General features: G+C 37.8%; 3 protein-coding genes and 2 long non-coding RNA genes across 10 annotated transcripts; 3 read left to right on the top strand and 2 right to left on the bottom strand.

Annotated features, from left to right (window-relative positions):
- The first annotated feature begins 24,836 nt into the window (after positions 1-24,836).
- LOC135732225 (uncharacterized) lies at positions 24,837-52,872 on the top strand. Of its 6 annotated transcripts, XM_065250137.2 has the most exons (13): positions 24,841-25,034; positions 25,330-25,482; positions 26,285-26,453; positions 26,564-26,699; positions 26,781-27,122; positions 27,217-27,301; positions 27,579-27,903; positions 28,018-28,358; positions 34,691-35,480; positions 46,441-47,000; positions 47,093-47,236; positions 47,520-47,775; positions 48,079-48,309. In XM_065250137.2, the coding sequence occupies exons 5-8, from the start codon at positions 26,868-26,870 to the stop codon at positions 28,088-28,090; spliced, it is 738 nt and encodes a 245-aa protein (XP_065106209.1). In that variant the 5' UTR covers positions 24,841-25,034; positions 25,330-25,482; positions 26,285-26,453; positions 26,564-26,699; positions 26,781-26,867; the 3' UTR covers positions 28,091-28,358; positions 34,691-35,480; positions 46,441-47,000; positions 47,093-47,236; positions 47,520-47,775; positions 48,079-48,309. The 6 variants fall into 6 exon arrangements, with proteins under 6 accessions (XP_065106226.1, XP_065106200.1, XP_065106209.1 ...); XM_065250154.2 differs by lacking the exons at positions 47,520-47,775; positions 48,079-48,309 and adding an exon at positions 52,713-52,872 and having other exon boundaries at positions 24,837-25,034; positions 26,271-26,453; XM_065250128.2 differs by lacking the exons at positions 47,520-47,775; positions 48,079-48,309 and adding an exon at positions 52,713-52,872 and having other exon boundaries at positions 24,840-25,038.
- An 11,355-nt stretch (positions 52,873-64,227) lies between these two features.
- On the top strand, positions 64,228-70,647 carry LOC135732217 (uncharacterized). The gene is made up of 4 exons (XR_010526722.2): positions 64,228-64,305; positions 64,403-65,117; positions 70,150-70,380; positions 70,480-70,647. It is a non-coding gene; the product is annotated as an uncharacterized lncRNA (long non-coding RNA).
- Positions 70,648-78,021: 7,374 nt separating this feature from the next.
- On the top strand, positions 78,022-79,634 carry LOC135737610 (serine/threonine-protein kinase pim-2-like). Its single transcript, XM_065255393.1, has 6 exons — positions 78,022-78,063; positions 78,196-78,246; positions 78,367-78,748; positions 78,835-79,011; positions 79,347-79,476; positions 79,583-79,634. The coding sequence occupies exons 1-6, from the start codon at positions 78,022-78,024 to the stop codon at positions 79,602-79,604; spliced, it is 804 nt and encodes a 267-aa protein (XP_065111465.1). The 3' UTR covers positions 79,605-79,634.
- A 48,334-nt stretch (positions 79,635-127,968) lies between these two features.
- LOC135730475 (serine/threonine-protein kinase pim-3-like) lies at positions 127,969-130,263 on the bottom strand. Its single transcript, XM_065248430.1, has 4 exons — positions 130,119-130,263; positions 129,856-130,032; positions 128,138-128,267; positions 127,969-128,031 (listed from the first exon to the last, which is right to left on the bottom strand). Exons 1-4 carry the CDS (start codon positions 130,192-130,194, stop codon positions 127,992-127,994), a joined length of 423 nt encoding a protein of 140 aa, XP_065104502.1. The 5' UTR covers positions 130,195-130,263; the 3' UTR covers positions 127,969-127,991.
- Positions 130,264-138,857: 8,594 nt separating this feature from the next.
- On the bottom strand, positions 138,858-142,369 carry LOC135732273 (uncharacterized). Its single transcript, XR_010526726.1, has 4 exons — positions 141,964-142,369; positions 140,216-140,285; positions 139,843-140,073; positions 138,858-139,743 (listed from the first exon to the last, which is right to left on the bottom strand). It is a non-coding gene; the product is annotated as an uncharacterized lncRNA (long non-coding RNA).
- Between the last annotated feature and the right edge of the window lie 1,761 nt (positions 142,370-144,130).

The following is a 144,130-nucleotide window of genomic DNA, read 5'->3' as shown; positions in this document are numbered from 1 at the left end:
CGGGGTTTATGGCCTTTACTGGGACCAGTCACTGGGGGGCGATCGAGACGTTTTGGCTTCACTTTACAGGGCTTGTGCGGCACGCTTGGTCATAACCAACAAATATACCCTTTTCACATCGCGCATCCAACTTTTTCTTGTCATACTTGTATGCACAACACTCTAACCCAAACACTCTCATTTTGGATACATCAGGCTTTTTTCCAGTTATCAGATAGTATGGAGTTTGTCCCAGGCGTCTATTATAACATCTGTTTCTGATTATAGCAGCGGTTTGTACCGCATATGTCCACAACTCCTTTGGTAATTTACTCTCAATTAACATACATCTTGCCATTTTAAACAAAGTCCTCCAAGCTCTTTCAGCTGTCCCATTTTGATGGGATGCCTGAAATACAGAGGATAAACTCTGTTCCATTATCTGGTCGTATACATTTAATTTTACCATAGGGTGCAACATCAGCAATGAATTTCTCTGTGTCACCTTTGTTCTTCAAAAAATAAGTAAACAAGTGTAAATACATCATTTGCTTTCCCATCTAGATCTCTATTTCTAGTCTGAGCAAATTTGCCTTTTACACACACTTCACATGTCAAATTAGATCTGTCAATTTTACCTCTAATTTTCATCCCATCAGAAACATTCTCCAACTTTAACACGTCATTATAATTACAATGACCCAGTATTTCATGCCACGTTTGAATATCAAAGCATGCGTTACACTCATCAATCTCATTAGCAACACTACTCAAATCCACCGTTTGCTTAACTTTATCCCGCTTTCTTCGACGACAGTGCACGTCTTTATGCGAGGTGCTCTTACAGAAACTACACCATTGTCTCCGTTCCCCGCGCTCCCCAGCAACCACTGTGCACTCCGCGGCTTTATGACATTTCTGGCCACAGTTGTAACAGGTGAGTCTCATACTCCAGTTGTCCCTTCCTTTAACTTTCATTACGCTGTCCTCTCCCGAACCAGCAGTGCCAAACTTCTCGGTGCTTTCATAGCGCCTCAGTTTTAAAAGTCGGCAAATTATAGCTTTTCATCACTCTGCGTAACGAAAATGGAGAATGGTTTGAAAGTATCGGACAAACCTTTTAAAATCATGGCAGTCAATAAATTGTCGCTTAAAGTCTCTCCCGCATTTCGCAATGCTGTGATGGCAGTCTCTGCATGAATAATTTAATCTGTAACGGTTTAATTAACACCTTTCTGAAGAGATGTCAACTCCGTATACAAACTTATCACACGTGGTTTCCCCTTACCAGCGTAATGATCTCTCAAAATCTGTAATGCCGCCTTGCCATCAACCGCGGCCTCTCTCATCACAAGCGACAGACTTTTATCGTCTAATAGTTGGATAAGAACTGCGTATGCCTCTTCATTTTTACTGTCGTCGTCTTCCTCCTCCGCACCTTCGTCTTCACAGCTGATGCTTCACCCAATATGGTGGATTTCAATCCCAGAAGACGCAAATGTGCAAGGAACTTTGCTTCCCATAGTTCGTCATTTTTTCCTCTCTGTCGAAATATAATCGATTCCATCGGTTCCCAAAGTCTTTACTGGGCCCATAACTTGTTGGCGCTGCCATCTCAGTTAGAGCTTTGTAACTGGTCACACATAACGAAGGATAAAAGAGTTACGACTCAGACATGATCTGGAGTTTAGCCTGCACACCCACACAAGAGAGCAGCCAGCGGCCATTTTATTAATGATTGCACACCTGTGTAAGTTAACTCCGCTCACTTTATGAGAATAATACTACGTTCCAGGCAGGTTTTTAAACCCGTGAATTACGACTTCAAAACCACGACTCACGACTCTATGCGTTCTAGGCAGCCTGTAACTCGTGTTTTTTTACAACCTTCTACCTGTGAAAGTGCAGTGGAACGGCAGTCAAACCCGTGACTTCCCACCCGTGAACTCGTACTAGATCGATGTACTCTCAGTTCAGAGTCATGAGATGTGGTTTTGAAGTCGTGAGTTACGGGTTACAGGTTGCCTGGAACACAGCATAAATCACAGTCAATTTAGAGAACATATCATTTACATAAATCAACAGTTTCTCTTTCCCTGCAAAATAACAAGTTTTGGTTTTTAGATCCACTAAGTGGCGCTCTTACACAACCTATAACACACTTACTTTGTGAAAATCATAAAAAGTTAAAAGTTAAAATGATGATAATTATTTGTACGTTTTTATTTATAATATGAATACTCTAAACAGTGAAATGACTCCCACTGTATTTAGAAACTGTTTTTATTATAAAACAGTGATCAAATATTGAAGCAAAATCATAATAAATTACAGTTTAGAAACAAGAATTATATTAAAGTTACCTGATAGCAATAAGCTCCGGAACGGATCTGCAACGGATCTGCTCCGAAGCCGACAGCTCCGGTCTGGATCAAAAATTACAGGGTTGGTTAAATTTAGGAAATTTTCTTCACTTCTAAAACACAACAAAATTCAATGCCTAATTTAAAATCCAAGTAAAAACGAAACGGAAAATGTATATACAGTGAACAGCACAATAGCCCATTAATTTTTGAGGATAAATAAACTCCACCGAAGCTTCACACGCCAGGCGCTGTTCTAAAGAATGACCGCTTGAGGGCGCTTTAGAGGCGCTTTTGTGCGTTGGTTGCTATTATTCAAACCTCCGCGGAAGTACTGTTTTATAAGTATCAGATTTTGCAGATAATTTGTTTAATCAATGCGTAATCATATTGTGGTAGCACGGACTGTTATATGTTGTAATCAACAAGATATATTAACTTTTATATTTTTTCAATAGTAGAGGAAGGATGTTCCGATTGGTCGATGTACTATTTGTCCCGCCTCTCCTCTATTGTGATTGGACAAAAGCGATTTACATCGCGCCACTTTATAAATACACATTATTAGCAGAATAACAATTGTTTTACAAAGCATCTTTAAAATGTATAATATAAATTGAATATGTATATTTGTTGTGGAATATCATTTATTTTATAAAAAATCTTTTTAGCCAATGGGGGGCCTGCTCCACCACAAGCTCCGCCTATGCCTGCATTTAGCTGCAAGTATTCGAAAGTCGTCATTTTCTATCCCTATGATAAATGTTGCTGGTTTTACTTTAAAAAAAAATGCATCTTGCGAATACAAGAAAAAGTTAATCTGTGAAAATAATTAATTGCACTTCAGTGATGACTATAATGAGAGTCTTTGCACGTCTCTCTGTATTGTGCATTTAAATCATGAATATTTAATAAAAGGCGGTCTTTACTCTGATTTTATACCATTCAGTGTGGTTTTGCATTTACAGTACACAGTATAAAAGACACTTTAATCTGTTAATCATTTGTGATGCTGGCAAAATGAGTTGGAATAAGCTAATTAAAATTTTTGTTATTTAGATTTTGAAATTCTTTATTTAAAAAAAATCACAGGTTTGGTTAATTTAAGGACATTTTCTTCACTTCTAAAACACAACAAAATTCAATGCCTAATTTAATATACAAGTTAAAACTAAACGGAAAATGTATATGCAGTGAACAGTACATTAGCACATTAATTTCTATAATCTTTTGAGGATAAATAAACTCCACCGAAGCCTCACACGCCAGGCGCTGTTCTAAAAATGACCGCTTGAGGGCGCTTTGGAGGCGCTTATGTGCGTTGGTTGCTATTATTCAAACCTCCGCGGAAGTACTGTTTTAAAGGTATCAGATTTTGCAGATAATTTGTTTAATCAATGCGTACCCATTTTGTGGTAGCACGGACTGTTATATGTTGTAATCGACAAGATATATTAACTTTTATGTTTTTTCAGTAGTAGAGGAAGGATGTTCCGATTGGTCGATGTACTATTTGTCCCGCCTCTCCTCCATTGTGATTGGACAAAATCGATTTACAGCGCGCCACTTTTGATAAATACACATTATTAGCAGAATAACAATTGTTTTACAAAGCATCTTAAACAAAGTTTTAAAATGTATAATCTAAAATTAATACGTATATTTGTTGTGGAATATCATTTATTTTATTTAAAAAATCATTTTAGCCAATGGGGGGCCTGCTCCACCACAAGCTCCGCCTATGCCTGTATTGAGCTGAAAGTATGTCGTCATTTTCTATCTCTATGATAAATGTTGCTGATTTTACTTTTAAAAATGCATCTTGCGAATACAAGAAAAAGTTAATCTGTGAAAATAATTAATTCAAACCGCCAGGTGCTGTTCTAAAAATATCCGCTTGAGGGCGCTAAGGAGGCGCTTATGTGCGTTGGTTGCTTTTATTCAAACCTCCGCGGAAGTACTGTTTTATAAGTATCAGATTTTGCAGATAATTTGTTTAATCAAAGCGTACTCATATTGTGGTAGCACGGGTTGTTATATATTGTAATCGACAAGATATATTAACTTTTATGTTTTTTAAGTAGTAGAGAAAGGATGTTCCGATTGGTCGAGGTACTGTTTGTCCCGCCTCTTCTCCATTGTGATTGGGCGGCTGGATAAAAGCGATTTACAGAGGGTCACTTTTGATAAATGCACATATTATTCCCAGAAAACGACTGTTTTACAAGCATCTTAAAAATTAACGTTTTAAAATGTATAAGAACCAAAATTAATATGTATATTTTATATTTATGTGGAATATAATTTATTTTATAAAAATCTTTTTAGCCAACGGGGGCCTGCTCCACCGCAAGCTCCGCCTATGCCTGCATTGAGCTGCAAGTATTCAAAAATCGTAATTCGTAAATCTCTATGATAAATGTTGCTGATTTTACTTAAAAAGATGCATCTGGCAAATACAAGAAAAAGTTAATCTGAGAAAAATAATTCATTGCACTTCAGTGATAACTATAATGACTTTGTGCATTTAAATCATGAATATTTAATAAAAGGCGGTATTTACTCTGATTTTATACCAAGGTCAAGTTTGGTTTTATATTTACAATATACAGTATAAAATACACTGTAATCTTGTAATCTTTTGTGACCCAAGTTGGCAAAATAAAGTTGATAGAGTCCCCAAAGTCAATTTTTGAGTTAAAGATTGAAGGTTTGAAAACAAAATTACTCTATCCATACCTTAAAATCACTGGTTAAACTAATAGATTTAGAACACATAAATATTATTGTGTTCTACTTTTTTCTTTCTTTTATTGTTTGATTGACATCGACACAGACAGCTTTAATATCTGTAATGCAAGGATCTAATATAAATTATATTAGATATATTAGATCAAACATTCACTTAAGACATAACAGATTATATCTGTGTGAATTCTTGTCAAAACAGATATTTTTAAAACTGTAATTCTGTATATGTACAGTATAAATCCAGGTTTGTGCATGCTTCAAATCTGTCAGTTAGCGTGAGGAAGATCATTTTCAAATCTTGACCCTCTTAATAACTCTTTTAACATCAAACAAGTCCTGCACTTTATTTTTTAATTCCTGTATGTTTTAAAACCCAAACCAAAATAAGACATGTGTGGATGCATGCATTGTTGTATTAAAGGGATAGTTCAGCCAAAAATGAATATTCTGTCATCATTTACTCTCATGTTGTTACAAACTCGCATCAATTTCCTTGTTCTGATAAACATGAAGGAAGATATTTTGAGAAATGTTTGTAACCAAACCGTTTGTGGACCCCATTTACTTCCATAGTAGGAAAAAGAATACTAGGGAAGTGAATGGGTTCCACGAAAGGTTTGGTTACAAACAATTCCTCAAAATATCTTCCTTCGTGTTCATAAAGGACAAAGAAATGTATACAGGTTTACTTGTATATAACTAGTAGTTTTACTTACTTTCTTTGCTTTGATCAGTGTTGCCGTTGGGTCATATTTTTTTTAATGTCCTGTGTTGTTCTAACTTTTCTGGTGACCTGTAGGTGAGATCAGATATGAAATGTCAGTCATGCTGACAAGATAACATTTAAGATAACATTGAGCTACACTCAGAAAAAAGGTTACAAAATTTATCAAGGTCCTAATATGCACCACCATTTTTGTACAGGTACCTTTAAGGTACCAAAATGTGCCTTTGAAGTACCAATATGCACCTTTTAGGTACAAAAGTACTTGTTAAAAAGGTACTGCCCCAGTGACAACTTTTGTACCTTCTTGTACCTTTATTTCTGAGAGTGTGTGAACTCTTTCCCGAGAGTCATGAATATGCGCAGTAAGTTTGATCAAATTAGCTTTACTAGCGGTGGGTTGCTATTACTTACAAAAACAAGTTTGAATGTTTTTCAAATTTAAAATAATATGTTGAAATGACTTGTAAAACACATATTTTAAATTTAAGGCAGCAAAAAAACTTTTTACAGTGTATTACAATGAAATACTGCAGATCTCAAATAAAAATGACGAATAAATGTTATTAAATCAAACTCTCACAGTGGAGCAGTAGAGATATGAGAGCCGTTCGATGCTATAATAAGTGACTGCCTGTGTCAAGATCTCATGTTCATGTAAATACATGAAGTATCTTTATGATTCAGTCTTAAAACTAAACATAAAAACAAAAATGTTAGTATTGGTAGATTAATGTCATGTCTGCACTGCATTACATCGTTACCAAAATACAAAAATATTCTCTGGCCAAAAATATATTTTAAATGTATGCTAAATACATTTTGTAGACAGTAAAGCTTAATTAAATATATTTTTTGAATTTGAAACTGTCATGATCCTGCCAGTCTTTCATAGTTATTCATAGTAGTTCATGGTCATGGGGCAGGATCGTGGCAGTACCCATGTTTTGTGTGGCAGCACATGGCCTTTTGTTTGGGTAGTGTGCTGCTGTGTCTCGTTTATATCCCCACCCCCTTGTCTCCTCGTTAATTATTAATTATTGGTTAACTACCATCACCTGTCCTTCCCTCGTTGTCTTGTTTAGATTTCTTAGTTAAGGCCCCAGTGTGTTCTGTCCTGTGCTGGATCGTTTTGTATGTTTGTATGATTGCTGTTTGTAGCAGCTCAGTCAAAGTTTCTAGTCAAGTCTGTTAGTCTTTGTAATTGTCTTAGTCCAGTTAGTCTAGTCTTGTGTGTAGTGTCATCTGTTCCTGTGCTGTTTTCCCCACGTGGGCCTTTGTTTTTGATTTAATAAACCCTGTTTGAGTTCACCGTTACCTTGCACTTGGGCCCCGTTCTCTGTGAACCATGACAGAAACTATATTTGGTTTTAACCTTCATATGAGAATATATATTAAAATGTATTTCAAGGGCAACAAATACATCTCTAATTTTACAACCCATATGGCAAAAAATATATTTTTCCTTAAAAAGTTTGTATAAAATGTATGAGAAGAGGGAAAGAATTAAAGGAAAAAAAATTAAGAAAAATTACAGAGATAACAGATCAACTTAATACTTTAATTAAGCAACATGCACTGTCAGATGACCAAAAATCTAATTTGTATAACCTCAATTTAGAAATAGATCAATTTTATACAGACTTAGCCAATGGAGCTTATGTAAGATCAAGAGCCAAGTGGTTTGAGGAAGGGGAAAGGAATACTAGTTATTTTTTTTCTTTAGAAAAAAGAAAATATGCAAGAAATAGTATCTTTAAAAATAAATGATAGAATATCCAGTAATCCTTCAGATATAGCATCCTTTGTGTATTCTTTTTATGAAAAACTTTATTCCTCCCAAACAGATAATGAAAAAATAAGTAATTTCATGCAATCTGTAAAGAATTTTGTTCCGACAGTCTCTAATGATTACAGAGAATTGTGTGAGAATGATATTACCAAAGCAGAAATTTATAAAGCTGTCTCTTCTATGAAAAAAGGAAAATCCCCTGGGTCTGATGGCTTAACCATAGAATTTTAATGTGCCTTTTGGGAACTGGTAGAAAAACCTTTATATAGCATGTATAAGGAATGTTTAGAAAATAAAGAAATGAGCACAACTATGAAACAAGGTGTTATTAGTCTAATTTTAAAACCAGACAAAGACCCTTTAATTATTGACAATTGGCGACCAATCACTTTATTAAATGTGGATTATAAAGTTTTGGCATTAGTTTATGCAAATAGATTAAAAAGTGACCTAAATAATATAATTAGTGAATTTCAAACTGGTTTCATGGCTAAACGGCACATCAGTTCTAATATCAGGCTTGTATTAGACCTGTTAGATTATAACCACTTTATTGACTCAGACGCACTTATTTTGTTTTTGGACTTTTATAAGGCATTTGACACAATCGATCATACATTTTTGTTACAGAGTTTACATACATTTGGTTTTGGTAATAATTTCATTGAAACTGTTAAAATGTTTTATGGAGGCATTAATAGTTCAGTTATATTACAAAATAATACTTCTAGAAGATTTCCTATTAATAGAGGTGTGAGGCAGGGTTGTCCAATTTCCCCATTTTTGTTTTTGTTTGTCGTGGAGCTATTATCTATTAATATAGTTAAATGTCCAAATATTCATGGTATTACATTATTTAATAGAGAAATAAAAATTTCGCAATTGGCTGATGATACAACTTTATTTTTGAAAGATAAGAATCAAATAAAAAATGCAATTGATTTAGTTCAAACCTTTTCTGATGCCTCAGGTCTCCACTTACATATCACAAAGTGTGAAATTCTTCCAGTACATGATTCATCTGAACAATCTTTACTCAACATTCCAGTAAAAGAATGTATTAAATATTTAGGAATTTATATATCCAAAAACTTGACAGTTAGGCAACAATCTAATTTCAACAACAGAATTAAGAAAACAAAAATGATTTTTGATAATTGGTTAAGGAGGGATTTAGGTAGAGTGTTGTTAACAAAGGCAGAAGGTCTGTCCAGATTTATCTTTCCTGGTCTTTCTTGGTTTGTTCAGGATTCAACATGTAACGATATTAATAAATTGCTGTTCAATTTTTGTTGGAAAAATAAACACCACTACCTTAAAAAAAATGTGTTAGCAGGTAGGAAGTCTGAAGGAGGACTTGAAATGCTAGATTATGTAGATATAAATAATACCTTTAAGATTAATTGGGTTAAAAAATGTGTTGTTTCCCCTGACTCAATATGGTTTTTCATTCCCCATAATGTTTTTAAGATTGTGGGTGGTCTTGACTTTCTTTTGACATGTAATTTTTTGCCTTCAAAATTACCCCTAAAATTATCAAAATTTCATGAGCAAGCACTCTTGGCCTGGAAATTGTGCTTTGTACACAATTTCTCCCCTCACAAAATGAAAATTTGGAATAATGAATTAATTACAATTAAAGGTAAAAGTATAATCTTTGAGAAATGGTTAAATTATGGTTTAATCTATTTAAGTGATTTATTTGATTCATCGTTTAAAATATACTCTTATGATTCCTTTTTGTTGAAATTTAATTTTCCTATAAAACCTAAAGAATTTTCTGCAGTAGTCAAATCCCTTCTGGGCTTATTAATTTAATGAGCAGCCATATGACTTATTATAAGATTGATAATAAAGATTGTAACTTTCTTATAAATGGTAAAAATATTTTTGTGAAAAAATGCACTAATAAAGATATTAGACAAGTTTTCCATGAAAGGAAAAGAGTTATTCCAAGAGGAAAATTTTATTGGAATTCTATTCTAAGAGATGTAATTTGGTGTAAAGCATGGTTGCTGCCCTATAAATTTTGTATTTCAAATAAAGTGAGAGAAATTCATTTGAAGATATTACACAAAATATATCCAACTAATTTACTACTTTCTAAATTTATGGACATTGGGAACGAATGTTCATTTTGTAATAACACTGAGGAGTCTTTATGTCATTTATTTTTTGATTGCCAAAATGTTCAGGCATTTTGGAATGAATGTTTTTCTGTCCTATCAACTAAAACTAACACAGTCATAACATTTAATATGAAAGATATTATTTGTTACTTAGAGAATGATGATAAAAACATTTACAATTTGGTAAATTTCTTCATTTTGTATGGCAAATTCTTTATTCATAAATGTAGATTGTTAAAATCTCATCCTTTACAGCTGGTTTTCTTAAAAGAAATAACTCTTTTAATGAAGTCTCTCAAACTTGTAAAAAATGTTAAAGGTACATGTATTGTTAATGTCTATGAGTCTGTATTTGGCGTCCTGTGAATGTCTTCTATTTTTTTTTATTCAACTTTGGAAGTTTCTATTTTTGATGCCTGTTTTCTGTATTGATGTTCATATGTTCTCTAAAAAAAAAAAAATCCGATGGTTCACCACTAGGGGGAGTTGATCACATGACCCGTGTCTAATAAGTTTAGGTGAACTCGGGTCAGTTTTATTATGAAAGTTCATAAAACATTTATCCTTCTGACTATTAACACTGCCATGTTGTCTACTTTTTTTTATAGACAGATTTAATGACAAAAATGTGCATAATTAAAAGGGTAGAGTTTTATTCATTTGTTTGCCCTAAATAAAACTAAAAACACATAATACACTTTTAACTTTGTCTTAATTCAGTTAAATAATTTTTTAAATCATATTTTAATAAAAATCTTGCTATCATTTTGTAAAAAAAAGTTTAAAATGTGTGGACAGATCTGCTTTTACACTGTTTTGACCAGCAGGGGTCGCCAGCGTGTGTGGGTTTCGAACTGCTTCGAAAAACTGAATCAAATTTCGAAGCAATTGGTTCAATTGATTCGAAGCTTCGAAAAGCTTCGTTTCTCCCATCACTACCTAAGACACGAAACGATCGGTTTGTGTGAAAAACAAAACAGTATTTATATAATTTTTTACCTCTATCCATTTTTTACACCATACAGAGCAACACGTGCATTCGCTACATCGTCTTATTCATCTAATGTTTAATGGCGGGTTGCGAAACAACTTCATAGGTGCATACCGCCCCCTACTGTATCGGGTGCACGGCATGAGGGCGCTTATAAACTATACGGGGCTCCCGATACAGTAGGTGGCAGTATGCACTTATAAAGTTGTTTCACAACCCGCCATTAAACATTAGATGAATAAGACGGTGATGTGAAAAATAAACATAACGGTGATGTGAACGCACGTGTTGCTCTGGGGTTAAAAAATATATTTTTAGAGGTTAAAAAATATATAAATACTGTTCGGTTTTTTCACACAAACCGATCGTTTAGTGTCTTAGGACATTGATGTGTCGTCACGAGCCGTAGGGTTTAATTTGGATTTGTCTGTGCATGTTTTTTTCTCTATCAGAGTTTGTTACCATCCAATTTTTACGACTGACAGACTGAAATGGTTGGACTTAAAAATGTACATTTGTGTTATTAATTAGCACAGGTGCCAGATTAACACAGATATCAGTGAGGTGTTTCACGTGTTGTCTAATTTTGATTAGTCTTCTTTTTGTATTATTTCATTTTATATTTTTTTTATGTTTTAATGTTGTGTTTAAATGTATGGAAATGTGTTTTTGGCAGTGTTTTTGGAAACCGTGTTTAATAAATAGCTTTTATAAACTCTAGTGATGGTCATTAATTATTAATAAATCATTAGCTAGTGGTTTGCAAATATATCATTATGTTGTGACTTTACTTGTTGAGGCACATCATTATTAACTCATTATTTAGTAAAAGTATTAATTAACACACTACTAATGCTGTAATTAATAATGTTTTCATGCATATTTGTTTACCTGTATTATAAGGCTTTGGATCCTTGTGGTAATTAACAAATTAATTAACACTATTAGTTCATAAAAGAAGTGATGATGGAATTAATCCACAATTACATATTTAATTAATAACAATTCATATATGAACTAATATATTAATCAGACAGACTCTTCATTAGTTGCTAATGAGGCAATCATTAATGAATAGCTAATGAATAGCTTAGATAATCATTAGTAAAACATTAATTCAGTATTATCTGTGCATTAGTTAAGCATGAATTCATGATTATTAGTGCACCCTTATTGTAAAGTGTTACCCATTTATGTTTTCCCCAGCAGATGTTTTGAGCACTTCAATCATTTCAAGTTTATTCTAGATTAATTTAAGGCCAATTGCAATTATATTATCATAAATATATATAACATGTATTTCGTAAAGTAATATACTTTTAATCAGCTCTTAACTTTACAACAAAAATAATAGCCAACAGTGATAACAGAAATAGCTGCAGAGTAGCAGTTTAATTTATGCATGATTGGTGAAATGTTCAATTCACAGATTTAAATAAAATAAGTTAATCAAAATGTCTTGATGATTGAGAGAAATCATGCAAATTAAACTAAAACACAGAGTACTGAAGGGTATATTTTAAGGTTTAGGTCAAGTGTACTTATTTATTTGGGTTAAACCAGCATCAGGTTTAACATTGTGTCTGATTGGATTTACTACGTTAACTCCCAGTATTTTATACCAAGGTCAAGCGTTTGATATTGCATATGAAAAACATGTACATAAGTAACCCAAGTTAATCAGTTTGATCAAATAAAAAAGTAAAAAAAGCAAATTAAAACATCTGCTAAAGAAAAGTCTACTGTAGCACCTTTCACAATTGTTTATTATGTCAAAGCAGCTTTACATTAATAAACCTGACTCCCTAAACTCCTAGGAGAAAAACCCTAGAGAGAGAGCCAGACATAGCTGATTCTATAGAGGACATACTATATATTAGATACTTTATTATACAACTTTAAAATATAAAAACATAAAAAATTAAAACATTTTTTTTTTAATGTGTTCAAGGATGAGACAGGATCTGCATCAGACATTCAGCCAGCGGTCTGTGGTCATGACGACTGAGGCTGAAATAAAACCTGAAGATGAGAAAGAAAGGAAATGTCAACATTTAATTTTTAGTCATCATATTTATAGTATATCTAGAACCTTAAAGCCACAATATCAGTGGCGGCTCGTGACTGCTCATCCGAGGGACGCTAATTCAAAATAAGTGTTCGGAGTGTCATATGTGTTGCTTGCGTATGTAAAATATTTGTTTGTTGCGTCATGTGAACCATGTGCATCACGTGTTTTGTCAAAATAAGTGCCTGCTGCACACGCGTCAAAACCATTTATGATAAAAGAGACGCTCACGTTCACAAAATACTCGCAAGACACTCCCTTAACAGTAAACTTTGATTATGCCCGAGATTTTGCGAGTATAGTTAAAAAAGCATTAATTCATACCTCCTTCAAACTCCATATGTCTCAGGATGATGAAAACAGCATCTCCGATCATTCCCCTCTCCTTCAGTCATTCAGCTTCATCCTTTGTATATTTTCTATTTTAGTCAGCTTCATCCTTTGTTTATTTTGCATGGATAGTGCCCTGTAGTGATGAAAATGTACATTTAAAACAATCTTACTATACAACTAACTACAGAAAATAAAAAGCATGTAATCTGCAAAATGTAGTTTCCTAATTGGTCTGTTACCTCATTTTGTATACGAGTAGCTCTTCTTCGTCAGACTCAATTTTAAACCAGTCATGATCTAAGATCTGCTTGAGCGTCGGACGATCACTTGGATTCAGGGCCAGGCAACCACTTAACAGATCACAGATTTCTGTACAAGATTTAGGAGAGAGCTGGTTAGTCATCATGACACACAAATGGCAATAATGATCATGGCATAAAGCAGGGGTGGGGAACCCTGGTCCTGGAGGGCCACTGTCCTGCAGAGTTTAGTTCCAACCCTAATCAAACACACCTGAAAAGTCTAATTAACGTCTTCAGGATTACTTGGAAATGAAATTCAGGTGTGTTTGATTAGGGTTGGAACTAAACTCTGCAGGACAGTGGCCCTCCAGGACCCAGGGTTCCCCACTCCTGGCATAAAGAGACGCTTTTGTTGTCATTTAATAATACTGCAAAAAAGTCTGTCTGTCTATCATCTAAAGGGTCACAGACAGACAGTTCCTCAGGTTAAGATGATGGCACAATGATGTAATACATTGGCGAGCCACTAAATGACTGTTTAGCTAAACACAATAAAATCTAACATCTTGCCAGACAGACCGTATCCTCTGATAATATTTATTGTGGATTTGATCAGAGGCTTTGTGTGTGCATGTTGATCAGTCATTTTCACTCACCCTTTGATAAATCCTTCTCAGTTGTCTTCAGATTCCCGGAGTGAAAGTCGTTTAAATTAGAAGGGAAACGTCTAAGCACCATGAAGTACAGCACAGAACCTAAGGCCCAGACGTTTGCTGGCACAGCGTGGAATTTCTCAACCGTGTAGATCTCAGGCGGGGTGCAACATCGAGCTCCTGTACACAAAACATCATGTTGAGTCATTTTGTAAAAGAAACAACAGGTTTCAATACTCTGCTATATAAAAAAATTTCAGCTCACCTACAAAGTCACGGGAATCATATGCCTCATGCGTCAGATAATGTCCAACCCCAAAGTCAATTAACTTCAGGCTCATTGTTGATTGCTGCACCAAGAAGTTATTGACATGGATGTCAGTATGGAAAACTCCACAATCCAGACAGTGTTGCACTGCCAGTACCGCCTGACGCATGAGATGTCTTGCTGTATTTTCACTTAGTCCTCTATGATTTCTAACAAAATCCCACAAGGATTCGCTGTGCAGTGGGTACTCCAACACGAGCATGTAAAAGTGTTTAGTCTCGTACCAGTCATACATCTGTATGACATTGGGGCATGAGGGCGCATCTCCTAACTTAAGCATCAGCGCCACTTCTGTAATGAGCGGTTCGGGGTATCCAGGCTGGAGAAAAATTATGAATTAGATAAAAACAATATCTTGTATTGGTGCATATTCGCTTAATTGCCTATTTTATGTACTTCATTACATTTTATGACAACTTACAATCTGAAGATATGTGTGATACTTTTTTTTGGAAATTCGCTTGATTGCAACCTGTAAAGAGAAAAAGAACAAAAGTTAATTTCTCTTGAGCTGACTGAAGCGGCTCACCTGACACTGCACACATAACTTTAAGGTTTGAGAATCTACAAACTTTAAAACATGGTTTAGATCAAGTGGACATACAAATTTCAGCAAACATTGTGTTTGATATAAATACGAGTGCATTACCGGAGTGCCATCCGATTTACGGATCCCTTTGTACACTTTGCCCCAGCCACCGGACCCAAGCACTTCATCCTTCAAGAGTTGATATTTAGAATCAAAAGTGTCTGAAAAACAGACAGAAAAATGATGAGGTGACAGTACATGTTAACACTCATATACTCACAGATGAAAGGTACAGCATACATTTCCAGGTACAGAAGAATATGATGAAGAAACCATTTCACATATTGGTGCAACCCACCGTAGGAGTAATGAAGTCAGTACACTCACCTTTAGGCACTGAGGGATCAGCTGGTTTCTTCTCGCTTGGCGGTTCAAAAGCTTGTTGAACAACATTTATAACTTTTGGCCTGACAACTTTATCATCTTCCAGCGAGGGATTTCTGGGATTTTCAAAAGCTTTTGGCCTGGGATTTTTACCACCTTTTGCCTCAGGATTTCCAACATCTTTTGACCCAGGATTTTTAGCTTTATTTGGGTCGGGATTTCCGCCACCTTTGAACCCAATATTCTCTGGAATGGCACCTATCTTCTGTAGCCTGGCATTAGCTGCAGTGATGCCACCAAAACTGGCCAAATCCGCACCATTCATGGCATCAGGAATAGCTGGATCGGCATCTTTTTTCACTTTACTCTTCCCTTTTTTTCTCCAAGGGTTGTGAAATGAGCGGCTCTTTGATGCCTTTTGTTTGTGTTTCTTTAAGCCAACACTCTTCGATTGACAATCTGCCAGATCAACAACTTCCCTGGCATCAGGGATAGCTGTATCGGCCTCAATCTGTGAAGTCGGCATTGACTCCACTTTGCCCCTCCGGAAGCATCCAAGGATGCGTTGCTTCAATGTCTTGCGTTTATCCGGACGAATCTTTGGTTTTGATTGGGGGCAGGCCAGATCAGGAATGCCAACAGGAATATCTGAAACGGCCTTGGGCTGTTGAGTTGGCACAACAGTCACTTTTTCTCCCTGGAGGTTAGATTTGCGGCTCTTTGAAGCCTTTTGTTTCTGTTTCTTCGGACCAACGTTTGTCTTTGACTGTGATGCAAGATCAACAACTTCCCTAACATCAGGGATAGCTGGATCCGCTTTAAGCTGTGGAGTCGGCACTGACTCCACCTTGCCCCTCCAGAGACAGTCAAAGAATGCTATTCGTTTGTCCGGTTTTATTTTAGTGTTTAATTCAGAGCTGGCCAGAACAGCATCATCCTTTAGATTAGGATTTGCTGAATCAGGATTAAGCTGTGGAGAAGACCAGAGGTGGGTCAGACAGACAGACAGACAGACAGACAGATAAATGTTTCCAGCCATGTTTAGAAGCCATGTTTCCATCCAAGGCTTTTTAGCAAAAAATGCTTTAGCGCATAAACGCAATGTCAATACCTTAAATAATATATATATTTTTAAAATAGCTTTAACACAAATTAATGTGATGTCACATGATAGATCTTCATCACACGCAACCTCTGAAGGGCATGACAGAAAACAATAGGCGCTCTTATTGCAGCCTGAGACTTTCTGTTTTGATTTGCAGAGTCGATCCTCCCTATACACAGAGGGTACGCAAACTGCACTGAACTTACTTCATGAAGTGCTGAAATGTCAATCACTTATCCATAAAATGATTCATGTTTATTCTCCTAAATATAAAATGTTTTCTCCTCATAATCAGGTCCCTTTGGTGAAAGCTTTCATTGTAAGAGCATTAGAGAAATTAGGTAGATAATTTGCTCATGGTCAGATTTTTTTGCGATACAACTTATGTGACAATTCCCTTTCATCATTCGTGACATCACCACAGACACCATTTTAGCACCATTTGAATAGAAAACCTTTTTTACGCATATTTACTTGGTCAATAACAAAACCTGGATGAAAACATGTTTATAAATGGACAGATAGTTGTAGTAAATGTAATGATGTAACAAACCTCTGAAGGAATCAGTGTTTCAACTTTATCATTATTCAGGAATGGGTGCTTTACATTCTCCCATGCCTTCATTAATGATTTAAAGAATGTATTCTTGCATTTTTCTACACCAAAAAACAAAAACAAATGATAAACTATTAGAAAATTCATTATGACAAAAGAGAATGACAAAGAACCGTTGTCAGTAATAATACTTAATTAACACATTTAACAAACTGTCCACCCAGATACTATTTAATCAAATATGTATATGTAATTGAGTATCTAATTCTTTATAATAAATTCCTAAAAATACAGCAATGATTATTGCATTAATGTTGTTAAAATATGAGTTTAAAACACACTAGAAAAATGGTCTAAACTTAATTACTTATTGTAAGATGCTTTATTTTACTGAGTTTAATGTAATAAGATATCAGTATCTGCAAGGGCCAACAAAACTATTGAGGAACAAACATGATACAGATTTAAAGATTGTCAAGAACACAAAATTTCCATCTGACCTGTGGGGCTGTTCGCCTCCTCAAATGCAGGAGTAAACTCCTTTACTCCTCCTCGTGGATGTGAACTCCAGGCGTGTCTGTCTAACAAATGTCCGTTGGTCGGGACATTGTCAGGGACGGCACTTGGAAGGACAAAATCCATTCCACCATCATCACATCTCCATCCCAACACTGCAATTCAATAAATAATGTTATGAAATGAATGCTTTAACTGAAGTGATCAATATGTGTCTAAAACTTGTCACTTATTTAAATGTATTGTTTATTCAACTGTATAAAATAAATATCTCATTTGCATATATATATTTGCATATATATATACATATATATATATATGTATATATATATATATATATATATATATATATATATATATATATATATATATATATATATATATATATATATATATATATATATTAGGGGTGGCACGGTCCATGAAAAAAATCCGAACCGTTCGGTTCGCTTGTCTCGGTTCGGAGCGCGTGTGTACCGCACGGTTCAACGGTTCATGGCATGCGCAATGTAGTCTCATGCCCTGTATGTGACCTCAGATAGCGTGTTTCCCTTTCGCGTAAAAGAAGAGGTGACTGGTTTGGAGTATAAGTACTGCAGGTTATGTTACGTGTAGAAATGGCAAGTTGGAGAGAAAAGGAAGTCTGCCCGCAGTTGGAGGATGCACCAGCGTCGTATAAGTTTGGTATGTGGAAACATATTTTTATTTCATGTTACTTATGATGACAGCAGAAATAAAACAATAGATAGAACTGCAGTCTATGGGTTGAAAGTGCTCGAACAGCCACAGGAGATCGCCTTCTCTCCGACCATTTATCTAATCTGAGGTACTGACAACAATGTTTTACGTCTTTTCGTATTCAGCGCTATTTTTAGCCTTTCATTGATAAAATTAAAGCGGCTGATTTCCGCGTAGTTTCATTTTGCTAGCGTGTGAAAGTTGCGCGATCTTATTTCAGAAATTGCCCCTCAAAGTAATCAGGACAGAAGTGGTCAAAAGTGGACAAAAGAGACTTAAAGAGATTTTAATATTACAGGTGCAAAGGTTATGTTTCTCTCTCGTCCACATAATCTCTCAGTATTAAAGCAGCCTCTCAGTGATAAACCTAAGAGCTACACTGAAGTTGGCATTTTAATAAATGCAAGTTATCTTTGTGTGCTAAAAATGCACATAAAGTTCATGTAGATGGCAATACACATTCTCTTTTTTGCCAAATAAATGAAAAGCATGTTGAAATCATCAATGTCTTCCCTCTTGCTCTATCAAAATCTCATCTGGCTTTCCTCAGAGATGGTCCAATGTGCTTAAAGTCAAATTCAGTTTGTGCATGATTACATGATATAACTTTTTTAATACTGTATCCTAAATTATGGATAATTAATACATTAATAAGATAATACATTTCTGGAGTGTTAAAAATTTAAAGAAAAAATAACAACAAGAACCGTACTGAACCGTGAACCGTGACCATAGAACCGTGATACGAACCAAACCGAGGGTTTTGTGAACCATGCCACCCCTAATATATATATATATATACATATATATATATGACCTCATACAGTGGCAATTCTTATTTTTAATTTGGGGACAATTTATATTTATGTTAATGTCTTGTTATGAAGCTGTTGTCAGGGCATTTTAGATACATGTATTTAAAATCTGTATTTTAGTTTAGTACTTTAGCATTTTCAAAATAAAGAAAATATTTAAATATTTATTGCAGAGCGATCTTTCAAACATACACGGACATACAGCTGTTTGCCCTAGGGCAATACTTCCGGTTTTGCCGGAACAATTTAGGTTTTCAATTTGTCCTTTTATCATAGCGTAACAACGAACACCGTTATGGCATGGAAAATTGCCACTAGGAATGTGTGATAAAAAATGAGAATTCCTAGTGGCAATTTTCCATGCCATAACTGTGTTCATTGTTACGCTATGATAAAAGGACAAATTTTTAAGCACACCACCTTGGACAAAACCATTCGTGTTAGAGGTAGGATTACTTGTAACACAAAATATGTGGTATACTTGTTAAAATGTCCATGCGATTTGTACTATGTTGGTAAGACCAAGCGTGAATTGAAGACTAGGATATGTGAGCACAAGTGTTCCATTCGTAAACATGATGAGAAATCACCGGTGGCGAGACATTTCAACAGTTTAAAACATGATGTCAGAGAGTTAACATTTATGGGTATTGAGGTCGTGCATATGCCACGTAGGGGTGGTGATTGAGACAAATTGTTACTACAGAGAGAAGCGTATTGGATTCATTATTTGGGTACAATAATTCCCTCTGGGATGAATGAAGAATTGGTTCTTAGCTGTTTTCTGTAACGTTGTTAATATGATACAACTTTAAGAATGTTTTTCTCTCTTCCTGTCTTTCTTCTTCTCTTTTTTGTAATTTTATTTCAATATTTTTGTATTTTTTATTATTATTTTTTTCATTTGTGTATTGCATATCAGTGTATTTGTACAATTTGTACATTTTGAGAAATGTATTTTGATGAATTTTGATGGTTGCTTGTAACTTGAGCTCCCTCTTTTGGAGAGGAATTGTATGGTCAGAGGTGAACACCCTATTTAAGGGAACACCTGTGATTAATCTGTGAAATCGCCATTACACGCTGAAGAAGGGCGTTCAGCCCGAAACGTTCGTTGTGGGCGATTAAATGCTATTTTTGCAATTTGAACTGTGAGTGCTATAACTGTGAGTGCTTGAACTGTGACACTATATGACATTTTTTACATTGAGGGATTCAGCAGCCAGTTTAATTTATTTCAATTATCAGTAAGTGTGAGCGTGTTGTTGCATAGAATATTAATATTTACTGCCAGGTAAACCTTGCAAAAGATTTAACAATGTGTGAAAAATTATTTCATGAACAAAAAAAAAATTATGAGAATTAAACGTCAAAGCCCTAAAACAGGCAATAAATTGTCACAATTGATTAGACAATTAACCGTCAGCCAAATTTCATAATCGTGACAGCCCTAAGTATGATATTAACTAAACAAACCAATTAATTAGTTTGTTCAGCAAGAAAACTAGAGAAACACACAGCTCTGTGAAAACTAGATTTCATAAGGTCACACTCATACTTAGGGCTGTCACGATTATGAAATTTGGCTGACGGTTAATTGTCTAATAATTGTGTTAATATTAACTTAATATTAACACAATTATCAGCACACTAAGGTTTAAAAAAATTATCCGACCCTCACACCATGGCGTTATTTACCATCCGGCCCTCAGGCTAAAATGAGTTTGACACCCCTGGTGTACATCAAGGAGTAACTTTATAGACGGTCCCTAAATTCACCACTATCAAATTGTCAACTACATCGATTTCATCTTAAACGAATCCCTGATCCAAGTAAAACCTAAATTGTTCATCCCCTAATTTACCAAAATATACCTCTGCTGTCTTCAAACAATACAACCCGTTCATGTATATACATATTAAGTACACATAAGCTTTCATCACATCACAAAAAAATAAAAGTTTTGTTAACTTGAGATAACGAGAAATTAAGTTGTGATCATGAGAAAACAAGCAAGCAAAAATAAAAGTAGTAAGTTACACAACCGGCTTCCGTAAATGAACAAAACATTTGCAGTCTGGATAACAACAGTATGCACTGCTAACTATTTATTATGTTATACATCCTTTATTAAACATGGTTTTACTACAGTTACATCTAACAAAACATGGTTAACGGTACTGTAGTAAAACCATTGTTACCACAACATAACCATGGTTTTGCTAATAGTACTCAATACACCAATAAACATGGTTACTACACTTTTACCACATAAAAACCATTGTTAATTTTCGTGAGGGATATTAAAAAACAAGGCCTCATACGGCGTAATTCTTATCTTAAATTGCGGGGATGTTTTATTAATTGTGGTCGCTTTTTGTTGAATTAATGGACTCAAAATTTGTCTGCGTATTCTGCCGGTCAAGAAAAACGGCGGGTGAAATGTCAAGTTCACGAGCACCACCTGGTGTGTCTACATGTACGTGCATTAACAACACAATAACTGTATGTAAACTTATCAACAGACTTTTTGATTTAACTTGCATCTTACCTCTTTGGCGTTTCGCCTCAGTACGTGTTGGATAAACATCCACCATCTCCTCCTCATCATCCTCCTCTCCTCCACATGGATTTAAACCACCGGCAGCGCGCCCGAATTTTGACGAAAGTCCGATATCAAGGACATAGTCAAAGTTCGGCACAGCATTCGGCAAAAAAAAATCCATGTTCTCGACATCTGTTTTTTCCGTGTCCTTGTCGGACAATGGTGTTACAGGACGAAACATGTCAGAAAATAACTGCAGACTTAACTGTGCTTAGACTCGGTTCACAGAGGGTTGAAATCTAAGTAAACTGTCCTCCGTACACAGTGCGTCAAGCAGTTTAAAGTTGCGAACTTTTTGAAAGTCTGCAAATTCACTTGGTAATCTGTACAGTAGCGTTCAGATCAGTCAAATGATAGCGGTTTCTTCTGGTTCAGCTTTTTATAGGCACCGAGTGTGATGTCATAATGGTTCCATGACAACGACGCGTTCTACAGTATGGTTGTCATGGAGTTTAATGACTCTGTTCTGTTTACGGTTCAACTGTGATGAGTTTTTTTTATATATATATTTGTATGTCCCTTGTGTTGTTTAAATAAAAAAATTTACCACTTTTGGACTTTTTATTGTAGATATATATGAATATCCCATCAAAACTCTTTAATATGTCTTACTTAATGCTTATTACTACTTTTTAAAATGTATTTTACAGTGTGTATAGATGCTATTTTGTATTAATATATTTAGACCTATTGTGTTATTCATTTACAACCACTAGATGGCACTATGTTAATTACCAGTAATGTTAAAAGAAAAAGAGTATTAGTCGAGAGCAAAACACAGACAAGCTCAGATTGTATGGAGATTTTATTTAAATCATCAAAAGCATCAGAGGTCATATATTTTAATGCATGATACATACAAAAGGTTTTTTCATTGCTCAAAATCCTTCACGCATATCAAATAGTTTAACACTGGCAGTCAGTCAAAAACAGACATTAAGTTAGATTATAATCCCTCATCCCTTACAGCAGTTAAAGCATCAACAGAGTTACATATTGCTGGGTTTACTGCAGGGTTAAATTCACTAAACACTATAATTCCCAAAAACATTAAAGGACATTTGACATGTTGACTCATGAAGAACCACCACAGAGACTAAAGGGTCATGGTGTTGGACAAAATACTGAATGAGATGAGAGGAAAAGATCTTAAAAAAAATTTCCACTACCAAAATAATTTTTTCTGCCCCAAACCAATTTTATGCAACAATCTCCTATCTTTGGTCAGATAACATGAAGCCTAAATTAACCTCCTAAGATCGAGCTTTGGTTTGTCTTTTTTTTTCAGATTTCTACCAGCTATTTTGGGGATCCAATAAATATAATAACCAAATATTTTTCTTTGAACATGAAGCAGTGTATTTGTCCATGTTTGTGTATAAGAGGTTCCAGTTACACAGAATTAAGTATTATGGTGCAAACAACAAAAACATTGATGTCCACATACGTGACATCCAGGTCTTGGAGGTTAAATGTGGCATAATACAACTATAAATATAGATAGACCTCATTAAAAAAATTTACCTTATTAAAGATATCAAGATTATATTTTTTACATTATAGATTTTATGTAGAAATCTCTCAAACTTGCTTCACTGATACTCTGAACTTTATTAAACTACATCTAAACACAGTTTAAGAATTATCTTCATTCACTGTTATATTTACCTTTAAGCTAAAGAAGACTGTACCATATACCATTAATCTATATAAAGCACTGTACCATACCACCAAAAATATGTTGAAGTCAAACTTTCTATTAATGCCATTCATTTTTATCACCAGCAGGTGGCGACTGTAGATCAAACATGCAGTCACTGTTTCATTTCTCTGCAAAAGTTTGAGTAGAGATGAGCACGTGGACCTGTGTGATAATAATAAGAAATTATTCAAAGACATATCACAATGATGATAACTTTGGTATAGGGATGAACATTCCCTACTGAAAAACAGCTAAAACCAACCTAAGTTGACCTGGTCTCCCAGTTTGGTTTTAGCTGGTGTAGCAGGCTGGTTTTAGAGAGGTTTTTAGAGTCCACTTTTAGCTGTTCAGATCGAAAAACCAGCTTTACCAGGCTGAAAGCTTAGAAGAGTGGTCTTAGCTGGTTTACGCTGGTGCTCCACGCCTGGCAAAGCTGCATACATCTGGTTTTACTGACTGGTCAAGTTAATGGATCAGTTGGTCTTCCCCCCCTGACCAGCTAGAAAAGTGTCCAAACCCCCTTAAAATCCAGCCTGCTACACCAGCTCAAACCACCCGGGAGACCAGTTAAAACCAGCCAGCCAGCTTAAGTCTGTTCGGCAGGGTTATGGATGTCTATTGTATATTTACTGTACCTGGGGCATAAGACAGTTAAACAATCTCAAAGTTACAGCATTAGCATTGAGTTGACAAAACCAAACCAACACTCTGAAAATTACACTCTAGTTATTTTTTTAAACCATAATGGGACCTGAATATTAGACAGACAAACGCTTTATCCTACTAGATAACTTATGCTTATGATGCTCAGCATTGCCGGTAATACTCATATTTTCCCCCGCATATGTTATTTTCTTGTTTTTAAATATTTAATGCATCAGATTCATATATATGCATTTACATAACATGATGTCATAGCAAAGTGAACCCATATAAAACTCGTGCCTTAACATTAGTCATCTTCACTGTTATTTTTATAATCAAAAACAATATGAAACAAAAAAACTGTAAATACATGAACAACATAACAAAACAAACTTTTACAACTTACTGTATCTAAACAGCACCTTTACTAGTCGATGCATCTCTGGCTCTCACACTCTCAACAACAAAAAAGTAATCTGCAGTCAACGATTCACAATGGAGATGTTTATATCTAACCTCTGGAGAAAATCTGATCGTATCTTTAACTCTGAGCTAACGTTAGCCATAGCATTCACGCACGCACGCACGCACGCACCGCACGCCTCCGTGTAGCGCCATAGACAGTAAAAAAAAAGGTGCATTTTACAGACGCAAATTGAATCCCTGTAATCGTTTCATGATTGGTTACTACCCCATCAATCAAAACGTTGCTGAATAGGCATTGGCTGGTTTCATTTTGACTTCATCCAGTCAAAAACTAAGGTGTGCAAATGACACCTCACTTAGCCAATGTACTTTTAAGTTCTCAAATCTTATCTGATTGGACAAAACAGTAAGGCGCAGTTTTGCTCGGAAGATTCCAACGCAGAGCAGAAAGACGTGACTTTGCTAAGAATCGATATTTTTTTGAAAATAAACATGATCGATCATACTAACCGGAAGCGCGGATCTTTCAGGATTTTTTTCTAATTTTTTTCGTTGTTTTGGATTAAAATGTGGGATGCGTCTTAAAGAGTGGACCCTTATACGTTGCAATGTATTCTGGTGTTTCTTGGATTCGTCCGAAATGATCAGAACCGTGATATGTAAGTAAGTTAGCACTTACTGACATTCATATTATGCCTTCCGTCTGCGTTTCATTTAATTCTTCCCACTCCAGTGTACTGATCGCAAAAACAAGCTCAGAACATGAATCTTGAGTTTTAGCTTAAATTAGGCAGGTCTTGACATAGTCACGTAATTGAATCACGAATTTCACTTTTTTTTCTTGTCACTTAGAACGACCATCAACATAATGTATTTCAATAAGATGTATTTTTCGTGCTTGCACCTTTTTTAATCCTATTTTTCACCTTTTTCTACTTTTTTTTTCTTTTTTAGCGAAGTGCAAAAGTCTACGTTCAACGTAGACAATTATGGCCCGTCATTGGCCCAGAGTGTACGTTCACTGTAGACTCTAGGCCAATCAGAGAGCCGAACCGTCTACGTCCACCTTCCGACTAACTGGTTGGAAATAGAATTGATAATTGGAAGGTAAGAAATGATATACTATCATGTAAAAACAGAGAAATACGATAATATTATGTCAAAGTACAAGCTTAACTTTACGTGATTTAACTATTTATTCGTTGATACGTGACAACGAAGCGTCCGGTATCAAGATCGTTACACATTCACATATTGTGGTAAAAGTGTAGTAACCATGTTATTTAGGTGTATTAATTACTATCAGCAAAACCATGGTTTTACTACAGTAACCGTGGTGTAACTATGGTTTTTGAAAAACATGGTTGTCAAACCTATGGTTATTTTGTGGTATCCATGGTTTTACTACAGTAACCATGTTTTTTTGGTTTTAATTGTAGTAAAACCATGGTTAATTTTCGTGGTATTTGTAGTAACACTCTGGTCATACAAATGACATTCATTTCACCAAAAAACTTGTTTATTACACTTTTACTATAATAACATTTGGTTAATTTACATAAGAATGGGCTAAAATAATAGCTTGATCTGTGGTAATGGCCAAATCAAGTTCTTTTCAATATAACTTTTTATTTTTAATTGCAACTATGACCAAAAGCCTATAAATCTCTATATATCACCTCATGTAAAATACTGTACAGTGGGGGAAATAAGTATCATAAACGTTTATTTGCCCAATAAATAGCCTAGAATTTAACTTTTCACCTGACTTTGTGCATTTATAATGTGTACACAGATATTCAAATTCGCTCACTGTAAAACCCATAACCTAAATCATGACCTTCTGTATTTGTCATGGTAAGAATAATTTTTTATCATCATGATGATTATAACAGGCTGTTTCCTTCAGGAGAAGATGGATCCATTGCTGCCCAAGCTAAGCTTTTTTGACATAAGTGTGCCAAAAAATAGGCAACAATGCCTTCTTAGGGCAACAAAGGAGGCCAAGGCACTGGCGAATCGAAACACGTGCTTCAAAAAGACAACAGTCGAGGACCAAAAGACGGCTTGTGAGGAAGGTATATCTACATATATCTTGGCACTAGGGCAGTTGATGTGTTTCCACCCTATGTTTCCACTGCAGCATATGATGTTTTTGTGCTTGTCATTAAAATGTCTGTGTCTTCAGCTAAAAAGAGATGTCGGCACTTCACCTCGACTCCATCAGAGGAGCAGTATCTCGGTCAGCTTCATTTGACCTTTGGAAAATACAATGGCCAAAGCTTTAAATGGCTGGTCGAAAATGATGTTGGCTACATTAAGTAGTGAGTGTGTTGCACAAAACAGAATCAACATTTTTCATAATTCCTTTTTCCATAAATTAATTATATTATGTGACATTTCAGTATCATTGATCTGCATGTAAAAGAATGCCAGCATCTCAAAAAATAAAACCATTAATGACCGGAGGGTGAAGGACCTCCTCCTGAGGTATGTGCAGCTGTTCCCTCCGGTCTCCTGCTACCTCGAGGTCAACGTGGACAGGGCAATTTATGGGCAGGACCGCTTCAGGTCGTTCACTTTCCTCGAGATGCGGCAGTGGTACAGCCTGCACAAGCTGGGACCGGCCAAGAGAGAAAATGGCGCAGGAGGCGTACACCTCTACAAAGCAGTGGCTGGTGATGAAGGAGAAGGACATCACCACCAAGTCCCAGAAGTGCTTCAGGCGCTACATTCTCGATAGAGAGGTAGGTTACGGTGACTTTAAACAGCCGTGATTGTTACTAAACACATGCTAGGTTAAGACAAACCTCAAAGCTAAAACTTCCCTGTAATTCACAGAAGCCTCCACCGGATTCCAATCTTCCTGCCGCCACTTCCAGCTCTTCAAGAAGAGAACCAGGATCAGTCAGAGCTTTATTGCCAGGTATGTTTGCACATACAAGGAATTTGTTTTGGTGAGATTCTAGAGCACAGAATAAGTGTGACAGGATACAGACAATAAAATAATACAATTAGAATTAATAAAATACACAATATGCAAAAAAATAGATTAAAAAAAGAAAATATATATTTTTTAAAGACAAAATACAAGATGGTATGTACAAGTATGTATGTACAAATGCAAGGAAATGTAAATAAAGTAGTTAAGAAGTGTGGTGTGTTAAATAAATAATGATTAAATAAATCAAGCTTCCCTGCAGCCGCTGCCACCTCCCAGTTGTCATGGTCCAATGACGCTCTGGACGACACAGTCTTCTTGCCCATCTCCACCAGCCAGCCTGTGTCCGTCAGGAGTCCCGAACAGCTGCCGCTCTCCACCAGCGTGCCAGCAACTGCAGAGCATCCTGAACAGACTCCTTTGCGTAAACGAGCAAGAAGGCAAAGCGCAGCAAGCACAAGAAGCCCCTGCTGTCCTCCACCAGCAAGGCTGTTTAGTCTCCCCCTGATGCTCGCCCAGAGGAGTCATCATCGACCTCAAACAGCCAGACTGCGTCTGCCACCACCTTGCCACAGAGTGACTATTCTGTAAGTGTAAAATCACAACATACATAAGCAATGTTAAAGCATTTCACAAAATCCCTTGGTTACTAACCCCCACCATATTATGGAAAATAAATAACTAAATGTGATGTGTTGCAGGTGGAGCTGGATGGCTGGGTGCGGCTGTGGGAAGACTCCAATGGCATCCCATCTGCAGACATCCCCTGGCTGAAGGAGGACAGCGAGAGAGGCCTCTTTATGGCCATCCAAATTTACAAGGACATCAAGGGCGTCATTCGAAAGCGGCGCATCCTAAAGTCAGACCGGATGTGGTTTTATCCCCCGAGCCACCCGGCTTCGTTAGAGGCGGCATACCCACTCCACAGGCCTTTTTCCTGCTGCCGTTTTTTCTTCTGGCACCCCATCAGGGTGTGGTGGTGCTCTCTGAAGTTGGGGCCGGAGGCAACACATACCTCTTCAAGTCTGGTTACCACATCCGGGTAAGGCTTAGTCTCTTCTAGGGTTGTAACCAGGGTTCCCGCGGGGTCTTAAAAAGTCTTAAAAAGTCTAAAATTCAGAATGTTAAATTTAAGGCCTTAAAAAGTCTTAAAAACGGCCAGATTTTTATCATAGGTCTTAAATTTAATTTACCCAAGTCTTAAAATTTCTTACCTCCGTTCATTCCCGAAAAGCGTTGTCCGCAGAATATAAAATAGTATTGTAAAACGCTGAAGAACTAATCAGTGGCGGAGGCAGAAAGATGGGTGGGTCTCTAAAAAAGAATCCGGCGTCCGCACTTTGTCGTAATCCACACAAATCGTGCCATTAGCTATATTACAGGTATTGTTGTCTGCCTGTATACTGTGGGCTGGGCAAGAAACAAACCTTAAACTTAGTTTTGTGTAAGCAAAAATCTTTTCTGGGTTAATTTAACCAACTAGCCCGTGGCTTCTCTGAGTATTAGCCAGGTTCTGAAACATAGAGGACCCAGAAGCAGAAAAAAGATCAACTTTATTGAAAATCAACTTAAACAGTCGGGCCGACGAGTCACAAGCCACCAACAGCGAGTCAACTTTAGTGTTACAGAGTTTATACTTTGGAGGATTTTGTTTACCTCACTGCTCAAAGCGCGTTTACTTATTTGACTCTAATATTGCTCTCTGCTGCAATGCACTCGAACCTAACGCGCTTCCCCTTCAGCTCTCAACAAACAGCAGCGATTGGCGGACGGAAAGCAAGAAAGTACCGTAATAAACCATATATTGCCAAAAAGCGCAATTGTCTTCTTTTAGGAACAATTCAAACTTTTTCATGGCGCAAATGCTTCAGGAGTTATGGTTAAATGAATAGCGGTAGAATCGTAGCGTTTCTTAATCTGAAGGCTTTATCCTCCGGAGGTCGAATAGGAAGGCTGCTGCAGACATTATCAAGCCTGGTTTATTAGTTAAGTTAACTGAGCATTACATTCGCAAGTCATAATAAGCATATTACAACAATTTACGATTAACTAAAAATAATAATCAATATTTTAAAGTTAATTTTAATGTTAATATTCTGAAATAAGACCTAGAAATGCGACCTCCGGCTATAGCCTTCGGATTGAGAAACGGTCTTCGTGGATAATGTTAGCAACACATAATAAACCACAAACAGCCTTTTAATGGTCAATTTCATTTTTTTAATGCAGATAAACATGCATAAACATTATGGGGTGGTTTCCTGGACAGGGATTAGTTTAAGACAGGACTAGGCCGTAAGTTTAAGTGATCTCTTATTAGTGGATTTTATTTGTCAAAAAACATTGTTGATAGAATTTTATAAAATACTATTTGCACATATTAGTGTGATATATAAATATTGTAAATCAATGCATTTCTTGATTATTAATTAAGAAAAATCACAGCTCTTTGCCTCTAACTCAATGTATTTCAATGGCTCACTATGAGCTTCCTGGAACTAACTGAAATCTCTATGAATCACGTGACGGCCAAGCTTTTTGGACTTCCATTGTCAGTCTCTTCCTAAAGGGCTATGGATTGAATTTGTCGGCGCAAACACTCGTGGTCTAATAGGGTTAAGCATAATGTATTTCCGTGTATTTTGAGTATTTGTTTTAATAGTGTGTTTATTTTATATTTTTCTATAACTGAATCCATAAAAATAGAACGTTTTGAGAATTTCTGAGATCATTTGAATGCTTCTAGTAATGTGTCGTGTTGGTCTTAAATTTTACTCATAATGGTCTTAAAAGGTCTTAAAAAGGTCTTAAATTTAACTTGCTAAAACCTGCAAGAACCCTGGTAACGGTATGAGATTTTCACGGTAGGATAATCGCCTCGGAAGCTATCATGGTTTTCACGGTTTTGCGGTATATGGGATTAAACCATCATTATAATCATCAGCTAAACTGACCCTTAAATGAATGCAAACAGATATGGTTTTTGGTTAAACATTTGGTTTATTTTATAAAACTTTTTGTGAAAAAAAGAAACTTTTGAATAAAAATAGACACAATTAAGCTGCATCTCTCATTTGAACAAAATAAGGAATAAGTTACTTCTCTTTAGATATGGCCTACGTATAATCAACTTAAAATTGACTTGTAATATAAATCACTTAAATGGGCTTTAGTGTTTTGAGAGAACGAGAGCGAGTGCGCAAGAGAGAAAAGGTTACCAGCATTCCCATGTAAACAATGCTGACATGTGCGCATTGTACTGAGATTAGACGGAAAGAAAATGCCATAAAGACTTTTCTCAAAAAGTTCTCTTTAGAGGCGCATTTATATAACAGCTTTGTGTCCGAAAACAGATCGGCCGAAAATTAAACACAAATCCGGTTCCGATTTATGTCCAATTTTCATGACTGGATTTTGGGATTTCCTCTGCATCACGGAAATAATGCTGCTTTAAATTATAAACAAAACACACCTTTATCTGCACAGAGGGATGTGTTTGCGAATATGGTAGCACACGTATTTCCTCCTTTTGCAGCCACTCTTTGTCCACATTTCTTGCAAACTGGATATCCATCTTCAAGGTGTTAGTTTTTTGGATACCCAAAGTATTCCCATACTGCAGATTTTAATTTTTTTTCCGGCGGGGGATAGAGGTTAGAATTTGTAGTCTCTGGCTCTGACATTTTGTCTGCTGTACTTAAACGAGTGAGGTCGTGGAATGAAGTTGCATATGTGCAGCAGCGCGCGTGAGATCTGCTTTATTAGGGGTCAAGCCCAGAATGGGCGAAGACCCCTATTGTATCCGTTAGTTTTCTTTTTCTTTTTCTTTTTAAATATTATTCTTCTTCCTGTTCCATTGCGGTCTATGGCAGCCCATAGAACCGTACATAGGAAAGTTATGAAATTTGGCACACTGACAGAGGACAGTCCAAATAATATCCCTAGCAATTTTGGAGTCTCTATCTCAAACCCGCTAGCGCCACCAACAGTCCAAAGTTGCACTTACGTTTTTGCTTATAACTTCTGCTCCGTAAGTCCTAGAAACGAAATTCTTGTTTCCTCTGATTCCTTGGTTTAAGACGATTCGATTAGACCCTATGACGTTATTTTCCGTCATGAAAATTTTTCCGCCATTTTGAAATATTCGTAAAACCTACTTTTGCGAACTCCTCCTAGAGTTTTTACCCGATTGCCACGAAAATCGGTATGCAGCATCTAGAGACACTCAAGGCAAAAAGTTATTAAAAGAATTTCGATAAACCAATCCGTTCTCGTATAGCGCGTCAACGAATTTTACATAGAGCGCAAAAAAACTGATTTTAGGCTGTATCTTCGCCAAACTTAGGCCTATTGACACGACACTTGGTACTCGAGATGCCAGTCAGGAACTGAGGGTGCATGCACAGTTTCGTTGCAGCGCCACCTAGTGGTCAGACGAATGTTCTATACGCCTATAACTTTGGCTGCGATAAAAGTATTTTCACGGGACTTGATTTTTTGGAGTCCTGAGTAGTCGCCGAGTCCAACGATACCAAACATGCCAGGATTCGCCTTACGGTTAGCCCTGTGCATCAAAATAGCACTTAAAAAACACGCGCGAATAACTCCGCGAGCGTTATTCCGATCGACACGAAAACACCATAGGAAGAATATTGCATTACCTTCTGAACAAAAAGTTCTATTGGCGTTATATTAAAATTTTCATCAGAAATGGCCGAAAAATGCAAAAAACGAAAAATTACCTTTAAATTTTGCATTTTTTACACATAAATGGTTATAACTTCGCAACGAAAAGAGATTTTTTCACCAGATTTGATACGCAGATGTACGACCACAGTCTGAGGCCACACAAAAAAAAAATGGTATGCCTCCACCACTAGGTGGCCCTATAATTGAACAAAATCTTTCATATCAAGCAAGCCCTATGGTCATACAACTATTTTATTGCTTAACTAAAGTGTATAGTCATGAAACTAGCTAGATGTAACACAGTCATGACCTAAGGTTGCATGCACAGTTTTGTCATAGCGCCACCTAGTGGTTTTGAGATAGAAAATGGCTATTTTTGCCTATAACTACTGCAAAAACACATCTAAAACCATGAGTCTTCATGGATTATTCCTTTCATGAATTGAACTATAATCACTGGTGCATGTTCATTTACTCTCTAGCAACCAATGAGAATACCTTATCAACCGTTTTTGCAAGAGCTTTTTCTCTGCATCAGAACATTGTAGACACATGGGGATGGTGTATTTTGACTCATTTAACTTGTTGTAACATGTTGTGACACCATGGGCGTAGATTTAGGGTGGGACGCTAGGGACATGTCCCTACCAATATTCAGAGAAGACTGAATTGTCCCTAGCAATAATTTCGACCAAACATTTAATCTGTATTCATATATAACCACTAATGTCCGTCTTGTTCTTGTGTTTTCTATTTTTTACTTATTATATTTTTGTCAGAAATCATTTAAATTAGATTAGAAATCTTTTGCAATCCCGTTCTGTAAAAATAACGCTCTAAGTGGTACACAAACGGTTAACAGTTTTCGTTCTCTGCAAGGCCCGCCTCCGTAAATCACATCGCTAATATGATTGGCTTTGCATTTCTTTAGTCCCGCCTCTCTAACGCACATTGCTAATATGATTGGATTAGCATTCTTGAGTCCCGCCTCTCTAACGCACATCACTTTTTGATGGGCTTGTCTTTACTCGCTACGTGTGATAGGATGGTTTCACTTTGTACAACGCGCCAAAGTTCACTCAACAAGACGTGCGTGATTATTCGGGCGACAGGTAAGTGAGGAAGAAAGTATTATTATACCCACTGTAACTGTTTCATGCACAAAAAAAGTTGTGCCACATAATGATTCAAGGACAGTGTTTTCACCAATACAGGACAATCCCATGTTAACCCTGAGGAGTTGCAAACTTGTGTCAACCTTTTATAAATGGGGTGGCAAGGTTATTTAGAGGGTCCCTAATCCATGAAAGAAAATAACCCCAACATGGTAAAAACATGAATTCATGTCATGATTGCTGAATACTTTCATTACTGCACTGTGGTCATTACTTGCACAGATGTAGACATAATGTTGCATTTTAAACAAACTATTTTTTTCACACTGATTAACTGTCTGTTAATGAAAAGAAGATTTAATGTAAACTACAGAAACGTTAATAAACTGTGTTCAGGAAACAGCATGATATATATACCTACTTCAACACTGGGATTTTTTGGCAAAATTAAATTAAGAATTAAATATTAATTGCATATTCTTCAATATTATAAAGTTAATATGGATTCATATATGTTACTATGTGATTTTCTTTTTTTGACAAAGACTTAAACAGCTACTGTTTATTAGGCTCTAGGACATAACGAATTGTTTATTATAGTACATTAAATTTGGGATGGCACCGGGGGTGGCGAGTCAGATGTCACTGAGTAAAGTGCATACTGAGTTGTCTGTTGTTTATGTCAAGTAAACGGTGATAAACAGTTTTTGCAATGCGACCATTTTATTTATGTCCCCACCAATGCCAGAATCAAACCTACGCCCTTGTGTGACACATGTTTTGCCACTGCAAATATCACTCACATGTTCTTCAGTGCTCTAATGTTCCATGACTGTCAATAACAGAACGACGATTGCAGTAGACAAGAACAGAGATTATTTTTGTTGATTATTTTTGCGTTTTTTCATCTGAAATCATTAGGTTTACCTAGGTTCTTCGGTCTGCTTATCCAAACTCAACTTTACACCCTTCTGTGCCCTTTTCGGCTTGACCCCGGTATCGCTGCTTGCAGCTATATTTATAATTTTTTTCAAAACCGTGAATAAGCAAATGTTTACGGTATGATAATCGTACATGTTAATATCATGGTATACCGCCATACCGTTACAACCCTAGTCTCTTCACACCTGTTTTATAGTGATAAATACATCAGTATTGATTACTTGAAGGGATATTTCGCCTAAAAATGAAAATTCTGTTATCATTCACTCACTCTCATGTTGTTACCAACCTGTATAAATTTCTATATTCTGATGAACACAAAGGAAGATATTTTGAGAAATGTTTGTAACCAAACCGTTTGTGTACCCCATTCACTTCCATAATATTCTTTTTTCCTACTATGGAAGTCAATGGGGTCCACGAATGGTTTGGTTACAAACATTCCTCAAAATATCTTCCCTTGTATTCATCAGAACAAAGACATTTTATACGGGTTTGTAACAACATAAGAGTGAGTAAACAACGACAAAATGTTCTTTTTTGGGTGAACTATCCCTTTAACATACATGAATGCTGATCTGTGATTGATGTCTGATCTCTTTCTCTCTCACTCCGATGTGTGTTTTAGGTACGTCACATCTGCGGCGTGTCCGGTTGGAACACCATGGTGACAGAGGTGGTTTCCTGTGGACCGTGCCTCAAGGCTGCCAGGGGTTGAGCAAGTGGTCCCATGGGTCGGTGTTGAGGCTCATCGGTCCAGGTTTCCGGCTGTGCTGATGATTGACCGTAAAGCGTGGGGTGGACAAAACTGTGATTCACCTCCTGTGTGACCGCAGGAGTGGCGGCAGGTGCAGGAGAACCATAAGGAGGACTACAATCAGAGGAAAGACCTCTACACCATGCTCCTCATGGCCTTGGTGAAACCCGGAGGCATTGTCTCTGCGTTGGGCCACGGGGAGTTCCAGGTGGCACCACTTCTCAGAGAGCTTCCCTGCACGCGGCTCCTGCGGCATGCGTTCCTCCTGGCTGAGGTGGAAAATGTTCAGGACTACCAGAGCCAGATACTGTCCACATTCGACACCGTCCTGAAAATGGCATAAGCACCACATTGAACACCACATTGTGCAAAACTAAACTAAACTGTTTTCTATTTGTTTGTTTTGTTGTAGGTGGTGAAGAAATTGTCTGGGGAGGGCAAGGGCATCGGGAACAAGTTCTCCCAGATCGTGTCCTTTGTTCTCACCAGTAAGGAGTCTGTGGAAAAGCTGGGGCCCATGTGCCGTGGCGTCATAAAGCAGTTTCAGCTCGTCAATCAACCTGTAACCAAGATCCCTAACATCGACCGGGGATGCTGCAAGGCACAGGGTCTGACAGCCGTGAAGATGCTCTTCCAGCCTTGGATGGATGACGGGATGGTGGTGAGGCTGGACATTTTCCACACACACGCACATACGCATTCGAGCTGCAAGATTAATCGTTAAAAGATCGTGATCTCTATTCGACCCCCCAAACGATAATTATCCAGCATTTCAAAGATTCGGGTACCATAATTTCCGGACTATTGAGCGCACCTGAATAAAACCCGCACCCACTGATTTTTTTATTTTGAATAACATATAATAAATAAGCCGCACATGTCTATAAGCCGCAGGTGCCTACCGGTACATTGAAACAAATTAACTTTACACAGGCTTTAATGAAACACCGCTTGTAACAAAATAAATTCTCGGCTTGTAACAAAAATAAAAGGCTTTAACGAAACATGACTTGTAACAAAAAATAGCAGTAAACATTAGCCTAACAAGCAAGTCATTGTCACTATCTTCCTCATCCTGTGCACTGAAACCACTGAAGTCATCTCCTTCAGTGTCGGAGTGGAATAGCCTCAGAATTGCTTCTTCTGATATTGGATAGTTTTCATTGTCACTCTCGTCATTTTCATCTGGAGGCAAATCCCCCGCTGAGCCCTCTTCAACACGCAGCAGTCCAGCCTTTCGAAACCCATTGATGATAGTGATGTCGAGTGGCTGCAAATACTTTGTTGTGCCTCCAGGAATCACAGTTTGTCTTCTTGATGGCTTGTTTCACCGAATCTGTTGTGTGGGCCCTCATGCTGTCCAAAACTAGCAATGCCTTGCTCTTGTGAAAGAATCCTCCCGGTCGCCTGCCGTAACAGTCCGTATGGCATTCATGCATTAGGCGTTCCGTCATCCATCCTTCTTGTTTACTTTTGGCATCATCGTGCGTTTAAAAATCACCATCGGTGGAAGCTTTTCTCCCGATGCCGTGCAGCTCAGAACACAGGTGAAGTGCGTTTTTTCATGCCCAGTTGCTTTCAGCGTGACTGATGAATCGCCTTTCCACGAATCGCTTTTCCCGTACGAGTGAGAGGCGGGTCAAATGTCAGAGGAACCTCATCCATATTTATGATGTTGTGCAAGCCAATGGAATGCTCCGCTATCTTTGCATCAGTAAATGTGCGAAAGTTTGAAACTTTTTCCTCATAGTCGGGAGGGAACTGCTGACACAGACTCGTCTGTGCCCTGATGGACAGGCCTTTACGTCTCATAAATCTGAGACACCACGATGGTCCACCTCTAAAATCCCCAAACTTCATTGCGGTGGTGATTGTTTTGGCTTTCAGTCTGATCTGCACAGTTGAAACACCTCGGCCGTCTGCTCTCTGTGTGTTTACCCAGTCTTCAAACTCATTTTCTAGTTCGGGCCATCTGCTTTTCTTCCCCCTGAAAGCTTTAGTTGTCTTTTTGCAATTCCTCACGCTGCTGTTTCCAACGTCTTATCATCGACTCATTAACACCAAGCTCCCGTGCAGCAGCTCTATTTCCTTTTCCAACAGCCAGATCAATCGCCTTCAACTTGAAAGCTGCATCATATGCATTTCTCCGTTTCTGTGCCATGATGAGGGTGAAAAAATGACTACCGTAATCAGAATGATGGGAAGTTCATTTGTTTGTTTGTCAATTTCATTGGTCTAATGAAAGCTTCATGCCACAAAAAAAATTCAAGCGGGAAAATATATTAACCATCAGGGTGTCCGTGGGGTTTTAAAAAGTATTAAAAAGTGATCAATCAAAATTGTCAAATTTAAGTCAATTAAAAGTTGTAAATTTGGTCTCAGAGGTATTATTTATTTCCAAATTAGGTATTATTTTTTCAGACTATAAGGTGTCCTATTCTGATAGAATTTCAATCTGCGTTCGCGTTACTTCGTTTAAAAGCATTTCTGGGCACATAATCATCAAGATCTTTCGTCTCCGTCTTAACGTATGTTTGATGCTGACGTCATTTCAGTGGTCATTCGGCATCATCTCAGAACATTGCGCAAAAAAAAAAAATCTCAGAACACTGCGCGCTCAACAGAAGTGGCTGGCTTACGTTTTATTTAGACAATCGTCTAGAGCTGTAATCGGGCCTTAAAAGTTAGGCCCGAAATGTCCGGAGCCAGACAGAATCTAGCCCGAACCCGAACGTACATTTAGATTGACAGCTTTTTAAGAGCCCAAACCCGTTTACAGCCCGACATTATTTAAATGTGCGCACACACACAGCTTTTGTCAAGAATGAGAAATTTACACAGGTTTTAACATTATTTATTCATGACTAATAATCTACACGCCACTTGGAAGTTGAAACAAAGAAATAAGTCATCTGTAACATTGTAACATCTCATTCTAAATAGACTTATGCAATACACTATAAATATGCCAATAAAATTTATATTTCTTAACGAATTAAATTAAGATAATACATTCTGAATTAAGATGGGTATTTGGCAATAACGAAATTAAGAGAAAGGATCCGCGGGATTTGCGTCGGCACTTCTCTCCATTACTGCCAACATTAGTCTATATCCTCTGTCTAAAATATGTATTTAAGACTCGATTCATATTTAGTTATACAGTGAAAAACCTACTCACCAAGATTAGGCTACATGTTTTTGATGAGGAAAATCATTAAATCCACTGTAAATGAATTCAGCGCGATCCTGCGCTACTGCAGCATTGAACTTGACCGCTCATTTACCTCACAAAGCCGGAGCGCAAGCCCGAGCCCGCCACGAGCCCGTGTAAAATGTTAGAAATGAAGCCCGAACCCGCCCAAGCCCGTCGGGTCCCGACGGGTCCCGTCGGGTTCGGGCAAAGATCTTCAGCTCTACAATCGTCGTCTTCATGGGCAAATGTAAGTTTTCAAAATGCTGGGTTAACGACCCAGCGTTTAAGGACTGGATCAAGCCTGTAGTAGGGAATAACGGGCAGGCTTATTGTTCGGTGTGTAAAAAAACATAAATGTCAACTGTATGGGAGTTAACGCACTTCGGTCGCATATGCATTCCACTAAACACAAAAATAGAATGCGTGCTCGGAGAGAGCAGTTAATTCTACCAATCTCAGCTGTCTGCGCGGCTGCTCCTCCACCACCAACGCCGCAAATTAGTGCCACTGTAGGCCTACTGGCAAAAGCTACGGCTCCAGCAACGTCTGACCTCCGGATGGTCATGGGCGCCACACCAACACTGCGCGCGGAGGCTCTGTGGTGTCTGAACACTGCAGTTAATCACCACTCGTTGAACTTTCGGAGCTGTTTAAAGAAATGTTTCCCGACCCTGACATCGCGAAGTCATTCACATGTGGTAAAGACAAAACCGGGTACATTATCCGATTTGGATTAGCATCGTTCTTCAAAAAACAACTTGTGGATGGCATCAACAAGGCTGGGCCATTTGTGTTAATGTTTGATGAGAGCCTCAATCAGGCGTCAAAGAAAAAACAACTTGACATCCATGTTCGATACTGGGAGGATGACCGTGTCCAATCCAGATACTTCGGATCTCAGTTTTTGGGACATGGAAGGGCCGAAGATTTGTTGCATCACATAAAGGTTAGTTCTTTTTTAATATAACCCTCATTTGAAGAGTTATTTATTTACAAAGATTTTGTATATTATAGGATGATGTTGGCTAATTTACTGCTTGAACTAACAATAAACATCCCAAAAGTGCCAGTTTTGTCGATTATCCTCATAATAGCAATCTTAAATGATTTATATAAAGTCTAAAATGAACAAAAAGAGTTGTGAGAGAATGAGGCGAGATCCATCCAGACAGTATATAAACGGTGAGATCCGTGTGTCTGTCTGCTCTGACAGCAGCCGATAAAGCTTCCTGTCAGTAAAGTTAAAGAACAAAGGGAAATGACTCGCTGCTCTTGACTAAATAACTTTTGTAGCTTTAATAAGGATTAAATATTTAATTTATAGTTTATGCAGTGCAGACTGCATATAACTTTGATAACTTTATTAAATTTCTGTTTATGTTCTAACTGTTAAGACAGGAAGGGCAGGAGTAAACATGACATTTACTAAGGGTTTATGTAAGCATTGTTTTAGGCAAGGCAAGGCAAGTTTATTTGTATAGCACATTTCATACACAGAGGTCATTCAAAGTGCTTTACACAGAAATGAGAAAACAATATATAAAAAAGAAAATGTAAAAATAAGATTTACACGATAAGATCACAATAAAGACAAAGATACATGAGAATTTAAAATAACAATTAAAGAAAATAAATGTGATTTTAATAAAACAGTTTAAAATGTTAAAAAGAATAAAACAGGAGTAAAAGTGACTTGAGTTAAAGGTGCAGTCAGTGTGAAGCAGCACAGTGCTCATTCAGTAAATGCAGAGTTAAACAGATGTGTTTTTAATCTAGATTTAAAAGTGTTTACTGTTGAAGCACATCTGATCTCTTCTGGAAGTTGATTCCAGCTAGAGGTGGCATAAAAGCTAAATGCTGACGCACCTTGTTTTGAGTGAACCCTTGGTATTTCTAACTGACCTGATCCTAATGATCTGAGTAATCTGTTAGGTTTATATTCAGTTAGCATATCTGTCATGTATTTGGGTCCTAAGCCATGAAGTGATTTATAAACGAGTAACAATACTTTAAAGTTTATTCTAAATGTAACAGGAAGCCAGTGTAAGGACCTGAGGACTGGAGTGATGTGCTCAGATTTTTTGGTTCTGGTCAGAATTCTGGCAGCAGCGTTCTGTATGAGCTGCAGCTGTCTAATGGTCTTTTTGGGGATCCCAGTAAGGAGTCCATTGCAGTAATCCACCCTGCTGGTGATGAAAGCATGAACAAGTTTCTCTAACCCTTACGAAAAAGAAGTACACTTCAAGTTAATTTTATTAAGTATACTTAAGTAATGTTGGAGTATAGTTTTAAGTATACTTTATGTAGTAAGTGTACTAACATTTATGTTCTAGTAGTATACTTGTAAGTGTACTGCTTGAATACCGCTTGGGACTAAATTGGCCCACTTTTAGTATATAAAAGTATACTTCTAAGTGTACTATAAGTGTAAGAGTAGTCAACTTTAAGTGTACAACTAGTGCACAATTAGTTCTTCATTTGTAATGCAAGTGAACTCATGAGTATACTAGTAGTTTTCTAGACTTATACTTCAAGTGTACATGCAAATATTCTGTTAGTGCACTCATAGTAAACTAGAAGTTACTTATTGTGTGCTGCAGGTATACTTCCAAGTGTTCTTTTAATATACTTTTAGTTAACTAGTAGTTTACTAGTCATATACTGAAAGTGTACATGCAAGTGTTCTGTTAGTGTACTCTTAGTTAACTAGTAGGTTACTTATTATGTGTTGCAGGTATACTTCCAAGTGTTCTTTTAATATACTTTTAGTTAACTAGTAGTTTACTAGTCATATACTGAAAGTGTACATGCAAGTGTTCTGTTAGTGTACTCTTAGTTAACTAGTAGGTTACTTATTATGTGTTGCAGGTATACTTCCAAGTGTTCTTTTAATATACTTTTAGTTAACTAGTAGTTTATTAGTCATATACTTCAAGTGTACATGCAGAAGTGTTCTGTTAGTGTACTCTTAGTAAACTAGTATGTAACTTATTGTATACTGCTTGTGTAACAAAGCACTTTGACACTGAGGATCCATCTGCAGGTTTTTATTAAACACACTCATATTCCAACAGGCAAGGTCAAACAACAGCAAACACAGCAATGTAAGGCAGGCAAATCTCGTAGTCGTGAAACAGGCAAAAGGGTCAGGGCAGGCAACATACTCATAAACCGGGTAAAACAAATAAAGATCACTAAATACAGATAGATAAGCAGGCAGGCAAACCACTCAGCAATGACAGCTGGTACAAATCAAGACTTTGCACTGACTGAATGTTTCCAGAGAGTTTATATAGGCTGTCCAATGAGTTTCAGGTGCAGATTAATCAGTCCAGGCATGCGGGATTATGGGAAATGGAGTCCAGAACGAAAGTTAATATTCAGGGGGTTCAGCCATATATATAGATATATATACAACCTCAAATCAGAAAAAGTTGGGACACTGTAGAAATTGTGAGTAAAAAAGGAATGGAATAATTTACAAATCTCATAAACGTATATTTTATTCACAGTAGAATATAGATAACATATCAAATGTTGAAGTGAGACATTTTGAAATGTCATTCCAAATATTGGCTCAATTTGGATTTTATTAGAGCTACACATTCCAAAAAAAGTTGGGACAGGTAGCAATAAGAGTATAAAAGTTAAATGTACATAAGGAACAACTAAAGGACCAATTTGCAACTTAATTGGCAACATGATTGGGTATAAAAAGTGTGGCAGTGTCTCTCAGAAGTCAAGATGGGCAGAGATAGTCTATATTCTATTGTGAATAAAATATAAATTTATGAGATTTGCAAATTATTCCATTCCTTTTTTTACTCACAATTTCTACAGTGTCCACTGTAGTGTCCCATTATATATATATATTTTTTTCTTTTTTTATTGTTTGATTATCTCACTGAGCATACGAAAGATTTAGCTTCAAATTGAAAGTACAATTAAGGTATATGTCAGGTATAAAAATTAATACACAGGAACAATTTATTGTACTTTAAGTGCAATATATATATATATATATATATATATATATATATATATATATATATATATATATATATATATATATATATATATATATATATATATATATATATATATATATAATTATAGTATGATGTTAAGTTCACTTAAAGTAAAGTTGAGTAGTAAACTACTAGTTAACTAAAAGTATAGTAAAAGAATACTTGCAAGTATACCTGCAGCACACAATTAGTAACTTACTAGTTTTCTAAGAGTACACTAACAGAACACTTGCATGTACACTTTCAGTATGAGTACACTAGTTAACTAAAAGTATAGTAAAAGAATACTTGCAAGTATACCTGCAGCACCAAATTAATAACCTACTAGTTTACTAACACTAAAGATTCTCCATGAAGATAATACACATTTGTACTGTACACTACATATACTTTCAAAATTTACTTAAAATATACTGTTTCTAAAGGATGCTAAATAATGTATTTTATAAATATGCTGTCAGTGCATTATTATAATGATAACTTTAACAGATAAAGTATACCTAAAATAAACTTTAAAATAAGTTCAAATTAGTATACTTTAAAAATTGCACAGAACTTTAACTCCAAGTATATTTTTTTAAAGTATACTTTTAGAAAATATATTAAATCATAATTATTTTGAAATATATTAAAAGTTTAATTGTAAGCAAATATGTTGTAAGCATACTTTCAATATATTAAAAGTTGGTACATGCTAAGTTAAATATACTTGAAATACAATAAAGTATATTTATTTTTTACCAGGGCTATTCATATGGCTTTTTGCAGCTTTCTTGATGTAGCTTTCGTTGTTGCATTTTTACTTAATACTTTTAAGTATATGTCAGTAAACAAGTATAGGCCAAATATACTTAGACATTTCGGTCAGTATAGGTCAAGTATACTTTAGTACAATTTAAGTATATTTCTGAGAAGTACCTAAAGTACATTTTAGAGAGGTACATAAAAAGTAAACTGAAAGTATACTTTTTTATTTTAAGTTTAAAAGAAGTATACTTATAGCACACTTGAATAAACTTCTTTTTCGTAAGGGAAGTCCTGTCTTGAGACAAAACATCTAATTATGGCAATATTTCTGAGATGGTAGTAAGCTGATTTGCTTATCGCTTTCACGTGACTACTGAAATTAAGGTCAGACTCTAAAATTACACCAAGATTTCTGACTTTATTTTGTGTCTTTAGACCCCTAGAGTCAAGGTATGTGTTAACTTTGAGAGTTTCATCTTTATTTCCAAATACAATGACTTCGGTTTTGTCTTTGTTTAACTGGAGGAAGTTTTGACGCATCCAACAGTTAATTTCATCAATGCATTTACATAGAGAGTCAATGGGGCTGTAGTCATTGGGTGACAGGGCTAAGTATATCTGGGTGTCATCTGCATAGCTGTGGTAAGCAATTTGGTTCTTTTTCATTATTTGACCAAGTGGGAGCATATACAAATTAAACAGAAGGGGTGCAAGAATTGAACCCTGTGGGACTCCACATGTCATGGATGTCCACTCAGATTTATGGTTACCTATGTTCACATAGTAACCTCTTCCTTGTAGGTATGTTTTAAACCATTTGAGAACCATCCCAGAGAGCCCTACCCAGTTTTCCAGTCTATGTAAGAGTATGGTGTGATCTACTGTGTCAAAGGCAGCACTAAGATCTAGTAGCACTAGCACTGATATTTTACCCGAATCAGAGTTTAAGCGAATATCATTTATTATCTTTATGAGCACTGTCTCTGTGCTGTGATGCTGACGGAAACCAGATTGAAAGTTGTCCAGATAGCCATTTGAGTTTAAGAATTTGTTCAGCTGATTGAAAACAACCTTTTCAACGATCTTGCTTATAAACGGAAGATTTGAGATAGGTCTGTAGTTGCTAAGTATGGTTTTGTCTAGGTTACTCTTTTTTAGGAGAGGCTTTACAACTGCTGTTTTTAATGACTCTGGAAAAGTGCCTGTGATCAGAGAGGTGTTTACTATTTTTAAGAGGTCAGTTTCTAAGCAGTTAAGCACCTTTTTGAGAAAAGATGTGGGGAGAGTGTCAAGGCTGCAAGTTGATGCTTTAAGATGTTGTACTGTTTCTTCCAAGGTTTTTATATCAATTATGTCAAATTCTGAGAGAATGGCTAATTTCTGAGGTTGTTGCAATGATATCTGACTGACCACAGTACAATTTGAGGTCGTATTGATTGCCATTCTGATATTACTGATCTTCTCGGAGAAAAACTCATTGCATTTGTTGTCAGAGAGCATTTCACTAGGAACTTGATTAGGGGGGTTTGTTAGTCTCTCTACAGTAGCAAAAACAGTGCGAGTGTGGTTTATGTTGTTATTTATAATATTGGAGAAGAAGGTCTGTCTAGCTGTGCCTAGTTCTACATTGAAAGCACGAAGACTGTCCTTATAGATGCTATAATGTACTTCAAGTTTTGATTTCCGCCACATACGTTCAGCTTTTCTGCATGTTCTTTTCATGTGCTGTACTGCTGTTGTGTTTCTCCAGGGTGCTTTACGTCTGCCAGTGATCACCCTGACCTTTACTGGAGCTATATCATCAATAGCATCTTTAACTTTTATGTTAAAGTTTTCAAGGAGAACATCAACAGAGTCTGCGGATATGTTTGGCAACATTGACATAGCATTCATAAATACCTCACTGGTGTTCTCATTTATGAACCTTTTTTTGATATAGACAGATCTAGCATCAGTGGCAGGACAGATCAATAAATCAAAGTAAACACAGAAATGGTCAGATAGCGCTTCATCCTTGATTACAGTGGATGAAATGTTTAGACCCTTGCTAATGAGCAGATCAAGAGTGTGTCCCCGATTGTGTGTAGGACCTTGCACGTGCTGGGTCAGATCAAAAGTGTTTAAAACATTTAACAGTTCAATCGCAGTATTGTTTTCTGAATTGTCTAGATGAATATTGAAATCTCCAGCAATAACAAAATAATCAAATTCAGAGGAAATTGTTGACAAAAGTTCTGTGAATTCATCAACAAATGCTGAGGTGTATTTGGGAGGTCTATAAATAATTGTAAACAGAATGCGTGGTGTACCTTTTAGAGCAATACACAAATATTCAAAAGACTGGTAATCACCAAGTAACACTTGCTTGCATTGAAAGGCATCTTTGAATAAAGCAGCTATTCCTCCACCCCTTCTAACAGCTCTACATACACTTATAAAGGTAAAGTTGGGTGGGGCTGATTCATTGAGGACTGTAGCACTGCAGCTGTCATCTAACCAAGTTTCATTAAGAAACATAAAGTCCAGGTTGTTAGTGGTGATAAGATCATTAGCTAAAAAGGATTTGTTCTTTAGTGAACGGATGTTCAGAAGTGCTAACTTAACAGTAACTGGTTTTGGAACTGTATCAATCTCAGAATGACGTATAATAGGCAGTAGATTAGATAGAATTGCTGTGCGGCTGGAGACGGCATTCATCTTTCTATCACATGTCAGGACAGAGATAGGGAAAGCTAAAGGGACATCGGGCGCCCGCTTGTTCTTAAAATATTTATGATTGTTACTGCTGACGTAGCGGGAACCCAACACACATCAGTTACCAGTGCTGTTTGCAGATGAGGGCTGGTGTGATCCCTGACGTTGAGGCAGAGGTCGGAGTGCTCTCTGAGATGGAGGGGGAGGGCGGGCTGGGCCCGAAGGCTTTGGTGGTTGAGGAGCCCGCCGTTTCTTGGTTGATATTTGGGGACTCGCAGCAATAGAGTGGGAGAGCTTTGTTCCAGCAGATACCAGTTTCTCCATTTTCTCTGAAAAGCCCAGAAGTGGTGATGTTGGAGAGAGGGAGAGAGAGTGTGACGACATCAGCTGTGATTCTGGTGTTCCTGAAGTTCCTTAAGTAAACTTAGTTTTAAGTTTACTTAAATTAAAAACTGTTGTATTTGAAGCCTAATAATAAATGAAAATTAAAAAAAATCAGTAGCTGTATTAATATCAGTAATACTGGCCTTCATTCATAAAAAGATGCCATTTAAACAAGTATTTACTGTCTTTATGTTGTTTCTACATTAATTTGATTAACTGTGAAATTATTATGTAAAAAACGTACAAAAACATTTCCTTTTTATTGCGATTAATTGCAATTAAAAAATGTGTGATTCATCTAGTTAAAGTTTTAATCGATTGACCGCACTAGTTTTTAGTATTTTGTTAAATTCAACAACTTATCACAGTTATAGAAATGTAATATTTGGCTCAGGTTTTGTTGTTGGAAAAAAACACTAAATAATTTAATTGCTGAATTACCATTTATTAATTGAAAACAAATGTGTATGCAGTAATGCTTCTCCTTAACCAACCTTTGTGAATGTTGAGATCTATTTTACTGTCTTTGAATGATAACTTATAACAGATTTCCTCCTGGTGTCGATTCACAGGAATGTGTCACATAATTGAATATGAGGCAACTGCTATCAGTTGGAATGGATGGCCCCAATGTGAATTTCAAGTTGGTGGATCTACTCCAGAAAGAACATGCAGAGCTCTATGGAGGTGCCCAGGTTGTCACAGTTGGAAGCTGTGGACTTCACACCGTCCACAATGCTTTAAAGGCAGGCTTTACTATGTGGCAGTTGGAAAAACTTCTGCGAGCCATGCACTTCCTCTTTCATAATGTGCCTGCCAGGAGAGAAGAAGGTGATGGGGTCCTTCTGCTTTCCCATACCATTTTGTGGCCATAGATGGGTGGAAAACGTTCCTGTGGCGGAAAGGGCAGTTGAAGTTTGGCCAGTGCTGAAGATGTATGTGGATGCTGCAGAGAAAAAGAAGGTTCCAGTCCCCTGCACAGCTTCATATGACACCATAGTAGCTGCACAAAAGGATCCTTTCATTATTGCAAAACTCCATTGCAAGAACTTTCAACCCCTTCTTGACAAAATTCCAAACTGATGAGCCAGTGTTGCCCTTCTTGGCCAAAGATTTGACTGAGCTGCTGAGGGTAATGTTCATTAAATATTTTATAAAATTGATTGCATTTGGTGAATCTGTGTAAATGGTTGGATTACTAACTGCTTGTTTTGTCATTTTAAGAGTTTACTGAGGCGGTTCGTTCAACGAGAGCTCACCCAGGACCTCACACCCCTGCAGCTGATCAAAATAGATCTAACAGATGAAAAGAACTTGGTCTCCCCAAAGAGTGTAGACATAGGCCTGGGAGCAGAATCTGCTATCAAGGTAATTTTCTTTATTCCCCCCCCCCCCCTAGAGATGCACGTGTGTTTTGGGTTGCCTGCAAAAAGAACCAGGATGTATGTTGTAAAATTAACTTCTGTCATTTATTAGTACTACTACTACTATTATGTTTAGGCTGCTACTAAAACTACTACTACTACTCAAATTAATAGTAATAATAAGAAGATGAAAAAGAAATGGGGATAGAAATAGGGATTAAGAAGTAAAACAAATTTTTTTCCAAAGCATTTGCAGTGAACATTCACTAATGTTCCTCATTTGTTAGGAACTTCAGAGCAAACCAGGATTCAAGGTTGGTGAGCTTTCTGTGCTCACCTTCAGGCGAGAATGTTTGCAGGGCCTGATTAAAGTTGTTGTGAAGCTACAGGAGAAAAGCCCCCTGAAATTCCAAGTGGCCAGGCAGATTGCATGCTTGGACCCTTCAAGAATGCACAGAGATCCCGATTGGTGCATCAGACAGATGAAAGGAATAGTGCAAACATTCCTCCAGGGCAAACATTTGGCAGGTGGCATACCAGCTGGTAAGAAGATATTGTATAGGGACAGTCAAAGTTCATAGGTTATTCAGATTGATTAAAGCTTTGTATGAGAAGTGTGTGTGTTAGCAAGATGGTTTTCTGCATTCTCCTCTCAACAGTCAGGAAGTGTCAATGCTTTATCAAATTAATAAGTTCAGAAGAAGCCTTACGCATTCCTAGCTCTACTTAGATGTTATAACATTATGTGATGTATGTATTGCCAAATGGTCTGATAGGCCAACTGGGACTAATACATTTAAATGACCTACTGTATTAATTAACTTAATTTCTTTGTCTATGTTGTAGGTGATGTAATCATTCAGCAGTTTACATCATTGCTGTCTCTTGAGGGCAGAGATGAACAATTCCGCTCTTTCCAGCCTTTCAAGCAACGTGTGGATGTGTTTCTACACTTGACCCTCAGCCCATACTACATGGACCTGTTGAGATTCTGCCAGAGCCACTTGCCATACAATTTTATGCCCACAAGTTCATATTAGGCCTATAGCACAAGTGCAAACAATAGTTCACCAGTTCATAGAAGATGCCTGTTTGTGAATCCGCAACAGTTCATAAAAGATGCCTGTTTGTGAATCTGCAACAGTTCATAGAAGATGCCTGTTTGTGAATCTGCAACAGTTCATAAAAGATGCCGGTTTGTGAATCCGCAACAGTTCATAGAAGATGCCGGTTTGTGAATCCGCAACAGTTCATAAAAGATGCCGGTTTGTGAATCTGCAACAGTTCATAAAAGATGCCGGTTTGTGAATCCGCAACAGTTCATAAAAGATGCCGGTTTGTGAATCTGCAACAGTTCATAAAAGATGCCGGTTTGTGAATCCGCAACAGTTCATAAAAGATGCCGGTTTGTGAATCCGCAACAGTTCATAAAAGATGCCGCTTTGTGAATCCGCAACAGTTCATAAAAGATGCCGGTTTGTGAATCCGCAACAGTTCATAAAAGATGCCGGTTTGTGAATCCGCAACAGTTCATAGAAGATGCCAGTTTGTGAATCTGCAACAGTTCATAGAAGATGCCGGTTTGTGAATCCGCAACAGTTCATAGAAGATGCCGATTTGTGAATCTGCAACAGTTCATAGAAGATGCCGGTTTGTGAATCCGCAACAGTTCATAGAAGATGCCAGTTTGTGAATCTGCAACAGTTCATAGAAGATGCCGGTTTGTGAATCCGCAACAGTTCATAGAAGATGCCGATTTGTGAATCTGCAACAGTTCATAGAAGATGCCGATTTGTGAATCTGCAACAGTTCATAGAAGATGCCAGTTTGTGAATCTGCAACAGTTCATAGAAGATGCCGGTTTGTGAATCCGCAACAGTTCATAGAAGATGCCAGTTTGTGAATCCGCAACAGTTCATAAAAGATGCCGGTTTGTGAATCCGCAACAGTTCATAGAAGATGCCGGTTTGTGAATCCGCAACAGTTCATAGAAGATGCCGGTTTGTGAATCCGCAACAGTTCATAAAAGATGCCGGTTTGTGAATCTGCAACAGTTCATAGAAGATGCCAGTTTGTGAATCCGCAACAGTTCATAGAAGATGCCGGTTTGTGAATCCGCAACAGTTCATAAAAGATGCCGGTTTGTGAATCCGCAACAGTTCATAGAAGATGCCGATTTGTGAATCTGCAACAGTTCATAAAAGATGCCGGTTTGTGAATCTGCAACAGTTCATAAAAGATGCCGCTTTGTGAATCCGCAACAGTTCATAAAAGATGCCGGTTTGTGAATCCGCAACAGTTCATAAAAGATGCCGGTTTGTGAATCTGCAACAGTTCATAAAAGATGCCGGTTTGTGAATCCGCAACAGTTCATAAAAGATGCCGGTTTGTGAATCCGCAACAGTTCATAAAAGATGCCGGTTTGTGAATCCGCAACAGTTCATAGAAGATGCCAGTTTGTGAATCTGCAACAGTTCATAGAAGATGCCGGTTTGTGAATCCGCAACAGTTCATAGAAGATGCCGATTTGTGAATCTGCAACAGTTCATAGAAGATGCCGGTTTGTGAATCCGCAACAGTTCATAGAAGATGCCAGTTTGTGAATCTGCAACAGTTCATAGAAGATGCCGGTTTGTGAATCCGCAACAGTTCATAGAAGATGCCGATTTGTGAATCTGCAACAGTTCATAGAAGATGCCGATTTGTGAATCTGCAACAGTTCATAGAAGATGCCAGTTTGTGAATCTGCAACAGTTCATAGAAGATGCCGGTTTGTGAATCCGCAACAGTTCATAGAAGATGCCAGTTTGTGAATCCGCAACAGTTCATAAAAGATGCCGGTTTGTGAATCCGCAACAGTTCATAGAAGATGCCGGTTTGTGAATCCGCAACAGTTCATAGAAGATGCCGGTTTGTGAATCCGCAACAGTTCATAAAAGATGCCGGTTTGTGAATCTGCAACAGTTCATAGAAGATGCCAGTTTGTGAATCCGCAACAGTTCATAGAAGATGCCGGTTTGTGAATCCGCAACAGTTCATAAAAGATGCCGGTTTGTGAATCTGCAACAGTTCATAGAAGATGCCAGTTTGTGAATCTGCAACAGTTCATAGAAGATGCCGGTTTGTGATTCTGCAACAGTTCATAGAAGATGCCGGTTTGTGAATCTGCAACAGTTCATAGAAGATGCCGGTTTGTGAATCTGCAACAGTTCATAGAAGATGCCGGTTTGTGAATCTGCAACAGTTCATAGAAGATGCCAGTTTGTGAATCTGCAACAGTTCATAGAAGATGCCAGTTTGTGATTCTGCAACAGTTCATAGAAGATGCCAGTTTGTGAATCTGCAACAGTTCATAGAAGATGCCAGTTTGTGAATCTGCAACAGTTCATAGAAGATGCCAGTTTGTGAATCTGCAACAGTTCATAGAAGATGCCAGTTTGTGAATCTGCAACAGTTCATAGAAGATGCCGGTTTGTGAATCCGCAACAGTTCATAAAAGATGCCGGTTTGTGAATCCGCAACAGTTCATAGAAGATGCCAGTTTGTGAATCCGCAACAGTTCATAAAAGATGCCGGTTTGAGAATCCGCAACAGTTCATAGAAGATGCACATTTTATGTAGTTTGTTTTATTTTTATTTACTAAGTGAAATAAATGTGCAATATGTTATCAACATCAGTCTCTAAATCTATTCTTCTTTGTATGTTATATATGTCAAAATCTGTGTAAATAGTAGAAAGGTCGCTGATTAACACTTGCAATTCAGTGTCGTGATGGTTTTAAAAAATATTCTGAAGGTAGTAAAAAAGGTATTAAAAAGTAGTAAATTTAACTTAAGGATTGCTGTATATACCCTGACCATATATTAGCCATATATAGCGTGGGAAAAAAGATGCGGCTTATAGTCCGGAAATTACGGTTATTATATTTTCAAGGAGGAAAGATGCAGTCTCATCAGTTCTCTCAACAACACGCAATCACAGCGGCCGCGATGACGTCTTGACGTCACATTTATTATTGCGCAGCCAGATGTGCTTGTGCTCGTGTTCGCTCCACTGTTTCAGCGGATGCTTTCGACAGAAGTTAGAGAGAAAGAAACAGAAACTAAAGAGAATGAGTGAGGCAAAGCAATGCGCAGGTACATCCAACAAGAACCTTGACGTTGTTTTAGTACCAAAAAAAAGGATTTTATTCCGGATCTTATCCCTTCCGAAAGTATTTTTAGCACAGGGGGAAACATTGACTGCGCCCAATAAACACACTTGCTGTCTTTGCACTTGACTTGACCACTTAACTACTTACATGACTTTTTCCTGTATTTGGCCCAAGTGTTCTAGTGGGCGTGAAGATTAAATTTATATTTTTATTTTTTTCTTTAAATAAAATGAATAGCCTACATAAATCACTCTACAATTAAAGGACAAGTTCGGTATTTTAGACTTAAAGCCCTGTTTTCAGATTGTTTATGGTGAAATAGAATGGTTTTGACTGAAACTTCGACATTTGCGGCTGCCCTGAGAATTTTTGCGTGTTTGTGTTTCAGCTCAGACTTCTACAATGGGTTTAATGGTGCACTGGAACAATCCTTCCTAAAATGCATTAAACTTTCGTTTACAAAGACGTGAAACTCACCGAGTGGTCAGGGGTGTTCACTGATATGCTCACACAAAAATCGCTCCAGAAGCACATTCCAACAGGTTTTATCGTAGTTTTTGCCAACTCCATTGACTTGTATTAGATGTGCTGTGAGGTACGGTATTACTCCGCACCGGGAACTTTGTTTCTATTCTTGCAATTGGCAAAGGCGGATTAGCGCCACCACCTGGGCTGGAGTGTCTATTATTCAAGCTCTAAGCGGAAGAATGTACGGGTGTGAGGCGTTTGGAAAAATAGGTCCACAAGTTAACAACGAATGCTAAAACAGCTGTTGGAAAGCATCTTTTGCAGCGATTTTTGTGTGAGCATATCAGTGAACATCCCTGACGTCTTTGTAAACAAAAGTTTAATGCATTTTAGGAAGGATTGATCCAGTGCACCATTAAACCCATTGTAGAGGTGTGAGGTGAAACACAAACACGCGAAAATTCTCAGGGCAGCCGCAAATGTCGAAATTTCAGTCAAAACCATTCTATTTCACCATAAACAATCTGAAAACAGGGCTTTAAGTGTAAAATACCGAACTTGTCCTTTAACATGAACTGAATTTAAAGATTATTTACACTTATCTGAAACTTTCAGAAGCGTAATTTTTTGCACCTGTAAAAACTAATGTTAAACTAATGTTCAGGGGTGGTACGTCTTTAAAATGAACAAAGTTCTTGAGAATCGTGATCTTTATTTTAAGCAGAAGAATGGTGATTCTCATTTTATAAAGAATCGTGCAGCTCTTACATATGCACAGACACGCGCACAAACACAATGTCAATATGTGCAAAATTACAACAGCTCACCATGCATGTTTGTGTGTTTTTGTGTTTACAGCAGCCATTGATGAGAATGCATCCAGGACCCACCAGGCATGGCCATGGCATGTACCGGTACCCGCACAACGACCATCAACGGTGTGGACCTGCCCTATTACAAGGGCCTGCGTGGGAACAACACCCTGAAAGGGTTCCATAAGTCGCTGCCCCAAATGATTCTAGGTAACCTAAGGGGGAAAAATACGTGTTTAATTGCAAAAATGCCAACACATGTTCCTTTTGTGTCATTCTGATAATACCTGTGGTTGGGATGTTCAGGTCCCCGCTGTGCGGCACGGCCTTGCCAGGTCTACCTCATCAGTGGAAATCAGGTGGAACTCCGACCGCAGCTCAGACGCCGTGTTTAAAACATTGAAAGAGAACTTCAGGCCAACATCCAGTCAGACGCACAGGGGAGTCCTTCTCTCTTAAAGGGAAACCAGGCAAGTCTGCGTAATATTTCTCTACGAGCTCCCCCTAGTGTCTGAAAGTAAATGCTTTCAAACACACTGTCGTAAAAACGAACTGTTGTTCCTCCCCCATCGTAACCAAGTTTATCAGCTTATTTCCAATTCAGTTATGTTTCCCTTCCGTCAAGGGAATTCCGGTATTTAACACTTTGGGCCCTATTTTAACGATCTGAAACGCAAGTGCGAAGCGCAACGCGCAAGTGAGTTTGTGGGCGGATCTTGGGCGCTGTTGCTATTTTCCCGGCATGAGAAATAACTCATGCGCCGGGCGCAAATCAATAAGGGGTTGGTCTGAAGTAGGTTCATTATTCATAGGTGTGGTTTGGGCGTAACGTCAAATAAACCAATCAGAACGCTATCCAACATTCCCTTTAAACGCAAGGGCGCAAGTTCCATGGCGGGTTGCTATTATTATAACGGATTTACCAGGCACACGCCAGGAGCGGTTCACAGCCGAGGAGACCGACGTTCTTGTAAATCCCAAGTTTGCCAGCATAAATCGGGCACGCCGTGTAACGGGAGGTGGATCTGCCTACACATGACCTGACGCCAGCAGAGGACATCGCTGCATCCACCCTCACCCCTGAAAGGGTTTGGGGGCTTTGAAATCGGACCCAAGAAACGCAAGCAAGGTCCAACCCCAAAGTACTCTTACAAATCAAGTTCATATACATTAAGGTTTCTTATGAAAACATTTTAACTATTATTTACATAAAATAAACGTAATACAGCCACACAACAAAGTTATGAAAATATTTTTCTCGTTATTTGCATGAGAATAAATAAAAACTATCACCACAATGCTCACCACTATGATTCCCCTTATCTCGTGTATTAATATTTTTAAGTGTAGCAATTTATGATTTGCAAAAATAACTGTTGCATCTGTGTAGATTAGATAAGCAAAGTGTATGCGCGTTGTGCACGCTATACATTATGGTCAAGCATGCGCCCTTAAAATAGCATAATGAACCACGCGCAACGCGCCACTGACTTTAGACTAGTTTTTTTTGGTTAGTAGCGCAATTGTTTTTTGAAACTGCAAAATAGCATAAGAGATGGTTTGCGCCGCAACACGCCTCCTTTTTGCGCTGAACCGCCCAGGGAACGCAAGTTCATTCCCTAGTTTGCTGACGTGCATCTGTGGAGGGAAAAACCCCGCTGTGCGCCGGCGCAAAATACGAATGATACATGCGTCACTGACAAAGTCAATTGCGCTGGGTGCAAGATAGAGCCCCATGAGTCTCATTTCTGGTTTGTTTTGGATAAACTACAGTGATGGACACTGAAATTTTGACAATGGGTTGTGTCTTGACATTTTGACTCGTTTTAAAGCGTCTATTGACTGCTTCAGAATGGAAGTCAAGGGCCATGCACAAACATGTCATTAAAACAACACTCAACGTTCATTTTCAAAACTGTACTACTCACCGAGTGGTTTGTGGTGTTCGTTGATAATTACATGAAGTAAAAAAACAAGTATGCTTTTACTTGTTGTGCGTTATTTAAAGAGTATTTAATATGCACTTTTTAAAAGTATACTTCCAAAAATATGTAATTAAGTTCAACTCAGAGCCAAAACGTCCAAAAAATATTTTTTAGGTGTATTTCTATTAGAATGGCGATACAATGCAATTGTACTGTAAGTTTCTTAATTGCTCAGGAATCTTGATTGTCAGTAGTGTATTTTAGTGCACTATTTTAGTTTTGTTGCATTTCTCTCTCACTCTCTCTCTCTCTCTCTCTCTCTCTCGCTCGCTCTGTGTGTGTGTTATCTCTTTGTGTATGTTTTCCATGAGGATGTCTGCAGTGACAATCCTCTGCCCAGGTTTCAGTAGCTGGAGGAATTCTGTACTGTGCTGCTGGAGGTCGGCTTGAGAGACCAGAAGCTGCTTCTCAACACTGCGCAGAGAAACTGTACATTCACATTGGGCGAAAGCGTTAACGCTTGACGGAAGGCTTGTCTGAAGCGTGGCCAACAGCCAATCACAGTGGCCACAGCACATGCTCGGGTCTTCCTTAAACATAATTGGCTGGATCTGCCTAGGTTATTTGCATAAGGCAATCTGATTGGCTGACGCATGCGTTGCCACTTGAAAAGTTGAAAAATTTTCAACTTCTGCCGCGAGCAACGGCACTGACGCGCCGCCGACGGATCCACGATTCAGTTTGGCAATGCATGACGTCACCCATTAAAAGTGAATGGGAAGCGTCAACGCTTACGCCCCGTGTGAATGTGCTGGAACAGAGTCCTCGATGCCTGGAATGCGGTGGAGGAACAAGACAAGCAGCCACAGAAATACCACCAGCTGTACCGCACACACTGGGGAAACACATTTTACTGCAGAACAAAATGGGATGACCTTGCAGACGCCACCGTGGTCCAGAAAGTGAAGATGGCCAAAAGGTACGCGCCAGCACTGTAGGACATCAGCCCGCAGCACAACCGGCTTATGTATGTGCTTGTCAAGCTGCTATGGCTCTTGTTCCAGCCCGAGAAGGCCAGCATCCTTAAGCCTATGACAGGATCCAGCACCGGGTCTCGATGGATGACCCAAGCCTGTGCAAGGCAGGCATCCCTCTCCCAAAATAAACACTAAAACGGTGAGGGACTTCATCCACCAGCAGGAGAGGCTGGTGAACCTGCATGCCTCCAGGCGGCCAGCCTTCATCTCCAAGACCACCTCTGTGTCTTCTGAAGAGCTGCCTACTACACCGTGCCAACCTGCCGTCCTCCCTCCATCTGACTACCCCGAGATGGAGTACATCCCCACGCTCAGCACAGCCGACACAAAGGTGTTAAAGGGAGGGACCAACATGCTGGTGGCGACGCCACAGCCTCCTCCACAGCTACCATTGCCTCTGCCGGTGAGGAGAATCCCCGCCACCATCACCAGGTCTGTGCTGCCCTTAGTCTCCCAGTTTGCGTGCCCCTTATCCACACAGGCGCCAATCCCGGTCACTACACCTGATGAGGGTGCAGCATCTCCCGACCTGTACGGCGTGTGGTCATACAATCCAGGGACACAAAAAGTGCAAAAAAATACATATTGCCCTGCGATTAACCGCTCAGCCTCCAAGGGACTGGAGAACAGAGAATGTAGAAACTATGAACGTTTTGTCTCTGTTGTGAATGGACTGGAGGAGTGAATTGCTGGCCCGTTGTAAATAGAACAGAAAAACTTCAAAAGAAAAACTATCTACACTATGTTTTGTGTGTTCTGGTCTTACAAGTGCCCTTTAACACGGCACCATTGGTCCTCTGAACTGTTGCCCTATTTATTTAATTAATTATGTAGCAAATGCTCTTATCCAAAGAGACTTACAAATAAATACAATATTTGTATAGTCCAGTACAGAAATGTAGAAAGGATTATTCATGATAGATATAGACTTGGAAGTGATTAGTATTAAAGAGTGAAATGTTAATATTTGATGCACTTTAACTTTTTATGTAATGAAACGGTTAACAAAAGCCATTGACTTCCATGATGTTGTTTTTCCATTTGTGGGTGAACGGTTTCTTTAGTATGTTCTATTCTATGGTGAAGATTTGTTTTATCATTAAAAAGTGTCATGTGTACAAGTTACATGTGTATATCTTCACAATGTTTATTTAAAAGGTTTACATTGCTTTTATTGAAAATAGTTTTTATTGATTATTGTAATATATGTTTTTGTAATATGTTCTATTATATCTAACTAAATAAAGTGATCATTTGTTTTATATGAATGAGGCAAATTACATCAAATCAAACTTTCATCATCATTGTGAAGGAACAATTACATGATGTTATTATTAGGGATGCACCGAATCCAGGATTCGGATTCGGCCGAATACTGGGCTTTTTGACGGGGTTCGGGTTCGGCCGAATCCTAGATTTTTTTTCCACCGAACCGAATCCTAGGCTTGCGCTACGCTGGTCGACGTCACGCGGCCGTTGATTACACACATCGGGTGCTGACGTGGAGATGAGCTTTTTCTTTCGGTGAGCTTTAGGGGCTGGACACACCAAAACTTTTAAACACGGCTGAAAACGCCTTGAGGACACCAAATGCCAGCTGTTTTTCAGCCGAGCGCTTGGTAGCTGTGATGCTTCAGCTGTGAGCCGGTTGGTTGCTGTGGTAATGTCCCGCCCCTCCTCCATTGTAATTGGACGGCCGTGTGAAAACTGACATTGACGAGCGGAGCTTCTCACTCAAAGTTAAATATTGTTTTCAGCGCGGAGCTGCTTGCTTATTGGAAAAACGAGCGTGTCGCAACGCATCGCTTTCATTATGCATAGGCTTATGGTAATTGTCAAAATAGTTTTCCAACTTGTCATCCTGGCATTATGTACAGTTAAAATTAAATAAAATGAAAAATACATGCTGTGGACGTTGTATAATTCATTAATGTGTTTTACTGTGTTAATGGAATAAGGATGCGAGTAGGATTCGGTATTCGGTTTCGGATTCGGCCGAATCTTAAACGGTGGATTCGGGATTCGGCCGAACCTAAAAAATCTGGATTCGGTGCATCCCTAGTTATTATATTAAAAAATGAACTTCCATAGTCAAATATCCATCCAAACTGATAAAGATACTTTATTGGTGTGGAAAATTGGGGTACATAGAAAAATGAATCATAATATTAGTTTATATACTTAGTTTATGAAATTGTGAAATATAACGTTACAATGTTAATCACTAATTTACTTGTTAGTAACTTAAATTTTTAATTGCGATTTCTTTATAAATTATTTAAAACAGAAATGAATGAACACTGAATGTACTTAAGCTGTATTGTGACACTATTTTCTTCTAGATTTGTGAGATAAACTTTGTTGCATTATTTTTCTATTATCATTTTAAGTTTTGAAACAATCTTTATTTTAAACAGCGCTATATACAGTGCACAGCATAATGAGTAATTAAGATTTTTCTCATTTTTTTAAGTAAATATGAGACCCATTTCCTTTCTTTTTTTATAAAATAGTTTTGTTAAACATTTATTTTTATTAGGGATGCACCGATACCTTCACCACTCTTCAAGGGTGTTCTGTGATGAGAGATGTTGAAAAAAATCATCATGCAAGTTCAGCACAGTTGGCTTAATCCGGGTGTAGGCAAGTTCGGTCCTACAGAGCCGCAGTCCTGCATTGTTTAGTTCCAACCCTAATCAAACACACCTGAACAAGCTAATCAATGTCTTTAGGATTTAGACATCAGGTTAGATTATCAGTGCTTAGGCTAAAATATGTAGGACTGCGGCTCTCTAGGACCGAACTTGCCTACCCCTGGCTTAATCATTAGAAAGTCAATCTGGGGACACCACACGACGAACATACAGTACAAAGGAGAGGCATGCTGTCATCCACAGATGAAGCCACTGGTAAAGCCAATGCACAAAAAGCCTTTTGCTAGAGCTCATATTGAGAAAGGTAAAGACTATTGGGTCTCTAACTCTCTATACTTTGGAGTAATGAGACAAATATTAATCCTTGTGGCTCTGAGGTGTTCCAAACTGTATGGTGTTGCCAGGGTGAGGAGTACAACGAAAAATGCATGGTACCAAAAGTAAAGCATGGTGGTGGCAGCTCTTCTGTGGGCTTGCATGAGTTCTGCAGGTGTCGAAGAGTTTAATTTTATAGGCGGCATCATGAATACACAGATGTAATGTGAAATACTTAAAGAGAAGATGCTACCATCACTCTGTGCCATTGATCACCATCTTTAACATGATTGTGATCCAAAACACACATCTAAGGTCACTATTTCATTTTAGAAGAAGCACAGGGTAAAAGTGATCCAGACCTCAATCCAGGTTGAGGTATTGGGAGTTCTAAAAAGACAAGCAGAACGTCATTTTTCATCCAGGATCTGAAAGAGGTCATTGTTCAAAAATGGAGAAAAAAAGATGTAACTGTATGTTGTCAACTTGTTTATTCAATGTCTAGAAGAATTAGTGCTGTTTTTAAAAAAAGAATGGAGGCCGTACAAAATATTAGATTGTTTTTTTTTGTAGGGTGTACTCATTTTTGCATCACCTCATTTAATTTAAATGTGTTATTTTTCGTGTCCTTAAGATGGTTATTGACTTTCACTCTTATGTTAAGAAACCTAAATGTTTAATAAAACTGGTGTGTAAAAATACAGCAAATTGGTCTCAAATTTACTAACAAATGGAGAAAAATCTTAATTTTTAAAGGGGGTGTACTCATTTATGCTGTGCACTGTAAATAAAGGTGACTGGATCCTGTCATAGGCTTAAGGATGCTGGCCTTCTCGGGCTGGAACAAGAGCCAGGACAAGCACATACATAAGCCGGTTGTGCTGCGGGCTGATGTCCTACAGTGCTGGCACGTACCTTTTGGCCATCTTCATTTTCTGGACCACAGTGGCATCTGCAAGGTCATCCCATTTTGTTCTGCAGTACAATGTGTTTCCCCAGTGTGTGCGGTACAGCTGGTGGTATTTCTGTGGCTGCTTGTCTTGTTCCTCCACCGCATTCCAGGCATCGAGGACTCTGTCCCAGCACATTCACACGGGGCGTAAGCGTTGACGCTTCCCATTCACTTTTAATGGGTGACGTCATGCATTGCCAAACTGAATCGTGGATCCGTTGGCGCCGCGTCAGTGCCGAGAGAGAGAGAGAAATAGAGAGAGAGAGTGTAGGTAAGTTCCAATGCATACAATGTCTTGTTTTTCATCCCAGGTGAAAAATAATTCTATTAAAATATACTTTAAAAAAGTGTACGTTTTTTCTACATTTTGTACTATTTTCGTCAAATCCAAGTATAGTTAAGTGTATTCAATTATGTATTGACTTCAACTGAACATCTTTTTTGACTACATTTCAATTGTAAATAGTATACTAAAATGCAACAAGACTAAAATAGTGCACTAAAATATACTACTGACAATCAAGATTCATGAGCAATTAAGACACTTACAATTGCATTGTATCGCCATTCTAATGGAAATACACCTAAAAATATATTTAGACTCTAAGTTGAACTTAATTTATTAAAAAGTACATATTTAATACTCTTTAAAGGGAAACCAGGCAAGTCTGCGTATTATTTCTCTATGAGCTCCCCCTAGCGTCTGGAAGTAAATGTTTTCAAACACACATAAAAATGAACTGTTGTTCCTCCACCCCTTGCAACACAGTTTAACCTTATTTTCAATCCAGTTGTGTCTATCTAAGTTAGGTAAGTAATATTTCCTTTCCAACTGATTTTTTTATTTTTATTGTGTTGTCATGCATAATAGTTTTATTTACCTTGAACGACCGATATGAACGAGGCAAACTACTGCTTTCGTGTTTTGTTTTTTATTGGGAGAGTGGGCATGAGAATAATAGAATTATAAATAAATAAATATAGACAAGCAAAGGGAAAACGTCATTCGTGCAGATGAACTTATAGACCTTACTAATATTACTTTAGACAAATATTTTCCTTCTACATCTATCTATCTATCTATCTATCTATACACGTGCCATTCTTCACGGACGTGTCCTGGCCAGGATTTTGGTGCGTCTTCCAGAAGTCGTATTTGTTGACAGCATACGCCATTCAGTTAAAAACATAAGACATGCAATCGTAGTTTCATTCTTACCTTAAAATTTAACTGTTGACTTACGGAAAATGCACCCGAAATTCTAACCAGGACGTGTCCGGGAAGAATGGCACGTATGGTCACCCTAATATATATATTAGGTCTGAAGCTCTTATTTTTTTCTTGGAATCTCCCGTCAAGGGTTTTCGATGCTTCTTCCCCGGCTCTGCCATTTGCAACAATCGCTAGCCGCATTTTGCTCGTCTGTCTCTGTGTTGTTAGCCGTAAAGTGATCCTGCTTCTCGCGATATCTGAGACTTTGCGAGACTGAAGGACACCGGGTCGGATACAGCGAACTTGCAAGTGGGGTATTCTTCCTACAGACGGTAGGAGCGGGTGAGAGAGTCTTCATTCGTCCGGTAATGAGTCATTTAACTGTATACCGATTTACGAAGATGATTTATTAACATAAAAATGCTGCCTTGTGTCCCTTTAAATAAAGCACAACAAGTAGAAGCATACTTGTTTTTTACTTCGTGTACTTCAATCATTTTTCTAATGCACTAAAGTATACTACTATTTTTACCTGCACATTAATTCTGTATTCTCTTTTATCACACAGAGGATTGTCCTCGTCGCTGTGGTACGCCTCTTCTGCTTTTGCGTCTTGGTTGGCCTGCCCAGGCTGAATGACCTCCTCCTCCGGCCCAGGACCGTCATTGACGATGCCCTTAAGAGAGAAGGACTCCCCTGTGCTCTGGCTAAAAAGAAATTCAAGCCAAAGCAGCTCGTCTGACTGGATGTTGGCCGGGGCCCTGAAGTTCTCTTCCACTGTCTCACCAAACAGCCGCTGGCATCGTGATTTAAGGCGATCAATGAGCGCCACTGAGTAGACTCTGTGGTGCCGGCCTCTGCCCCCAAACACTGCGTCCGAGCTGCGGTCGGAGTTCCACCTGGCAATTCCACTGATGAGGTAGACCTGGTAAGGCCGTGCCGCACAGCGGGGACCTGAACATCCCAACCACAGGTATTATCAGAATGACACAAAAGGAACATTTGTTGGCATTTTTGCAATTAAACACGTATTTTTCCCCCTTAGATTACCTAGAATCATTTGGGGCATCGACTTGTGGAACCCCTTCAGGCTGTTGTACCCAAGCAGGCCCTTGTAATAGGGCAGGTCCACACCGTTGATGGGTCCAATTTCCTTGCATCCAGGTGGGTCCTGGATGTATTCCAGGTGTTGCTGCTGGCTGGCCCACATCTCATCAATGGCTGTTATAAACACAAAAACACACAAACATTATTGGTGAGCTGTTGTCATTTTGCACATATTGACATTGTGTTTGTGCGTGTGTCTGTGCATATGTATGTACGTGTGTGTGAGATGATTTTTCTCATCAGGGGACATGAAGAGGCTGACACTGCTCTTGGCGAGCCCTGCTAGACCCTTGAGCTCTTCTATGACCAAGTGGACAAGACGAAATGTCTCCTGGGCACCGAGGGTGACACAACGGACATGATGTTTGAGATGGTCCCTGGGGATGTAACGCCTGACCAGATCCTCATCACTCACCACCTCCATTACGGCCAGGTCTTTGGCCCTGACAGCCTTGATGAGGAGCTGGAGGTCCCCGCGGTTAAAGGCCAGCACTGCCCCGACCAACGCAGACTTGAAGGCGCCGTACTTCGAGTGGGCCTCGGTCTGCAGAGCAGCATCAAAGGGATGAAGCCAGTGGAAAATGTCCAGCCTCACCACCATCCCGTCATCCATCCAAGGCTGGAAGAGCGTCTCCACGGCCGTCAGACCCTGCGCCTTGCAGCATCACCGGTCTATGTTAAGGATCTTGTGTACAGGTTGATTGACGAGCCGAAACCGCTTCATCACGCCACGGCACATGGGCCCCAGCTTTTCCACAGACTCCTTACAGGTGAGAACAAAGGACACGATCTTGGAGAACTTGTTCCCGATGCCCTTGCCCTCCCCAGACAATTTCTTCACCACCTACAACAAAACAAACAAAAACAGTTTAGTTTTGCATAATGTGGTGTTCAATGTGGTGCTTATGCCATTTTCAGGACGCTGTGGAACGTGGACAGTATCTGGCTCCGGTAGTCCTGAACATTTTCCGCCTCAGCCAGGAGGAAGGCGTGCAGCAGGAGCCGCGCGCAGGGTAGCTCTCTGGGAAGTGGTGCCGCCTGGAACTCCCCGTGGCCCAACGCAGAGACAATGCCTCCGGGTTTCACCAAGGCCATGAGGAGCGTGGTGTAGAGGTCCTTCCTCTGATAGTAGTCCTCCTTATGGTTCTCCTGCACTCTCCGTCACACCTTAATTACGGTGTTCCCCTCTGTGCGGTCACGCAGGAGGTGAATCACAGTTTGGTCCAACCCATATAGTCCGACTATGAATAACCCACTTCTACCTTAAATAACCTTGAATTAGGTAATATGCCAGTTTTGCCAAAATAACTTGAAGATGTATGATATTCAAACATGTAAGCACAGTCAACAGGTGTTTAGGATATATATATATATATATATCGTCTATTCTTGGGCTATGGTAGACGTGTATTAGACTTTCACTGACTATTATTTAGCCTTGTTTTAGCCAAAATTGCTTGCTGGGTTGTATCCAAACCATTCGTGGACCCCATTGACTTCCATAGTAGGAAAAAAGAATATGATGGAAGTAAATGGGGTACACAAACAGTTTGGTTACAAACATTTCTCAAAATATCTTCCTTTGTTTTCATCAGAATATAGAAATTTATACAGGTTTGTAACAACATGAGAGTGAGTGAATGATAACTGTGGAGGCTAACCTCTAAGCCTCAGCATGGATGGCATGGTGTTCCTGTTTATTATAAATATATCAAAAAGAGGTATCATAAAATAGTTCTTTGCCCAGTGTTGATTGATAAAGTGCTGTTGTGCTGATAAATAAATTATTGTGGCAGACTCACGGCTACGGTAAGAACCGTGTGTTCCCCACCCTCCACACCTTTCTCACTAATTACCACACCTGTAGATTTATCTACTTTCCAGTGATGTGCTACACCCAGTGCAATACTCCCCTAGTGGCCAAAATAAGCAATAACTAAATTAACCAAACTAAAGTTGAATATATATGGCTCCTACAATAACAGAATTTTCATTTTTGGGCGAACTATCCCTTTAAGTAATCAATAATGATGTATTTATTACTATAATAACAGGCGTGAAGAGACTAGGCCTTACCCGGATGTGGTAACCAGACTTGAAGAGGTATGTGTTGCCTCCGGCCCCAACTTCAGAGAGCACCACCACACCCTGATGGGGTGCCAGACGAAAAAACGGCGGCAGGAAAAAGGCCTGTGGAGTGGGGATGCCGCCTCTAACGAAGCCGGGTGGCTCGGGGGGTAAAACCACATCCGGTCTGACTTAAGGATGCCCTGCCTTGGAATGACGCCCTAGATGTCCTTGTAAATTTGGACTGCCATAAAGAGGCCTCTCTCGCTGTCTTCCTTCAGCCAGGGGATGTCTGCAGATGGGATGCCATTGGATTCTTCCCACAGCCACACCCAGCCTTTCAGCTCCACCTGCAACACATCACATTTAGTTATTTATTTTCCATAATATGGTGGGGGTTAGTAACCAAGGGATTTTGTGAAATGCTTTAACATTGCTTATGTATGTTGTGATTTTACACTTACAGAATAGTCACTCTGTGGCAAGGTGGTGGCAGACGCAGTCTGGCTGTTGGAGGTCGATGATGGCTCCTCTGGGCGAGCATCAGGGGGAGACTAACCAGCCTTGCTGGTGGAGGACAGCAGGGGCTTCTTGTGCTTGCTGCGCTTTGCCTTCTTGCTCGTTACGCAAAGGAGTCTGTTCAGGATGCTCTGCAGTTGCTGGCACGCTGGTGGAGAGCGGCAGCTGTTCGGGACTCCTGACAAACACAGGCTGGCTGGTGGAGATGGGCAAGAAGACTGTGTCGTCCAGAGCGTCATTGGACCATGACAACTGGGAGGTGGCAGCGGCTGCAGGGAAGCTTGATTTATTTAACCATTATTTATTTAACACACCACACTTCTTACCAACTTTATTTACATTTCCTTGCATTTGTACATACATACCTGTACATACGATCTTGTATTTTGTCTTTTTAAAATATATATTTTCTTTTTTTAATCTATTTTTTGCATATTGTGTATTTTATTAATTCTAATTGTATTATTTTTATTGTCTGTATCCTGTCACACTTATTCTGTGCTGTAGAAGCTCACCAAAACAAATTCCTTGTATGTGCAAACATACCTGGCAATAAAGCTCTGACTGATCCTGGTTCTCTTCTTGAAGAGCTGGAAGTGGCGGCAGGAAGATTGGAATCTGGTGGAGGCTTCTGTGAATTACAGGGAAGTTTTAGCTTTGAGGTTTGTCTTAACATGGCTTGTGTTTAGTAACAATCACGGCTGTTTAAAGTCACCGTGGCCTACCTTTCTATCGAGAATGTAGCGCCTGAAGCACTTCAGGGACTTGGTGGTGATGTCCTCCTCCTCCGGTCATTAATGGGGTTTTTTTTCGGGATGCCGGCATTCTTTTACATGCAGATCAATGATACTGAATTGTCACATAATATAATTAATTTATGGAAAAAGGAATTATGAAAAGTGTTGATTCTGTTTTATGCAACACACTCACTACTTAAAGGTGCTCTAAGCGAATTGAAGCGTTTTAGACCATAAAACATTTTTTGTTACATACCGGAAACATCTCCTCACTATCTGCTTGCTGCCTGTCCGCTGATCAAACTGTAAAAAACCGCGATCTCTGTAGACAGCCCAGGCTTCACAAACGGCAATATCAACAAATGGCCAAACCTAGCAATCCCAAAACAAAACAAAGTATTCCAGCCAATAAACGACAAGAAGGATTTGGGGGTGGGGGTTGGGCGCGTTCATGAAAGCACGGAAGGGAGGGGGAGGAGTTAGCTACGCTCTGTCTGTTTGAAAACAGTTCAAACATCAACAGGAAGTGACGTCGCACATTATTCGCTTAGAGCGCCTTTAATGTAGCCAACATCATTCTTGACCAGCCATTTAAAGCTTTGGCCGAGATACTGACCGAGTTGAACATTTCTCAACTTTTCAAGCGGCAACATGTGCGTCAGCCAATCAGATTGCCTTATGCAAATAACCTAGGCAGAGCCAGCCAATTACGTTTATGGAAGAACGGAGCATGTGTAGCGGCCACTGTGATTGGCTGTTGGCCACGCTTCAGATAAGCCTTCCGTCAAGCATTAACGCTTACACCCTGTGTGAATGTACCATTACTCATCAACAACCGGCAAAACCAACATCTCGCTAACTTTTTAACGTTTACACATTGTAAAAAGCACTGTAATTATGCTCTTACATATACGTGCATAAATTGGAGGAGTATAATTAAATGTTACATATACTAATGTTTATATTTTAAAATAAATATTATTTTAAATACTGATTAGATTGTGGTCCCTAACTGTCTAGCAATGTGTGTTTAAATGTAAACTAAAACAAACGTTTGTCTTTATAAAAGTTTACATTTCATAAAGTTTATTGAGTAGGCTCGCATGATTTTCGGTGGGGGTCTTTAAAAAAAGAGCCAAGCTCCCCTTTTGCACCTGCACTCACTCTTGTATTAAATAAATATTTATCTGATTGTAAAGTAAAATAAAGTTTATGGGGCAGTTTCCCGGAAAGGGATTAGACTAGTCCTAGACTAAAATAAATGTAAGAGCTGTCCAAACTGAAAACAACTTGCACTGACATATCTTAAAATACATCAGTGCCCTTTTTTTTTGCTTCAAAATGCACACAAGTAATGTATTTAGTAAGGCATGTTTGTTAAAACTAGTTATATTTCCTAATTACACTAAGACCTAGTCCTGTATTAAACTAATTCCTGTAACCACCCCTATAATCTTTTAATATAATTTCTTGCCATTTTTTTATGTGCCTCTCTGGTAAAACACTGGCCCCTCCTTGGCCCCCTAGTGAAATTTGTCTAGAACCGCCACTGCCCACTGTACAGTATTTTACATGAGGTGATATAGAGATTTATAGGCTTTGGTCATAGTGGCAATTAAAAATAAAAAGTAATATTGAAAAGAACTTGATTTGGGCATTACCACAGATCAAGCTATTATTTTAGCCTATCCTTTTGAAAATTAACCAAATGTTATTATAGTAAAAGTGTTATAACCAAGTTTTTTGGTGAAATGAATGCCATTTGAATGACCAGACTGTGTTACTACAAATACCACGAAAATTAACCATGGTTTTACTACAATTAAAACCAAAAAAAAACATGGTTACTGTAGTAAAACCATGGATACCACAAAATAACCATAGGTTTGACAACCATGTTTTTGAAAAAATATAGTTACACCACGGTATTGTAGTAATAATAATATAGTAAAACCATGGTTTTGTTGATAGTAATCAATACACCTAAATAACATGGTTACTACACTTTTACCACAATAAAACCATGGATACTTTTCGTAGGGGGAAAGCATGGTTAATTTGCGGTTACCATGGTTTAACTATATCCACCACGTTTTTATTTTATTTCATATGTAGTAAAACCATGGTTAAGTTTCATAGGGACAGTCAGTGAAACGGTCAATGTGTAACGATCTTGATACCGGACGCTTCGTTGTCACGCATCATCGAATAAATAGTTAAATCACGTAAAGTTAAGCTTGTACTTTGACATAATATTATCGTATTTCTCTGTTTTTACATGATAGTATATCATTTCTTACCTACCTTTAAATTATCAATTCTATTTCCAACCAGTTAGTCGTCAGGTGAACGTAGACGGTTCGGCTCTCTGATTGGCCTGCCCTAGAGTGTACAGTGAACGTACACTCTGACTGTGGGCCAATGACGGGCCGTAATTGTCTACGTTGAACGTAGACTTTTGCACTTAGCTAAGTAGAAAAAGGTGAAAAATATGATTAAAAAAACGTGGTGCAAGCACGAAAAATACATCTTATTGAAATACATTATGTTGAAAATCGTTCTGAGTGACAAGAAAAAAAGGGAAATTCGTGATTCAATTACATGACTGTCAGACCTGCCTGATAAACTTGTTTTCATAAAGGGATTGTAAGAAGAGCATCATATTCCATTACTATTAACCTACACCGGCCCGTGGGCGTGCCCTAGGGGCGTATCTACGGGATTCTGCACTTTGTTTTACATCAGTATTCAATCAACAATCATAAACTTTGCATCATTTAAGCTAAAACTCAAGATTCATGTTCTGAGCTTGTTTTTGCGATCAGTACACTGGAGTGGAAAGAATTAAATGTAACGCAGACGGAAGGCATAATATGAATGTCAGTAAGTGCTAACTTACTTACATATCACATCATATGGTCTGATCATTTCGGACGAATCCAAGAAACACCACAATACATTGCAACGTATAAAAGTCCACTCTTTAAAACGCATCCCACATTTTAATCCAAAACAACGGAAAAAAAAATAAGACAAAATCCTGAAAGATCCGCGCTTCCGGTTAGTATGATCGATCATGTTTATTTAAAAAAATATATCGATTCTTATCACTGAAAAGTCACGTCTTCCTGCTCTGCATTAGAATCTTCCGAGCAAAACTACGCCTTATGTTTCTGTATTGTCCAATCAGATAAGGTTTGAGAACTTAAAAGTACAGGAAGCGTACATCGGCTAAGCGAGGTGTCATTTTTCACACCTTAGTTTTTGACTGGATGAAGTCAAAATGAAGCCAGCCAATGTCTATTCAGCAACGTTTTGATTGATGGGGTAGTAACCAATCATGAAACGATTACAGGGATTCAATTTGCGTCTGTAAAATGCGACATCTGCGCATATACGAAGGCGTGCGTGCTGTGGCTAACGTTAGCTCAGAGCCTAAAGATACGATAAAGATTTCTCCAGAGGTTAGATATAAACATCTCCATTGTGGATCGTCGACTGCAGATTACTTTTTTGTTGTTGAGAGTGTGAGAGCCAGAGATGCATCGACCAGTAAAGGTGCTGTTTAGATACAGTAAGTTGTAAAAGTTTGTCTTGTTATGTTGTTCATGTATTTACAGTTTTTTGTTTCATATTGTTTTTGATCATAAAATTAACAGTGGAGATGACTAACGTTAAGGCACGAGTTTTATATGGGTTCATTTTTCTATGACATCATGTTATGTAAATGCATATTTATGAATCTGATGCATAAAAAATATATAAACACAAGAAAGTAAGATATTACCAGCAATGGTGTGGAATTACCAGCAATGTTGAGCATTATAAGCATAAGTTATTTGGCAAACATAAGGCATTTGTAATTATAAAGCGTTTGCGCGCGCGTGCGTGTGTGTGTGTTTTCTCATTGCGATGTAAAATACATTTACATTTTGTCATTTAGCAGACGCTTTTGTCCAAAGCGACTTACAAGTGAGGTAAACAATAGAAGCAATTTTCCCTGCTGAAAAAAACAGCATACCAGCAAGACCAGCATATGTTGTGTTTTGCTGCTGGTTTGCTAGTGAACACCAGCTAAACCAGCATCAAACCAGCATCAGCACCAGCATTAGCACCAGCTAAACCAGCAACAAACCAGAATTAGCACCAGCTAAACCAGCATTAGCACCAGCATCCCATGCTGGTCATACCAGCATATGTTGTGTTTTGGTGCTGGTATGCTGTGACCACCAGCTAAACCAGCATAAACCAGCATAATTCCCATGCTGGTCCATGCTGGTTTGATGCTGTTTTTTTCAGCAGGGTTGGCAACACAAGAACTAGGGCTGCACGATAAATCGCATGTGTTTGTCACGCGCATCACCTCAGTAATGCCGGTTCCTTGAGTAGTAGTAAATCGGCATCAGCTGTTTTCAGATGGAGCAGCTTTAACTACACAGAGCCGTAGTTCACTGACAGTCGGGGCAATTTCGCATTTATTATCGCTGACGTATCGCCTGCGATATGGATGCGATATGGCCCAGCTCAGGGAACTACGGGTCTGTGCAGTTAATGTCGCGCCATCTGAAAGCAGCTGTTGGAGATTTAATACTAATCAAGGAACCGGCATTACGGAGGTGATGCGCGTGGTATCGCATGCGATTTATCGTGCAGCCCTAACAAGAACAGCAATACATAAGTGCACTGGAAATTGTCTCATCAAGTCCAACACAATATACATAGCCAAGGGTATGTTAGTATTTTTTATAGGCCTTCAACTGACACAGATAATGACTGGAGTCTGGAGTCCAATCCCGAGCGAGCACATTCAACATAACAAGTATATTGTTATAATGTACAAATGTTTTTTTTTCTGAAATAGTTTTGTGCTTTTGTGTGCAGATAAGTTTTGTATTGATAGTCATGTAGTATGTAGTGCTCTTTCTTATGTTATCATGTGTCTATTTGGATTCTCCAGGTGCACATTTTTTGTTTGGATAAAAGCTCACAGAAACTAAAACCAGATGTATGCAGCTTTGCCAGGCGTGCAGCACCAGCGTAAACCAGCTAAGACCACTCTTCTAAGCTTTCAGCCTGGTAAAGCTGGTTTTTCGATCTGAACAGCTATAAGTGGACTCTAAAAACCTCTCTAAAACCAGCCTGCTACACCAGCTCAAACCAAACTGGGAGACCAGGTCAACTAGCTTAGGTTGGTTTTAGCTGTTTTTCAGTAGGGATATTCATCCATATACTAAAGTTATCATCATTGTGATATGTCTTTGAATAATCTCTTATTATTATCACACAGGTCCACGTGCTCATCTCCACTCAAACCTTTGCAGAGAAATGAAACAGTGACTGCAATATTTTGGTAGTGGAAACATTTTTTAAGATCTTTTCCTCTCATCTCATTCAGTATTTTGTCTACCACAATGAACCTTTTTAGTCTCTGTGGTGGTTCTTCATGTCAACATGTCAAATGTCCTTTAATGTTTTTGGGAATTATAGTGTTTAGTGAATTTAACCCTGCAGTAAACCCAGCAATATGTAACTCTGTTGATGCTTTAACTGCTGTAAGGGATGAGGGATTATAATCTTACTTAATGTCTGTTTTTGACTGACTGCCAGTGTTTAACTATTTGATATGCGTGAAGGATTTTGAGCAATTAAAAAACCTTTTGTATGTATCATGCATTAAAATATATGACCTTTGATGCTTTTTGATGATTTAAATAAAATCTCCATACAATCTGAGCTTGTCTGTGTTTTGCTCTCGACTAATACTCTTTTTCTTTTAACATTACTGGTAAATAACATAGTGCCATCTAGTGGTTGTAAATGAATAACACAATAGGTCTAAATATATTAATACAAAATAGCATCTATACATACTGTAAAATACATTTTAAAAAGTAGTAATAAGCATTAAGTAAGACATATTAAAGAGTTTTGATGGGATATTCATATATATCTACAATAAAAAGTCCAAAAGTTGTAAATTTTTTTATTTAAACAACACAAGGGACATACAAATATATATATATATAAAAACTCATCACAGTTGAACCGTAAACAGAACAGAGTCATTAAACTCCATGACAACCATACTGTAGAACGGGTCGTTGTCATGGAACCATTATGACATCACACTCGGTGCCTATAAAATGCTGAACCAGAAGAAACCGGTATCATTTGACTAGTGATGGTCAACCCGGATCTTTTTAAGGATTCGGGTTATTCTGAGTCACTCACTAATATGATCCGGGTTGTGCGAGTCACTCGAGTCACTTGAGTCACTTGGTCAAAATCTCCCAATTCCAATCGCTAAGTCATACTAATGCCAACCAAGCAACTCGGATCACGCGTGCAGCTACGAGTTTAAGACTCCTCTGCTCACAAGAAAGGGCTTATGTGACCTGAGGAACTCGTAAAAAACATGCATGCCCGTGGTAACATTATCAATAACATAATTGTAAAAGTTTGGTGTGTTTAGTTTCATTTCATAACGACAAATATATCAACACCACATTTAGAAGATGTCAGGCTTGGTTGACTTGGACGTGAGAGGAACGTGTCCTGTTTCAGATTGACTTAAAAGATCCACGATAGGCTTCGGTTAATCTTGTGAGTGAGTCCCAGACAGAGCCGCTCGCCCGCTCCTGCACGGGTCCTGTGAGTGAACCACTCACGTCACTCTGAGTGACTCAGTCAACAAGAGGAGCCGTGTACGTCCGTCGGTGGCGGGTCTTTCCAGCAGCACTGCTGCAGCAGTCCTCGTATTTAAAAATGTTAAACATTTGCAGCTTCTACCCAAAACATTGTGCCAGTCAAATATTTCAACAGATTAGCCTACATGAGTCAGTGGGTTAACAACACGAGCAAGGTTTCTCCTAGCCCAGGATTCAAGCTCCATGAGTTGAGTCACTCTCTGTGTGAATCCCCGAGCCGCAGACCAACTCATTGTCGCGCGCACGCATCCCTTTGTACTCGGACTCGGAGCTGCAAGAAATAATGATCCGGAATAGCAGCTTTTGGTTCACTCGGTACCCCCAGTCGACATTTGGTGATGTAAATTAACTCGTTGTTGCAAGTTATAGAACCTATGGCAGCTTATGTAGAGTTATTTGTTGTAATTCTGTTGTAAACATTTGAAGAGCTTTGTGTTTGATACAATTTCTCATTTTTAATGCAAAATCTGAGAGGACTCAACTGACTCGGGTTAATGGTCACTAAGGACTCATGGTTCTCGAGTCATTTTAGGGATCGGGTTAAATGATCCGAGTTTCGGGTGACTCGCTCATCACTACATTTGACTGATCTGAACGCTACTGTACAGATTACCAAGTGAATTTGCAGACTTTCAAAAAGTTCGCAACTTTAAACTGCTTGACGCACTGTGTACGGAGGACAGTTTACTTAGATTTCAACCCTCTGTGAACCGAGTCTAAGCACAGTTAAGTCTGCAGTTATTTTCTGACATCATGTTTCGTCCTGTAACACCATTGTCCGACAAGGACATGGAAGGAGATGTCGAGAACATGGATTTTTTTTTGCCGAATGCTGTGCCGAACTTTGACTATGTCCTTGATATCGGACTTTCGTCAAAATTCGGGCGCGCTGCCGGTGGTTTAAATCCATGTGGAGGAGAGGAGGATGATGAGGAGGAGATGGTGGATGTTTATCCAACACGTACTGAGGCGAAACGCCAAAGAGGTAAGATGCAAGTTAAATCAAAAAGTCTGTTGATAAGTTTACATACAGTTATTGTGTTGTTAATGCACGTGTACATGTAGACACACCAGGTGGTGCTCGTGAACTTGACATTTCACCCGCCGTTTTTCTTGACCGGCAGAATACGCAGACAAATTCTGACTCCATTAATAAAAAAAAAACGACCAAAATTAATAAAACATCCCCGCAATTTAAGATAAGAATTACGCCGTATGAGGCCTTGTTTTTTAATATCCCTCACGAAAATGAACTATGGTTTTTATGTGGTAAAAGTGTAGTAACCATGTTTATTGGTGTATTGATTACTATTAGCAAAACCATGGTTATGTTGTGGTAACAATGGTTTTACTACAGTACCGTAAACCATGTTTTGTTAGATGTAACTGTAGTAAAACCATGTTTAATTTTCAGTGATGTATAACATAATAAATAGTTAGCAGTGCATACGACAGTTATTCAGACTGCAAATGTTTTGTTCATTTACGGAAGCCGGTTGTGTACTATTTTTATTTTGGCTTGCTTGTTTTCTCATGATCACAACTTAATTTCTCGTTATCTCAAGTTAACAAAATTTGTATTTTTTGTGATGTGATGAAAGCTATGTGTACTTAATATGTATATACATGAACGGGTTGTATTGTTTGAAGACAGCAATTTTGGTAAATTAGGGGATGAACAAATTACGTTTTACTTAGATTAGGGATTCGCTTAAGATGATCGATTCATCAGTATGTAGCTGGCAAGTTGATAGTGGTGAATTTAGGGACCGTCTCTAAAGTTAGATAAGTTTCAGCTTTAAATATTTTAAAAAGAGCGTCTTAAATGATGCATGTCTATGAGTTTGACACCCTATATCCATTTGTTGCACATGTCACAATTGATCAAACTTTGAAGGAAGTTAAAAGAATCAACCTCCTTGAATAATTCTAGGCATAAGATGCTACCCCAAAATACTTAATTATCAAGAAAAGGTACAACACACAGTACTGCATCAGCAACATGTCTTAGAAATTAGCCATAGAGATTCCCTATGCTGGTCAGCAGCTAGTAAAACAAAATACACTATAGTTAGGTTTGATTTGTGTAATCAAAATACATAATTTTATTAAACTATACAATGAGTTATATCCAGTGTTATCCAGTTAACATACTGTAATTAGATGAGTGACATACATACTTTAGTCTTATATTAAGTTTTCTCAACGTGGGCACCATTCTTACCCCTCTCTCTCTCTCTCTCTCTCTCTCTCTCTCTCTCTCTCTCTCTCTCTCTCTCTCTCTCTCTCTCTCTCTCTCTCTCTCTCTCTCTCTCTCTCTCTCTCTCTCTCTCTCTCTCTACAGTAAAATATAAATGTGCCCACTCAATTGTATAATTGCAAACGCGCAAACAGAAAATACATGCCATCGTGGAAATAAGATAAATAACATATTACTTGAGGGCTGTTTAGTTTGTTTAATAAAATAACAAATTGTTCTCTGGCGCTTCAAAAAAAATCAAATCAAATTTACTTGGCCTTCAAGGGGGGCGGGTCGAGCCGTAAGGAGGGGCGCCCCCCTTATATAATGGTAGGGGAAACACTGCAAACCCAACTGTGTTCATATGTTTGTCAGCTATACACTTTTATTTTTTTATTTATTAATATAAACTGTCAAATACAATTTAAAATAGAAACGTGTACGTTATTACTTTAAAGATGGTCCCTAAATTCACGCACATTATGGGGTGGTTTCCCGGGAAAAGTTTATCTTAAACCATGACTAGGCCTTAATTTATTTAGGAAATATAACTAGTTTTAACAAACATGCCTTACTAAAAACATTACTTGTGTGCATTTTGAGGCAAAACAAAGGGCACTGATGTATTTTAAGATATGTCAGTGCAAGTTCTTATCAGTTTGGACAGCTCTTAAATTTATTTAAATCTCAGACTAGTCTAATCCCTGTCTAGGAAACCGCCCCCAATCGTTATATTTTTATTAGTCTTTATGTAATTATTAGCTACACGTATGCATCAGCAGTTCACTTTAAAATACACTAAATATTATGGACAGGAAATTACATTATGACATTTGGATCGTCAGGAAACAACTTTTTGTTATCTCGAGATCACCAGAAATGAAGTCATGATGATGAGAAAACTAGCAAGCAAAAATAATAATCGTGCTAACTCTCTCGGCTTCCTTACAATTTAGACAAAAAAGAGCTCTTTTCCAAAACGCGATAAATGCCATTTTAAAAAATTAGTTTGTCATGTCATTTGGCTGTGTACTGAACCTATTCACTGCTCCATGAATGTTTCATGTCAAATCACTACATTTCCTTGTTCAAATGTAGGTACAAGATATCACATTTGCAATCATGCTGATATATATATATCAGCATGATTGCAAATATGATATTTATTTTATACAGTTGAATAAACAATACATTAAAATAAGTGACAAGTTTTAGACACATATTGATCACTTCAGTTAAAGCATTCATTTCATAACATTATTTATTGAATTGCAGTGTTGGGATGGAGATGTGATGATGGTGGAATGGATTTTGTGCTTCCGAGTGCCGTCCCTGACAATGTCCCAAACAACGGACATTTGTTAGACAGACATGCCGGGAGTTCACATCCACGAGGAGGAGTAAAGGAGTTTACTCCTGCATTTGAGGAGGCGAACAGCCCCCCAGGTCAGATGGAAATTTTGTGTTCTTGACAATCTTTAAATCTGTATCATGTTTGTTCCTCAATAGTTTTGTTGGCCCTTGCAGATACTGATATCTTATTACATTAAACTCAGTAAAATAAAGCATCTTACAATAAGAAATTAAGTTTAGACCGTTTTTCTAGTGTGTTTTAAAGAATAAGAATTAGATACTCAATTACATATACATATTTGATAAAATAGTATCTGGGTGGACAGTTTGTTAAATGTGTTTATTAAGTATTATTACTGACAACGTTTCTTTGTCATTTTCTTTTGTCATAATGAATTTTCTAATAGTTTATAATTTGTTTTTGTTTTTTGGTGTAGAAAAATTCAAGAATAAATTCTTTAATTCATTAAAGAAGGCATGGGAGAATGTAAAGCACCCATTCCTGAATAATGATAAAGTTGAAACACTGATTCCTTCAGAGGTTTGTTACATCATTACATTTACTACAACTATCTGTCCATTTATAGACATGTACAAGTGAATATGCGTAAAAGAAGTTTTCCATTCAAATGGTGCTAAAACGGTGTCCGTGGTGATGTCACGAATGATGAAAGTGAATTGTCATATTCGTTTTGGTGTATCCCAAAAAAACTGACCATGAGCAAATAATCTACCTAATTTCTCTAATGCTCCTACAATGAAAGCTTAGCCAGGTCGAGTCTGATGTTTGTGGTCTCGGTAATTTAAAATAAATGTGCTTTCACCAAAGGGACCCGATTATGCGGAGAAATTGAATATTTAGGAGAATAAACATGAATCATTTTATGGATAAGTGATTGACATTTCAGCACTTCATGAAGTAAGTTCAGTGCAGCTTGCGTACCCTCTGTGTATAGGGAGGATCGACTCTGCAAATCAAAACAGAAAGTCTCAGGCTGCAATAAGAGCGCCTATTGTTTTCTGTTATGCCCTTCAGAGGTTGTGTGTGATGAAGATCTATCATGTGACATCACATTAATTTGCGTTAAAGCTATTTAATTTTTTTTGAGGTATTGACATTGCGTTTATGCGCTAAAGCATTTTTTTGCTAAAAAGCCTTGGATGGAAACATGGCTTCTAAACATGGCTGGAAACATTTATCTGTCTGTCTGTCTGTCTGTCTGTCTGACCCACCTCTGTTCTTCTCCACAGCTTAATGCGGATTCAGCAAATCCTAATCCAAAGGATGATGCTGGTCTGGCGAGCTCTGAATTAAACAATAAGATCAAACCGGAAAAACAACGAATGGCATTCTTTGACTGTCTCTGGAGGGGCAAGGTGGAGTCAGTGCCGACTCCACAGCTTAAAGCGGATCCAGCTATCCCTGATGTTAGGGAAGTTGTTGATCTGACATCACAGTCAAAGACCTACGTTGGTCCGAAGAAACAGAAACAAAAGGCTTCAAAGAGCCGCAAATCTAACCTCCAGGGAGAAAAAGTGACTGTTGTGCCAACTCAACAGCCCAAGGCCGTTTCAGATATTCCTGTTGGCATGGATGTTCCTGATCTGGCCTGCCCCCAATCAAAACCAAAGATTCGTCCGGATAAACGCAAGACATTGAAGCAACGCATCCTTGGATGCTTCCGGAGGGGCAAAGTGGAGTCAATGCCGACTTCACAAATTGAGGCCGATACAGCTATCCCTGATGCCAGGGAAGTTGTTGATCTGGCAGATTGTCAATCGAAGAGTGTTGGCTTAAAGAAACACAAACAAAAGGCATCAAAGAGCCGCTCATTTCACAACCCTTGGAGAAAAAAAGGGAAGAGTAAAGTGAAAAAAGATGCAGATGCAGCTATTCCTGATGCCATGGATGGTGCGGATCTGGCCAGTTTTGGTGGCATCGCTGCAGCTAATGCCAGGCTACAGAAGATAGGTGCCATTCCAGAGAATATTGGGTTAAAAGGTGGTGGAAATCCTGACCCAAATAAAGCAAAAAATCCTGGGTCAAAAGAAGATGGAAATCCTGAGGCAAAAGCCCTTGAAAATCCCAGAAATCCCTTGCCAGAAGATGATAAAGTGGTCAGGCCAAAAGCTTTTGAAAATCCCAGAAATCCCTCGCCAGAAGATGATAAAGTTGTCAGGCCAAAAGTTATAAATGTTGTTCAACAAGCTTCTGAACCGCCAAGCAAGAAGAAACCAGCTGATCCCTCAGTGCCTAAAGGTGAGTGTACTGACTTCATTACTCCTACGGTGGGTTGCACCAATATGTGAAATGGTTTCTTCAACATATTCTTCTGTACCTAGAAATGTATGCTGTACCTTTCATCTGTGAGTATATGAGTGTTAACATGTACTGTTACCTCATCATTTTTCTGTGTGTTTTTCAGAGCCTTTATATTGTAAATATCAATTCTTGGAGGATGAAGTGCTTGGGTCCGGTGGCGGTGGAAAAGTGTACAAAGGGATCCGGAAATCGGATGGCACTCTGGTAATGCACTCATATTTATATCAAACACAATGTTTGCTGAAATTTGTATGTCCACTTGATCTAAACCATGTTTTAAAATTTGTAGATTCTCAAACCTTAAAGTTATGTGTGCAGTGTCAGGTGAGCCGCTTCAGTCAGCTCAAGAGAAATTAACTTTTGTTGTTTTTCTCTTTACAGGTTGCCATCAAGCAAATAAGCAAACGAAAGAATGAAAGCACTCTTCAGATTGTAAGTTGTCATAAAATTTGATGAAGTGAACTAAACAGAAAATAGACAGTATAGCAATTACGCACCAATACAAGATATTTGTTTTATCTAATTGAAATTTGTTGACCATTTTTTCTCCAGCCTGGATACCCCAAACCACTTATTACAGAAGTGGCGCTGTTGCTTAAATTAGGAGATGCGCCCTCATGCACCAATGTCATACAGATGTATGACTGGTACGAGACTAAATACTTTTACACGCTCGTGTTGGAGTACCCACTGCACAGCGAATCCTTGTTGCTATTTGTTCTTCGTGACGTAAAACTAAGTGAAAATACAGCAAGACATCTCATGCGTCAGGCGGTACTGGCTGTGCAACACTGTCTGGATTGTGGAGTTTTCCACACCGACATCCATCCCGGAAACTTCTTGGTACAAAAGTCAACAATGACCCTGAAGTTAATTGACTTTGGGGTTGGATATTATCTGACGCATGAGGCATATGATTCCTATTACTTTATGGGTGAGCTTAATTTTTTTTAATATAGAGGAGTATTGGAACCTGTTGTTTCTTTTACAAAATGACTCAACATGATGTTTTGTGTACAGGAGCTCCATGTTGCACCCCTATTGAGATCGAAACGGCTAAGAAATTCCACGCCGTGCCAGCAAACGTCTGGGCCTTAGGTTCTGTGCTGTACTTCATGGTGCTTGGATCTTTCCCCAGTCCTTTAAACGAGTTTAATTCCAGGAATCTGAAGACAATTGAGAAGGATTTATCAAAGGGTGAGTGAAAATGACTGATCAACATGCACACACAAAGCCTCTGATCAAATCCACAATAAATATTATCAGAGGATACGGTCTGTCTGGCAAGATGTTAGATTTTATTGTGTTTAGCTAAACAGTCATTTAGTGGCTCGCCAATTTATTACATCACTGTGCCATCATCTTAACCTGAGGTACTGTCTGTCTGTGACCAGGGTCCCTTTAGATGATAGACAGACAGACTTTTTTTGCAGTATTATTAAATGACAACAAAAGCGTCTCTTTATGCCATGATCATTATTGCCATTTGTGTGTCATGATGACTAACCAGCTCTCTCCTAAATCTTGTACAGAAATCTGTGATCTGTTAAGTGGTTGCCTGGCCCTGAATCCAAGTGATCGTCCGACGCTCAAGCAGATCTTAGATCATGACTGGTTTAAAACTGAGTCTGATGAAGAAGAGCTACTCGTATACAAAATGAGGTAACAGACCAATTAGGAAACTACATTTTGCAGATTACATGCTTTTTATTTTGTGTAGTTAGTTGTATAGTAAGATTGTTTTAAATGTACATTTTCATCACTACAGGGCACTATCCACACAAATATAAAAAGGTTGAAGCTGAATGACTGAAGGAGAGGGGAATTATTGGAGATGCTGTTTTCATCATCCTGAGACTTATGCAGTTTGAAGGAGGTATGAATAAATGCTTTTTTAAATTTATTCTCGCATAATCTCATGCATAATTAAAGTTTACTGTTAAGGTCTTGCTTGTATTTTGTGAAAGTAAGCGTCTCTTTTATCATAAATGGTTTTGACGCGTGTGCAGCAGGCACTTATTTTGACAAAACACGTGATGCACATGGTTCACATGACGCAACAAACAAATATTTTACAAACGCAAGCAAAACATATGACACTCCGAACACTTATTTTTAATTAGCGCCCCTCGGATGAGCAGTTACGAGCCGCCACTGATATTGTGGCTTTAAAGGAACACGCCCAGATTTTGGGAATTTAGCTTATTCACTGTATCCCCCAGAGATACAGAGATAAGTCCATACATACCTTTCTCATCTCCGTGCGTGCCGTAACTCTGTCTGACGCAGCCCCCGCTAGCTTAGCTTAGCACAAAGTCTGGAAGTAAATGGCTCCAGCTAGCAAACTGCTCCCAATAAGTGACAAAATAACGCAAACATTTCCCTATTTGTGTGTTGTGACTTGGATAGTCACAGCGTGTACAAATAACAAGGTGATATGAGAGACAGCGATCTTTTAACAGTATTCCTACTGGGAACTATATTCTCTGAAGACGAAGCACTGCTACATGGGCGGAGTGATTTGCACAACTCTGACTGAAATCTCTGCTCCTCACCAGGGCTTCTCGGGTGCTGCGAGCAAATCACTCCGCCCACGTAGCAGTGCTTCGTCTTCAGAGAATATAGTTTGCGTTATTTTGTCACTTATTGGGAGCAGTTTGCTAGCTGGAGCCATTCACTTCCAGACTTTGTGCCAAGCTAAGCTAGCGGGGGCTGCGTCAGACAGAGTTATGGCACACGGAGATGAGAAAGGTATGTATGGACTTATCTAACTCTGGGGGATACGGTGAATAAGCTAAATTCCCAAAATCTGGGCGTGTTCCTTTAAGGTTCTTGATATACTATAAATATGATGACTAAAAATTAAATGTTGACATTTCCTTTCTTTCTCATCTTCTGGTTTTGTTTCAGCCTCAGTCGTCATGACCACAGACCGCTGGCTGAATGTCTGATGCAGATCCTGTCTCATCCTTGAACACATTAAAAAAAACTGTTTTAATTCTTAATGTTTTTATATTTTAAAGTTTTATAATAAAGTATCTAATATATAGTATGTCCTCTATAGAATCAGCTATGTCTGGCTCTCTCTCTAGGGTTTTTCTCCTAAGTTTAGGGAGTCAGGTTTATTAATGTAAAGCTGCTTTGACATAATAAACAATTGTGAAAAGTGCTACAGTATATAAATAAAATTGAATTGAATATGGAAGACTTTTCTTTAGCAGATGTTTTAATTTGCTTTTTTACTTTTTTATTTGATCAAACTGATTAACTTGGGTTACTTATGTACATGTTTTTCATATGCAATATCAAACCCTTGACCTTGGTATAAAATACTGGGAGTTAACGTAGTAAATCCAATCAGACACAATGTTAGACCTGATGCTGGTTTAACCCAAATAAATAAGTACACTTGACCTAAACCTTAAAATATACCCTTCATTACTCTGTGTTTTAGTTTAATTTGCATGATTTCTCTCAATCATCAAGACATTTTGATTAACTTATTTTATTTAAATCTGTGGATTGAACATTTCACCAATCATGCATAAATTAAACTGCTACTCTGCAGCTATTTCTGTTATCACTGTTGGCTATTATTTTTGTTGTAAAGTTAAGAGCTGATTAAAAGTACATTACTTTACGAAATACATGTTATATATATTTATGATAATATAATTGCAATTGGCCTTAAATGAATCTAGAATAAACTTGAAATGATTGAAGTGCTCGAAACATCTGCTGGGGAAAACATAAAAGCATCAAGATCTCACTCCAAACATTTTGCACTTTTTACACAATTGCAAGAATTTGTTAAAATACAAGTTTTTGGGAAAAATTACTGATTTATCTTAACTTAAAGCCATTAAGTCAAAGTGAATTCTGTTTTTTTTTAAGGCAAACAGATTATTAAGACCTTTACTGCTTTTTTAATTATGCACATGTTTGTCATTAAATCTGTCTATAAATAAAAACTAGACAAAATGGTAGCCTTATCAGTCAGAAGGATAAATGTTTTATGAACTTATAATAGTAAAAACCGACCAAAGTTCACCTAAATCATATTAGACACTGCTCATCTGTGATCAACTCCCCCTACTGGTGAACTATCTTCAGACTGGAAAGGATTTGGCGCCTAATTATCATTATTTGTTATTATTATAATAATTACTGACAACGGTCTATTAACAGTGTTTTTTCCCCTCTTTTCTTTGATTAAATGTCTTGAACTGTTTGACTTTGTGTCAAATGCCTTTCTTACAAAAAGATAAATTTAAATTTTACCATTATTATTACCATTTGAAATAATTCCTCAAACCTATTTTGCATATCTTAATGTTAGCAGGTGCACGTTAGCTTAGCAGGTATTAGCTTAGCACACCATCAAAACAGGAGAACTGGTGGGGTTTTTTTTGCTACAAACTGACTTTATAACAGAAGTCGAGTGTTTTAACCATATGTGAGCTGACGTGGCTTCGGATTGCAAAAACAAAAACACACAGATGCACCATATATAATCCCAATCTTCTTGTTTTATCCGTCAAAACATCTTTATGTGCATGTTTTAGCCATAGGTTTTTAGCTGCAAGGTGGGCGGCTATGCCCTTTTTTTTGTGCTTTATATGTATCAAAATAATTGTACAATCAAAGCATCATGTAGCACCATTGCAAGCATAAAGGATTACAAATAACATTTGAAGTAAAAGAAATACACTTCAAGGGAAAAAAAAGAAAAGAAATAAAAAAAGAAAAGAAAAGAAAAGAAAGAGGGTATACAATACAATTCTTTCAAAATGAGGAATGTAACGCATTGTAATATGCCATAGTCTTGGTAGCCTTAGCGAAAGTCCTTTCAATGTTTCAAAATAAATCTTCATCTGAACCTTAAATTGGGTAATATTTGGCTTAGTCCGAGCCCATTTGCATTTATGAATGTAAAACTTACCATATAAGATAATAAGATTTAAGCGGCTATGCCCTTATATGCATAGACATTATATACGTAGACATTTAGAAGACCCGGATGTCTGTGCTTTAATTGTATTTTTTATTTTTTTTTAGTATTTTTTTTATTTGTCTTTTAGTTATTTATTTTATATTATGTGCTTGGTTTGTTGAGAATGTTAATGTACAATATATGTTTGCCTTATTGTAATTGTATGGTAATGCAGAATAAAAAAAATAATAAAAAAAAAACATACTAATGCAGAATTGCTAAAAAAAAAAAAAACGTAGACATAGATATGTATAAAGGCTAGATGTCTTACCGCCGAGTCCCTAACGGCATCACCTGGCGGCCATCTTACCACAGGGCGCTCGCTCACTCATAGTTTAATGGTGCAGGTTCCTTTAAATGACCATAACTTGCTCAATTTTCTACCGATTTTCAAACGGTTTGGTTTTTTACAAACGTTATTAACGTGGCTATAATTCTGGATGCTTTTACATGTTTCATGAATTTTTTATTTATTTTTAGTATAGGTATGCAGTGTCATAGGTACATCTTTGACGTTTATAACAAACCAAACCGTTTGAAAATCGGTAAAAAAAATTAAGCAAGTTATGGTCATTTAAAAGTACCTGCATCATTAAAACTCAATGCTACGAGTGAGCGAGCGCCCTGTGGTAAGATGGCCGCCAAAATGCGGACGTTCCACTCAATTGGCCAGCAGCGCGGACGAGACTTCTAGCCTTTATACATATCTATGTACGTAGACACCTCGTAGACTGAGCTGCCTATTGGAGCTGACGTATCGCGCGGCCGCCATCTTGGATGGGTCTCCAGTGCGCTCCCTTGCATTCATTTCTAATGAGGAATAATCATAACTCCCCTAATTTTTACCTGAATTTCACACGGTTTGAGTTGTTATAAGCGGCAGAGATTTAGTTTTGATACAGGACGCTGTCACACATTGAAAAATACTGCTTTCATGTTAAAATACTTTGTATTATGCTCTTTAATATTGACAGAAGGAGATACTTAAGTACTTTCTACATAAAAGTAAATTTTCAAGTATCTGTATTTTATCAGTGTTTTTCTTTGGAAAACTTATATTCCAAAGCATATTATCATACTTTTTACTCCACTACATTTCATAATTTCAAGTTTTTGGTTTATATTTAATATTTAAGTACATTAAACATCTACTTTTTTACTTTTACTTAAGTATTTTTATGTAATTTTTACGTAATTAGGTATTAAATTAATTTTAATATGCAATATAAAAGGAATACACAGTATGATTCTATGGTTTAGAATGTAGTGAACATTTTTTTAGTAAAGTCAATTTTTTCCCAAGACAAAGACTCTGGTAAAGCACAGATGCTTGGAAAATGTAACTACAATAGTCAAGTATTGTCCACCTTTACATATTGATAAATGTAACTGAATTTATTTTATATTTTGATAAAGAAACAAGTTTGATTGTTCATTTGAATTTATTTCACTCTCTTTCTCTCACACACACTCACTCACTCACTCACTCACTTTCTCTTTCTCTCACACTCACTCACTCACTCACTCACTCACTCACTCACTCACTCACTCACTCTCTCTTTCTCTCTCACACTCACTCACTCTCTCTTTCTCTCTCACACTCACTCACTCACTCACTCACTCACTTTCTCTTTCTCTCACACTCACTCACTCACTCACTCACTCACTCACTCACTCACTCTCTCTTTCTCTCTCACACTCACTCACTCTCTCTTTCTCTCTCACACTCACTCACTCACTCACTCACTTTCTCTTTCTCTCACACTCACTCACTCACTCACTCACTCTCTCTTTCTCTTTCTCTTTCTCTCTCACACTCACTCACTCTCTCTTTCTCTCTCACACTCACTCACTCACTCACTCACTCACTCTCTCTTTCTCTCTCACACTCACTCACTCTCTCTTTCTCTCTCACACTCACTCACTCACTCACTCACTCACTCACTCACTCACTCACTCACTCTCTCTTTCTCTCTCACACTCACTCACTCTCTCTTTCTCTCTCACACTCACTCACTCACTCACTCACTTTCTCTTTCTCTCACACTCACTCACTCACTCACTCACTCTCTCTTTCTCTCTCACACTCACTCACTCTCTCTTTCTCTCTCACACTCACTCACTCACTCACTCATTCACTCACTCACTCTCTCTTTCTCTCTCACACTCACTCACTCTCTCTTTCTCTCTCACACTCACTCACTCACTCACTCACTCACTCTCTCTTTCTCTCTCACACTCACTCACTCTCATTTCTCTCACACTCACTCACTCACTCTCTCTCTCTTTCTCTCTCACACTCACTCACTCACTCACTCACTCACTCACTCACACACTCACACACTCACTCACTCACACACTCACACACTCACTCACTCACACACACACACACACACACACACACACACACACACACACACACACACACACACACACACACACACACATTCTGGTTTCCATGTTTTTTGGGGACATTCCATAGACGTAATGCATTTTATTCTGTACAAACTGTATATTCTATTTCCCTTACCTGCCCCATTCCCTAACCCCAACCATCACAGGAAACTGTCTGATACCTTAGATTTTCAAGAAACATCATTCTGTTTGATTTATTAGCTTGTTTCCTCATGGGGACATCAAAATGTCCCCACAAGGTCACAAAAAAACAGGTATTCCTATCTTTGTGGGGACAATTGGTCCCCCCAACGTGATAATTACCCGGCCACACACACACACACACACACACACACACACACACACACACACACACACACACACACACACACACACACACACAAACAATCTCACAGCTTGGTCTCGGGAGCTAAAACCCTTGAAAAAGAACTGTTTTCAACTCACTCACACACTGCAAAATGATGGTTCTCAATTCGGAATAGGGATTCTGCAATGTGCTCCCCGAGTAAGAACACATCCTCTGAACCAATCTCCGCCCGAATGAAATGGTTGATGAAGGACAGACTGACACCTTGTTCTTTTGAATTCTGTCGAATCACACGCTCTGCTGCTCTGACCACCTTCACTGTTCCCTCTGAGGGGATCATCAGCCCACTGCCCACCATTGTTTTTAAGTTCAAGCAAGTGGTAGCTCTGGTCAAAGGATGAGGGTACAGCAGCTGTGACAAGGCTTGCACGGCACACCTCACAGGACAGTTTTTTCAGAATTTTTCGGACAACAAACCCTGAAATGTAAACAAGGGCATTGTCCACAAGACCACCAAAGCGGGTGGGCAAGTACTGTGGTCACATATTACTGCAGAAATGTTTGCGAATGGGGACCAGAACTCTTCCTCTGCCATTAAAGCAGAGTGCATGTCTGCAGCTGCTAGGGACACAGTTCCATCTTGTGCTGCCACGTTGCCTGACCCACTTGGTGAGACACCACAACGGACCATCAGACGGCGGAAATAGCCTAGGAAGTGCCCTGCAGTTGGATTGTTATTCCAGCCTCCTATAAAAAAAATCAAAAACATTTACACACTTAGATTACAGAGATGTTTAATGAGGACAGTCAGATTCATAAAAGATATATATTTTAAGGGTAAGTAAGGAAATTTTATAACCATTTTTTCCCACAGATAGGCTATAAAATGTAAGGTAATAACTGTATAACCATGTTTCTTCCACAGGTAGGCCATAAAAAGATACACACTGGTGTCTGATGCGCCATTTACTTTAGGGAGTGGGTTACTTCATGAGTTGATAGACCTATCAGACTGGTCACCTATTGGTGGCTATCAAATCAAAACATACTGTAAATTAGGGATGTATAGGTATTAAAAAAATCTACTCGAATTTGCCCACCCAGAACGTACCAATATCTGGTCTGGCCCACGGATTAAAAAAAAACTAATTATAAATGTGAAAATTCTACCTGATGCCCTGACAGAATTGAAAAAAAGTGATCCTGACTGAAGCGCTATGTGCAGACCGAGGGGCAACCTTCCGATCGCTCTAATGAAGCCAATACGGAAGTGACTTAAAGGCATTCCATGCAGTTTGATGTTTTTGTCAAACAGCGACCCCTAGAGTCACTGGGGAAAACTTGCAACTGTCGTAATTTCGCACGCCCACTCTGTACGTACCTGTTAGGATAGTGTTGGGCGTGAGATGGACTTCGAAGATAATGACCAGGGAATGTTTCACAGTTTCATACAAATATTAGGCTACTGCATGTCTACTAAACTACAGATGATGGTAATAGGATAATATGAAGTTTATGCCAAGTGTAGAGTAGGCATATAATAATAAAAGTAGCCTACCGCGTTTGCTGGCTTATTACGTTTTTACAAGATTGCAGCTTAATCACAAGTAAACAGTCTATAGTCTAACGTTATGTCTACTGTATAATTTCATTTGTTTTTTAATTGTAATGTAAACATTACAAAATGTATTGACAAAGTTAATTGTATACGTTGCATTATTTCATAACATTGGCCGTTATTCGTTGGCCATAAGCAATCGAAATTAGACAAATGACTACGTACACATCACAACACAACACTTGAGTTTAGATGGCCAAAAAAAACATGTAAGAGAAACGAGTGTTTGTTAGCAAGTCTGCTAAATGCTCTTATGATCGTAAGCTAGCTAGACCCTTGTTGAAGTTATTTTACTGCTCTAATTATCAACACTGGATGAATGAACAGCTTAGTAAAAAAATACACACTACAAGCAAGCGCAACCACATACAACATAGACCGCAAACAAATTTACAAATAAAAGATTTACTTACTTGTCCATCAACAAGATCGCCAGATCAGCATCCCTTTTGCATCCAGGGCTGTCTATTAGCTCACGCCAACGAGTAAAAACCTGACCGCGTGGGACTCTTGTCCGGTTCCTAACTCGGTCAGATTCTCTTTTTCGCTTTCTACTCTCTTCCGAACGGATTTTCTTAGCTGTTTCCCTCATCGAGCATCACGTCTCAAATGCGCGCGTGCAGTTGTTGTTACAGGCTTGTTGTTACAGGCTTGTTTGACTTCGTGCAGCGCTGCAGGAACCAACAGCCGGATGACGTCAAAGTGCCGTCTCGGATCATTCTCGCGGTACTTTTACGTCATCCGACTACCGGTTCTTGCAGCGCTGCACGAAGTCGAACAAGCCTAACGTGTGTGACGTCGTTGCCGTAAAGCAAGTCGTGATTCTCGCGAGATTTGTCAGGGGCGGTTCTCTCAAGCTTGCATTGCTGGTTTTGGTAGCGGCGTCCTTCCCGAGCTTCAACAGGGGGATGATTCGCCATACTATGACTTCGTTTACCATCGAAATGACTTTGAAGCTGTTATATTAAGGTAAAATAACTGCATAGTGTGTCTTTAAACTGCAATTCATCGACTGGCCGCTTGAGGCTGGCTCCAAAAGGGAGTCAATTCCCATAGACTCCCATATTAAAAATGCCCAACTTTACAGTAGAAAAAAGTATGTTTAAAGCCTGGTACAAAAAGTGCTTTTGGTCTATAAAGCTAATTTTGCCCTTCATGACAACTGTGAGGGGGGTGAATTTTTTAGCAACTCATCCGTTTAAATTATATTAAGCCTTAAACTTCTGCATAATTAAGGGCGTGGCCGCTTGAGTGACGGTTGAACAGCCACTACTGTCACTAGACTCGCGCTAGGCGGGCGTGGTTTCACCTTTGCATCACCCATGTCCCGCCTCTTTACCAATTTTCGGTTTTCCGCGAGTGATTCGTGGTGACGCGCGGCCAAGATGGCGACGGCAGGCAACGCCTACTTTAAGCTTCAAAGGCCCTGTCCCAAATGGCACACTCCGGACTTGTGGTCCTCCTCAGAGTCCACACTTTGATGACATCACGTAGTCCAGACTTTAGGGACCCTTGATGCGAGTCCACGGGGGTGCACCGGAGTTGTATTTTGGGACAGACTCGAGCATCACCCCGGGAAATAGAGAAGTTGCCCGTCAGTGTGAACTCCTCCCTTCCGTCGTCTGATTGGTCTGATTGCCCTTTCGCAAGGACTTCTGGGTTGGTAAAGTGTGCGAAGCCTGCTGCAGTGCGGGCTTCCCTGAAGACCGCATCAAGGGGGCAAAGGAGGTGCTGATGAGCACACTTCAAAGCGTAAAAATGACAGATGGGACACCCTACGGACTCGTAGACTAAGAGAGAACACGCAATTTAAGGCCACGAGACCGAAAGTCCACATGAAGTGCGCCATAAAGGCGGATAAAGCCCATTACTGACAGATACCTTCAAAAGAAAACGTTTTATCAATAAGATCATGACAAGACACCTCAAGACCACCTAGTAATTGTAATAAGTATAAGAAATTAATTGACTTTTCTACAAATATTCATAAAAATGTAACAACACATGGTGACAGACAGTGATAGTGGAAGCAATACATGTTTTGTTCCAATAAAGTCCCTGAGTGGTAAATGATTTAAGTGCAGTACAAATCTACTGGGTAATCTACATTACTAGGTGCTTCTTGAGAGTACAAGTCAGTGTCAGGAACAACTAGGAACTATATTAAAACTGAACAAGGAGAGCCTCCTGCTAAAAAAAACAATAGACACCATCAGAGAAATTCTATTGGAATTAATAGGATAGAATTTTATTGGTTGCATTGGAAACTATAATAGTCTCTATGGGTATTTGTAAGTCTCTACTGTTACGTATTGGGTTCTATATGGTTTCTTAATGGAAACCATTAGAATTTCTGTGATGGTTTCTATTGTTTTTTTAGCAGGGCTTAAAACAAGACCATGTCATACATACCATTTGACAACCCTATGACCTGAAAAACACTGAACACAAAAAGATTCCAACACACAGAGACAAACATCATAAACAAGAAAAAGTGCAATACAAGATATGCTCCTTAAAACAGGAGGGACTCACATTACCTCCTGCCTCTGGTTTTGCACACAGCAACATCATATGAACATACATACCATTTTTGCAAAAAGATCCAAACAAGAGAAAAAACATCTCATGAACTTGATGCATAACAAGAGAACGGACCATCATATTAACTTATGATGTTGTGAACTTTTCATGGAAACCATCATTCAATATTTAAAAAACCCCTCTTTGTTTTGTGGAGAGGGGTGCCATCTTTTATCACCAAACTGAGCAAGTATTCCCTGCCTCTCAACAAGAGCTCTACTCTCTCTGTCCAATTCAAAGTACCCAGAGGAGCTTTGGATCCCTTGGCACGTGGATTGCGGCTGTTCAGGATGTCAAACAACCTGTCAATCATCTAAAAAAAGCATAAGGCTCTGTTAACTGATATATCATACCAAACAATGATAATGTTATCATATGACAATGAAAATCATATCATGGAGATCAAATTATAGTCTAATTTTAATATATAAAACAAATAAGTATTTAAGTACACAGCTCTGCTTGAATTTATTAAAATCCATCTCTAAGTTAAACATAACAATTGTATGATTGTAACGGCGCATTCACACGGGGCGTAAGCATTAACGCTTAGTGGAAGACTTGTCTGAAAGCGTGGCCAACAGCCAATCATAGTGGCAGCTACACATGCTTCGTTCTTCCATAAACGAAATTGGCTGGCTCTGCCTAGGTTATTTGCACAAGGCAATCTGATTGGCTGACGCACGCGTTGCCGCTTGAAAAGTTGAGAAATGTTCAACTTCTGCCGCGAGCAACGGCACTGACGCGGCGCCGACAGATCCCCAAATTCAGTTCGGCAACGCATGACATCGCCCATTAAAAGTGAATGGGAAGCGTAAACGCTGACGCCCCGTGTGAATGCGCCGTTAGTTCCTGCATTCATTGGTGTAGCTTGACATTTGAGTCTGGGGGCAGACTGATCTTTCTTTCTTTCTTCTTTATGCCATTCCAGCCTCTATGGCTATATTCATGGTGAGAACTACATACACAAGTTAATCCAGACACAGGTTGGGGGAGGGACAATTTGGCATCTCCAATTTGCCTAACTTGCATGTTTTTGGATTGTGGGAGTAAACCGGAGTAAACCCACGCTGGCACAGGGATAACATGCATATCATAGTATCTACACCGGTACATGTGCTATGATTTTTACCACAAACTAGAAACATTTTGATTGATTACATTAAAATAACATAGCCTGAATGTTAGATACAAAACATGATAATGGGTTTCTGTTTGCGCTGCCATCTCAGTTAGAGCTTTGTAACCGGTCACACATAACGAAGGATAAAAGAGTTACGACTCAGACATGATCTGGCGTTTAGCCTGCACACCCACACAAGAGAGCAGCGGCCATTTTATTAATGATTGCACACCTGTGTAAGTTAACTCCGCCCACTTCATGAGAATAAATCACAGTCAATATAGAGAACATATCATTTACATAAATCAACACCCCCACTTGTTGACAGAATATAACACAGTGCATCACATACATTTCCAAATCACAGTTAATCCATCACACTCCAAATAAAAAACACATACATTTATCCATTTTTGCTTTAGACACAGATTTTGTTAAAATGTCTGCCACCATATGTAAATGATATGTTCTCTTAATTGACTGTGATTTATTCTCATGAAGTGGGCGGAGTTAACTTACACAGGTGTGCAATCATTAATAAAATGTCTGCTCTCTTGTGTGGGTACAACAATAATGAAGAGTTATTTTGCCATCATTCAATACAGATCGAACAAAATGATACCTTATGTCGATATGCTTACACCTTTGTTGACAGACCGGATTCTTTGAAAGTGCAATGGCACCCTGATTGTCCTCAAAAATAGTCACTGGTGCATATTCAAGTACATTGTCCAATTCATTGATTCAATTGGTCAGATACAAGCTTTCTTGTGCAGTAGCTGATAAAGCCATATATTCAGCTTCACATGTGGATAAAGCAACAGTTTGTTGTTTCTTAGACTTCCAAGAAATAACAGACCCATTTCTAGACAAACTGAAACAGTAGCCAGTAATACTATGCCTGTCATTCAAGTCTGCTGCCCAGTCTGCATCGCTATAAGCCACAAGTTTAAGATTTACATCACTTTTCTTATAGCATAGTTCCCAGTCTGCCAATCACTTCTCGATACCTGTTTAGATCAACAGGTTCACATCACTGTCAAATTTCACTTTGATTTCACATGGGGTTGATCTTGGTTTGCAGTGAGTCATATCAGATCTCTCCAAAATGTTTAAAATGTATCTTTCCTGATTCATATTAACTTTACCATGTTCTTGCGTAAAGTCAATCCCTAAGAAATGTCGAAGTTTTCCCAGATCTTTTACCTTGTATTTCATTCCCAACATTTCCTTCGCATCACAGAGTATTTTGACACATCAAGATCATCAACCCAAATAATCAGTATGACTCTTTCTTTGTCAGTTTGTTTACTGGAAACACAATAATCTGCTGAGTTTTGAACAAAATCATTTTCAATTAAGAAATCATGCAACATCTTGTTCCAATTTCGTCCTGATTGTTTCAGACCATACAGTGATTTATTGAGCTTACACACTCGTTCTTCTCCTGTTTTTTAATCAACTTCAAATCCTTCAGGTTGCTTCATATAAATTTCACATTCTATAGGAGCATGCATATTTGTAGTTTTAACATCCATCTGATGTAACTTCAGATCATATTGTGCTGCAAGCTGCATTAGAACACGTACTGAAGTTATTGGCAGTAGGTGAAAATGTTTCATTATAATCAATACCTGCCACTTGACTATAACCCTTTGCCACATACCTGGCCTTATATATTCTCCCATCAGGATTTTCCTTCACAGCATAAACCCATCTCCCCCCCACTGCCTGTTTATCTTCTGGTAGAGTTGTTAATGTGAAAGTATTATTCTCTTTCAGAGAGTTAATCTCATCCTTCATGGCTTCAACCCACTGCTCTGATTTTGAAGAGCTTAAGGCTTCATTCAGTGTCTGGAGAACATCACATGCAACACGATAGCAATAGTCAATGGCTGTTCTGCATCATCTTTGATCTCAAATTCGGAATCTGCAAAGTACTGAGGGGGTCTTCTTTCCCTTTTTGGATATCTAGTACCTTAACTGCTCTCATGTTCACACTTTGTGCTGACTTTACACTCAACTTTTATATCTTGTGGAATTACTTTAGTCCTGTTCAGTTTTGGTACTAAGGTTTCAACCTCCTTCCTGTATTCCACATGTTGTTGTTTCATCTCTGTCCGCCATGCCTAAACACAATATGTTGCTATCATCCATCCGCCAAGGAACATCATAGATATCTTCTTAAATGTATTTATTTATTTATTGTTCTTTCATCTCAACGCACTGGCATAACATCAGTACACGAGGGAGCACAAAAAACACTTTCACTTTGCAACTCTGCTACCGTACACAGAAAACTCATTTCAAAATAAAAGTTCTGTTTGTTTACACATGCGCACAATGAACTCTTGCACATTTTCTACATTCAACAATCAGTGTCATATTACAAAATAATAATAATTAATAAGCAACATAATATAAAATAATATAATTAATGAGAACATAAAACTCAACACCCCCACTTGTTCTCATCCTCTTAAACCATGTACAATGTCATCACAAATATTTAGTTCCCAAACAGAAAACCTTTGAACTTTAGAATTTTAACTTTCGATACAGATTTCGTCAAAATGTCTGCCACCATGTGTTCTGTTGGACAGTAAACAATATTTATTCTTCCCTCATTGACAGCGTCACGAATAAAGTGATATTTCACATCAATGTGCTTAGATCTAGATCTATTCACTGGATTTCTACTCAGTGCAATGGCCCCCTGATTATCACCATACATCGTGGTGCAAGTGTAAACACTACTGTCCATGCCATTTAGCAGTTGAGTTAGGTACATGCTTTCCTGAGTAGTGTTTGCTAGACCAATGTATTCAGCTTCACAGGTTGACAGGGCCACTGTCGCCTGTTTCTTGGACTTCCATGAAATAGCAGGGCCTTGTTCTGTCAGGCTGAAACAGTATCCTGAAATGCTACGCCTATCTTCTACAGAAGATGCCCAGTCTGAATCACTGAATGCTATTAGACTTAAAGTCCTGTCTGTTTTCTTAAAACACAGCTCATAGTCAGCCGTACCTTTTAGGTATCTCAGGACATGTTTAGCAGCTACTAAGTCATGCGTTTTAGGCTTTGCAAGGGTTTGTGACAGTTTACTGACTATCCAGCTAATGTCTGGTCTGGTACAGGTCATTGCATAGATCAAGCTTCCAACAAGTTCACGGTATTCTCTGGGGTTCTCAATCTCGTTGTTGTTTTCTTCATCATTTCTGTTGCACTCCACTTTTAATTCACTTGGGGTAGCTTTTGGTTTACAGTTTGACATTCCAAACCTTTCAAGCATTTTGAGAATGTACCTTTTCTGACTCATTTTAATCTCTCCCTCTTTTTGTTCGAACTGAATTCCCAAAAAACAAGATATTTTCCCCAGATCCTTCATGTTAAATTTGAACTTCATTATTTCTTTAAAACTGTTGAGTTGATCCTCACTGCTTGCTGCAATTATTAGATCATCCACCCATATGATCACTATGATTGTCTCATTTTCAATCTGCTTTCTATACACACAGTAATCAGACTGATTTCTCTCAAAGTTGTTTTGTTCCAGATGATCATTTAAAAGTTTGTACCAGTTTCTTCCAGACTGTTTTAAACCATACAGAGATTTCTTCAGCTTGCATACTAACTTGTCTCCTGTGTCAGATGTCTCTTCAAAACCCTCTGGCTGTTCTAAGTATATGTCTTCCTCTATTGGAGCATGTAAGTACGCTGTTTTTACGTCCATCTGATGAACAAAGAAGTTGTTCTGAGCAGCTATCTGCATTAAAGCTCGTACAGAGGAGAGATTTGCTGTTGGAGCAAATGTTTCATGATAGTCTATGTCTTCAGTTTGATTGTATCCCTTTGCGACGTACCTAGCCTTGAAGATTTTTCCAGTTTCTGCATTTTCTTTAAGGGCATATACCCATTTTCCCCCTATTGTCTTTCTGCCCTCAGGTAGAATTGTCAAGTCAAATGTGTGATTTTCCTTAAGTGAGTTCATCTCCTCCTTCATAGCATGTTCCCATCCGGGAGCCTCAGGGGACATAACGGCCTCTCTATAGGTTTGGGGGACTCCACACACTGCCCTGTAACAATAATCAACACTCACATTGGTTACATCATCTTTGGAGTATGTCAGGTAATCTTGTAAATACTTTGGGGGTCTCTTTTCTCTTTTTGAGTAGTAATGTTTTTGACTATCCGTGGCTGTTAGACCTGTACTGTTTTTGTTGTCTTCTGTATTTACTTTTTCCATAGTTCCATCATGTTCTGACACTTCTGTATTGTCTGTCTTAATACTCTTCATGTTTTCATCTAGGACCCGGTTTTCTGTGCTTTCCTCACTTTGTGGGGCATCACCACTGTTTTCAATATCCTGTAGTCTGTCTCTGTAGTCTTGGATTTCTAAGTAATCTTCATCGGTTTGTGTCTGCTGTTCAGCACTGCTCTTTCTAATGAATTTCACCAATCTGTGTTTTGACACTTTTCCGGTCTGTGGATTGTATACCAGATAAGCTGGGCTATTTTTACTATATCCCACAAATATTCCCTTCTCACATCTAGGGTCCAATTTCTTATGATTGTGATTGTATGCGTAGCATTCTGATCCAAAAATCCACATTTTTGAAAGGTCTGGCTTTCTTCCTGTCAACATGAAATATGGAGTATTCTTAATTCTGTCATTATAGCATCTATTTCGGATGTGAGTTGCAGTTTGGACAGCATAAGGCCATAGCACTTTTGGTAATCCTTTCTCTATTAGCAGACATCTTCCCATTTCAAATATGGTTCGCCATTGTCTCTCAGCTGTACCATTTTGATGAGGGGAGTACGGAGATGATGTATCATGTCTTATACCCTTTTCTCGTAAAAGTGACTGAAATGCATTGCCTGTGTATTCTGTGCCATTGTCTGATCTTATGCATTTGACTGTACCGTATGGTGCACTGTCTGCAAGGAACTTCTCTGTCGCTAGAGTAGCGTCACTCTTGTTTTTAAGGAAGTAAACAGATACTGCGCCTGAAAAATCATCTGTGAATGAAATTGCATATTTATATCCATCATGAGAAGTTGGCAGAGGTGTAAAAAGTACTCAAAAATTTTACTCAAGTGAAAGTACAAGTACTGAGTGTAAATTTTACTCAATTAAAAGTAAAAGTATCTGGCCAGAATTATACTTGAGTAAAAGTAAAAAAGTCCCGCATTAAAATTGTACTTGAGTATTAAAAAAGTAAAAGTAACCGGAAGAAGGAAAACGAGAGATTCATGTTTAAGCTTTCTCTAAAAACATGAAATGAAGGAACCACATATAAGGTTTTATCCTTTACAACTGTTTGTATTTAATTGTATTTCATTATCGAACTATAAGACTACTACATAATTTCCAACATGATCTCACAAAGTTCCGTAATATAGTCACAGAATTTTTTGCTCATTTATCCGTATCATTGTCACGGATCTCTGCATATTTTCGTGTCTGTACAGTACCACGGACGTTCTTTTACGTGTCAGTTTCACGTATTGGTTACTCAATTGTTTTTCCTATTTTCTTACCATTTTCGCGTGGGTTTGGGGTTAGATTTGGGGTTAGATTTGGGCTTTGGGTTAGGATGTCACTTTAACTATTGGTTTATACTATTTTTTCCATACTATTAAACAATTGTCACCTGACGTTAGGGTTAGGAGTTGGGTTTGGATGTCATTTTATGTTACAGAAAGTCGTTCTAACCCCAAACCCATGGGAAAATGGTAAGAAAATAGGAAAAACAATTGAGTAACCAATACGTGAAACTGACACGGAAAAGAAAGTCTGTGGTACAGACACAGAAAAATGCGGAGATCCGTGACAATGAATTTTAATATGCAACATGCTACTCAAAATTGTAAAACCTCGAATTTAAATTAAATTTCAAGCTCTATCAAGCCTCTTACAGGCAGCCGATGCAGGAAGAGGTGTATTAGACCTTGTTCCCGAATCCAATCACATTTAGAACGGTGAACAGCTAAAAAACACATGAAATCTGTTTTTTCTAATCCGTTTTAGGCTACATCCAGAGGTGGTTTGAAATCCTTTTGAAATTGCATTTCCGGAAATCGATTTCAGTCTTACCATCCTGATCGCATTTGTATAGCTTTTCGGTTACGTCATATGTCACGTCACATAAAACACGTCAGATGCGAGGCAGATTGTCATGCCAGCGCGACGTCATTGCCATAGAAACAGTGCAGATAATCCGGAAAACAGCTACAGGACGCACAGATCAGATCTGAACAGTTGTGATACACAATGTGGACAGTGAGTCTGTCAAATTAGATATGCACCAAAATTTGGACTGACAGTGTGAACAAGGTATTAGTCTTGATAGAGAGGCTGCTAACATCATTAGATGAACTGTTGGCCAATTCCTTAGTGCGTCCAAAGGCTCCAGAATAAATAACATTTAAATTAAACTGGCCATCAGCGCAATTCAATTGGTTTGATAGAGCAAGTGAAAACAGATCTCTAAAATAGAAGTACTTTTTGACTGTAAATAAAATTGTAAGGAGTAAAAAGTACTTTTTTTCTTTAAAAAATGTAATTAAGTAAAAGTAAAAGTACTGATTTTTAATTGTACTCAAGTAAAGTAAAAATCCTCAAAAATAATACTTAAGTACAGTAATCAAGTAAAATTACTCAAGTACTTTACACCTCTGGAAGTTGGTTCAATGGGACCTGCTAGGTCAGTGTGTACCAACTCTAGGGCTTCACCGGCTTTTGTGTCAGTTTTCCTATTTCTACTGTTGATGAACTTTCCCTCAGTACAAACATTACAGTCTAGTTTGGTATTACCTGTTATTTTCATACCCTCTACCACTTCAGGTAATTTCAACACATAACACTACAATGTCCCATGATCTCATGCCACGTTTTAACATCACAAGTTAGACTCACTTTGTCCCTGGACATCATATCAGTGACAGATGCATCAACACATTGTTTGTTGTTATTTACCGTTTTCAGGTAGTACAGTCTCTCATGCTCTTCTATGCGGAAGACAGCTCCATCCCTGCTTATTAGTTCATTCTGTCCTTCCTGGAAGATCACCTTGGCCCCATCCGTTGTAGCAGCTTGAACAGATATGATGCTCTGTGGGTATGATGGTATGAATAATGCCTTCTTTAGAGTAATCCTGACGCATTTTCCTTCCACGTCCAATAGCAACACCTCTGCGTCGCCACGTTTTAATGCCACGTTGTTCATCCTGGCTCCATCCGCCAGCTCCATGTAGTGTGACTTTGGGTCAAAACTCTCATCAAATTTCGTGAAATCGTTCTTCTCTGTTAAGATGTGGGATGTTGCTCCACAATCTACCATTAGTCCATTTCTTGTAATATTGTCTGGAAGAAATGTTTGACTGACTTTGAAGACAAATGTTTGTTCTTTCTCATGTTCCTCTTGTTTTTCTGCAGCTTGTTTTACTTCATCTTTATGTCCGTCCTTTCTCCGGCGGCATGTCTCGTCACTGTGTGTTGAACTTTTATGGTAGCTGCACCACTTAGATACGCCTTTTTGGCGACAATCACGAGCAATATGACCGCGGTTTCCACATCCGTAGCAAGTCACGGATGATATATGCACTTTCATCACATTGTCAGATTTGGGTTTATCCTCAAATTTTTCTGTCTCTTCATAGCTTCTTATTTTGCTTTTGAACTGGGTGAAAGTCAATTCTTCACTACTCTGTGTAGTATGGATAGCGAAAGGTTTGTAGGAATCTGGTAGGCCCTTTAGAACCATAGCTATTATTAGTCCATCACTTATTACTTCTTTAGCGTTTCTTAGGGAAGTTACCGCTTTCTCAGCTCGGATAATGTAGTCTGTTATCGTCTCGTCAGATTCCTTCTTTAACGAAGTTAGTTCAGTGTATAGGGCGATAATTCTGGGCTTACCCTGACTTGCGTAGTGACTTTGAAATATTTGCAGAGCTTTTCTGCCGTCATCAGTCGCCTCTCGCATCACCAATGACAAGCTTTTATCGTCGAGAAACTGGATTAATTCGGCGTAGCATTCTTCGTTCTTTTCTTTGTTTACTTCTCCGGTAGATAGTATTGTTTCTTTTAAACCCAGTATTCTCAGATGACCAAGAAACTTTACTTCCCATAGCTCATAGTTATTTTCGTCTCCGTCGAAGACTAGCCTCTGCCATCTTCCTCCAGTAGCGCTAGCATTGGCGCGCCTGGGCCCATAACCTGTTGTTGTTTCATCTCTGTCCGCCATGCCTAAACACAATATGTTGCTATCATCCATCCGCCAAGGAACATCATAGATATCTTCTTAAATGTATTTATTTATTTATTGTTCTTTCATCTCAACGCACTGGCATAACATCAGTACACGAGGGAGCACAAAAAACACTTTCACTTTGCAACTCTGCTACCGTACACAGAAAACTCATTTCAAAATAAAAGTTCTGTTTGTTTACACATGCGCACAATGAACTCTTGCACATTTTCTACATTCAACAATCAGTGTCATATTACAAAATAATAATAATTAATAAGCAACATAATATAAAATAATATAATTAATGAGAACATAAAACTCAACACCACATATTCATCCACATCCTCCACTGTCTGAGTATCCCTTTCATTTGTACTTTTTTGTGACAAACTTCACCAGTCTACTCTTAAGTACTCTAGAAAAGCAGGGCTATTTTTGTCATAACCAACAAATATACCCTTTTCACATCGCGCATCCAACTTTTTCTTGTCATACTTGTATGCACAACACTCTAACCCAAACACTCTCATTTTGGATAGATCAGGCTTTTTTCCAGTTATCAGATAGTATGGAGTTTGTCCCAGACGTCTATTATAACATCTGTTTCTGATTATAGCAGCGGTTTGTACCGCATATGTCCACAACTCCTTTGGTAATTTACTCTCAATTAACATACATCTTTCCATTTCAAACAAAGTCCTCCAAGCTCTTTCAGCTGTCCCATTTTGATGGGGTGAATAAGGAGCTAAGGTTTCATGTCTAATGGCATTTTTGCAGAGCAATGCCTGAAATACAGAGGATGTAAACTCTGTTCCATTATCTGGTCGTATACATTTACACCTTTCTGAAGAGATGTCAACTCCATATACAAACGTATCACACGTGGCTTCCCCTTACCAGCGTAATGATCTCTCAAAATATGTAATGCCTTCATGCCATCATCCGCGGCCTCTAATCACAAGCGACATACTTTTATCGTCTAATAGTTGGATCAGGACTGCGTATGCCTCTTCATTTTTACTGTCGTCGTCTTCCTCCTCCGCACCTTCATCATCCACAGCTAATGCTTCACCCAATATGGTGGATTTCAATCCCAGAAGACGCAAATGTGCAAGGAACTTTGCTTCCCATAGTTCGTCATTTTTTCCTCTCCGTCTAAATATAATCAATTCCATCGGTTCCCAAGTCTTTACTGGGCCCATAACTTGTTGGCGCTGCCATCTCAGTTAGAGCTTTGTAACCGGTCACACATAACGAAGGATAAAAGAGTTACGACTCAGAGAAGGATAAAAGAGTTACGACTCAGACATTATCTGGAGTTTAGCCTGCACACCCACACAAGAGAGCAGCGGCCATTTTATGAATGATTGCACACCTGTGTAAGTTAACCCCGCCCACTTAATGAGAATAATGCTGCGTTCCAGGCAACCTGTAACCCGTAACTCACGACTTAAAAACCACGACTCACGACTCTGAACTGGGAGTACATTGATCCAGTACGAGTTCACGGGTGGGAAGTCACGTGTTTGACTGCCGTTCCAGTGCACTTTCACTGGTTTAGAAGGTTGTAAAAACACGAGTTACAGGCTGCCTAGAACGCATAGGGTCGTGAGTCGTGGTTTTGAAGTCGTAACTCACGGGTTTAAAAACCTGCCTGGAACACAGCATAAATCACAGTCAATTTAGAGAACATATCATTTACATAAATCAACAGTTTCTCTTTCCCTGCAAAAAAAAACGAGTTTTGGTTTTTAGATCCACTAAGTGGCGCTCTTACACAACCTATAACACACTTACTTTGTGAAAATCATAAAAAGTTAAAAGTAAAGAATGATGACAATTATTTGTACGTTTTTATTTATAATATGAATACTCTAATCAGTGAAATGACTCCCACTGTATTTAGAAACTGTTTTTCTTATAAAAAGTGATCAAATATTGAAGCAAAATCATAATAAATTACAGTTTATAAACAAGATTTATATTAAAGTTAAAGGTATAGCGGAAGATTTTCGTTTTCCGGGTGGATCACCACTGTTATTGGTCATCCCAGATGTCAATCATTCTGATTATATGTTGACGTATAACCGTCGCACGTGCTCGCCTCTACGTTCGCTTTCTGCACATGCGCACGTTCACGTGTATGAGTGTTGTGCTACGGTTTCAACCATTCATTGAAGGTCGCGTTCTCACTGTGTTTTTTTTTCAAAATGTCTGAGGGTCGCAAGAGAAAAAGTGTCTGCGAATTGTATGACAAGAAGAGAAAGGACTATAAAAGGACTATACTTTTCAACCATGTATGTAAAAAGAAAGCTGCAGGCCCGGATGGCATCTCTGCTTTTCTCCTTAAAACCTTTGCTGCAGAGCTAACCCCTGCGTGGTGCCCTGTGTTTCAGAGGTCCGTTGATTCCCACACGGTCCCTGCCCTCTGGAAAAAATCGACCATTATTCCCATTCCAAAGAAACCCTGTCCTAAAGGAAATAATGATTATAGACCGGTGGTTTTAACTTCTATTGTCATGAAATGTTTGGAAAAATACATGGTATCCATATTGAAATCTGAAGTTAACACTGTACTAGATCCACTCCAGTTTGCTTATAGGCAGGGGAGGAGTACAGATGATGCAATTAATAGCATCACTCACCTAACTCTTAAGCACCTGGAGGATCCCAAGGCCTATGCACGCCTTTTGTTTATTGATTTTAGTTCTGCTTTTAATACCTTACAGCCTCACCTGCTCTTACAGAAAATGAATATGATGCATGTTAATTCATCTATTATTAAATGGTTTTATTCCTTTTTAACAGACAGAACCCAAAATGTTAGGATTAATGATTCACTTTCTAAATCAAAATGTATCAGCACGGGTGCACCTCAGGGTTGTGTAAGTTCACCGGTTCTGTTCACTCTGTATACTAATGACTGTACTAATAGTCTCCCGGGCAACCTGTTTTTTAAATTCTCGGACGACACCGCCATTCTTAGTTTGCTTCACCAGAACTCTGACACATCCCTGTATTTTTCAGAGGTTAAACAATTTGTCGCATGGTGTGACAAGAACTATCTCACCATTAACATTAAAAAAACTGAGGAGATGGTGTTTGACCCTCGGTTGGTGGGGGATCATACCCCCTTGTCCATTCATAGGGAGGAGATCAAACAGGTCACTTCATACAGGTATCTGGGTATCCACCTAGATAACCGGTTAAGTTGGAATAACCATGTAGATAATGTATGTTCCCGTTTACAGCAAAGACTGTATTTCTTACGCAGACTAAGAGTGTTTGGTGTCAGTCAAAGCATTATGTTTTTATTTTATCAGGCAGTGATGGAGAGTATTATTAGGTATGGGATGACGGCGTGGTTTGGCAATCTCTCCACACAATCTAAGTCAAAATTACAGCGCCTGGTACAGACTGCTATGAAGGTGATGGGGAGGACTGAAAAGCTCTCCCTTCAGTCCATCTATGAGCAGTCTGTACTTAGGCAAGCACGGAGAGTATTGTTGGACCCGTCCCACATCCTGCATACGGAATATGAGCTCTTGCCTTCGGGCAGAAGATACAGAATCCCTAAAATTAAACTGAACCGTTTTAAATACTCTTTTGTACCAGTCTCCATCAAAATTTTAAACCAAAACTTTTAGTTGATTTGTAATGGATAGGCCTGAAAAGTGTGCAATAACTCTGTTCTGTGCAATAACTAGGTGTTCTGTACAGTTGTTATTTGTTGTATTTTTTTTATTGTTTTAAATATTTTAATTTACTTATTTATTTGTGTATTTATTGTTCATAATGGCAGCTGCTTCTTTGCACTATGCACTTTGGAGTCCATGACAAATTTCCCTGAGGGGACAATAAAGTATATTCTATTCTATTCTATTCTATAAATAAAGAAACAAGACCAGATGTTTATGGGAGACTATTTCACACGCTGGCGTGAGCTTAAAGGACAGGTTGGGCTTCACACGCGAAGTTTCTACTGGAAAGGTACATTTTGTCATGCTATTTGGAGAAATCCATTTAAAATCACTGCTGGTAAAAGTTGATGTAAGCTATGATTTGCGATGCTAGCCCTGGCACAAGTCACGAACCGCACAGACACGGTAAACATGCCGACAGAAACTTGTAAACAGAGCGAAGAGAAGAACTGAGCTCCTGCACGCGCTCTCTCTGTCTCGTGCACGCGTTTAACAGGCGTTCCCTCTCGGGAGCATTTTTTAAAAATATCGAGGGGCGGTTCTTTTAAATAATTCGGGAAAATCTTCCGCTATACCTTTAACATAGCTTACCCCAAAAAAATTACAGGGTTAAATTTTGGACATTTTCTTCACTTCTAAAACACAACAAAATTCAATGCCTAATTTAAAATATAAGTAAAAACTAAACGGAAAATGTATATACAGTGAACAGTACATTAGCCCATTAATTTCTATAATCTTTTGAGGATAAATAAACTCCACCGAAGCTTCACACGCCAGGCGCAGTTCTAAAAAATGACCGCTTGAGGGCGCTTTAGAGGCGCTTATGTGCGTTGGTTGCTATTATTCAAATCTCCGCGAAAGTGCTGTTTTATATTATCAGATTTTGCAGATAATTTGTTTAATCAATGCGTAATCATATTTTGGTAGCACGGGCTGTTATATGTTGTAATCGACAAGATATATTAACTTTTATATTTTTTCAGTGGTAGAGGAAGGATGTTCCGATTGGTCGATGTACTGTTTGTCCCGCCTCTCCTTCATTGTGATTGGACAAAAGCGATTTACAGCGCGCCACTTTATAAATACACAGTATTAGCAGAATAACAATTGTTTTACAAAGCATCTTTAAAAATGTTTTATATAAAATTAATATGTATACTTGTTTCGGAATATAATTTATTTTATAAAAAATCTTTTTAGCCAATGGGGCCTGCGCTCAACCACAAGCTCCGCCTATGCCTGCATTGAGCTGCAAGTATTCGAAAGTCGTCATTTTCTATCTCTATGATAAATGTTGCTGGTTTTACTTTAAAAAAAAAATGCATCTTGCGAATACAAGAAAAAGTTAATCTGTGAAAATAATTAATTGCACTTCAGTGATGACTATAATGAGTCTCGATAATATCTTTGCATGTCTCTGTGAATTTAAATCATGGATATTTAATAAAAGGCGGTCTTTACTCTGATTTTATACCATTCAGTGTGGTTTTGCATTTACAGTATACGGTATAAAAGACCCTTTAATCTGTTAATCATTTGTGATGCTGGCAAAATGAGTTGGAATAAGCTAATTAAAATTTTTGTTATTTAGATTTTGAAATTCTTTATTTTTAAAAAAAATCACAGGTTTAGTTAATTTTAGGACATTTTCTTCACTTCTAAAACACAACAAAATTCAATGCCTAATTTAATATACAAGTTAAAACTAAACGGAAAATGTATATGCAGTGAACAGTACATTAGCCCATTAATTTCTATAATCTTGTGAGGATAAATAAACTCCACCGAAGCCTCACACGCCAGGCGCTGTTCTAAAAATGACCGCTTGAGGGCGCTTTAGAGGCGCTTATGTGCGTTGGTTGCTATTATTCAAACCTCCGCGGAAGTACTGTTTTATGAGTATCAGGTTTTGCAGATAATTTGTTTAATCAATGCCTACCTATATTAAGTGTAGCACGGACTGTTATATGTTGTAATCGACAAGATATATTAACTTTTATGTTTTTCAGTAGTAGAGGAAGGATGTTTCCGATTGGTCGATGTACTATTTGTCCCGCCTCTCTTCCATTGTGATTGGACAAAATCGATTTACAGCGCGCCACTTTTGATAAATACACACTATTAGCAGAATAACAATTGTTTTACGAAGCATCTTAAAAAACGTTTTAAAATGTATAATGTAAAATTAATATGTATATTTGTTGTGGAATATCATTTATTTTATAAAAATAATTTTAGCCAATGAGGGGCCTGCTTCACTGCAAGCTCCGCCTATGCCTGCATTGAGCTCATTTTCTATCTTTAGATATTTAACAACAACAAATTGTACCTGCCTTAAAATGTTTAACACATGTGGTTTTGCATAATTTCTAATTACATTTTAACATAAGTGCTGTTATATCATCATATAGATATTTAACAAAATATCACTAAAATCATGAAGTCATCTTCAGGTCATAATGGAGTCAATCTGTCTGATAGGACTAAACTTTTCCTGCTGGTTTTGTCCGCCTCGGTTTGATTTCTTCTTGGAAATCTGAGCACTCTTAGGATGAATTGTAAGTACTGTTACTCATGAACAACATCCTGAATTACAATACTAACAAACAGACCTGTGTAGTCTGTGTACATGCATGGACACCAAAAGTGGTTTGAGCACCTCGAGAGAAATGCGTTTTATTTTACAACACTGATATGCATGTAAATGAGAAGTGACGTGTTTATTAAAAATAGAGAGCATGACCTTTCATTTGATATTTTCTCCAAGTTATTTGGCACATTTTGTGTGTGGGTTTTAAGATTCAAATCTTTTAATTTCCTCTTATTTTTAGTGTCAGATCCTGACAGAGAACTGATGGAAAACTACAGCAGAAATCAAGAGCGTCTCTCTCCTTATTATGGTAGGATTTTACTTTTAGACGACTACATATAAACAATGTTCCTATATATGTAACATGATGCATACAGTATCAGTTTGTGATCATAACTGTATTTAATACCTTAAAACACAAGTTATTTTAATAATTTCTTTGTTTTCATTTAATTAATAGATACTCTAGGTTAACTGATTTAACTATTTGCTACTTGTGTTTTATTCCCTTGGGCATTTATGAATTCTGCTTAAATGTAAAAAATTATGCATCAATATTTTTTCCACTTTAAACAAGACAATCTTTTAAGACTACTTCTGCCTGCACCATACACATCAAATATTAATGTTAACCCTTTATATGCCAGTTTGTTTACATTAACCCATTTTTCTTAACATAAAAAACAAAACACTAAATATTTTCAAAAAAATATATAATTTTGAACTACCATTTGATTATTATTATGATGGGTCAAAGATTGGTAGCAACATAGATTTTGATGCATTGTTATTTTTTGAGCAGGGCAGATTTTATTCCCCCTTACCCCTCAGACACATTTTTTTTTACACACACGCCATTTTTCACATCAAATGCTTATCTTTTCAGTAGCAATGCACCCGCAGAATTTTTTTAAATGTGATGCATGGATGGAATGGTAAAAAGTAGCGCCACCTGGTGGACAAGTATAAAAAGGCCAGTAGTTCAAAATATTTATCTTGACATAAAGATATGCATTAGTTTATGTTAAAATAAATGGGGGGGTCAAAATGGTAATTATAATGGTTTTCAATGGGGCATTTTTTGGCCCTAGGATCACATGTGCTTTAGCCATTTTAAGCTAATTTGAAAAACTGAAATCAAAAACGTATCAAAAATGATTAACCTCTGCCAATTTAAGATGAGCATCGCAGACATTCTCTATTCAATCATCACAGTCAAGATGGTTTAAAAGTAAAAATCAGAATGGCACAAAATGTCTCTATAGGATCTTTTAAGGGGTTAAACTGATACTGATGAGTTGCTGCATTACTTTCCTGTTTTGGAATTAATATTTTTCTAAAATGTTACATTATTTACATTGAAAAGCTATTTGACTCAGTTGCATAATAAATTAAGAATATTTATTTTTTTGCACTTTCATAAAAGTGTAGTTTTCCATCTCAGATTCATTAAATTAAGCTCTAAGTGTAATATTATTAAGTATTAATTAATTATTATTTTTATAAAGTTTCATTCTCTTTGCTACCTCCATTTGCATGGATAACAGCTCTGAGTGTTGTATTATTCAATCCAATTTTATTTATATGGCACGTTTTACAATTGTTTAATTGTTTTAAAGCAGCTTTACATTTATTAAAGCAGGAAAAAACAGGAGACAAAAGTAGCAGAGTACAGCGGCTAAGATTAAACCGTACTTTTGTAATGTCTGATGAGGTTGAAGATTTCATGTCAAGTGATCTTAGATTATTCCTCCATACAGAATTTATTCAGACGTTTCATATGTTGTTGCTCTCCACTCTTCAGTTGACTTTAGTTATCTTCTGCATGGTTCAGGTCAGGGAACGGGGATGGCTGTGGCAGAACCTTGATTTTATAGTCACCCATTTTTTGTTGATTTTGATGTTTGTCTTGATGAAAGATTGAACCAAAACCCATAATAAGATTTCTAGCAGTGTCAGGGTTTTGGTTAGCCTGGGTGCCAGCCGATCTTAGCCCCGCCCACCACATTTTGAACCTGAAGGAAGTGAATGTAAGGGGGTAAAAATATGTCCCCATCCATCCGTTGGCCCAATGGCGGCAACCAACGGCATGGTCTTAGGATTCTAGCGCGTTCAGTCTTTTCCGGTAGCCTGGTAATACCATCCTCTGCTATTTTGCTTCACTTCATAGACAGTATCTGGCCGGGCATAATTGACAATCGTTTTCCTTCTCGTGGGAGGGGCTTGTCTGAAGTTTAAAATTATTGGTCTAAACGTAAGCCAATCACATAACGTTTGGATATGATGTGCGTTCTGCGCCGGCTCAGCCGCATCGAATCTGTCCTGTAAAACACACTTATGATGTAAAAAACAAACCCATCGAGCGAAATACCGGTAACATGGCTATGAACGACTTTTGCAGATTATGTAAAGTAAATCGGGCCAGAGCTAGTTGAACACTATCCTAAAGGTGTCTTTCACTCACGTGGAGGAACGCCCCTCTCTCCTCTCAAACTCTTCCACCAGACGGCCATAACCATATGTAAATTAAATCTTCCTACCTTATTTTCTAGTTAATCAGGAACGTCACCAAAGAATGTTTGCCCACGCGTCCTCCACCATTAACTGTGAACAATGAAATTTCCTTCCATGATATCTAGATCGTTGTGCACGTCAAGCTGTGCTGCACACAGTTTCTCGCTGACGATCGGTAATAGTTGATAAATTAAACTTTTCCCAAAACCTGTCGGGAGTAGGGCAACAACATAATCTCCATTCAAAATGTTTAACAAACACTTTTCTGGTTCGGGCTTCACAACAGAGCAAATAGCTTTCTGTGCCTCCATGTCCACTACAAACTAACCGTACATTCGGCGCTTAGCGTCTACGTCACGGCTCTCAGCCCGCCCTCTGTTCGTTGATTGGGCCGTCGGTCTTAAAGGGACACTTCACCTATTTGCATTAAGCTTTGTATAGTTAGAAACCTAGTCATGTTTTTGAATGGTCATGCATCATTCCCTCTGTTTCCCCTGAGACGGGAGGAATATGGATTTCAATGTTGCACTTCCTTCTTTCAATGATGCAAAAATCATCATTTTGCATGAAAGAAGGAAGTCCTATCTTTGTAGAGTGGGTGAGACTACAAACACTCCATTTCTCGGTCAAATAGGCACCAAATTCTAAATTAATGTTACATTTCGACAACAAATATGATCCACTTTTAATAAAGATTAATGTTTCTATGGGTGAAATGTTCCTTTAAAGCCGGGGGAAAACGGTTAGAATTGGAGGTATCTCAGACTGAGTACAGAAGCGTAATGAAATTTAGCGGAAGTACAAAGTCTGACGTAGTCAGGCTACTGCTACTCTTTCCCCGCCACTGATGAGTTATCTCGTCAATTAAGAGAAAATACTGAAAAAAAAGGGGAAAATGACTAGTTTTTAGAGCAATATATATTTCCGCTATTATCCACTAAGTGGCGATCTTACCACACTTATAAAACACTAACTTTGTAAAAATACTAAAAAATGCGGGGCTGACAGGCAACTTTTTTTAAAAATGCTGGTAGAAAAGAGGTTAACTGTAACACAGTTAAAGTAAAGAATGAGGACAATTATATGTTTTTATTTATAATATGAATACTCTAATCATGACTCCAACTGTATTTAGAAACTTGAATCATCCTTGATCATAATGAATTACAGTTTATAAACAATAACATTAAAGTTAAGATCTTACCCAAATCTCAAACATATCAAAATGCAATGCCTAATTTAAAATACAAGTAAAAACTAAACGGAAATGTATATACAGTGAACAGTACATTAGCCCATTAATTTCTATAATTTTTGAAGATGAATAAACTCCACCGAAACTTCAGTCGCCAGGCGCTGTTCTAAAAAATGACCGCTTGAGGGCGCTTTGGAGGCGCTTATGTGCGTTGGTTGCTATTATTCAAACCTCCGCGGAAGTACTGTTTTATAAGTAGGCCTATCAGATTTTCCAGATAATTTGTTTAATCAATGCGTGCCCATATTGTGGTAGCACGGGCTGTTATATGTTGTTATCGACAAAGATATATTAACTTTTATGTTTTTCAGTAGTATAGGAAGGATGTGCCTGTAAAAGCGATTTACAGAGGGTCACTTATGATAAATACACATTATTTTTTACAAGCATCTTAAAAATTAACATTTTAAAATGTATAAGAAGCAAAATTAATATGTATATTTTATATATTTATGTGGAATATAATTTCTTTTATAAAAATCCTTTTAGCCAATGGGGGGCCTGCTCCACCGCAAGCTCCGCCTATGCCTGCATTGAGCTGCAAGTATTCAAAAGTCGTAATTTTTTATCTCTATGATAAATGTTGCTGATTTTACTTAAAAAGATGCATCTGGCAAATACAAGAAAAAGTTAATCTGTGAAAAATAATTCATTGCAGTTCAGTGATGACTATAATGACATTGTGCATTTAAATCATGAATATTTAATAATAGACGGTCTTTTATATTTACAGTATACAGTATAAAATACACTGTAATCTTTTGTGACCCATGCTGGCAAAATGAAGTTGATAGTTGAAGTTGATGAAGTCGGGGCTTCACGGGGCAGGGGAGCCAAGTCTTCAGGTTTCTCCCTCTTGAGCCCGTGCCACTCTCCCCTTCACCTGGAGGCAGTTCAAACAGAATTTTTTTTTTTCAGATGGGAGCGTCACAATTGTCCAACTGTGTTACAATGTGTAACATGTACATGCATGTGTTTGCCCGTGTCTTTCAGAGGATGCCGGAGGTACTGGAAGGCTCCCCTGGTAAATCAAGGCATGACAGTTAAAGTTGCAGGACTGCCCAACAGCCTCAAAAAGCCATCCTATTATGGAAGGAAGCAGTTGGAGGGGATTTTGCAAGCTGCTGAGGAGATTTCATTTGAAATCAGTAAGTGAGATTAACAGTGGTTTTGTTTCTCCAGCTGAGTTTCGGCAGATCATTTGGCTCTATGCAAAGTGGGAAAAATAAGTTAACTTAACAATAATACGGGCCTACATGTGAGTCTTTGTATAATGAAGCACTGGTTGGGTTAATTTTTGTCCCATAACGAGTAAATATTGAATAGATCAAATGCTGGATTGTTGTTATGCAACCATGGGGTATAATAACCCAGCAGTTGGGTTAAAACAACCCAGCATTGGGTCAATGTTAACCCAGTGGTGTGTTCTGTCCAATATTTACACAACATGCGTAAAAAAAGAACCCAGCCATTTTTATAGTGTGGGCCACTGTATTTCTCCATGTCTCCCCAACCAGTCGAGGCAAATGGCTGCCCATTATAAACCATGGTTCTGCTCGAGGTTGCTGCATATTAAAAGGAAGTTGCCACTGCACTCTCAGAAGAAAAGGTATAAAAGTTGTACCTTTTTGTCACTGGTACACTATCTTTTAAAAAGGTCCTAAAATGTACCATTTAGGTACAGATATGTACTTATGAGGTACCAGCATGTTAGCCTGGTAGAACCATCCTCTGCTATTTTGCTTCGCTTCATAGACAGAGTCTGGCTGGGCATAATTGACAATCGTTTTCCTTCTCGTGGGAGGGGCTTGTCTGAAGTTTAAAATCATTGGTCTAAATGTAAGCCAATCACATAACGTTTGGATATGATGTGCGTTATGCGCCAGCTCAGCTGCATCAAATTTCTGCTGTAAAACACACGCATGATGTGAAAACAAACCCATCGAGCGAAATACCGAAGTTAACATGGCTATGAACGACTTCTGCAGATTATGTAAAGTAAATCGGGCCAGAGCTAGTTGAACACTATCCTTACGGTGTCTTTCCACTCACGTCTAAGTGGAGGAACGCCCCTCTCTCCTCTCAAACTCTTCCACCAGACGGCCATAACCATATGTAAATTAAATCTTCCTACCTTTTTTTCTGGTTAATCAGGAACGTCACCAAAGAATGTTTGCCCACGCGTCCTCCACCATTAACTGTGAACAATGAAATTTCCTTCCATGATATCTCGATTGTTGTGCACGTCAAGCTGTGCTGCACACAGTTTCTTGCTGATGATCGATAATAGTTGATAAATTAAACTTTTCCCAAAACCTGTCGGGAGTAGGGCAACAACATAATCTCCATTCAAAATGTTTAACAAACACTTTTCTTGTTCGGGATTAAGTTGGCAAGTGCCGGTTCTCCACAACAGAGCAAATAGCTTTCTGTGCCTCCATGTCCACTACAAACTAACCGTACATTCGGCGCTTAGCGTCTACGTCACGGCTCTCAGCCCGCCCTCTGTTCATTGATTCGCCGGTTGTTTTGAGACCTGAGGAAAACGGTTTGAATGGGAGGTATCTCAGACTGAGTACAGAAGCGTAATGAAATTTAGCGGAAGTACAAAGTCTGACGTAGTCAGGCTACCAGCATGTAGCTTGGCGGTACCAATGTAAACCTTTTAGGTACAAAAGTGTACTTTTTGAAAAGGTACTGCCCCAATGTCAACTTTTGTATCTTCATGTACCTTTTTCTGAGAGTTTGTAGCCTAATAATATAAAGAGTACAGTATGGTCTAGACCTACTCTGTTTGAAAAGTGCTGTGAGGTAGCTTTGTTATAAATTGGCACTTTAAAAATTCAATGTAATTCAATTGAAACAGATTCAGGTTATAGATTCTGTATGTGTCTATGACAGTTTGTAAGGGATGTAACACTATTTCTCAGTTGCAGTTTCCTCATTACAGTGGACACATTTTCTAAAAAGGCACCTCTCCAGAATATCCTATAGCTGTTTAGCTGAATTTGACTAGTGATTGTGATGGCCCTTGGCAACAGTTGAATTTTATATATAAAATTATATTTCTTCATTAATACTGCTCTGTGATGCAGAAAGACCAGTTATTTGTTATGCTTCTTAGTGATTTTTTCCCCTATACATTAATTAGATGCAGCACAATGCAACTCCACTGACAAAGCAGAAGGAATGTCAGAGGTGATGGACGCAGAAGGTACGCTGAGTTGTTTTTATTTTATCTTTAAATAAATATATAACATTAAACTTAAGAAGCATAGTTTACTAGATATGTAATTGTGGTCATTACACTGTACATTTCACCACTGTACACATTATTAAAACAATAATCAAATCAAAAGATGAAATCTGTGTGTGATAGTTTAACATCTTCAAATTAACAGACACCTCAGATGTTGCCCAGAAATTTTAGAGGCCATGTGTGAAAATGGTATTTCTTTTCATTGTAATACATTTTGAATGGTATTGCTTAAGTTCAAGCTTAATTAAAACAACTCTTCTGAAAAGTCTGCCGTTGACATTGGACACAAAGAGAAAAGCTCACTTGTATGGAAATTACAATTTATATATACAATATTTATTCAGGTGACATTTAACATCTTTTATAGACCATTTTGCAAGATGTAAACAACACTGGTCCAGAAGCACTTCCCGTATCAGTTTTTTAACACAACATAAACGTTGGGATAAAATACAACCAACAGGACATATAAAACTTAATCAAAAAGTTAAAGAAACATTTTTAAGATGTATGTGTGAAATAAAAAAAACAGTTACATACTGAAACAGAAAGTGTTTCTGGACCAGTGTTGTTTACATCTTGCTAAATGGTCTATATGGTTGGTATTCTGATCATTTTACACTTTGAATTGGCTGTTGATATTTAGATGCAAATAATGAATGGTACTGTATCTGTATTTAACCTACAATCTACATTATGAATTTGTAATTTAGATTCAAACGTTGTATTAAGAAAGTTGTTATTATGTTTTATGTTCTACAGAGCTGGAAGAACAGTCCTCAGAAACAGCCACTACTGTAGCTATCGTGATGACTGCAGATTAAGGTATCTTTTCAAACTGTGGTGATTTTTATGTCCCATTGTGAATAATAAGCTCTTCCTCATAGTAGACCAGGCCAAGTAGACCTGGTTTGGTAGTTTCAACAGATTACAATACTTTAACAAGAACAGATATTGGAACAGAACCATAGACCAATCCACTACACAGTGACACATTGTGACAAATCAGCCTCCAATTCTTTCATTTAGGATCTAACAGCATTAAACTAGATTCACTTTGTAAGTCTTTCAACGGGCAGTTTCCAGGCAGAATGTGCAGAATACATAAACAGAGTTCTGTACATACATTTGGGACCTAATGTATAAAAACATCTTAAAGGGTGTTGTCCAGGACATTGTCTTAAATTACAAACAGAGATAGAAGGTGAGCACACCAACAATTGGTTTTAAAATGATGGCCAACCTACGACTGTATGAGTTATGGCATTACAGTTAGTAATGCTAAAGCTGAAGAATAAAGTGGTGGTGAGATTTTTAAAAATTGAGTTACACTTCTGAATCATGTTTGATTTACATACATTTCTGAAATGGAAAACCCAGAGTTTTCCTTGTTTCCGCTTTGTGAAATTTGCCTCAGGAATTCTTCTTTGTTGACCTGCTTGTATATGATTGAGCCTCAGCAATACCCACATTTTAATTTGACAATAGTTACAAATGAATAAACTGCCTTTGAAATGTTACTTAAAATATGCTAATGAGTATTAATTCAACTAACTGGCTTGACTTAAATATATTTGTTTTGATAGATGGAGGCCATTTGTGCTGTGTCTGCCGCGTCCTTTTCGATGACAGGAAGAAGAATGCTTCAGAGAAGTGGCGTTCATGGTCACAGTGCACAGTGTGCCAATCATGGTCACACACTGCATGTCAAGACACCATGCAAACAGCCTGTAGCGCTGCATCAGTGATAGTTACACAAGATGTTTTATGTTTTAACTTTGAGCTGTTTTACTTTGTTCATGACCCCATCCCTACAAACACACACATATTTTTTTTTTTTTATGTATTAGGTGCAATTTAATATTTTTCATGCAAATGTATTGTAATGATTACACTTATAAGAATAAAACAGATTTTTAATTCACTCTAATTTTTATTTATTGTTGTCATTTGTGGGCACCATAAGTGTGGTCCCTTTACCTGGGACATGTGGGGACCAATTCATATCTATTGTACTGAATTTATGCCACAGGTTGTAAATAAGTAGCCTATTGTTTAATCTTTTATCAATGGTTCGGTATGGTTGGGTGTTGGCAAGGACCTCACCATACTTTTCAATACAGTGAGTCAAAGATCGATTTCATGTTATGATTAAATACTTTACATAACTTTAACAACTTTTTCGCAGTCTTGCTGTCACTGAGAGGTATTTGGCAAATTTGATATCGAAAAGTTGGTTTATGTCAGAGCAGTAGTGATACTTGTGGATACTTTGATATACAACTAAACAGTACAATTTAAATATAATGGTTGCTATGAACGATGATGATGTTATGTGTATCTGCTTTATCAAAGTGATTTTCCTCCATCATACAGATGAAGTTGAAGCAAATCTCTATTACCACATTTAATGTTATGAAAAGAACCATCATGACAGAAATATATATTTATATATGAATTGAAATGAATGAGACCAGAAACCCATCATGAGTTAAAAAACTGGCTATGCTCAGTTGTAAGGACTTTTTTGAAATGATTAAGTAATTTCACATTATGTGTCATTTTGTGTTTTAAATTAAAGTGACAACACAAGTTTACAAAATTTGGTGTTCCAATAATAAAACTGATTGTGTTGTTTTAACACATCTGTTTTTAAAGTGTATTTATTACTCTGCAGTATGCTGTAGCATTTATTAACAAAGTTTTAAATAATATATACTGTATACTACACTTTACTATAGTATGGGTATTTACTATAAATTACTTTAGTACTTTTTATGTGGGCAGAATTTTTATGACTGGACACACCTGATCAACATACATTCATGGTATAGTTTGCATACTGCTCAGGCCTGTCTTTCTGCTTAGAAAGAAGGAACATGAAGCAATACAAAGGCTTCCTATACTGTACACATAGCTGAAGCATTCAGTTTCTCAAAGTGACAGGTTTGGAAGGAGGGGAATGGTACTCTAATGGATAAACTAAATAGGCCTGTTTGCCATTTTTAGTTGAGCTCAAAAGAAAACATTTAAACAAAAATAAATAGGCTACAAAAGATGCAAGAGAGCATACATTATGTACATTATGTAGCAAACATTGTGTATAATGTTTGTTAATCTGGGTTTTGACAACCAATAGGCCTAATAATCATCTACTAGCCTACAATCGGAGACAACTACCCATCAGACTATGGTCTTATTTATTAATGGTATGTTTTTAATTTAATTATCATAGCAGCATTAACATAAATAGATAGTCTATGCATATAAGCCCAAACAGAAATGCACAGTTTGTGTGTGTGGCCAACACCAGGTATTCATCAAGGTGTGGGGTCTGTTTACACAGCCAGAAACAAACCAACAGCTTTATTTTATCTAACCCTAACCTTATTGAGCCTTCAAAGTGCTCTCTGAAACTATACCTGAGATGGCTTGTGTACTTGAAATGAGAACATGAAAAATTTGTTGTAGAGCTAAGCCAAATACATCGTTAGAAAGGTCTTGACCTGCAGAATAACATATGTCAGTATAAAGAATCTACATGGCTCCTGCTTTGAAATACAGACCTTTGAAACATCACCTTGGTGCATTTTTGAAGGCTTTATAATTAGGCAACAAAAGGGGCTATAGACATGGGACAAACTCTTAATGAGAGCTCTTGGCCTTAGTTATAATGTCAATATAGTCAACAACTTGGGACTCTATCAAATATGGTTAAAATTAATTTAAACCTATTTAACAATTAAATATTAAAAATCTGATTGTATAAGTGTGTTAACAATCCCCCTAAACACCTTACTGTACTCTCAACTCATTATTTACAACCTCCAATTATAAGAACAACACAAATGTTTAAAAAAAACTACAATTCCCTACATGTGTGTAATGCAGCTTGATACAAATTAGCACTAAAATTGTAGTTTTTCTGGTTTTCAAAGTGGGGCTGTATATCTACTGAATATATACACACCTAGTTCAGACAAACTATTAATTAGGCTGCATCTAGATGATCTACGTTAAGAAAATGTAAAAAAGGATAGGATTAGGATAATAACAGCGCTCATCCGCGAGATTTTGCTGTTGCTGTATCCCTTCTAGCCACAACGTCGAAACAGCAGAACACGCAAACCCCGCCTTCAACACAATGCACTTCCGTAACCTTCTGCTACCAAAAAACTAATTTCTCAAAATCGAGAATGAGAAATTGTTCAAAATGATCATATTGTTGAGTTATCAAATTTTGTTTTCTGTAGGAAAATGCATGTCATTTAAAAAGAAAACACGTCATGCAAGCTACGTTTCAGTGATAGCAGCCTCATAGCAACCACCATAGCAACGAACTATATAATACTAAATGTAATATAATGGGAAGAAAAAAGTATTAATCCACATCAACTTAGTTCGGGAGAATTTTAAGCCAATAATGGTTATGTAAGAACCTACTGTAGTATGTGGCAGTCTGTCTGGTGGATTATGACTGTAAAATCATTGTATAAGTCATTTATTAAGTTAATCACTATTCATTCACCTTCTAAAGTGTGCTGTGACAATAGCTGAAATCATGACTATAACTCATTGTGGAAAACATTTTATTTTTTACAAACTTTAACAGTATTTGTTTCAAAGGATTCAAGATTCAATACTTTGTCATTTTAACTTAGCTCACAAAAACAAAACACCTTACACACATTGACCACATTTGTACATTACAGTAAATAAGTAACACCACAATGGTAAACACACAATTTTGTCCTCACACAGACTAGTGTGAATATGTGTGCTTAAAAACAGTACCTACGCTTTAAAATAAATCAGATCTAGTAAAACATCATGTTTGCACAAGTAAGGCGAACATTATATTACACCACCATAAAGGTTTCTATGATATGCTGCAACATATACTATACATTTACATCATTCTTTTTACAGAATACAATATCAGACTAGAAATTAACAAAAAATCTGTAGTGCTAGTTATCATATTTATCCACATTGTCATAATTATCACTCTTATCATTGTATACCAGTGTCTGTATGCTTGGCATGGGGAGGGCCTGACACAAGTGGGGGTTGTCTGCAGGAACAAAGTCTGATACATGTGGGTGAAACATCACCAATGGCTTGATGTAGTTTTCTTTCCAGCTGTTGGAGGTGTTGAATGAGAGCAGCTTTTGCACCAGGCTGCTCAGTGTCTTTGATGTTATAGCACAGATGTTAGAGGCCTGCTCCTGATGGGGTGTTTAGTTAGACTTTTCATTTCTTGGTAAAGCATGTGCTTTCCTCAGCTGCCCGAGTCTTCATATGTAAGGCATCAATCCCTCGCCTTTTTAGACTTCTCGAAACATCATCTTCTTCAATCTAGAAGACAAAAGAAAACGAAATGCTATGTTATGTAACCAGGTGGTTTCTAATATGATTTGCAGGTAGTTAGTTTGTCAGATGGTTACTAGTCTACACACGAGTGACTGCTGTGTGGTTACTAGGGTTAAGTAACTATACTTACAGTGTCATCAAAGCAGAAGTAGACATGCCAAGAGGGATCACATGATTCCTGAAAATCAATTGTCGCAAGAAAGAAGCTCATCGGCGGTGACCATTGAATGCTGTTGTATTCTTATATTGCCTGTCTCAGTCTATTGTTGGAGCTGGCTACCTGCTTGGAGAGTCTAATGGCAATGTCCTGCCCATCTGAAGCAAAGCTAGGAAACACGCATGCAGAAAAATGAATGTATTAGTTTGTATTATAGTCCTTTTAAGTTCAAACCTAATGTCATATTGTATCTACTTATCCACTTATAGCACTATACCTGGATATATTCTTCTCAGGTGGAGGAGGACTGCTCTCTCTCCCTTGATTCAGTTCTAGCCTTGCAGTTGGACTCTGAGCTCACGGCCCACATCTTTAAGGGTAGACTGGAAGTTTGAATCAGACTCTTGCCATCTTCTCCCAATACGGTATTCTTCCTTAATGTTCAGCAGAGTCCTCAATTCTACAATGGTCAGCAAATAATTAGTATTAAACGTTGTGTACACACTTGATCAGAGAACAGTAACAGACAGATTACTGCTTACTCTCTTTCACCCTTTTTGTGTGACTCACGAGTCCCATATCTACACATATCTAACATTACAGCACAAAAGTTCAGTAGCTAGCAAGCAGAAAGCATTACCGTGGTACACCTGACCAAACATATGTTACCAGTAAGGCCTTGGTGGTAATAGATTACTAATTACACCACATGAAGATTTGCAATAATGCTGCAATATTTTAATTTATAACCACTGGTGACAGTTTCCTTCAAAACTATGCCATTACTATAATCACACGTTGAAGCACATCAGCAAGGCACTTAAAGGAAAACAACACCGTTTTTCAATATTTTACTACAGGGCTATTCAGATCTTACCCTGGAGGGCCAGAGCACTGCATAGTTAAGCTCCAACCCTGATCAAACACACCTGAGCAAGCTAATCAAGGTCTTCATGATCACTAGAAAATCACAGGTGGTTAATGGTACATAAACTCTGTAGTGCTCCAGCACTCCAGTGTAAGATTTGAATAGCCCTGTTTAACTATGTTCTTACCTCAACTTATAAGAATTAATACATAACTATCTTTTTTCAATGCGTGCACTTTTAATCTTTGTACAGTGCCTTGTGAATGTATTAGCGTTTAGCCTAGCCCCATTCATTCATATGGCTCCAAACAGGGATGAATTTAGAAGTCACCAAACACTTTCAAGTATTTAGACGAGTAAGTATGGTGGCACAAAATAAAACTTTTGTTTGAAGCCATAGGAATGAATGGGGCTAGGTAGGCTAAATGCCAACACATTCACGAAGTGCTTAACAAAGACTAAAAGTGCATGCATTGAATAAAGATAGGTATGTATTAATTCATCTAAGTTGAGCTAAGAACATAGTAAAATATTGAAAAACGGTGGTGTTTTCCTTTAAAGACGTCTGTAATTACCATAGTCTTACATAAAAACATTAAACTCTTACTTGAACTTGTAGAACTGAATCAGTCTGATGATGTAGTCCCTTTTCCATCTACAGACAGTGTCTGAAGAAAAGACGACATTACTACCACTCTAATAAAGTAATTCATTTCATGTTACTTCTTAACATGAGTATATTTTATTACTGTACACGGAAAGGTAAGTATTACATTGGCAATATTCTTTGTTAATAGTATTCATGACATTCTTACAGTATTTAAGACTTTAACTTCAGTTCCTTACTTATTGGTTTCTGTTGGGCTAGCTTTTTTCCATCTCGCCATGTCTCCTTCAGAAATCAACACTATACAACAACAATAACAGAAAACAAGACACCCATCAATCCTAAATACTCTTGTGCAAAATGCACTTATAAATGGAATGTAATATTCTCCCATCTACAACTAATTGTTACCTTCTTCTTATATGCATTGTTTACCTGGTGCCTCTCTGAAGACATGAGATATCTTCTTGAGCAAGAATCAATATTTTCTCTGCTTTGTCTACTCTTTGCAGGAGCTGCACCTCTGAAAAGACAGTTTAATCTACTTATAGTATGCTTACCATTTTGTGTGTGATCGGCTTCACTCCAGAAAATATAAAATGTATAAACAGTGAACCACCAGCACAGAATTTTCGAAAGGTTATACAGCAGTAGACACACCTAGGTCAGTTGATTTCCACCGTCCATAATGCAAAAGGGCATCAGTCAGTAAGTCAAGGCGATGAGATGGAGTCATCTCCTTTGTGACTCTGGCAAATCTTTGGAGGAAAGACCACAGCCTTTCCATTCCTTCCCCATCTGTGAGCCCAAACCCATCAAGCCATCTGGTACTGTACTTGATCTATGATTAAAGCAAAGTGGTAAAATATCACATACTGTACACAAAGCATGACCCTACTGCTTATAGTGATCTTATGTTATTTTATCTTTTAATTTGTAAAATTAGCAAAGCTATTCTTTTTATTACTTTATATTAATGTAATTATTATACAAATTAGGTAATCTGCATAAAAAGAAACCAATTTGGTTATAACAATCCTCTGCTTATAGTGATTAGTTTGACCCAGACAGATTTGAGATAAATGGTTTCCACTGGATTGTCTTACACATTGCATCTCTGAAACAAGTTTAGACAAACGTCAGGTTGGAAAAATTTTAGATTAAAGATTATTTTAGGCATTTCTGGCTAATTTGAGCTTTGCAGTGCATAGACAGGAAAAATTAAGGCCAAACAGGGAGTGAATGATGTGTGTTATATTGTCCTGATATCCCTATAAAGTCAATGAATTACCTGGCAGGGCAATTTGTGTCCATCAACATGAAATGCTGGTACGGGCAAGGCAATGTTGTGTGGTATGCCCTCCCCTGATTTCTGATTAAACATAGTATGACATAAATAAGTTAAAGGTCTTTTCTTAAAAACAATAATTCAGTTTTACACAGAAAAAAGGGTACTTACCTGCAAATGTGAGGCAATAACACAGGCAATGTAACAGACTACTCGCAGGTGTATGTTCTTTTCCTCACATCTTTGAAGCAGCGCATCGATGACATACAGGGGATAGGCTAATCTATTTCAACACAAAAATGTGAATGATAAAACACTTTATACTGAGGAAAAGTGAAAAATAATTATACAATCTCCAGCATCACATTCAATACCTAAATACTCAAATCTAAATTGATCTATGCCCAGCCCATAATTTTGCCCACTGATCATCAAATTTTACTTTTGGGGCTTCCAAGTTTTTTCTTTTGTATAATCTTTACTCCACTGTATTTGTAGGTTTTGGAGGCACTGCCAATTTCTTTGTAGCAAACACTATGGCGTGTTCTGGATCCAGGTGCCATGTGTGTGTCAGTAAGGTGAGTGGGTGAGTGAGTGAGTGGGTGAGTGAGTGAGTGAGTGAGTGAGTGAGTGAGTGAGTGAGTGAGTTGGAGAGTGAGTGAGTAAGTTGGAGAGCTTTTGCAAGTGATGGCTATTAAAAGAGCCGTTGGTTTAAATGTTGTGGAGCGTGTAGATGGAGCAGTATGAGATGTATGTGAAGAAACTGCAAGACAAAAAAAATTGTGAATTACAAACTTTGGATATTTTTTAAATTCTTTATTTACTAAACATTGTGTGTATAACTATTTACAACAAACCCCAAGATCCGCCCACTATCATAAGACTATATAATAAGCTAAATAAAACGGCAATAGAATAAAACTGACCAAAAAAGAAGGATCTGAATGTCTAAAGATTTCTGAATTGTACATCAAATGTATTAAAAGCATGGTGTTGTTGTTACTGTTTTTACTATGTATAAAAAGGCTGAACTACTGTGGTAAAAGCATAAGGTTTGCTGTTACTGTACTACAAAATACCACAGTAGAAGTAAACTAACTGCGGTAGAAACATGGTACGATTTGTGTACTATAAACACAAAATACCACAGTAGAAGTACATTGGTAGTTAATTCCAAAAATATGAATATAATAAAATGATCGAGGATCTGTCACGTTATGTTAATGGTGACTAACATAACTTGACTTTTAATCACGCGCTAATCACTATTTTGAACAAAAAGAATGTAATATAGATGACCAATACAATTCAGACAACATTTAGAAGCCGATCTGGATTAATAAAAAACATATAATGAATTTAATATCGAACAAACAGAAATTTAATGATATACTCACAAAGATGTGGCGACTGGCGACGTTTGTAAATTGATGATAAACATCGCGATGATGTGCGAACGAGATTTGGGTCACGGCAGGGGCGTAGCCACGGGTGTGCGGGAGCCACCCACAGTGGCACACCTAAAATGGATGCAGAATATTTATTTATAGTTTCAATAAAAAAATGTTTACTAAACCTGGGCTGTTGTTTACTTAGAATATATATATTTTTTAAATCAACCATTTCACGCATAAGTTAAAAATATTTAACTTTAAATATCCGACCCCTTGTGTCCATGGCGACGGGTCATGATTGTCACGTGACACACCGCAACAACAATAATGTATGCTATTCGTCTTATTTCGTTTTTACTTTTTTTTTTATTAAAAATATTAACTTGCTTACATGTCAACTATCTGATATTCCGACCCTTCGTTTAAAGATCTTTATAAATTATCTTGATCTATAACGAGATGAGTCCTGTCCACCGGATTTACAGCACCTGAATTCCTCAGCATTGCTGGTTATCTTGCCTGCCTGTGACACACACAGATTTTCTGATGCACACCCAGAGGTTTTTTCTGGCTACGGGTCACGCTTCTTGAATGCGATGAACAGTATCGTATGGTATAGTACGATTTAATCTATGCTTTGGATGTATATGTTCAGGACAAACGTAATAGCACTGCAATAAATTGGCTATATTAGGTTAAGGACCAACGCAATAGCACTGCTTATATGTTGGCATGTAACGTAATTGCGATTTGCAAAATAGTTTCCTCAGAACGTATTTCATGTGATAAAGGGTTGAATCGGACAGCATCACCATATCCAGAGAAAATAACATTCTGCTTTACAGATGTTATAACTTATTTGATGACATTATTGTTTGTATTATCATGTTTATTTTGTAAAAATGAATAAACACATTTAATGTTATTAATGCTTTGTCAATGTTAGAACTTTTCATTGCCATATCAAAACAAAAGTCACCTCAAATAATTTTAGTATGATTCTTACATTAAAAAATACCAGAGAAATATTAGATAGTTTAATATAACTTTCTGTAGAAAGGAATCTTGACTGGTGAAATTCCTCCCAATGGCCAAGTGCAACGTCTGTCACATGTGCTTCATAATACATCTCTAGTCGGTAGGTCAAAAGGTTGAATGCCTAGGTGTCTTTCTGTGTTTGCAACTTAAATTTTGTGTGGATGTATTTAGAGAAAAACAAACTCCGACACATTGTCATGGATGTGTAATATCCCTTTCAGTGCCTTTCTGAAAATAGGATATAAATCATAAATTTTTTTATGTATTATATAAAGCTTTAAACACGTGTTTCATCTTTACCCATTTACATTAAACTAAACTGAAAATAATAAACATTGTATACTTTCATCTTAATATAAATAACAAGTTTCAGTTCCATTGCTGTTTATTTATAAACATTTGGTATGCAAGCCAACACAGAGCATAAAAGTATACTTTCATTTTTTTTACAGATGGATCATAATAATACTACAGTCGGGTACTTTTGTAACTTTACATCCAATGTACAACACAAGTTGTTTAGACATGTGAGACTGTAAAAATATCAGCAGCAAAACTAATCTGCAACAATTCATTTTCACATGTTAAATACATCATAAAAATTAATCACACCAGCGAGAGATTTGGCTGAAGGTCATCAGTGTAGAAACAAACATCAGGATGTTTTTCTCCATCTGACAGGACTTCATTTGGGAAAAATCATTATCATATTCATACAAAAATATTGGAGCGAGCATCCCTTTATTAAAATAAAGATTTTCATCTGTTCTGCATTCATTAAACTCTGTTTCAGAGGCTGCTACAAAATATCTATGGCATGCAAATGTAATTAAATAAGCGAAATATATGCTTCATGGACCAGCTAGTACTTTTTAAAGAGAACTGATTTTCTAACAATGTTTCTTCAAGGTTGCCTTTAACCTCATCTAATAAAAGATTATCATGGATAACAATGTACAGTCTTGTTCAAAATAATAGCAGTACAATGTGACTAACCAGAATAATCAAGGTGGCAAACAAGTTACCAGTAGGTTCAGTAGATTCTCAGAAAACAAATGAGACCCAGCATTCATGATATGCACGCTCTTAAGGCTGTGCAATTGGGCAAGTAGTTGAATTAGTTGAAAGGGGTGTGTTCAAAAAAATAGCAGTGTGGCATTCAATCACTGAGGTCATCAATTTTGTGAAGAAACAGGTGTGAATCAGGTGGCCCCTATTTAAGGATGAAGCCAACACTTGTTGAACATGCATTTGAAAGCTGAGGAAAATGGGTCGTTCAAGACATTGTTCAGAAGAACAGCGTACTTTGATTAAAAAGTTGATTGGAGAGGGGAAAACCTATAAAGTGGTGCAAAAAATGATAGGCTGTTCAGCTAAAATGATCTCGAATGCCTTAAAATGGAGAGCAAAACCAGAGAGACGTGGAAGAAAACGGAAGACAACCATCAAAATGGATAGAAGAATAACCAGAATGGCAAAGGCTCAGCCAATGATCACCTCCAGGATGATCAAAGACAGTCTGGAGTTACCTGTACCTTGCACAGCCTTAAGAGCGTGCATATCATGAATGCTGGGTCTTGTTTGTTTTCTGAGAATCTACTAAACCTACTGGTAACTTGTTTGCCACGTAGCAATAAAAATATACTAAAAACCTTGATTATTCTGGTTAGTCACATTGTACTGCTATTATTTTGAACAAGACTGTATATATTACATGTATTTCCTAAAGTAATGTACTTTTAATCAGCTCTTAACTTTACAACAAAAATAATAGCCAACAGTGATAACAGAAATAGCTGCAGAGTAGCAGTTTAATTTATGCATGATTGGTGAAATGTTCAAATCCACAGATTTAAATAAAATAAGTTAATCAAAATGTCTCGATGATTGAGAGAAATCATGCAAATTAAACTAAAACACAGAGTACTGAAGGGTATATGTTAAGGTTTAGGTATTTATTTGGGTTAAAACAGCATCAGGTTTAACATTGTTAACATTGTGATTTACTACGTTAACTCCCAGAATTTTATACCAAGGTCAAGGGTTTGATATTGCATATGAAAAACATGTACATAAGTAACCCAAGTTAATCAGTTTGATCAAATAAAAAAGTAAAAAAAGCAAATTAAAACATCTGCTAAAGAAAAGTCTTCCATATTCAATTCAATTTTATTTATATACTGTAGCACTTTTCACAATTGTTTAATTATTTCAAAGCAGCTTTACATTAATAAACCTGACTCCCTAAACCCCTAGGAGAAAAACCCTATGAGCCAGACATAGCTGATTCTATAGAGCAGGGGTTCCCAACCTTTTTTGTGCCAGGGACCAGCATATTCATAAAAAAATTCCAGGGACCAGTTGTCAATTTGAATGCCTCTATTTTAAGATGCATCGTTTGAAACATATCACTGCGTAAAAACAGTAACAGCCTATCATTTAATTGCATATAATGATCTAGGTGGCAACACTTGTATGAATATACCAATCTTTTAAAACTTTCAGACCGGTTCACAAAATGTTTTGGATTAAATAACATTACATGTCATAGCATTTAAAAAAGACAATTATTATTATTATAAAAATATAATTCTGGAAATATTCAGGGAATATTTCAAGGCCCGGTCTTAACGGGTCCTCGGACCGGGGGTTGGGAATCACTGCTATAGAGGACATACTATATATTAGATAGTTTATTATACAACTTTAAAATATAAAAACATTAAGAATTAAAACATTTTTTTATGTGTTCAAGGATGAGACAGGATCTGCATCAGACATTCAGCCAGCGGTCTGTGGTCATGACGACTGAGGCTGAAATAAAACCTGAAGATGAGAAAGAAAGGAAATGTCAACATTTAATTATTAGTCATCATATTTATAGTATATCTAGAACCTTAACCCTCATAAGCCCCTATTTTCCTGTATACGTTAGAGTTCCGTGGGGGTAAAAATGACCCCAGAGATTAAAAGCGTGATTACAAAAAATATATACATTTTTAATGATACAAATAATATATCATTTTTTATGTTTACTTCCAGTCTATACATTAATGCTGTGTTTTGGGAGATATGAAGTACTTTTGTACCTGTTTACCACTCAATTCCTCAACTATACCATTAGCTTGCCTGTAAAATATAACATTTTTATGAAAAATTCACATAAATTATGATCTAAATTTGATTAAGTTTGTTTTTAGATATTGATCTAGATGTTATGTGTTATGTGAGAAAAAAACACTTTTATACAGTTTAGGAAATAAATCATTTTAACCAGCAGATGCCCATAGAGACCCATTCATTTTACTGTGTGTGGCCATATAAACATTAGAAAGGACATTAAAAATAAATATTATTTCAAAAAGTAGAATTTTTTGTAGTTTTTGATGCATTTTGAAATGTGTGTTTTTACAAAATGCCACAGAAATTTGACTAAATGTAAGGGTGTTTGTCTGTGTGTGTGTGTGTGTGTGTGTGTGTGTCTGTCTGTGTGTGTGTGTGTCCGTGTGTGTGTGTTTGTGTGTGTGCCTGTGTGCTCGCGTGCGTGTTTGTGACTTTGTCTTTTTGTGTGTGTAAGTTTCACTGTGTCTTTGTGTGTGTGTGTGTGTGTGTGTGTGTGTGTGTGTGTGTGTGTGTGTGTGTGTGTGTGTGTGTGTGTGTGTATGTGTGTGGGCATGCACACACCTGTGTGAGCATTTTACATCTTTGTTTTGCATCTGTGGCTGTTTTTTGACAAATTCTGTAAAAAATACTCTCTGTGGCAGTCATACCTTTGTGTGTTTGTGTGTGATTGAGCATGTCTTTTCTATATTGCATTTGTGCTCCAGTACCAGGCCTACCTTTCTGTGTCAAAATGTTCAGATTTATTCTGGATGCATTGATTTTATTTGATGAATAACAAGAAAAATTTTTTTTTTTTTGCATTTCCCATTCATTTCAATTGGGGTCTTTTGGTGATTTTTTTTACACCTCTTTAGAACGACCGAATCAAGCCCAATTTTTTTATATGAATCTTGACAGATATTCTGGAAAAGTCACAAAATCTTATTCCACTGAGATGAAGGGAACCATGTTTTTTAACTAAATAAAAGTGGCTTGGGGTTAAGATTGACTTATTAGGGTTAAAGCCACAATATCAGTGGCGGCTCGTGACTGCTCATCCGAGGGGCGCTAATTCAAAGTAAGTGTTCGGAGTGTCATATGTGTTGCTTGCGTTTTTAAAATATTTGTTTGTTGCGTCATGTGAACCATGTGCATCACGTGTTTGTCAAAATAAGTGCCTGCTGCACACGCCTCAAAACTCACGTTCACAAAATACACCCAAGACACTCCTTTAACAGTAAACTTTGATTACGCTTGAGATTATGCGAGTATCTGGCAGAGGCAAGTGTCTCTTTTATCATAAACCCTTTAGACGCGTCTGCAGCAGGCACTTATTTTGACCATACATGTGATGCATCAAGAGCCTTCGGAAAAAAGAAGTCACCGGCCGCCAGTGCACAATATGTATGATTTTTGTAATAAAATATACAAAGATAAATGCAGTTGTGTACTTACATTATGCAGAAAGTGTGCAAAAATGTGTTACTCCTGAGAAATTGTGGCCCTTTTAATGTCTGTGCTATTCTCGCTTTCTGGTTATAGAAACTAGAGAGACACAAGAGGACAAATGCAGAAGTGTTGGTTAAACAACATCTAACACACGGCTGTTAACTTATTCATTATAATGCCATAAAGTATTAATTTATTACCTTATTTATCCGTAAACATGATTAGCAAACTCCATATGTCTCAGGATGATGAAAACAACATCTCCAATCATTCCCCTCTTCTTCAGTCATTCAGCTTCATCCTTTTTATTTTCTGTGGATAGTGCCCTGTAGTGATGAAAATGTACATTTAAAACAATCTTACTATACAACTAACTACAGAAAATAAAAAGCATGTAATCTGCAAAATGTAGTTTCCTAATTGGTCTGTTACCTCATTTTGTATACGAGTAGCTCTTCTTCGTCAGACTCAGTTTTAAACCAGTCATGATCTAAGATCTGCTTGAGCGTCGGACGATCACTTGGATTCAGGGCCAGGCAACCACTTAACAGATCACAGATTTCTGTACAAGTTTTAGGAGAGAGCTGGTTAGTCATCATGACACACAAATGGCAATAATGATCATGGCATAAAGAGACGCTTTTGTTGTCATTTAATAATACTGCAAAAAAAGTCTGTCTGTCTATCATCTAAAGCAGGGGTGTCAAACTCAAGGCCCGCGGGCCAAATCCGGCCCGCCCCCTCATTTCATCTGGCCCGCGAGAGTTTACAAATTATGTTAATTATGTGGCCCGCAAGAGTTTACAGATTATTTTAATGTTATTATAAGTTTTATTTTTTGCAGGTTATTTCCTACATTGATTTTATTAGCAGCCACCAAAACTAATTTTTGTCCCGTCAAAGTCTTTTTGTAATGTAATTATAGTGATAATGTTGATGATTGCATGATAGAGAATGAGCAGTGCCCCGCACGCACGCACTACTAGAGTGGGCGTGTCTGAATGCGAACGCTGCAGCCTCCGGAAGTCGCATATCCAGGCTGCATACGTCATCAAGACTGTCTTGTTTCAGAATATTAACAATTATAAAGTAAAATATTATTCTTTGTTTATAGTAAATTGTTGTAATATGCGTATGACTTGCGAATGTAATGGTGAGTTAACTTGAATAAACCAGGCTTGATGACGCTGCATATGCGACCTCCGCAGGCTGCAGCCTTTGGAAACGGACAGTATCTGCTCGTTCTTTCTCTCCCTCTCTCGCGCACCCTCACGCGGATCCAGCGAGAAAATGTGTTCCGTCTCGTGTACAGAAATGTTTCGCGATGTCCAGCTGGGATTAGTTTACAACGCGTCTATTCCCGCTAAATACGCGAACTAATGACTCATCTGAACCGATTACGTTTAATAAACGATTGAAACTATTGATCTGTAGCCTACAACACTGAACTCATGAGACGTCAGTCAATCAGTCAGACACTCAAAGCCAGGTACAAAATCACAGCTTTTTTGTAAAGAGGGCAAGAAATGACAAGCCAGAGTATATGTGTCTAATAAATGCATAGGCCTATTGTGGTGGAGATTGTAAAACTCTTTATTAGTATCTTAAAATGCCACTCATTTTCTTACCTGCACAATGAAGGATAACAGAACATTTTGAGTGCACTCACATACATACTACATGTGTTTTTGTTACCACAATTATTTTTTAAATAATCTATTCTGTACTCTATACACTTTGTCATTATTTGCCTGGGCTTCTAAGCTAGATATTAATTGAGGTATTTAAAAAAACCAATAGTAAGCAAATGCAGAGAAAACTATGCAATGTACAGTAATAAAAGAGTTGATACATTCATATAGTCATTCAAATACAACCGGCCCTTTGAGATTAACCGTAATGCTGATGTGGCCCGGGATGAAATTGAGTTTGACACCCCTGATCTAAAGGGACCCTGGTCACAGACAGACAGTACCTCAGGTTAAGATGATGGCACAGTGATGTAATAAATTGGCGAGCCACTAAATGACTGTTTAGCTAAACACAATCAAACTAACATCTTGCCAGACAGACCGTATCCTCTGATAATATTTATTGTGGACTTGATCAGAGGCTTTGTGTGTGCATGTTGATCAGTCATTTTCACTCACCCTTTGATAAATCCTTTTCAATTGTCTTCAGATTCCTGGAATTCAATTCGTATAAAGCACTGGGGAAAGATGCAAGCACCATGAAGTACAGCACAGAACCTAAGGCCCAGACGTTTGCTGGCACGGCGTGGAATTTCTCAACCATGTAGATCTCAGGCGGGGTGCAACATCGAGCTCCTGTACACAAAACATCATGTTGAGTCATTTTGTAAAAGAAACAGCAGGTTTCAATACTCCTCTATATGACAAAAAATTCAGCTCACCCATAAAGTCACGGGAATCATATGCCTCATGCGTCAGATAATGTCCAACCCCAAAGTCAATTAACTTCAGGCTCATTGTTGATTGCTGCACCAAGAAGTTTCCGGGATGGATGTCAGTATGGAAAACTCCACAATCCAGACAGTGTTGCACTGCCAGTACCGCCTGACGCATGAGATGTCTTGCGGTATTTTCACTTAGTCTTCCATGATTTATAACAAAATGCAACAAGGATTCGCTGTGCAGTGGGTACTCCAACACGAGCGTGCAAAAGTATTTAGTCTCGTACCAGTCATACATCTGTATGACATTGGTGCATGAGGGCGCATCTCCTAACTTAAGCATCAGCGCCACTTCTGTAATAAGTGGTTTGGGGGATCCAGGCTGGAGAAAAAATGGTCAACAAATTACAATTAGATAAAACAAATATCTTGTATTGGTGCGTAATCGCTATACTGTCTATTTTCTGTTTAGTTCACTTCATCAAATTTTATGACAACTTACAATCTGAAGAGTCCTTTCATTCTTTCGTTTGCTTATTTGCTTGATGGCAACCTGTAAAGAGAAAAACAACAAAAGTTAATTTCTCTTGAGCTGACTGAAGCGGCTCACCTGACACTGCACACATAACTTTAAGGTTTGAGAATCTACAAACTTTAAAACATGGTTTAGATCAAGTGGACATACAAATTTCAGCAAACATTGTGTTTGATATAAATACGAGTGCATTACCTCACTGCCATCCGATTTACGGATCCCTTTGTACACTTTGCCCCAGCCACCGGACCCAAGCACTTCATCCTTCAAGAGTTGATATTTACAATATAAAGGCTCTGAAAAACACACAGAAAAATGATGAGGTGACAGTACATGTTAACACTCATATACTCACAGATGAAAGGTACAGCATACATTTCCAGGTACAGAAGAATATGTTGAAGAAACCATTTCACATATTGGTGCAACCCACCATAGGAGTAATGAAGTCAGTACACTCACCTTTAGGCACTGAGGGATCAGCTGGTTTCTTCTCGCTTGACGGTTCAGAAGCTTGTTGAACAACATTTATAACTTTTGGCCTGACAACTTTATCATCTTCTGGCGAGGGATGTCTTGGATTTTCAAAAGCTTTTGGGCTGACAACTTTATCATCTTCTGGCAAGGGAATTTCAAGGGCTTTTGCCCCAGGATCTCCTTCTTCTTTTGGTCCAGGAATTTTAGTTATTTTTGCTTTAAAAAACCAAGGAAGTCTGAGATTTCTAAAAGCTTTTGGCCTGGGATTTTTACCACCTTTTGCCTCAGGATTTCCATCATCTTTTGACCCAGGATTTTTAGCTTTATTTGGGTCGGGATTTCCGCCACCTTTTAACCCAATATTCTCTGGAATGGCACCTATCTTCTGTAGCCTCCCATTAGCTGCAGTGATGCCACCAAAACTGGCCAGATCAGCACCATCCATGGCATCAGGAATAGCTGCATCTGCATCTTTTTTCACTTTACTCTTCCCTTTTTTTCTCCAAGGGTTGTGAAATGAGCGGCTCTTTGATGCCTTTTGTTTGTGTTTCTTTAAGCCAACACTCTTCGATTGACAATCTGCCAGATCAACAACTTCCCTGGCATCAGGGATAGCTGTATCGGCCTCAATCTGTGAAGTCGGCATTGACTCCACTTTGCCCCTCCGGAAGCATCCAAGGAAGCGTTGCTTCAATGTCTTGCGTTTATCCGGACGAATCTTTGGTTTTGATTGGGGGCAGGCCAGATCAGGAACATCCATGCCAACAGGAATATCTGAAATGGCCTTGGGCTGTTGAGTTGGCACAACAGTCACTTTTTCTCCCTGGAGGTTAGATTTGCGGCTCTTTGAAGCCTTTTGTTTCTGTTTCTTCGAACCAACATTTGTCTTTGACTGTGATGCAAGATCAACAACTTCCCTAACATCAGGGATAGCTGGATCCGCTTTAAGCTGTGGAGTCGGCACTGACTCCACCTTGCCCCTCCAGAGACAGTCAAAGAATGCCATTCGTTTGTCCGGTTTGATCTTAGTGTTTAATTCAGAGCTGGCCAGAACAGCATCATCCTTTAGATTAGGATTTGCTGAATCAGCATTAAGCTGTGAGGAAGACCAGAGGTGGGTCAGACAGACAGACAGACAGACAGACAGATAAATGTTTCCAGCCATGTTTAGAAGCCATGTTTCCATCCAAGGCTTTTTAGCAAAAAATGCTTTAGTGCATAAACGCAATGTCAATACCTCAAAAAAAAAATTTTTGGAAACACTTTGAGGCTGTTTACACTTGGCATTAACATGCGTTTTCGTTGATCGGATCACAAGTGGACGACGTTAATGCCAGGTAAACGTTTTGAACGCGTCCACTTTCGACCACTTTCAACCACATCCAAAGGTAGTCGAAACCACTTTCGATCGGATCGCTTTGGAGTTGCGGAACGCAAATGTGGTTGAATGTGTTCGAACAGCCACACGCGACCGCCTTCTCTCCGCTCATTTATCTAATCTGAGGTATTAATCACAAGTTTTACGTCTTTTCTGACTTCTGGCGTGAACATACGGTGAACAGCGCTATTTTTAGCCTTTCATTGATAAAACTACTGCGGGTGTTCTCTGTAGTTTTGTTTTGAAAGCGTGAAAGTTGCGCGATCCTATTTCATTAATTGCGCTGAAAATTCAGAGAAAGCTCTAACATACACACGTACAAAACACTGTGCAGCATGTATACTTGCTAAGCAAGCAGCGGACTCCGACATAATATTAGTTTGCGTCCATATAAACTCATCATTACTCCCGCTCGCGTTTGAATGACAGCAGAGAGACTCGCCCACCGTCTCACAGACCACCCCCTCACAATATTCACAGACAGATGCGGTCGAAAGTGGACAAAAGAGACGGATTTAAATACCAGGTGTAAACGTAATGTGTCTCTCTCGTCCACTTGTGATCCGATCGATGAAAACACATCTTAAAACCAAGTGTAAACAGCCCCTTTGTCAAATAATAGCTTTAACGCAAATAAATGTGATGTCACATGATAGATCTTCATCACACGCAACCTCTGAAGGGCATGACAGAAAACAATAGGCGCTCTTATTGCAGCCTGAGACTTTCTGTTTTGATTTGCAGAGTCGATCCTCCCTATACACAGAGGCAAGCTGCACTGAACTTAAACTTAAACCGCTCTCACTTCATAAAAATATTAAATTTTTTCTCCTCATAATCGGGTCCCTTTGGTGAAAGCAAATTTATTTTAAATTACCAGAAATGTTTGAGATTTGTACGGTCCAGTGCGCTAATAGGATTCTACAGGACCCTTTACATGTCTTGCACTCAGAATATACATTGATGAACTCTGGCCGGAGATATAGGGTCCCATTGTGCAGGCATAATCGATACAAACATTCATTTGTCCCACTGTCAGTCAAATTGATTAATAAGCAACTGCAATAGAATGGGTTCTTAGGAATTAATGAGTTTATGTAATGAGTATAGCCACATATGCTGGTTGATAATATGTGAACCACCGGGTTCTTACCAGGAATATAGCTACAGGCCGGTTGTTAACCTGTGTGTGAACTGGAAGCTTTTGCTATGACGCCAAACTATGCAGTTGCTGGTACAACTGGCTTCTTTCTTTTACCTATTTTGTTTTTAGATAATTTATTGTTATATTGTGATGTCTGTTTGTTATTGTGTTGTGAGTACGCTGCAGCGGTTCTCTTGTCTGAGACAAATTTCTCCCAAGGGAGACAATAAAAAACTACCTACCTAAATTACCGAGACCACAAACATCAGACTCGACCTGGCTAAGCTTTCATTGTAAGAGCATTAGAGAAATTAGGTAGATTATTTGCTCATGGTGAGATTTTTTGCAATACAATTTAGGTGACAATTCGCTTTCATCATTCGTGACATCACCACAGACACCATTTTAGCTCCATTTGAATAGAAAACCTTTTTTACGCATTTTCACTTGGTCAATAACAAAACCTGGATGGAAACATGTCTATAAATGGACAGATAGTTGTAGTAAATGTAATGATGTAACAAACCTCTGAAGGAATCAGTGTTTCAACTTTATCATTATTCAGGAATGGGTGCTTTACATTCTCCCATGCCTTCTTTAATGATTTAAAGAATGTATTCTTGCATTTTTCTACACCAAAAAACAAAAACAAATGATAAACTATTAGAAAATTCATTATGACAAAAGAAAATGACAAAGAAACGTTGTCAGTAATAATACTTAATAAACACATTTAACAAACTGTCCACCCAGATACTATTTTATCAAACATGTATATGTAATTTAGTATCTAATTCTTTATAATAAATTCCTAAAAATACAGCAATGATTATTGCATTAATAATGCTGTTAAAATATGAGTTTAAAACACACTAGAAAAATGGTCTAAACTTAATTTCTTATTGTAAGATGCTTTATTTTACTGAGTTTAATGTAATAAGATATCAGTATCTGCAAGGGCCAACAAAACTATTGAGGAACAAACATGATACAGATTTAAAGATTGTCAAGAACACAAAATTTCCATCTGACCTGTGGGGCTGTTCGCCTCCTCAAATGCAGGAGTAAACTCCTTTACTCCTCCTCGTGGATGTGAACTCCCGGCATGTCTGTCTAACAAATGTCCGTTGTTCGGGACATTGTCAGGGACGGCACTCGGAAGCACAAAATCCATTCCACCATCATCACATCTCCATCCCAACACTGCAATTCAATAAATAATGTTATGAAATGAATGCTTTAACTGAAGTGATCAATATGTGTCTAAAACTTGTCACTTATTTAAATGTATTATTTATTCAACTGTAGAAAATAAATACCACATTTGCAATCATGCTGATATATATAAGACCTCATACGGTGGCAATTCTTATTTTTAATTTGGGGACAATTTATGTTAATGTCTTGTTATGAAGCTGTTGTCAGGGCATTTTAGATACATGTATTTAAAATCTGATTTTTAGTTAAGTACTTTTGCATTTTCAAAATACAGAAAATATCTTCGACAGCAGAAACGATAAACATCACACAGTAACATACAGGGATGCAAACAATGACATGATGTTGTGTATTGTGTTATTGTAAATCAGATGAGACAATAACATTAACAAAGCTGTTTTAGCATACTAAACATAAGATAAAGCGAAAATGGTAAAAAATAGCAAAAAATTTTAGAAACCAATAAATAAAACGACAAAAAAGATGCACCGTTTAGGTGAATGGGAAGGACTGGCTTATCATATGCACGCCAAAGTGGAATTTGGCATATGTATTGCACGAGTTTTACACTTCGTGCTATTTATACGCATCTTCAGGAGACTGGGCTGGTGTAGCTAATAATTTCATATAGACTAATAAATAAATAACGATTGGGGCGGTTTCCTGGACAGGGATTAGACTAGTCTGAGATTTAAATTAATTTAAAAGCTGTCCAAACTGATAAGAACTTGCACTGACATATCTTAAAATACATAAGTGCCCTTTGTTTTGCCTATAAATGCACACAAGTAATGTTTTTAGTAAGGCATGTTTGTTAAAACTAGTTATTTTCCTAAATAAATTAAGGCCTAGTCCTAGTTTAAGACAATCTTTTCCCGGGAAACCACCCCATAATGTGCGTGAACTTAGGGACCATCTTTAATGTAATAACGTTAACGTTTCTATTTTCAATTGTATTTGACAGTTTATATTAATAAAAAAAATAAAAGTGTACATTATAGCTGAAAACCATATGAACACAGTTGGGTTTGTAACTGTTTGTTGACTAAAAGTCATTTCATTTAAATGCTATAAAAAGTAGAAACGTGTATATTAAGGAGTAACTTTACAGACGGTCCCTAAATTCACCACTATCAACTTCCCAGCTACATACTGACGAATCAATTTCATCTTAAGCGAATCCCTGATCCAAGTAAAAAGTAATTTGTTCATCCCCTTATTTACCAAAATATACCTCTGCTGTCTTCAAACAATACAACCCGTTCATATATATATATATATATATATATATATATATATATATATATATATATATATATATATATATATATATATATATATATATATATATATATTGAGAATGAGGAGATGTCGTCACGACACAGTGCCCCGCCCCCAGAGACCGAGTCATCCTCCCCTTTCCACCATTTTGGGTGGTAACCCGTCAAACTCGTTCATTGTTTGTATTGGTAGTAGAGGAGTTGTCGCGCTATTTTAGAATGCCTGGAAAACACTGCTCTGTAAAAAATTTGCACCAGTGTCTCCCACGATTGCCGTGGAAAGTCTAGGGACCATTTGTTACGGTTTTTTCGTTTCCCTAAATGGAAAAAGTTTCAAGGAGAGCATGTCTCCGATGTGACAAGACGACGTCGGATTTCTTGGGTGGATGTAAGAAGAAAGGACATTACTTTTGACCGCATCTCCGAGTCGATGAGAGTGTGTTAAAACTCATTAACATACAAAATAATATTCACCTTATATTCAATAAAAAAATTCATCTGCCTGCATTGACACTATTTTTGTACTCTTTTACAAAGACATAAAATGTACATCACTGCATGTAATACATTAACGAACATTATATATATCACTACTTCATTTGAACTTAACTGAGCTGGATGATACATCACTGTTTTATCCACAGAAGCAAACTTTGTTATTTTCCTGTTATTACTGTTAAGCTGCTTTGATACAATCTGGATTGTAAAAAGCACTATATAAATAAAAGTGACTTGACTAAAGGTGAAGCAACTTACCTTTGCCAGTACAATGTTATTTTTCACAATTTGAAGGCTTGTAACGTTAGATGACCAAGTCGCGCACCCAGCCGCAGCAGAATGTTTCGTAGCTTTCCAATGACTTCAGGCTTTTAAATTCTTGCATAGTGTAATAACTGATGCCGAAAACCAAGTAATTAACAATTTCCAAATACGTGCAGTGGTAAAGAGTCTAGGTCTCTCTTCCATTCAGCTGCAGGCACCTCGTATGGATCAACGTTTTTAATATCCGCAAAGCTTCTCTAAATACCTCTGTTTGGCATTGGTTGTAAGCTTCTCCCTGTAAGGACCCTTTTGCCGCATTCTTCTCCATTTCTGCTAAATTTTCCTCGAAATTTATATTACAATTTCTGCTCTTTCCCGCTCCGTCTTTGAATTGCTCATACACTGTTGCTCCTGGCAACCGTTAGCGTGCCCTCCCAAAATGGTGGACGGGCTCAATTTGTCACGTGACAGCAAGCTACCGTGACGCATGTCCTCATTCTCAATATATATATATACAAACAATAAAACTTTTGTTAACTTGAGATAACGAGAAATTAAATTGTGATCATGAGAAAACAAGCAAGCCAAAATAAAAATAGTACAACCTCGGCTTCCGTAAATGAACAAAACATTTGCAGTCTGAATAACAACAGTCGTATGCACTGCTAAGTATTTATTATGTTATACATCACTTATGAAAATTAAACATGGTTTTACTACAGTTACATCTAACAAAACATGGTTTACGGTACTGTAGTAAAACCATTGTTACCACAACATAACCATGGTTTTCTTTTGCTAATAGTACTCAATACACCAATAAACATGGTTACTACACTTTTTTCGTGAGGGATATTAAAAAACAAGGCCTCATACGGCGTAATTCTTATCTTAAATTGCGGGGATGTATTATTAATTTTGGTCGCTTTTTAATTAATGGAGTCAGAATTTGTCTGCGTATTCTGCCGGTCAAGAAAAACGGCGGGTGAAATGTCAAGTTCACGAGCACCACCTGGTGTGTCTACATGTACACGTGCATTAACAACACAATAACTGTATGTAAACTTATCAACAGACTTTTTGATTTAACTTGCATCTTACCTCTTTGGCGTTTCGCCTCAGTACGTGTTGGATAAACATCCACCATCTCCTCCTCATCATCCTCCTCTCCTCCACATGGATTTAAACCACCGGCAGCGCGCCCGAATTTTGACGAAAGTCCGATATCAAGGACATAGTCAAAGTTCGGCACAGCATTCGGCAAAAAAAAATCCATGTTCTCGACATCTGTTCTTTCCGTGTCCTTGTCGGACAATGGTGTTACAGGACGAAACATGATGTCAGAAAATAACTGCAGACTTAACTGTGCTCAGACTCGGTTCACAGAGGGTTGAAATCTAAGTAAACTGTCCTCCGTACACAGTGCGTCAAGCAGTTTAAAGTTGCGAACTTTTTGAAAGTCTGCAAATTCACTTGGTAATCTGTACAGTAGCGTTCAGATCAGTCAAATGATACCGGTTTCTTCTGGTTCAGCGTTTTATAGGCACCGAGTGTGATGTCATAATGGTTCCATGACAACGACGCGTTCTACAGTATGGTTGTCATGGAGTTTAATGACTCTGTTCTGTTTACGGTTCAACTGTGATGAGTTTTTATATATATATATTAGTGTGTCTCTTGTGTTGTTTAAATAAAAAAATTTACAACTTTTGGACTTTTTATTGTAGATATATATGAATATCCCATCAAAACTCTTTAATATGTCTTACTTAATGCTTATTACTACTTTTTTAAAATGTATTTTACAGTATGTACAGATGCTATTTTGTATTAAACTATTTAGACCTATTGTGTTATTCATTTACAACCACTAGATGGCACTATGTTAATTACCAGTAATGTTAAAAGAAAAAGAGTATTAGTCGAGAGCAAAACACAGACAAGCTCAGATTGTATGGAGATTTTATTTAAATCATCAAAAGCATCAGAGGTCATATATTTTAATGCATGATACATACAAAAGGTTTTTTAATTGCTCAAAATCCTTCACGCATATCAAATAGTTAAACACCGGCAGTCAGTCAAAAACAGACATTAAGTAAGATTATAATCCCTCATCCCTTACAGCAGTTAAAGCATCAACAGAGTTACATATTGCTGGATTTACTGCAGGGTTAAATTCACTAAACACTGTAATTCCCAAAAACATTAAAGGACATTTGACATGTTGACTCATGAAGAACCACCACAGAGACTAAAGGGTCATGGTGTTGGACAAAATACTGAATGAGATGAGAGGAAAAGATCTTAAAAAATGTTTCCACTACCAAAATATTTTTTTCTGCCCCAAACCAATTTTATGCAACAATCTCCTATCTTTGGTCAGATAACATGAAGCCTAAATTAACCTCCTAAGACCGAGCTTTGGTTTGTCTTTTATTTTCAGATTTCTACCAGCTATTTTGGGGATCCAATAAATATAATAATCAAATATTTTTCTTTGAACATGAAGCAGTGTATTTGTCCATGTTTGTGTATAACAGGTTCCAGTTACACAGAATTAAGTATTATGGTGCAAACAACAAAAACATTGATGTCCACATACGTGACATCCAGGTCTTAGGAGGTTAAATGTGGCATAATACAACTATAAATAGAGATATACCATTAATCTATATAAAGCACTGTACCATACCACCAAAAATATGTTGAAGTCATACTTTCTATTAATGTTATTCATTTTTATCACCAGCAGGTGGCGACTGTAGATCAAACATGCAGTCACTGTTTCATTTCTCTGCAAAGGTTTGAGTGAAGATGAGCACGTGGACCTGTGTGATAATAATAAGAGATTATTCAAAGACATATCACAATGATGATAACTTTAGTATATGGATGAATATCCCTACTGAAAAACAGCTAAAACCAACCTAAGCTAGTTGACCTGGTCTCCCAGTTTGGTTTTAGCTGGTGTAGCAGGCTGGTTTTAGAGAGGTTTTTAGAGTCCACTTATAGCTGTTCAGATCGAAAAACCAGCTTTACCAGGCTGAAAGCTTAGAAGAGTGGTCTTAGCTGGTTTACGCTGGTGCTGCACGCCTGGCAAAGCTGCATACATCTGGTTTTAGTTTCTGTGAGCTTTTATCCAAACAAAAAATGTGCACCTGGAGAATCCAAATAGACACATGATAACAACATAAGAAAGAGCACTACATACTACATGACTATCAATACAAAACTTATCTGCACACAAAAGCACAAAACTATTTCAGAAAAAAAAAACATTTGTACATTATAACAATATACTTGTTATGTTGAATGTGCTCGCTCGGGATTGGACTCCAGACTCCAGTCATTATCTGTGTCAGTTGAAGGCCTATAAAAAACAATTACTAACATCTCCTTGGCTATGTATATTGTGTTGGACTTGATGAGACAATTTCCAGTGCACTTATGTATTGCTGTTCTTGTGTTGCCATAATTGCTTCTATAGACATCGCTAAGACACGTGACAAACTGGGCGGCAACGTCATCAGAACGCAAAGAATTATGGGTATGTTTGGCCATTTACATGGACTGGCATAGCAGGCTAGTGTTCTGGCATGAAAATAAATGAAAAATTAGCGTGAAAAACAGAATATAATCCTTCAAAATGCAGCAGGCTAAAGAAAACATTGTTCACACCATGCCGCCTAAAACTAAATCCTAATACAAAGACGAGATATGTGAGTGAGAGAGAGAGAGAGTAGCAAGAAGATTCATGGTTCGAGCCCCGGCTATGGCAGGTGGCCTTTCTGTGTGGAGTTTCTGCATGTTCTCCCTGTGTCAGCGTGGGTTTACTCCGGGTACTCCGGTTTCCTCCCACAGGCCAAAAACACGCAAGTTAGGCAAATTAGAGATAACAAATTGTCCCTCCACCAACTTGTGTATGAATCAACTTGTCTGAATAAAACTTGTGTATGGATTACCTGGTTCTCGCCATGAATATAGCCGTACATGCTGGAATGGTGTTAGGAAATAAAGGAAGAATAAGAAGTGTGTGTGTGTGTGTGTGTGTGTGTGTGTGTGTGTGTGAGTGTGATAGAGAGAGAGAGAGAGAGAGAGAGAGAGAGAGAGAGAGGCGCGATCGAACAGGAAAACATACTCCATCATTTTGGTTATACAGGACATCATTCAAACTGCAAAGTGTTTACACATATTTGTACACTCAACACCAGTGTTGGTCAAGTTACTTGGAAATAGTAATTAGTTACTGATTACTTCCCTAAGAAAGTAATCCTGTTACTTTACTGATTACTTATTTTCAAAAGTAATTAGTTACTTTACTAGTTACTTTACTAATTACTTTTCAAAAACATGATGCACGACCTGAATATGCTATAGTATGCAACAGGGCCCGGTTGCATAAAGCACCTTAAGTGTAATTTTCCCTTAAATTCACCCTTATGTTTCATTTAAACTTAAGGGTGTTGCAAAAAAACCTTAAGCTTTTTCTGTTGCATCTCCATGGCAACAATAGTATTTTATAAACCTGGGTCGCTGTCGTGAAACATTTAACGATTACCCTTACCTAAGAGAACCATTTAAGGCTTAAAAGGGATTATACGGTATGCAACACACTTAAATTATTATCTTACTGTAGGTAAGGGGAATTTACCCCTTAAGTGTCATACTTAAGGGAAAAACTTAAGGTGCTTTATGCAACCGGGCCAAGACCTTTCAGACTAATTCTATTCTGTCTGCATATTCCATCATCTGAAATTGAATCAAATGAAACATTATCTGTTTTAACCTCTAGACGCGCACTAATTCGTGGGCGTGATATGGCGTCGGGTTTTTTAAGCCTGCTAACAATATCTATATTAGCATACTGTCTCCAAACATTAATATTAATATCAACATTACTATACATCGTTTAAAAGGTCTAACGTTACGGGTTTAGCATCAGTGTGGTGAGGGTCTCTGTTTTGAGATACATGCTCTAGCATCATAAATGTAGTATTTTGTTACAGAAGTCCAGAGACAACATGCAGAATCTAAACGGGACTTCTTACCTTATAACGATCGCGAGTCGAATCCGGTCTGTTTCACATCAACAACTTTGGTAAGATAACGTTATATCTTTTTGAGTCTTCTTAGCACGCTAAGAGTGAACGTTATCGGGGAACCCGGCCCAGATCATTTCGGACGAATCCAAGAAACACCAGAACATTGCAACGTATAAGGGTTCACCCTTTAAGACGCATCCCACATTTTAATCCAAAACAACTAAAAAACTAAGAAAAAAATCCTGAAAGATCCGCGCTTCCGGTTAGTATGATTGATCATGTTTATTTTCAAAAAATATCGATTCTTAGCACAAGTCACGTCTTTCTGAATCTTCCGAGCAAAACTACGCCTTATGTTTCTGTTTTGTCCAATCAGATAAGGTTTGAGAACTTAAAGGTACAGGAAGCGTAGATTGGCTAAGTGAGGTATCATTTTGCACACCTTAGTTTTTGACTGGATGAAGTCAAAATGAAGCCAGCCAATGCCTATTCAGCAACGTTTTGATTGATGGGGTAGTAACCAATCATGAAACAATTACAGGGATTCAATTTGCGTCTGTAAAATGCGCAGATCTGATGGCCAAATGAAGCGTTTCGAAGCATTATTGCTTTCCGATACAATTGTGCCGAAATTGCTCAGATGGTGGAAATGCTGAAGAAGACAAAACTTCAGACTGATCGATCTGCTCTCAGTTCTGCTGGACCTGAAGATGTGGAGTGTGACGTCTGTACTGAGAGAAAACACAAAGCTATCAAGTCCTGTCTGATGTGTCTTGAATCTTACTGTCAAACTCACTTTGAACAACATGAAGGATTTCATACAGGAAAGCGACACAAAATCTTCAGACAACATCACTAGCTACGTTTACATGGACACATTTTGCCTCCATCGGATTAAAATCCTTCCGATTAATAAATCCTATCATAGCGTTTACATGAACAATTTGTGATCAGATTGATGTGCGTGTTTATATGACACAAGATTTAAATCAGATTTGATCATTTGACATGCGCACATTGCACAAATATAGTTTCACGCTGTTTCAAGATTTGCTTTGTGCCTCACTGATTATAAAGCAGCAGCAAAAACACCCATTCACGTGTGCCCAAAAAGCTTATTTTACTTCACGCAGTGCTGCAGAGACCGTTCGCGAGAGCGAGTCCAAACACACGCGTTTGTGGATCAAAGTATAAATCAGGGGTCTCAAACTCAAATTGGCTTGGGGCCATTTCTGAGATTGACATTTAATCGGAGGGCCGCAGAGCTATTTTAAAGTTAAAAAAAGTACAATATTTCTGTAAATTGACTGTTAAAATTCTATTATTTAATGTATAATAAAAGCAGTGTTTTTTATCTTTTAAATATACATTATTTTATAAAAGTAAATCATTTCTTAACCTTCTCTTTAATAACTAAGGCCTATTAAAACCGTGCACTAATATATTTATAAACTATTATAAAAAATTACCATCAGTAAGTGTTTGTATTTTGATTTATTTTGGATTGTTTACAGTATTGACTTTATTATGTTGCATCTTTGTTATTCCACAGTTTTAATGAATTTGCTATTATATGCGGAAAAATATGAATAAGGTGAAAGTGATCCTAAAACTTCTGAATGGGTAGTCAATGTTACATAAGCTAGTTAAACAGAAAAAAAATATAATACTGCTAGGTGTAATTGCATAGCAAGCTACATAATAATATATTATACTTCATTAATATATAGCAGTATACATACTTGTATCCTCTGTATGTTTCTCCTCATCGTTCCTCTTTTAACCTGGGCACTTTGATGGCAATTTTTCTTATCTGTGGTTTATATGTTGCATTACATCTACGGCTCTGCCTCATATTACGCGGTGTCTCCATTAGAAGCTGTGACTTGTTGATGTGAGCCCCACCGCAGCTCTTCTCTGAGTTAAGGGCGATTTATAGTCGTGCGTAGGTCCTACGGCGTAGCTACGGCGTAGGCTATCCGTAGCCTATTTCCGTTTGAGACGGTGAAAACAAAGATGAGCCAAGGTGCAACCCAGTCTCATGAAAAAACGTACCCTGACTACGTTGGTCCAATTTGCAAAACGTGGAGGGGTTACAATAATGGCCCTAGAATTGTATGACTGTTACGTTTTTCTTTCGTCCAAGTCACGTGACTTTCAAGCTACCGGCCGT

Source organism: Paramisgurnus dabryanus, chromosome 20 (assembly GCF_030506205.2).
Source record: "Paramisgurnus dabryanus chromosome 20, PD_genome_1.1, whole genome shotgun sequence".
Classification (NCBI taxonomy): Eukaryota; Metazoa; Chordata; class Actinopteri; order Cypriniformes; family Cobitidae; genus Paramisgurnus; species Paramisgurnus dabryanus.
The sequence above is the reverse complement of the archived record's forward strand: the minus strand, read 5'-3'. Positions and strand labels throughout refer to the sequence as shown.

Bases quoted from the DNA above. Each gene is read 5' to 3' on its own strand.
- LOC135732225 (XM_065250154.2), top strand. From the start codon at position 26,868: ATGTGCAGCTGTTCCCTCCGGTCTCCTGCTACCTCGAGGTCAACGTGG. The intron at 27,123-27,216 runs GTAGGTTACGGT...TGTAATTCACAG, and splicing joins GCTACATTCTCGATAGAGAG to AAGCCTCCACCGGATTCCAA. The intron at 27,302-27,578 runs GTATGTTTGCAC...GCTTCCCTGCAG, and splicing joins AGTCAGAGCTTTATTGCCAG to CCGCTGCCACCTCCCAGTTG.
- LOC135737610 (XM_065255393.1), top strand. From the start codon at position 78,022: ATGCACTCATATTTATATCAAACACAATGTTTGCTGAAATTT. The intron at 78,247-78,366 runs GTAAGTTGTCAT...TTTTTTCTCCAG, and splicing joins ATGAAAGCACTCTTCAGATT to CCTGGATACCCCAAACCACT. The intron at 78,749-78,834 runs GTGAGCTTAATT...TTTTGTGTACAG, and splicing joins TGATTCCTATTACTTTATGG to GAGCTCCATGTTGCACCCCT.
- LOC135730475 (XM_065248430.1), bottom strand. From the start codon at position 130,194: ATGAGCCTGAAGTTAATTGACTTTGGGGTTGGACATTATCTGACGCAT. The intron at 130,033-130,118 runs GTGAGCTGAATT...TTTTGTGTACAG, and splicing joins TGATTCCCGTGACTTTATGG to GAGCTCGATGTTGCACCCCG. The intron at 128,268-129,855 runs GTGAGTGAAAAT...AAACTTGTACAG, and splicing joins TGAAAAGGATTTATCAAAGG to AAATCTGTGATCTGTTAAGT.